Below are 104,373 nucleotides of genomic sequence, written 5' to 3' on the forward strand. Positions count from 1 at the left end.
ATGTTTTTCAAGATGGCAGCCATCTTGGATTTCGGACCAACCCGAAAAATAACCATACTTCGGTCAGGGCCATCTCAGGATCATTCCAGGCAAGTTTAAGCTAAATCCCACCTGTGAAACTTGAGAAGAAGTTTAAAATGTGAAAAGTTTACACACGGCGGATGGCGTACTACGACAGACAAAGCACAATGACGACAGGTCAGATTACCTAAAAATGCCTGTGCTGGGCCACAAAGTTTCATGCTTGTTCTCAAGTGCAATGGACAATTCCGCTACCCTGAGGTAATGAGGGTAAGGTGACATTATACTCTCCACTTTTACAATTTGATCCGACATGTAAGAGCTAGACCAGAGGCGCCTGCATTTAGTTAAATATTTAGCAAAATATTCCACTCTAGTATAAGAGTTGTTGGAAGGCTATGAGGGTTCTAAATACAGAATTGGTGTTTTAAATATAGGTGAAATTTCACGTTTTTTTATCATGAAGAATTATAAACAATGTAAAGACAGACAACTGGTGTAAATCCCAACAATATGTTTCAAACCTTTTTGATGCAATGCTTACCACAAAGATATATTTACTTTTTACATACACAATGATTCAAATGCATGTAGCATCATGCCAAACATTTGAAGTATGCAATGTAGATCAGATCACAACCTTAACCTCGTACCATGGATGACTTGACATTATATCAGTGCTATTCCAGACTTATCTGTGTGGGAGGCATTTGTATTAAAATTTGATGAGTGGTCAGGGTAAAGCTCCATTTTTCTGGTATTCCTTATAGTAAAATTGTTGGGTAGTGAAGTCTCCGAAAAAATGCCTACCTTCTTAATTTCTGTTTGAGAGAAATGTTTGGCTAACAGCGAAGACGGTGCCCTGAATAATAATGCCATTATACCAAAATGTCACTTGAATGTGAAGTATAGAGCAATCAATCTTGGAGAAGGAAGTCGAAAATAAATGCATCAATGATTTAAGATTTGCTGAAGTCGAAGGAGGAAAGTTGATTGATTTTACCAAAAAAGCATATAAAGTGTCTGTCGTACCAAAAAATATAAAGAACGGGTCGATATGTACATTACAGTCTGTCACTCATCTAATTGCGATGCATGCTTCTTTGGCCGACAGCTTGTAGAGCTGTGGATTATCACGCCAGAGACTTTTGGTTTGATTCCTTTTGTGGCTCTTTCACTGTGCTTCCCTAATAGCACAAAATTGGGGAGGGGGCCAATTATTGAATGTAGGCCTGGTTTCAAAAGACTTGATAGAAAGGGGAGGGGGCTTATTGCCAAGCAGAGTCTTACTACCATTCAAGTACGGTGAGTTAAAGGATAAAATATTTCTCCTATACTTCACAGGGTTATCCAGCGGTCTCTTACACAGGATGGGTAAAGACAGTCGGCACATGCTATATGTCGCTGCTCACAATACGCAGTTTGAACCCTGTATTAAAATTACATTTTATCGCGTTATTGCCATATGCTTCTTGACTTTTTTCCCCGTAGTATTATGCAATCATGATTCATTGCATGATACCATCCTCATTTGACCTCATGATGTATGGATGTAAAGCTCCATCAACCAACCAGCAACAGAAAACATCCTTTCAATTACAGCACTGCAAGTGGGTGCAGACGACACATCCACTTCCATGGGATTCCAGTTTTAGCTCCAAGGAATTAAGCCTCTTATTCTCCTATAGCTCTCACTTGGATTGGTCAACAGCACATGCATATCTGAAATAGGAAGGAGTAATGAACAAGAGGCCCAAGGGCCTAACGGTCATCTGACTCTTAAGACCCTTGTACTATTGTAGTATACATGTACAAACTCAGTAGCAACTATGATGGCACTGTTGGCCATGGCGGCAATTGTGGATTTTGGTCTCTTACACAGGATGGGTAAAGACAGTCGGCACATGCTATATGTCGCTGCTCACAATAACGCAACGTCATCATTTTACGATGCGTAACCAGGTCGTAAATGATGTCATAAATTTTGACACACATTCCAAGAAGCATTGAAGATGGCGCGATGAAAAACTTTCTTAAAAACTTACGTTTAGTTGCGAGTATGTGAGAAAAACAATCAATCACGGGTCTGTTCCGTGAACAAGGGTATTTCAACCCTCGGCAAGCCTCGTGCTGACTGGCCAAACTCTTACACACGGGTTGAGATATCCCTGTCCACGGAACAGACACGTGATAGATTCTATTAATCTAATTCAGTGCAAAGTGGTATGATTTATTACATTTTTGGTGACTCAACTGAAAGGAACTGGGCTGATCACTGGCAGACCAGAAATTCACATTTTTTTTAACTTCCCTCCAAAAACTCAGCTCTCGGGCTTGAGCCCGAGCAGTCTGTCCACAGGTGCTAAGTATCCTGTTTATTAAATATTTGGAAAATGATCCACCCTTATAACAGATATAGCCTATTTCCTTTCCATAGTTGAGCACTTGGGTCCATTTATGTCGCATTACAAAAGAATAATGTATGTTTTTATAAGGAATTTAAACCAATGGAGGTGCATACTTCAGTGTATCGGTATTTGATCATTTTTGTTGGATTAAACTGAAATTCAAAGTGAATCTAAGCTTGTGCTTATGACTGTGTTGATTAAATTTAGTAATTTACCAGTATGCATTCCAACAGTCATCACCCATGATACTGTTAACTTGGTGATATCTAGGGTTAAGGAATTGCAGAACTCTTAAATTTTGTGAAAATTACAATTTCAGTTTGTTGGGCAGTATTCTATGATATATTTGTCAAATTCTAACTACAAAACAATACAATGGGCTTTACCACAATACAAAAGTTTATTTCACATAAAGATTCAATATTGGACAAATTTGAAGACAGGATAAAAATTAAACATGCAGATGTTGTTCCTCTACTCCATGATTGTACTGAGTTCCCTGCCCATTGCCTTTCCCAGCGATACACCCCACGTGTCCTAATTAAACTTATAAATATACAACAAAAATAACAACGAAGTTTCACCTGAACTACAAAACTGTCTCAAGCATAATGACAGGTGTAGCAGGTACCAATGGAAAGTTCTAGATCTGCAATAAAATACTATCAATGCAAACATTATCTATAACTACAATGCTCACATTTGTCAATTGTGTGATAATAAAATATTACATTTTCAGTAATCACACAAATTTTTCTTTACCACTAATCAGTTTAGATAATTGGAAAGTCTCATCTGTAACAGATGTGATGTTAGCATGTACATGTAGTTTAACTATAATCTACATATCTTTTTAATCATTTTAACACATCCAAAATAAAATCCAATCCTGTCTTCGAAGTGAGAATTTTATATGTTAACGTTGCCTTTGTGTGATCAGATCACGATTTCCTCAATCGTAGCCTGTATCAATGTTTGTAAAAAGGATAACATGTCATCATTCAGAGTATGTGTATGGATAGTTTGCAATATTCAATATATAGCAATGTTTCAATGAATCACTATTATAGTCTGTGATAATGATGCACACATCTAAACTACAAATACTCTAAAGGAACATCACATCCTATGTAGGATGTCACGCCTGAGTAACTCTTTTCGTAGGTGGCGTCCATTTCAGACAAGAAGAATCTACTGATCGTAGGTCATTCAGGTGTTTGGATTTCTTCTCTAAGAACTCTTCCATGAGGTCCTTCAAGAAAGAGAGACACAGATTTAACAATGATGAAACAGGGTATTACATACCTACGTATCACAAACAGGATATTACATACCTACATATATCACAAACGGGATATTACATACCTACATATCACAAATAAGAACAGAACATGTTTACTGCAAAGGTATTATTTTTCACACGATAGTTTTTTTTAGTTTTGCAAAAATTTTCAAAACAATATCAGGATAAATCAAAATATTCTGTCATACGAGTGAAATATATGTTATTTAACGGGAAACCATCCAATTTTCTTTTTATTGCATTTCATAAACTTTAAAACATCAAATAATTAGTAGTGTCAAAAAGTGCGGGAATCAGTAATGACGTCATCTCTTTGTGACGTAACTCCACGTCAACTTGACGGCGCCATTTTGAAAGGACTGATCAGCGCAATTTAAGAGTTTTCTGTTGTTATCGGAGAATCTGTGCATGAATAGCTAAGGTTAGCGAGTATTTTTTCAAAAACTACTAAGAATATTTCAGAAATACAGCAAAATAACCAATTTATCTATCTCTGCTTTGATTGGAAAAATCGGCAAGTTTCAATGCGGTAAATACAAAGGTTCGCTGCAGTGAAAATATAAGTTTTATTAGTTTGATAAATTTCTATATTTCACTGGCAAAAATGCAATAAATAATTATATTTTAAATGCACTACTGAGGAATTATTAATATACATCCCAGTACATGTTGTTTCTATTCCTTACCTGTCTTTTAAGGACCAAGTGTTTCCCTTTCCAATACTTCAGCATGCCCAGAGCTTGCAGTGTACTGACAATGTCGTTTGCATTGATTCCAGTTTCCTGACTAACATCTGCAGAAAGTAGAAAGTGATGCAAAATGAAGGACTATAGATATAGATGCATGGCCTGTGTGGCCTTGACCTTTAACCAGACCTGAAGAGTACAGTAATCCTAAGCAAGCAGTAGCCAAGCACTATTTAAGGGTTTTCATAAATAGCTAACACTAGAGACAACAGGATTGGTTTGATATTAATTAACATTTTCAGCAAATACTGTTTGCTTACCTTTGATGCAGATTTCTGCACCTTTGTATTTATGGAGATAATTTAATAAGGTGTCTTTCCAGTAGCTTCTGTAACTGATGAGTCCAAGGTCAGAAAGAGGTCGCTCAGGTGACCCAATCTTGTTTTCATTCCTACTCAACAAGTAACCTGACAAAATGTTAGAACACAAATTATGAGTCTTAAGATTAAAACCAAAAATTGAATCAAGGCAAATCAGGGTATATAACTTTTTTGATACATTGCAACAGCCCTTGTAAGAAAAGTCTTCCTTAATTTGAGGCAGTATTTGCACATTTCAAAAAATTCTAAAATAAAGTAATTTCTTTTAGTTTTGGGTCCAACAAATGAAGAATCTTCAGAGAAAACAGCAAAAATGACAACAATTAAAAGGAAAAGTCACAATCCCCCACTAAACTGATTTTTACTAGCATAACAATTGTATTTGCATTTTTGTGGGGAAAAAAAGGAAAAATGAGTATAACCAGTTACACCTTTTTAAAGCCTCCAGCTCTTGACCACATGTTTCAAAGGTAAAGCTATTTGTTTTAACTAAAATGCATATTTATCCAGCTGAATCAATATTTGAAGGGACATTCCAGTATTAAAATATACATCCAAAGGGAGGACTCCAGAAATAAAGAAGATCTATGCAATTTGGACAGCAGAAAATGTGTCTAATTAATATGGTAATGTCTTCATTAAATCAGTTGTGTTGGTGGTTCCTGATTTACAAACATAAAGTCCTCCTGTTGTGCAGATAATTTACTAAGAATGTCCTAGAATAACAGCAAGGCACTATATATAGAGCATCACAACCACTTACTGAAGTCTATCAGCATCTTCCCATAACCTTGTCGCATGTATTGTGGCAGAGTCAGGATACAGGAAACATTATAATTCAAGAAGGAATTCTTTTCCTGAAATGATACATAATAATATTTTTTAGAAAATATTATGACATCACAAATTCACATCAATATGTAAAATTTATCTTCTTCAGTCTAAATGCTTTGATTAAAATAATAAAAGTGCATTTTATGCACTGTTTCTTTTAAATAAAACTGGTTTTTTTTAAACAGCTGAGGTCATTTGAGACAGGGTCTGTCGCAGGTTATACAGAACAAAAAGGGTGAAGTGCCTTACCCAAGAACACAACCATGACAGCACAGACTAGCCAGTTTCTCAACTTCCCAAGAAAAACAGACATGGGTAATGAGCATCAAACCACCCACCTCAGATATTCACCCAAGATTACGTGGTCAGCGCTCAAACAGACTAAGCTATCATGCCCCATTACTTTTGATGCATGTTTTACTATCATCATGCATTGGAAAAGAATTAGGCTGTATTAAAATTGCAACTGAACTAAAAGAAAATTCATAACTTGACCGAAGACAACAATCATCTAATCTGAGAGAAGTTGAACTTGATGCTACCATACGGCAGTTTATAAAGATAAGAGCTATTGAGTAAAATATTTTAGAAGGAAATATGAGGTCTGTATAACAAGTAGCCCTTTTATTACAATCTAGTTTAGAATCAGACAACTTACAGGAAGTGTCAGGATTTGTCTGCGTTTATCATTGAATACTCATACTGAATGACCTATATTGATCCTATACTTACCTTAGAAAAGTATCCCACTATATGGCATCCATGAGTGTCATTCTCTGTCATCACATAGAAGAGGAAGGGTTCAACATCAAAGTACAGTGTTTTGTGATCCAGAAACAGCTTGGCCAGCAAACACAGGTTCTGGCAATACACCTGTAACAAAGTAAAAGGTACCAATGGGGAGATAGTGAGATAGTTACTACAGCAATGTTTCAAGGAATTATATATTATACAAAAATGACATTAACGGACAGAGTTTCAATTCATAAATATTTTATGGAATACACTAATTATATAGGATAACGACTCCTAAAATAGTAATTTCAAAGTACATTTATTTAGTAATATTTGCAACAATTCATAAATTCTCATTATTATCACTGGTCATCTGTTCATCAGAACAACCACAGACGAGACCTTTGATGGTGCTGGTACTATATATGACCTCTTAACATTCCTGTACCAACGTGAGTGCATTATGCCAGTCATATCAAGAAGTAAATTAATTACTTGTGTTTTCCATTTTTCTCTTTGTCTGGACAAAATACAGTGGTTCACTATGTTACTTCTTGGCTAGGAATTGGCATGTAAGGATATAAACAATACATGCTAACAACCATTAACATCCACCCATATAACAACAATTCAACTACAATAACTCCTCAGCTGCCATGCACTATATTATTTGGGTGCACAAACCTTATTGCGTTTTCCGTCTACCTCAAACACAGAGATACTGTTTTTCCTGTAAATCTCGTCTCCAGGTGGGTGACGCCACACACACTTGGCCTGAACAAACACATTTAACAGTCACAATTTTGGGTATTCAACATGAACTAAATTCTTAAACATGAACAGGGCTCAAAGTGACCCCTATTTTAGTGGCCATGGCGCCTTATAATCAACATTGGCGACCAGTTATTGACCTATAAGGCGCCAGCATGGCCACTAAAAAAATTGTGTAAATTTACGATTTGGTTAATCTTTCAAAGGTTGCAGTCAATGCTAAAATAATGTTCAATATCGAAAATTTAACAGAGATGTTATACTGATCTAATGAATTAAAAGAGGGTTTTTCTTCAAACTAAAAACAACTAGGCCAAGCGATTAACTTTTCCAATTGGCGCCTATATTTTATTACTTGGTAGCCAGATAGGCCACCTGGTAAAAATATCTACTTTGAGCCCTAATGAATTATTGAATTATGTTATTTAACATACAAAACCTAAATTTGATATTCACTATCTAATATTGCATACGCAGAATTTCAACATATAGATATTCTGCCAAGTATACCATATTTTACCAGGTATAAGCCCATGCTCGAGGATAAGCACACACCCTTATTTTTCACTTATTTTCTGCATAGGCTTATATTCGGGAATAAGCCCACGCCCAACTTTTAAATGTCTAATCCAAAATTGAAAAAAATAATGAAATAACGAAACATATGAAGTGAAAAGAGTTGATTAATCTTGATCTAGATTTTTTTTCGATGAAAACAGTCATTGATAATTTATTTATTTCTGGATAAATAACAAACATTTTAAAATTGAATTTATGTCTTCTTCATTTTTTGAACATTTATTTTTTGTTGCAAATTCCAATGGTCCGAATAAATATCAACAGAGTATATTTCAAAAAGAGGCGACGACGAGAAAAGTACACAACAGACAACGGATTGACACGTAAAATTCCTATTTGATTTCTTCAGTGTATTTCTCTTAATCCAGCTCGAATACGCAAACAAGTCAAATTGATTTATTCGAAGACTTCATGCAGAATTTTTTTTTTTTTGCAACAAGTCGATGTACACAATAACTGATACTTTCTCAAATTCGCTTTACAGAAACAAATCTGTTGTTCGTGCCACAGTATTTGTTGACAAGATCCGAATGGAATAAACAATGTATTGTATATTATTTCCAAAAAATATTTCAGTCATAGATCACTGATGTAGATTGAGCTGTCTTCTTTCGTATTATAATCCAATATGGCGGCAGATTTTTTCTCCTCTTGCACAGGGTTTTATCCAGGGATAAGCCCACACCTGACTTTTGCCCATTTTCAGTGCACTAGCCCCCTTGGCTTATACCCGGTAAAATATGGTAACACAATTATATCATCCTAAACATAAGGAAACAAAATTGATAACAGATCACACTTCTAAATGATATCAATTTTCTTTAAAGTGCATTTTCTTGGTTATAATATTTACCATGTGACGTCGAAGGATGGTAGCAGTTTTCATGTATTTGAGACAGAATTCACAAAGATAAATTTTTGGCAAGCGAGCATACTCTTCAGGATAGGGACTGGAGTACCATGTGGTCATCTCAAAGCGGCCGATCTCCAGTTTTTTAATTCGATATTCCTGCAAGTCACTCCGTGTGTAGTGTTGTGTTATCTCATGCTCCTGTTCCAAGTATAGTGAACGCTAATGTGTACAGTTTTGAGAATGTGATGCAAAATAAAACTTTTTGTATATTTTGCAAGTAAATGTGTTTAACCTACGGTATATCTTTTTTTTTTAATATTTGCCATTGTCAGTTAACTATAGATACCATGGACACACACCTTTCATTAGGACTCCTTTCCTTATGAATTACAACCCATAATTTATTCTGATGAGAACCTATGAAATATGTACAACAGAGCGTTAGTGTTTAGGTTGAGAGCTATAATATCACCATCTTGACATCCAATACTTATAAACTGATGATGTTATGACTGACTACAGCTTTCATTTAAGCGATTTCAGAAGTCATATTACAATTTCTCTGAGATCAGAAGAATAAAAATATCTGTCATACAGTCTATAATAGACATGTTTCTTCAAATCCAGGTTTCCAATCTCATTTTGGAGAGACAAAACATGCTGTCCAAGTGAGGTCTACTGGAAGCCCTATAATGCTTTGGACCAATAACAATCATGTCACTGATAGTTTATATTCTCCATTTTTTTTAGACACTTACCAAAACTTCACAAGCACGAGCTTGGGCTTCCCTAAACAGCTTCAGGTCATAGTTTGAGGCTAGGCCATTGAGGAGAGGTTCTCGTCCCTTCTCATATTTCTCCCTGTGATTCCGGTGCTTCTTCTTATCCTCCTCAGTTATCTCTGGCAAACTCTTTCTCAGCTTGCGAATATTCTCTGACTTTTCTTTCTGCTCATCTGTCTGAATCTAAGTAAATCACAAAACGGTACACGATTCATTCTGTAACATAATTAAGGACATAAATCCTACCAAATGACCAACCCTGCTTCATTTGAAACTTAAGTTGTCAAGTCAACTCAACTGTCTCCATGATGTAAATATATGTGAACACAAAATGAAGCATTTCCAATGACAACTGTCTAAAACAGTTTTTGAAAAATTCTGCTTAAATGTTTTACCTGTTTACGAAGGTCTCTTCTGTCCTGCAGCGTAGCAACAACTTTCTCCCTTTCTGTTTGTTCCTTGTGTCTATCTTCTAACCTTCTCTGTAAATAGGAGATATTACAAAATAAATTTCATTTCAGTTATTACTGTTTGACAAAATGTAATGAATATGTTTATGAAATTAGTATCTTTTCTTTGATTAACAATTTTTTGTAATCTTCACATCAATAACAATGGACAAAGAATAGGAAATGCCTATTTCTGTCTGATTTTCACATTCAACAAGAGATTCCCCAAAAGATCTTGGTGCTCACCATGGAATGATGTTTATCAGTTCTATACATATAAAATCTATGAAAGACACAAAGAATTTTCTGGAAAAAATGGCCGACTGTCTGTCAGCCATTTTTCCAATCGGTCTCAAAACTGGTCATGCTCAACTATGATATAGTGATCTATTAATGTCAAATACACAAGGGATGAAGGATGTTTTTGACAGCCTATAGCTAACATCTGATGATGGTGGGCTAAAATGGAGTTTATACTCACCTACAACTAATAGATGTTAAAAGATCTTTATAGGATCAACACATGTTAAGAATTCCTACCTTACAGTCCTCGGCTGATGTGTTGTGGTACAGGGGACAGGAGGCAAGTGTTCTGTGACGGTCATGTCTGCCTGTTAAATGGCCTGAAGTAAAAGCAATAAACCTAGACTGAAATCATTTCAAAAACATTTTGCAGGAAACTTGATCAGATTTGTTGAATACATGTTCCTTATTTCCCAGATTACTATATGATGTTATGAAAAGAAACATGTAAATGATTATGACACTTATGATATTTAATAATTCTGTAAAATTTGGTTTATTTTTAAGACAAAAAAAATCCCTGTATTTGACACATTACATTATAATTTGTTTTAACAATAATTATTCTGAGAAATTTGGCAAATAAATCCACTTGTTGATAAGTTCTAATCTGGAAGCCTAATGCATACAACAGAGTTTCCTATCAACACAATTCAATTGAAGGAAGTGTCTTACTCTTAGCTTCATTGTTTGTGAGTACTTTCACAGAACACAACCCAAAGATAATCATCTCATTCTCTATTAATGCCTACCTTTAGAATCACAGCCTGGTAGTGGACACTTTGCATTACTCTCATTGTAGTCCATGGAAGGAGTTGGTCGTTTTTCTGTCCAAATAGACATAAACCCATTTTCTGCTGTCGTTTCAACAGTTTTTCTTTTGGACACTGTCTTTTCATTCAGTTTTGCCTGACTGACATTTTTAGCTTTGGCAGACTGTTTGCCCTTTCCTTGCGATGACGGCGTTTTGTCTTTAGAACCAGACTTACTTGTTGGTTGTTTAATGTCTACACTTTTACGCGAGGATTTGTTTTGTATTATATTTGGTGTTTCTTTTTCACATTCTGAAGCAGATTCCGATGTCCTTGTTTCTATTTTTCTTCTTTTCCGAGCAGGTGAGGAAATACCAACAGATGAAACAAGGCCTGGAATGAAAAATGAAAATGAACATGATCAGTTATTAAACGATATCATGATTTTAATCTAATTTAACATTTGGATATTTTCTGCATTATCAAATCAGCATGTTCAGATTGGCTCTTTACTTAGAGTTGTAATACAAAGATATATAAATGGCGGATGATTAAATATCACATTTATGTAAATAGTCAAGGAAGTGCCCCTGTGTCTGAGTAAGTTAGTAAGTATATATATGATCACGACTGATGAACCTAGGCACTTTTTGGGTACATGTACATGAGGTTTTTTTTGTTTGTTTTTGTTTTAACTTTTACCACATTGCAATTTCACAATCACCATTTTTCCCATACTTGCAACAGTAAAAGTCCTGGATTCCTGATAAACAAGGTAAACTCTATTATTTGTTTGAGGTAACATCATTGATGCTCTATCAACTGAGCTATTGCTGCCCTTCATTTATAATTCTTCAATCACCACAATGTGATTGTAAAATACATGTATATATACAGAGATGAAAATGGTATTTTGTGAAAAAGACTGAGCCTGGAAGAAGTGCAGGGGCAACAATCCCCTGCTCAAATTCAGAAGCCCTGGTGGGGGGGGGGGGGGGGTATATATATGTTTATATAATTAAATTAACCAAACATACTTTGATTTGAGGTAAACTTAGAGCATGTAGTCTTCACTATTTTTTCTCAACCATGAGGTTAATGGCTTCTTGTCAGAGGCGCTTCAACAAATTGCTACAAATTCAAGCTTTTCCCAGGTGATCATATTATCTCCCTTTGTCTACTTTTGTTTTCTATATATATATATATATAGGGTCTAGTAAGTTATAATGACAGTATAATCCAATATAGGTACTGGATCCTAACAAACAAATGCTGGATGCGTATTACTAGAAATAGATAATTGTCAAGTAGTAATAACGATACATACGATCACATAACGATATTTATTGTTATTTATACCCACTATATTTGTGTAACTTTCCATGTTCTATTTGTGATCGCATGTAATTTACCTGTGTCTTGATAAAGGGTCAGACTGCCTCGAAAATTCGACAATTTACTTGTCTGTACTGTCGTTATTACTACTTGACAATTATAGAGAACAGACCAAAGATTTTCGTTGAATCAGATACAAACAATGAGATAGGTCTGGTTTAGAAAATGTCTTTAATAAATGTTATATTATTGAATAAAAGGCCCTCCATTTTCTCCAGTTCTGTATCGATCTCAAAAATGATAACAATTTGTGAAAATGGATGGAAATCTGCCGTTTGGTGGAATTTTTCATCACTGTATATAACTGTTTAGCTATCTATGTTATTCTTTCTACTTGATAGTACAGTAGCATCACTTCTCCCTTTCTAGTTTATGGCATATATATAAGCATTGGTTAAATCTACAATTTTCAATACAAATATTGAAAAAATGATTTTGAAATTTTATGTAGCGGTTATGACTATCACACGCAAGGCCATCTGAATATCACATTAAAATTACCTGCTGCGGAACGCCTAGTGATTCGAGGGGCTATGGTGTCAGAATGAGAGCTATCTCCATCACTTTCAGCTGATGTTTGATCATGCTCATGGTCACTTTCCTCAGAAGACGCTACTTCCCTAGGCCGCTGTAACAAGAGGCAAGAAAGGTATATTAAAATAGTGATGAGACTGTAAAATACAGTTTTTTCCTTGGTACTTCAGGAAAATCCAATTGTTCATTAGGAAAATTTTACATATTATGTTAAACATTCACATCCTCATAACTGTTTGATGAGTCACATGCTTATCAGTTTTATAATGCAGTGTCAATTCTAGCCTTACATGTTAACACACAACAACTTTGATCCTTGACTGTCTTATTTTTCCATCCATGTGTGTAATACTTATAACTTCCGTGTTTTTCAGATTTTCTGTATATTATGGACACAGCTAGGAATTTTTGTTGGGTTTTTTTGTGGGGTGGGGATGAAGTTAAAATGTGTTAGGAAGGGTGTCATTTCATGCAGTTATATAGGCAAGAAAACCACTGACATATCAACAAAATATCAGTTTTAATCAGTTGACCCTTGTTAACCCTTCATTATCTATTGGCTAATTGGGTGGGAGGTTGATGTCCCAAGGAAAACTCCTCTACCCAGTAAACCTGATAAGATTATATTATATTTGTAATTTTGCATGAAAACTATCAGTATGGCAAACCCAATTCAAGTTTACCCAAAAGGCTGTAAATTTCGGAGGTACAAACAAAAAAACACCAAAAGTAGGGATACATATCAAAATAATTAATAAATGTGCAAAATCATTGGGGATCATATAATCTATAGAACATGGCTAATTCTTAGTTAATCTTATGATCTTTGAAGGTCATGAAATTGAAATGGGTCGTTGATAAATTTTACTACCAAGATGGAGGTCAGTTATATGCGACCCCAATTGTTTCACCCTCATTTGTCATATGCTATGTTTGATATTATGTTGTAATCATCTTTTTAACGAACTGCATGTCTTCCAGTTGATCTCCAAGAATATGTTTCTGACTCTACAAAATTTAATTTGACTTGTGATTGAAGGGCCATTTATGATTATCTATTATGTTTTGACCCTTCAGATTTCCGAGGAAAAGTCATTTGACTTCTACCTAGTGTTGGGAATCGGTTGAATTTTTCTGATCGATCATCACTTGTGTGTAACCAATCGATGATCGATTAAAATCGATTAATTTTCAAATATATTTCTTGTATTCATGTCTCAATATTTTGTGAAATGCTTTCAACAACAATTTCAGTAACTAATAAACTGTTATACCTACATGTATACTATCTTTATACCTACATGTATACTATCTTCCTGTGTGTTTATTTGTTTACTACACAGATAAAAATGAGCCAAAATTGTTTTTTTTTTATAATTTTATTCAACACATAAAAAAACAACAAAAGGATTGTTTATTGGAGTATTTAGCTAATTAGAATTTTTTGCACGGGCTGTAAAATGCTTTAATCCATCCGTTATCGAAAGTCTAATATACTTTGAAAACGAAAGTAGAACTGTGACTTACCATTGAAGGAATATGACTTTCTGCACATTTTACAAATAGTTTTCGTCATGTTTAAAGTATCAGTACTTAACGGACCTTCTGCTTCTTGTTTTCATTAAAAACCAAAATGTTTCCATAAAACAGACCCTATGCGTTTACCGGGAAGAAAGGTCGTATACGTTAACATTGCTTCCATAGCTAGTCGCTTATGTTCTCACAAACGAAATCTTAGTCATCGGTACGTTTGCATTCCCCGTAGTATTACTACACTGTACCAGTTAATGTGACGCTTGATTTTGTATGATACAAGCATAGCCATTTCCCGCAAGCAACTGTGTTGTAGACATTGTCAAGCTGAATTTGCGTATGTTTATCTGAAATCCGGCTAATATGTTTTCATAAAACCCGATGTAGGGCACTTCCAACGAAACTCGATTACAGATTTCTTACTCGATTAATTGATCAAACGTCTCAAACAAGTGATACTCGACGAACTCGATTAATCGGAACACCACTACTTCTACCACAACTGAAAATACCAGAAAAAAAAGAAAACAAAATGCAACAACTAGTCCAGGACCCCCAAACTCCAGATGGGCACTCTTGAGTATGACTTGGCCACCAGCATTCAACCAAGTCGATTAATGCTGCAATGTTCTGGACAATATAAATTTAATCTATTTATCCTATGACATATAATATGCTTACAAAGTGATTATGAATCACATGTTATTCACTCATTTAGTGATTGACCAAATCGTCTATAGATTTGCACTTTTAGATGAAAAAAAACCACAGCTGTTTTAAACTTGGTACCATTTACTCTAAGCTATATTCTTATCATTTCTCCAAATAAGCTACCGAACTTGATACTTTAATGGGCCAACTATAAAATCCCTTCTCCTTTTTCCGTTTAGGGAATATTTAATAGAGTCTTAGAAAAGAGTGTGAAACATCCCTCACAATCTAGAATAATTAGCCAACTCGATCATCATATAACAGCTTCCAGGGATATTTCTGGCTGCTACAAAGCAGCCACTTCAACATGCATTTTAAATCCCTCTTTAAACTGTAGTCAGAGCATCCAGTGTGTCTTCATTAGAGTAGCAATATTTATGTACAGTTTGCCTTGGGCAGAGAACTGTACAAGGGGACAATAAACCAAGTTTCCATGGACCAGTTTGTTTTCATTTTAGATCGCCTCTATCAAATGTTAATGGGACTCATCCATGATTAATACAGCTGAGTCCCAATTATACCCAAGTAACACACGAATGATCGGACATTTACGAATAGGTAACCTTATGCAAAATCATAACATCATCAGAAGATTCAGCGTTTCTAAACTGGTAACAAAACAGAAGGAAATATTGAACAATTGTTAGCGGATTTGTTACGAACTTTTCGCCTAGGCATTCTGAGTGAAAGTTTTTCCTGTTATCGCAGAAGGTTGGTCAGGTATCAAGGATGCATATCTGCTTTCTTATCGTCAATAACTACGGTTGTTTTCTTCTTTTTTCATTCATTTTCGCCCAGATTCTTTTCGCGCCGATCTTGTTCCGGTAACACCGCCACCTGTTGGAAAAACATTTGCATCTATTTCCTATAAGGGACGCAACTCGATTTGATTGTTTTCTGTGGAAGCGCGATACTAAAATATGCATCATGTGATACTGATCTCATCGTAGCTAGCAGAGCGAAGAAAAGCATAATCAATTGCAGTTAACGCTGATGAAAAATAAATTGACAAATTCAAATAGCAGGTTCCAGAACGTCAAAAATACTAAATTTGTTTACAGACCTGGACAATTTGATTAAATGTTTTATATAGAGTCTAGTATGTTTAAACATTTATATAATAGTGATCTTAATTCGTATTCTAACTTCCATATCTACCCAAGTTTTATTAACAAAGAAAGATATATAGTAGATAGTATTTTATTAATTGATCAGCTTTATTTAATATTCTTTTATGATACTCGATGTTATCAAACAAATCCTAAGATGCCTTAAATTAAGTGACGCTAAAATAATCATAAGACGTAAATAAATAAATAAATAAATAAATAAATAAAAGAGCGATGAAATTGTAAACTGTACCGAAACCGGCTGATCACATCATGAATCCAAAATAACATTTATTGTTATATTAAGGAAAGAAAAAGGTATGCTGCATTTATCTATCTATTTATTTATTTATCCGTTTATTTGTTTGCGTGTACGACAATCTCAGGCTTTATTAAAATGTTTAATCCGTATTTTTTCCAAAGTATCATTTTTAACCAAAAGTACATAAATTCTCACTTATAATAATAAATCACAAAACAACCTTTTTTTTTTTATTGTTGCAGTGTTTGCGGCTTAGACCCCTAGCTAGATGACAGTTTCAACCGAGTTACAAACTTTTATGGTTATGGTATCTTTCGTGTAATCGTTTTTTATTGTCAAGGCTTTTTATTTTAAGGTATTTTCTATGAGTAAGACAAGCACCATGATTCGGTGGCACTCCCATAGAGGGGTGTGATAGTGGGACAACATTCATACCGAATGTGAGGGTGTGTGTATTAAATGACCAAAACTGATATTTGGATTACATGAAGTTAGCACTCCTGAACATACATCTATATGCCCCTGTCAAGCACTATTTAAATCTATGCTACTGTATTTAAACAGACCATAATTGTCCGATGGGAACAAAGTAGGTCACTCTCTTGGCAGATTTGTTTCTGTTTTCATACGAGGACGAATCCCAGGAAGAACTTATCAGAATGTGTGGGTAAAACAGACCTTACACAGTTTTATAATTTAGCTTTTATATATCTTTGATGTTTAAAAAAAAACCAAGCACTGTATAAAACATTGTTGATATACCATCAAGAAATTAAAATCAAGCAAACTACAACTCTTAATTCCACACCAGCCGCGCTCCTTGATCTACTGATTAGCCAACAAACTAAGGACAGCACGTTATGATTCGTATATGCCAACAATTTCTGAAAAGTAACATCCATACATACTTTCCCAATCTGTGGTATTTTTGTATTGACATGTCAGATTCATAATATCACGATTTTAGTGACTTCAGTCTGAAAATCGTTTTTTAATTATCATTGTGGGTGTGCTGTTTTACGATGACCACCGAACGGTAGACATTTTCTTGTCGTCATTCTGATCTCGTTAAGAATTTTTTTTTTTTTTTTTTAGATATGATGTTTGATGCTTTCAAAGCTGCATGTGATCTGTTTAGAGTGTACCAATACTGGTACCGGTAACGCCGATCGATCATAACCCACTAACCATTCGAGAAAGGCTTTTCTCCTGATCTACAAATATTTTTCATGATTTGCTCATATTTTATTACTATAAGCTGATATTTTCGTTAAGATTTTGACATTTTCTTTATTTTTCTTTGAACTCGATGCTATCGTATTAGTGATCCAATACAACATAAATATCAAATCGTTTCCTTTTAAAATTCGATAACAAGACAGGGTGGATATAAAACCTAATACACCCGTGATATATGAAAAACAACGTATAGTGGGCGGGATTTGGATTTTATTTATAAAATAAAGTTAAAACGCAACAAAATATATAATCGAATAACAATATGACTTCATTAATATAATAAAACTTAGAATCTCAAAAACGACATTATGAGTAACTGGGAGTACATATGTATCACAAATATATATAGATAATACGTATATTTATATCACAAATATCTACATTGTATAGGCATACATGTACTTATATAAAACAAATCTAGATACATTTTATCACAGACATACACGAGTACATTTATATTTTGCAAATCCTTTGGTTACATTTATATCACACATGTATCTAGACACAATGCTAGAAATACAGTGCTTTATTGACACACAGACAAATACAATATCTCTTATTTACACGTTGATGTGATGTAAAATCATACTTGATAAAAGTAATGTTTTAAATCTATATTCAGACGGCTATGAGATCAATTAAGGACCGCATGGCATTAAGGGAACAAATTTATCTCATTGATTTCCTATAATGTGTGGAAACTTGGATATTGGTTGTGGCCAAAGGCGTGATGTCATCAAATACGCCAATAGCAAACAAACAAGATAATTAATCTTAGGAAGCAAACAGAATTAAGTTACTAGACGTTGCATTGGACATAGGTGATATATTTTGACAACTTTCGCCATTCTGCTGGGATTTACAAATTATCAGCCTCTTAAGATCACCCACAAGTTAGTAGCAAGTCCACGTATATCTTATATCGACCAGCGGGTTCATGAGGTGTAAAAACCAATTATCACAAGTATTAATACTGTATGAGGGCTACCACATAGATCGGTAAACTGGTCATGCATGAACCACTAACCATCGCATACGAATAATCTATACACATGAATGACACTTTGGCGTTGGAATCCTTCCACAGACAGCCAACTAGCTGACATGACAAATTAGATGAAATAATGTTTAAAGAAATAACAAAATGAAAAACAACTTTATCATCGGATATAATATCTATGTGTTTTGTTCCTTTTCTATCCTTCCTATGTCACTCTTAGAGTCTAGAATTTGTTGATAGTAATATTGTGCAACCTCTAATGCATGGCATATGGATAAGAAACCTTTAAAAGTTCAGGAGTGACCCGATGAAGGAGTAAAGGAATGTTTTTTTTTTGTGGACAATGGATGAGTGACGTGTATTGGATGTGTAGCTAGGACGTGCCATACATTAGTTTTAATTAGTTCTTTTATTAAGTATATTTAAAGATATACATGTATATTGTGTACATCATTTATGAGCCTTGATTTGTGGTACACTTGAATATCCTTATGTATCAACATTCATCTTACTCTCAGATCTCTAGATCGGTCTTCCTTCGTTCCATTCTCCTTTGCTTTTCTGTTTTTATAGTCATCATTGGTACTAGTATGCTGTGCCGCTATCACAGTCCTCGTAATATATATTTGTGGAGAGGGCTTTTATGAGTTATTAAAACCCAATCCAATTGTGTTTAAACAATGAAATACGTTTAAATCAAACCAAACCATCTCCAGAATAATTGTATCAGTTCCCCAATTATCGATGGAATAACATAATTACAGTAGAAATGGGATTTAGGAGGAGTTTACCCACAGTTAATATAGTAAAGTGGAGATCGAAGTGATTCACCAGGAAAATTATACGAAAAGGCGAGCAATGTAGGTGAGAATCGACTCTCAAATCAAGTTACTGAAATAATTTCAAAAATGGACACAGCGTAGCTTTTGTTCTTTCCACCCATTTTGGGTTTGCTCAGTGGTATCCTAGATACCGACACTTTAGACCTTTATCATTACCGACGAGTCCAGGGACTAAACAGCTATACAGTATGGTGCAGCTTATAGTCATAGGATCCGCGATACTCTTTTTAGGGAACGACTCCCAAAGTTAACATGTGGATTAAAAATAAATACTTTCATTGTGTTATTTCCCTGCCATCATCGTAATTAAGGATAAATTAACGATTTGTTTCGCCTACTCATTATCATCTACAGATAATAATTACCTACCGATTATCAACATACTAACATCCTATTTCTCGAAAAAAATATTCCAGGTATAAGAAAGTTACGTGCCTCTTTTTCATTACAAATTATATAATTTTATTAGATACAGCTGTATGATCCGATTTTCCTCGATTCTCATTGGCTAAAACAATGGTCACATGGAAGTCAATAACACGAGAAACATTATATTAACTTGATGTTTCTATTGGTAGAAACACAGAGTTAATACTGCGTTTATGGCATATCACTGTGAATTTACAACGGGCAAGCGTTTTTCCACCATGTTGCAAACAAGCTTCATATCTAATATAAAAAAATCGAGGACATTCGATTTGGTTAATATGATGTTATACCAACCTGTAGTATCTAAAATATTGATCTCGGGCTACCAGGTTGGTGTGGCCCTATATTCACCCCACCGAAGTTCCATGTTTTAGTGAGGAAATCCTATGCCTGTAATTACCCCGCTATAGGGGAAGTTAGACATTTAAAGAGGCTTACCCGCAGACGGACCGGTAAACGGCACATCTCCGATCACTAAATAAACTTCAGTACACGTTTCTATGTGACAAAATTAGAGGCTTTCCGACTTTATTTCTTGAAAACAATTACAGAATATGTATTTAAAAGACGTTTTAAAACTCAACCTGAGAGGGAAATGTATGGAATATAACGGCAAATCTTCTTTGTAAATCGCCGCTGCCTTTGAAGTTATCACTGTGCGGCACTGTGCACGTGCTTGTTTCTTTGATGTGTCAATCAAATTAGACTCCACTTTATAGCGGGGACTTATTGCGGGTTGCGATTAAATAAATAATATTTAAAAAATGAGGTTTTAATATCACTTTTCAGCGTTTTATAAGGAAAATAAAATGAAAAACTCAACAATTCCAACAATCTGTCATGTGTAAAAAATCTTTTTCTATTAGCCAATTTTTCTGATCTCTCTGCGGGCAAGCCTCTTTAAATCCTGTATGTTTTATAAAAAAAAAAAATTCTCTTTTGCGGTTTTTTGCGTTGTTCACATGCTGTTTTATCATGTTTGTCGTTATGGTTCGTCGTAAAGAGCAGGAGGAGGAGGAGCATTTGCTTGAACTGAAGGTAGGGATTCATAATATATTGGAGGGGAATCACAAGAAAGCGGGACCGGTTGATGATGCTGGACATCGGGATGATAACCTGGTAGGATACTTTGCTGTCCGTGAGGCATCCACTGTGTGTGTCCTGTATCTGACGACTGTTGGATAATCCCACGTGACTGGCGAAGTGGCGGCAGGTGATGCGGAGGGGCATGTGGATAATGACCTAAATGACAGATGAAGTAAAGAATAAACACTGTCTATGTACCATTGGACCCTGTTACGTCGATGAACAAATAACATAGGTCAGTATGTTATTATAGAATAAAAAAAAACATAAACTATTTTTTAATACTTCACAATAGTATATAACAATAGCGAAATTTATACAATTCTTAATCAATCTTTGTCAATTAATTGGATTTTATGAGACATTATAATTACATGTACATGTACTTGAATACACAATACTTCCTAAAATAAGTATGCGTTAAATTAATTTAGCGTTATGATATAAGACAGTGCTATATAACATTTATATTTGTGTTTCACACAATTCGAGTAGTAAAACAACTTATCACTGAATACTTACTTATACTGGTTAACATAGAAGTTCTTTTGTAGCCATAGTTTCACTTCACATCACACACACAAAAAAACGAATGAAATGTTCAGTAAGATAATTATTCTGACCTTGAAATGCTGGATATGTCGGTGTAGCATTTAAAATCTGACCAGGGTGGGTCTGGTTACTTGTCCTGTTTTTGTAATAGCAACATACGGCGACGATGATAGCTATGGCGACGAAGAGTGCAAAACCAAGTACACTGCCAACGACTATGGCCACACTGTAAAGCCAACATTTACATAGTTGACATGCCGTATCGGTATAATAATACAGTACATAGTAATATCATGTGGCATATAGATACATATATTTCCATTTGCTCTGCATTGTCACTCTACCAAGCAAAATGGAAAGTTATCAGATCATAACATTATTCTCATTGGTGTTGGTGTTGTCTGATGCCACTATATCAGGTGTATGTTTGACGTCAAGACAATTCATGCGACTGGACTTAAAAAAACCGTTGATCAACGCAGCTTGCAATGATTTATGTAGTTCTCTTGTATAAAAGATGAAAATCACCAAAGTGGAATATATTGATTAAATTGTTAATATATGTTATATAGGCATCTTATACCTCAAGGTCCTCAAAGGTCCTCAAGAAGGAAGAACTATCCATAGTTATGTGTATAATGGGACCTAGCTCAGTAGCTACTCATCAGTAGGCAGCTTACAAATCTTGATAATTGGATTTCAGTTCTAGACAATTTTACAAAGATATAGCACGGGAGTATGACAAATTAATACAAACAATAACCTTTATTACTGCAATATACACTACACTTACGCGGCATTGTCGTCTGATACTGGGACCTCTGTCGTTGTTGTGGATTCACAACACTCAGATGCACAACAACCCTGGTAACAGTAGCCTACATACGATGTCATAAAGTAATGGTAGTCATAGTGGTAGCATATAGTGCCTGTCATACCTGGAACATATTCAAATAGAAATAATCAGTATAAAACTGCATCTTTATACCAAACTACAATTGTATGACCGATATAATTCATCCTTTAGGTCTTCCTCTCCTCGGCTAGACAATGTCACCAAAGCAATTTCATTTATTAACGCTAAGATAAAGAGGATTTCTTCTTTTTGAATAAAACATTAAGATATTCTGACATAACGAAAAATATCTCAGGTACAGGGCATATGTCAGAGTAGGAATGAAATTTATTTTGGATTCGTATTTTTTTCTTTTCAAACAGACTGAAAGTAGTTTTGTAACCATGCATGAAAGAAATTATCACTAATGGCGAAAATATGTGTTTTAGAAAAAAGTGTTTATTTGTATAAACATGACACTGATCAAAGGATATAATAACATTGACCTAGCATTGAAATTTGTTGAATAATCGTTATTAACTGTTCTGTCGAGGTACTCTTAAAGTTAATTATATGTGAAACAATTGTATAAAAATGTCGTAATGTCCCAGTTGATGCGATATTTTGAAGGACGTATGCCCATTTTCACGATTTCCAGCGACAGATGTCGAGTGCTGATGGAAAAATTAACCACACAAGGCTATGAGAGAAGCAGGTTGAAGGTCATAGAAAAGTTTTATGGTCTGGTCGACGTCGTGATCACCTTTGGAAGTATTCTATTTCATTGTGCGATGTCAGACATGTTCGATGTTTGTTGATACATCAAGTGGTTCTGTTTTCACCACCGTACTTGTAACTTAACTTGTAACTTATCTAGATTTGTATGGCGGGTGTCGTCGATTTGTCACATATATATATATGGTGGGTGTCGTCGATTTTTCATAGGTTTGTATGGTGGGTGTCGTCGATTTGACATAGGTTTGTATGGTGGGTGTCGTCGATTTGTCATAGATATATATATGGTGGGTGTCGTCGATTTGACATACACACATATATATATATATGGTGAGTGTCGTCGATTTGACATAGATTTGTATGGTGGGTGTTGTCGATTTGACATAGGTTTGTATGGTGGGTGTTGTCGATTTGACATAGATTTGTATGGTGGGTGTCGTCGATTTGACATAGATTTGTATGGTTGATGGCGTCTATGAAGCAGAAGACGCTTAACCTTCCGGAACACCTGGTCTTATTCTCTTTGTACTTTAGCAATGGTTTTCATGCAAATCATTAGTTTGGTGAAGATTTTACCCCCCGTTTTATCGACTTTGAGTTAGAATTATGAAACAGCTGTGTGGTGTCCCTTACATCACTGACGTGTCCAATAATGGTGAAACAGCTGTGTGGTGTCCCTTACATCACTGACGAGTCCAATAATGGTGAAACAGCTGTGTTATGTCCCTTACATCACTGACGAGTCCTAGAAGGACAAACAGTTGTATGGTTTGGTTTATTTTGTTTAACGCCCTTTTCACAGCCAGGGTCATTTACATCTTCGCTAGCCAAGGCTTCTGATTACGTTACACTCCGCGAACCCTTGGCAGATATAGGCGTCAGTTCTGGCCCTCTAGCGGTGATTCGAAATTACCACCCTTCACGCATGAAATTTTCGACCAATCAAAACAAGCGTTACCGATTTACTTCATCGGTGATGTTTACAAACACACATCGAGGTTTGGTGTCATTTCGATGAGATATGTGATCAATGACTTATATGAATTGATCAAACACTGCGAATGTTCCCCCAAAGATTGTGATTTTTGTATTTAGGTAAAATGCCATGACATAGTCGGCAATGTAGCTATGTACTGGGTGCCGCATTTTTTGTTTACTGCGAAACCAAGCCAGAATGTAAAACGCGATTTGATTGGGTGCCCTGGGATTCCAGGGCGCGACGGTTTGAACACGACTATATCCGCCAAGGGTTCGTGGAGTGTAACGTAATCAGAAGCCTTGGCTAGCGAAGATGGGTCATTTAAGGACGTGCCTGGTTTTGGAGGTGGGGGGAAAGCAGGAATACCCGGAGAAAAACCACCGATCTATGGTCAGTACCAAGCAATTGCCCAACATGAGTTTCGAACTCGCAACCCAGAGATGGAGTGATGATAAAGTGGCGGGACACCTTAACCACTCGGCCTCCGCGGCCCAACTGTATGGCGTCCCTTACATCACTGACGAGCCCTAGAAGAGCGAAACGGATGTATCGTGTCCCTAACATCACCGACGAGTCCGAGAGGGCGAAACAGCTTTGTGGTGTAGCTCAATCATTTACTAAATTTATGTTCAAAGGTGATATTTACTTCAGAGCCGTTGTGAATCTTTTGAAGATGTACAGTTATCATGATATGAACTGAAAGCGAATTTCCTACACTGGCGTTTGCCCAGATTAAATACATTATAAGAAGAGGTCTGGGCAAACGTAATAGATTCATACACGTCTCAACACTATAGAGGCAGACTAAAATAAACCCGAGCCTTTTCCACTGAGTATCAAACACCATAGTCACAGAAGACTCGGACTGAAGGCGCAGATGAACATATGATACCGGACAACGACAGTTGCCATATTATTTTCGATAAGTATATTTCACAATTGTTTGCTCTTACCTGGGATCAACAACGTAAGTACCAAACCAATGGTATGACCGGGGGCCATCTTGTAACGTTATTTGTCACCGTTAGCTACTCTATTCAATATACAGCACACAAAAGAACTAGCACACCATCGCGCGCCTATTGTTTCACACACATTACCGATCTATATATAATATACAGGTATGATTTATACCCGTATACAAAGTATATACACTGTGTATTTAAAGTTTTATTCGGGAGAAGAATTGCTGTATTATTCCATCTAAAGCGTCGTCTACGAAAAAAAAAGAAAGTTATTGGACATTGGTTACAAATGGAATATGATTATTACGATAGGTTAAAAAGTATTCCATGTAAAATATGATAGAAATAATTCAATACTATCTGGCCGGCAAGAGGGCTGTGAATCACATCTGATAGCTGATGTCTTTTGCAGTGGTGGGTGATCTGTTTTGGCTTAAAGAATTGTTCACTACGCTTAGAATTTCTTATACATAAAAACACGCCGAAGATGAAAGTGTTATGGTCGAAATCATTGTCTCAGCTGAGTACATTGTATATTCTATTTCCTTATGCGATATCAAGTCAGACGTTTTTGAAGTTGAACAGAAGTCGCTCTCTATTTCGGAGTATCTGGTCTAATGAAGCAGAAGACGATTACTCTTCCGGAACCCCGGAATTAAAGTCTTGGTTTATGGGTTATATGTTCGTTTATTGTCAGTATTCTTTGTTTTTTAAACAAACGTGGACTTTTTATTGTTGTTTGGATGTTTGTGAAGGCAACCGCTATCTCATAGAATTGGATATCGGCGTTATCCTTTGGTCTGTAGCCTGTAATGTCGTATATACCCCACGTTAAATTTCCTGTGTAATGCAGTTGCATATTGATTACGAAATATAGTAATATAATATATACAGCATCTGTTAGTAACATATTTAAATGTGCTATTAATTTGTGTATCTGATGTAAATCGTTAGATACAGTCTTGTATATGTATCGTAGAGGACCAGACAATAATGATCCATGATGTATATTGATTTACAGACGACTGTAAACACTTGGTACCTGGTAATTTTAAAAGTCACACCAAAGCTCCAGTTATTACAAAGATCTGTGGATACTAACCGATTGAGATATATTCTCAATCATTCTTACAAACTTTCACGATCAGAATATTTCTTGAATTTCATATTTCCCTAATAAATCCAATTACGTTTTTTGCAAAATTTATGTTTTTGGTGAATTGTTAATCTGTAGACCAGTTTGGAGATAAATTCATGTAAGGTAAACTGATATACATGTAGTGGGAGATGAAGTCATTACATGTTAAAGCCAGTATAAGATAGCAGAGTCCGATAAAGTTTTATCAGGAAAAAATACACAACGCGGCGCGTCAGCACTTCTTGAATAGACACGGGATGTTTTACTGAGAAAAGCTGCGCACATCAGCAAAAACGAACGCATGGTGCATGGTTGAGCTATCAAATGACAGCCGATCATCTCCAATTTTAACCTGAACATTTTTCATTACCCATATTAGCAAGCCTCGTGAAATGGTCAATGCCACCACTAAAAAGTCTGTCCGAGTTTCTTCTGTCAACGTACAGATAGCTATATTTAATGTCCAGGTACTACTAGGAATTTCAGTTAAGTGCTTGATGACAAGGTACACATTATTTAACAATCTTACAGTTACATCCTGGGAAGGTCAAGGGCGCGTTAGCTATTATGGTAGGTTAAACCGACTAAAATCCGGTTCACTATTTATTCTATCTCGAAGAAAGTTATTTTCAACGAAAAGAATCGCCCGAACGACCAGTCATTTCCATTCTATCTTTGTCGGAAACATTGAATTCCTAAGATAAATGTTAAGATGGCCATAAGTCCATATTTGGTCAGAACAGAAACAATATCGGGAATAAATCCTTATAGTGTTTTCATTCTTGAACCAAGTGCCAGGAAATATTGATACCTGCGCGTGGTAAAAGTCGCTTTACATCGTATTTGTTAAGTTCCGTGAGATCAACCTTTTCATGTTATGCTATTGTATTTGTTTACAAGTGATATCTATGTATTGATTTCCTGGAATACCACTGACATAATACTGTGAGAGTACACTCAAATTTAGGCGCATAACTGAATTCAAACAAGATAAGATATAAGCTCAATGATGAATTGGCGCACTCGCAATACACTCGCAATACACTCACAATACACTCACAATACACCCATAATACACCCATAATACACCCACAATACACCCATAATACACTCACAATACACCCACAATACACTCACAATACACTCACAATACACTCACAATACACCCACAATACACCCACAATACACTCACAATACACCCACAATACACTCACAATACACTCACAATACACCCACAATACACTCACAATACACTCACAATACACCCACAATACACTCACAATACACCCACAATACACTCACAATACACCCACAATACACCCACAATACACCCACAATACACTCACAATACACTCACAATACACTCACAATACCCTCACAATACACTCACAATACACCCACAATACACCCACAATACACTCACAATACACTCACAATACACTCACAATACACCCACAATACACCCACAATACACCCACAATACACCCACAATACACCCACAATACACTCACAACACCCACAAACCCCACAAGACCGCACAAACACTCACAAACACCACAAGACACCACAAGACACCCACAAGACACCCACAAACAACCACAAGACACGCACAAGACACCACAAGACACGCACAAGACCCCACAACACCACAAGTACACACCCACAAGACACCACAAACACGCACAAGACACTACAAGACACCACAAACACGCACAAGACACCCACAAGACACGCACAAGACACGCACAAGACACCACAAGACACCCACAAGACACCACCACAAGACACGCACAAGACACGCACAAGACACCCACAAGACACCACAATACACCCACAAGACACGCACAAGACACGCACAAACACCCACAATACACCCACAATACACCACAATACACCACAAACACCACAATACCCACAAATACCCACAATACACCACCACAAACCCACAATACACGCACAATACACCCACATCCACAGTACACTCACAAACACTCCACAGACACCCACAAGACACCCACCTCACAAGACACCCCACAACCACTCACAATACCCACAAGACACCACAATACACCCACAATACACCCACAATACACTCACAATACACTCACAATACACCCACAATACACCCCAAACCCCACAATACACGCACAAACACTCACAACACCACAACCCAATACAATACACTCACAAACCCACAACACCACAAACACCCCAATCCCACAGATACATCAATACACGCCACATACACAACCACATACAACACTCACAATACACCACAATCAATCCTCACAATACACCCACATACACCCACAATACACCCACATACACGCACAATACAACCCACAAACACCCACAATACACACACAATACACCCAACATACACCACAGACAATACACTCACAATACCAACACCACAATACACCACAACAAATACACTCACTCACCCAATACACCCAAAGACAGCACAACGACAACAGCAAGACACCCCACGCACAAGACACCCACAAGACACCCACAAGACACGCACAAGACACCCACACAAGACACGCACAAGACACGCACAAGACACGCACAAGACACCCACACCAATACACCACAATACACCACAATACACTACACTCACAATACACTCACAATACACCCACAATACACCCACAATACACCCATAATACACCCACAATACACCCACAATACACTCACAATACACTCACAATACACTCACAATACACTCACAATACACTCACAATACACCCACAATACACTCACAATACACCCACAATACACTCACAATACACTCCAATACACCCACAATACACTCACAATACACTCACAATACACGTTTCATCGTCCTAACCATAAACACATAAACACAGATAACCCAACCTACCATTTTTATATACACCTCATCTCTTTGATAATATAATATGTCCTATGTAATTAACACTATTGGATGACAATGTGTCCCAAATGGATATAAAATACAGCGGTGTACTTTTACAGTGCAATTAAACTGAAATACGTTGATGAAAGCTATAGTATGACAGAACATCAGAATGAATAATTAAATATTGATTTTTCTAAATATAGTTCCAATACTGATAAGTAAACAACATCAACTATAAATAAAATCAATTATGAAAGCAATTGATTGGAACCTATTCCATTTGTGTATTCAGTGGCAGCTAAATGAAACTCTGGTTGTTGACAAAACAAAATGTGTCTATAAATAACGCATTATACACATATTTACATATTTACAGAGACTGGCTTATGTGTGCTGTGGGAACCCGTTTGTTTACAGGTTGTGTTGAGATTACATTGGTGTACACCCAAGGATGACATTTTTATAGGAAACGACAGCTCACGAGACCAGGTAACTAGACGCAGGAGAATTAAGCAGGTAAGTCGGGTACACAGTGTTTACAACCAAGTGATTGGTATGCATTTTAAATCGCGTATTTTGCTCGAGTGTGTGAACAATATTTTAAATGAGATGGAAATTCTCCTGTACTGCCCATCCAGAGAACTCTAGAGAACTACCACAAGGACCCAGAAAGTGATGAAATGGTAGGGAAGTCGCCTAGGAATTCCTTCAATCGCAAGGAAAACCGCAACATATTTTGATGTGATGGTAGGATTGTCGCTAGGGTATAGTGTGAGTGGTAAGGGTATTCCTCGTCTATATAATTGTTGTTAGCAGATCAGCAATGTTAGCGGACATCTATAATTCATAAGTCGTCTGCCATTTACTCTTAGTTTGCTCAAAACCTTCATATTGACTATAACATTAAAACGGATCAATCACTGAAAGGCATAGTATAACATAAAACCTTTCCCCTGTCCATCTGGTAGACAGTAGAATTGTTATACTCTCTCAGGAAGACAATAATACAAGGTGATTTACACAGTCATTCAAGTCACTCAACAATAACATTCGTCCGTCATTTCAATTGTACCCGACTACCAGGCTTAAACGATGTGTAATATATATTAAATATTTTATGGTATACATACAAATAATGTAGCAAAAACAAATCGGTAAACCTGGCTCCACACTAGATTCTAGGTATTGGCAATTCTAAAATTAAGTCAGCAGAATTTGGTGTTGTGTTGTGTAACTGTATCACAATTCTGGTGGGTCGAGCAAACAATACATACTGACGTTGTTAACATATATGGCACCTATACAAAAATGAGTTCGATACAACACCTCATACAGATGTTTTGTCCTTCTAAGACTCGTCAGTGATGTTAGGGACATAATAAAGCTGTTTCGTCCTTCTAGGACTCAACAATGACGTTAGTGACATCATACAGCTGTTTTGTCCTTCTGTGATGTTAGGGACATCATAAAGCTGTTTCGTCCTTCTAGGACTCATCAGTGATGTTAGGGACATCATACAGCTGTTTCGTCCTTCTAGGACTCATCAGTGATGTTAGGGACATCATACAGCTGTTTCGTCCTTCTAGGACTCATCAGTGATGTTAGGGACATCATACAGCTGTTTCGTCCTTCTAGGACTCATCAGTGATGTTAGGGATACCATAAAGCTGTTGTCCTTCTAGGACTCGTCAGTGATGTTAGGGACATCATAAAGCTGTTTCGTCCTTCTAGGACTCAACAATGACGTTAGTGACACAATACAGCTGTTGTCCTTCTAAGACTCATCAGTGATGTTAGGGACATCATACAGCTGTTTTGTCCTTGTAGGACTCGTCAGTGACGCTAATGGTTTAAAGTGATATGGGTATGTTGTTTTAAATTATTGAGATATTAAGTTAACCAGGCGTTGGTGTTCGACTACGTCATGTTGTTTTGTAATGCCTAATTAAGCCCTACTGCACAAAGCAACGGCGAAGAAAGAATGTCCCCTGTTATTGGAATTATGTGGCAGAATAGCGGGAAACATCAACAGAAGAACGCTAATCTGGAAAAAAACTACAAATGAAAAAAAACGTGAAATTATGCTTTCTAAAATATATAATGTTCTCTTAACGAGAGAAGGAACATGTTTGTTTTGTGTTGTCATCTTAAATGATATCGTTTTGTAAGGGAACGTCGCGTGTCGGTTATTGGCCCCAAAACAGGTCTTTGTTTGTTAACATCACATTCGCCACGTGGCGTTTTCCCTTTTAAATATACAGTACATAAATTAAGATAGACATCGTTACTTTATCTCCCCTAACTGTAAATATTTACCGATCGGTTATCAAGAACTTACCAGAATGTGTTGAACTTCTGCGGTGACAATATGGACTCCACATGCTATATAGTAATAAAACAATTTTCTAGTGATGATCAATTATTAGATTTAAACAAATGATAGCTGAAATAGTGTAATTTGTCTCGCGTTTTTGGCAGCACACATTTCATATTAAATTGTGCTGTGTGTAGCAGGATTAATGGGATGTACAATTGTACGACAAAAATATACGCCAATAGTAGTCAACATCTCTGGCGAAGTTAAAACCCATTAACAGTTTTCTTTATAGTTTCACCTGGTGTTTCCCTTTATTTATTGGATTGTGTTTCTAATAGATTTGTATATACTGTATTACTGGAATAGAATTATCTGTAGAAGGTACATTGACAACAGATCTAGCCTACAGTTATAAGGTGTCATTGTCTGACCCGAATTTCGTCAATAGGAAAGCATTACCGAATTTAAGCGAGATGTTGTTGTGAAGTCCGATAATGCTTCCCGATGGAACATTACCAGTTATGTCCTAAGGTTAAGAAATATTGATGAGACGGGGTTCCAAATCAAGGGCAATAATTGCATAATACATGAAAAATATTGATTTGCATGACAAAATGTCTATATTGCCACGCATGATATACTGTCATATTGATATGCATGATATACTGTCATATTGCCACGCATGATATACTGTCATATTGATATGCATGATATACTGTTATATTGATGCGCATGACAAACTGCTGTATTCAATTTGTTTATTTTAGCTTTGGGCTTTACAGCTGATCAGTACATATAACAATTAACATTTTACAATTGTCAGGCATGACATACTTTTTTTAGTACAACGTACTGTTATATCGCCAAGCATGACATGACACTATTGCATTGTCACACACGAGAAACTGTTATATCGTCACGCATGGCATGTATACTATTATATCGACACGCATGACATGTATACTATTATATTGTCACGCATGACATGTATACTATTATATTGTCACGCATGACATGTATACTATTATATTGTCACGCATGACATGTATACTATTATATTGTCACGCATGACATGTATACTATTATATTGTCACGCATGACATGTATACTATTATATTGTCACGCATGACATGTATACTATTATATTGTCACGCATGGCAAACATTTATATTGCATTATTTATTAATTATATATGCATGACATGCAACGCACTGTTATATCGTCACAAATAGCATATATATTGTTACGTATGACAAACTTTTATACCGTCACGCATGAAAAACTTATATTTTTACTCAATAAACAATTCGCTAACGGCTCTTTATATGAATTGGAGGCTAAAATGTTCCATGGACAGAGAGTGAGATGCGAGATTCCAATCTCCCTATTTGGAGGTTGTCCAATATAAATATACATTGGTGTGTCTACAGGCTAAAGTAATGTCCATCATACCAAACTATTTTATTGTACAAACAGTAGTTGTATGTGTTTGTAATTATGAAACATGTACGTTCGCCCCGGATGTGTAATGGACGTGTAGCCGACAATTACACTCTAGACTTCACTACACAAACACTTCGTGTTTCCGGTATGTTTATCGTAGCTACACCATTGTTTTCATTATTTTCAGGATGTCTTTTACTATTGTGATTCGATCTGTTGGCTGGAACTTCTGTATGGCAAACTTTAGCATCTTTATGTCGATGTTGTATTACTGTTATATGTAGTAAAAATAAACATGTAAATTACAAGCCACAACACGAAAACAGCTAGGGGCCTTTTGTGTATGCTTTAATCAGGCTTTATCTAGTTATCCGAGGTCCGACTTCCTGCACGTAAGTACGCCCGTCAGTACTGATTTGGCCGAGTTTAAAACCCCGCAGTGACGATATTGTATGATATGTATATTCCTGTATAAAAATATATTATTTTTTACAGTTCTGATAATGAGATTATTCATAATTATTTTAATCATTTATTCTTTTCTGCAATTATTTTTATCATTTAAGGTAATTATAATAAAATTTGTGCAATATAATAAATAAAAAAAACAATATTTGAGCATAGTTTCAAAAACAGATTTGATCCTGCGGGCCGGGGAATAGAAAAGGATAAACAAGAACATACTTTTGCACACAGCATGTACGCCAGAGGCGACTAATGTGGTGATCCCGTGAGAATTGGTAATTTGCTTTAGTGTCCTATCCTCGGTCTGTTTGAGATAAAGACAATATAGACCTGCTAGCTGTACCACTGTAACAGTTGTGATCTGCGTCTTCTGTCTACTTTCTAATGTACAATGTTCGGTTTTTTTTTGTTCCATTGGAGTAAATATCGCTTTTGCCTTATTGTGACCGCGCAAGCGAGAAGATTTATCGGTTCTGTTCTTTGATCAAGACAAACCAAATTATATGTACTTTTACGAATATGTGGAATTGGTACATGTATACAATTTCCAGCAGTTGGTGAGTTGCGTTCTTTTATGGTATCTGTCAGAGACCAACCGAAGATGTAGCCTTTGGATCATACCTGTTGTTTTCTGCTTGATGTTCAGTGTAAAGTTTTCATAATAATGTGACTGGTTTGGGTGTTACGTTACCGTCTCAGGTAGGTGTGACATTTCAGTGTTATAACACTATAATGTAGACCTGGGGTAACGTCATGCTACCGTCTCCATGTGTGACACTATAATGTAGACCTGGGGTGACGTCATGCTACCGTCTCCATGTGTGACATTTCAGTGTGATAACACTATAATGTAAACCTGGGGTGACGTCATGTTACCGTGTCCCGGTGTGACATTTCAGTGCGCTAACACTATAAACGTGTCCATCAGCAGCTCCTCGTCATCCATGGACACAGTCTTCGCATAACCTTAGTTGTTGAGAGGATACAGAACCATAAATTGTCAAACAATAAACGATATGTTCCCGATATTTAACGGTAAGTAAGCCCTCTTCGTATTTATTGGATTAGGACATCAGTATCAATATTTATGTTTAAACGTCCGTTAACAAGGTCATATAACAAACCAAATAATTTGCCTCAAACGTATTACTTTCCTCTATCTCAGTGGTTGAGGAGCGCGCGTAATATCTTCTTGATTCAGCTGGTGGCTTTGAGCTCCGCCCTCTGACGTCATACCGAAATGGTCATCTGATGATTAACGAGGTCTACGGTAAGTTCAATTAGACACGGTAGACTTGTCAAGGAAATTATATCTAGTATATACAACAAACATATCGAACCTTTATTATAATGCTGTCAGAATCTACAGAAACTTGCAGTGCATATGTATATACATACCATTTTGCCATAAGATAAAGGTATACAGGTAGAGATAGACCACACAGGTACGGCCAGGTCACTGACGGACATTACACTCTAGAGATATAAAGCGGTCATTAGTATGTAATAATGAACAGTAATGAGTGTAGACGTTTTGATCAACGGGAAGTTCCTGTTCGTATTCCATCTTCCTCGTACACTGACATCGGGTATGCAATATAATATCAGAGGCCACATAAACATATTTACCTCTGTGCATCTGTGTTAATTCTTGTCATAAGACACAATGGCCAACAATACCACATGACTGATTACTACATGGCTTTGGAAGGCTGACGACCTTGCCATTCACTTAAGATGGTTTATCAGCAAAACTATTTATGTTCTATTTTCCACCGTTGGCTCACACGTTTGACAGTTTGTCACCAAGCGATCGGTTTCCTTCCTGGGAATTAACACAAATTAGTACCCAGTATCAGGTATATGCTGCAAATAATTACATCTCAGGTGAGTTTATTAGTTGTTACCATCCGTTTTGTGTACTAGTGTCAGCGATAAAATGTATTTAGTATACATTATAACAATATGTTGCCTGTTTGATGTCAATTATCATTTCTTCCAAATATGAAAACTTACAGAAGGGTGAATACGTGTGCCTCCATTTATATGTAACCACAAATGTACCTGGTATAACACCAGCGGTCGTGTCATGTATGTGACAACATGTGTACTATAGGACTCGTGTGATGTATATCCACGTGTACTGAAGTATCTTGTGTATGGTCACACGTGTATATCAAATAAAACAAGCGGTGTGTGATGTATGTGGCCACACGCGTATCTCCATGCAATAACACACGCGGTCGTGTGATGTATGCATATAGCCAAGTGTACCTCTATATTATACTAGAAGTGTGATATATGTGGCCACACGTGTACCTCCACTAACACCATCAGTCATGTGATGTACGTGTACCTCCACTAACACCATCAGTCATGTGATGTACGTGTACATGTACTAACACCATCAGTCATGTGATGTACGTGTACATCTACTAACACCATCAGTCATGTGATGTACGTGTACCTCTACTTACACCATTAGTCATGTGATGTACGTACATCTACTGACACCATCGGTCATGTGATGTACGTGTACCTCTACTAACACCATTAGTCATGTGATGTACGTGTACCTCTACTAACACCATCAGTCATGTAATGTACGTGTACATCTACTAACACCATTAGTCATGTGACGTGTACCTCTACTAACACCATCGGTCATGTGATGTACGTGTACCTCTACTAACACCATTAGTCATGTGACGTGTACCTCTACTAACACCATCGGTCATGTGATGTACGTGTACCTCTACTAACACCATTAGTCATGTGATGTACGTGTACATCTACTAACACCATTAGTCATGTGATGTACGTGTACCTCTACTAACACCATTAGTCATGTGATGTACGTGTACCTCCACTAACACCATCAGTCATGTGATGTACGTGTACATCTACTAACACCATCAGTCATGTAATGTACGTGTACCTCCACTAACACCATCAGTCATGTGACGTGTACCTCTACTAACACCATTAGTCATGTGATGTACGTGTACCTCCACTAACACCATTAGTCATGTGATGTACGTGTACCTCCACTAACACCATCAGTCATGTGATGTACGTGTACCTCTACTGACATCATCGGTCATGTGATGTACGTGTACCTCTAGGCTAATAACACTATCAATGTGTCAGGTATGTGGCCACACGTGTGACATACCTCCATATTGTACTAGAGGTATGATATATGTTAACAAGCGTGTTTCTCCATGCAAGTGACATCAGCAGTCATGTACGACTGTACACACGTGCATATCTAGAATTAGTCAAATGTGTATATGTTGACCAGGTGTACATCCATTAACACCAGCGCGTTTGATCGTGTGATGTACACACGTGTACCCCCAATAACACATGCAGTGTGTGACATTTATGTGGTGGCCTCGCGTGTAATTCGAATCAGTCATGTGATGTGTGTTGCCTACGTTACAATAATACCTGCAGTGTGTGGTGTATGTGTACACCGTGTACTTCCTTCAGCAAGCGTACCGTGTCATATGTACATTTATGTGGCCACGCGTGCATCTCGAATCAGTCATGTGATCACATGTGTGGCCCACGTGTACATCCAATAACACTAGCAATGCAGTGTGTGTGTATAAAGATAGGGCTAGAGACTTTACTAAGACGTATATGAGCCGCCGGCTGGCATTTAGGTCCTTAAGTTCTATCCAATGAAAACGGAGAAAAAAGGGAATTCCGTCAGAGTTATTATTTCCATTCTATTTCCGTTTCGCGCGAAAACGGGAATCCCACTTGCGTTGCAAAAACACAAAATGCAGCTGATATACTTTGTTATAGATGAACTTTAAATACCTGTCCTTAAACTTTAGATATGTCGGTTAATTTTCCATTCAATAACATTAACGGTAAATGTAAATAAAAGTGTTTATTCAACAAAAATATCGACACGAAAGGGGTTTCCCCGTTTTCTGCCGAACACACTTCCGGTATTTACGTAGTTGTTTACATTCGCTACGAAGATGGCAGATGGGAGTGTTTAGGTCTAACGCATCAAGAAATCGTATATGATGTCTCTTCCGCCAAATTTTAACGTAGTCGGATGTGATAGCGATTTAGCAAGTGAGATAGACGATGATTTTAGCCATTTCTTTCCGTGTACAAGTCGGGTAAACAGTGGTACAGCTGAAGAGGTGAGTTCTGTCTCCGGTAATCAGGATGAAGATGTTGATTTTGACTATGACATCGAGAGTGATAATGATGATGATGATGTGAGTAACGGCATTAGCGTTATTAATTCGCCGATTCTGCATACTCGGATGAGAGTTTTTATCAGAAATGACGTTGAAAGGGACACAGAAAATGATTCTGATCAAGACACACTACGCAGTGATGACAACGAGGTTGATGATGATGATGATGATGACGACGAAAATAACTCGGACGAACGTGACGCACAGCGTAAATGTAAGAAGGGGTGTCTGTCCAAATTTCCCAATATGGATATCAAAGATAACAGATTGAATGTGCAGGGAATGGAGAGAGATGGCAGGGACATGTTAATTATTGGACAGCTCCAGGCATGTGGCATGACAAGGGGAATACATGGTCAAACTAACGTCAAACGGCATCGCTTTGACTACCAATTCCAGAACACAAGTGTTTGCAAGGCTTGTTTCCTTTATGTTAATAACATAAATGCACATTACTTGAAAAACATCAGGGCCCATTTCGTCAAGAATGGTGCTGTTCCACGGATACATGGAAATACAGGGAAAAAACCCAAAAATGCAGTGACCTATGATAATGTTCAACAAGTTGTCCAGTTTATTTCAAGGTAAGTGCTGTGCCGTATGTGTACTTATACACAGGTATTTAACATTAAAAAAAAAAATAAAAATGAAACCCATAGTTCTGTATGTAGAATATTCATACTTGTCGTGCATGTCATGATTAACATCAAACTATCTGTGCAGTCTGTATTTTGTTCTCTTTTGCTGGGGAAAAATAAATAAATAATACAACTGTTAGTAATTTAACTTAACATGTGCAAAACTTAATTTTAAAAAATCATCTCAAGTCACCTTGATTAAATATAAACATACCGGGTACATGTATTTTGAAATATAATAGCTATATTATTTATTTACATACATTCAATTGTAATAGGTCACAGTTTGATACAGACCTTGTCTGTTTCGAAATTTCCATTATACATATTTTACTATCAGCACAATGAGATATTTGGAAATGAATTTTGATGTTAATTATTTTTTAATGCAGTTACATTTATCTGTTAGGTATGCAGATGAGATGGGATTGCCCCAACCTGCTGCACCACGTGGACGGGACAGCTTTCCACCAATATATTTACCTGGAAGTGAAACCTATCTATCTGTCCATAAGAAATACAGCCAAGTATGTATGTAAGTATTATCCTCATAATGAAAAAAGTACTTGGTAATCAATTCATACAGCAATCCATGATAAACCAGTGTCAATTTTCACTGTTATGAATTAAATATTGTCTACAGATACATTTAATTTATAATCATAAAACATTTGAAATAATGCCTTTATAAATTGGTTTAGCTATAAGAATATTTTTTTTAACTATGTATGCTTTAATTATAAACACAAACAAGCTGCTAATAAATTATCTTCCATCACTAGATATCTTAGAATTTGTCCAAATTATTTGTTAAAATGAAAATAATATATTTCAAACTTTGGAAATGACATTGAATTATTTGGTTTTAGTATTGTTTATAATCGTCACCCTCCAATTTTATGATCTAGTGACATATCTATTTTCAACAGTGAAAGAGAAAACCGATGCCTATCTGAGACCACTTTCAGAAGAATATGGCACCAGTGTCTCCCACACATCCAGTTCATGTCCTGCAAGACAGATGTATGTCACAAATGTGAATCCTTTAGGAATCGGATACAGAAGGTAAGAACCTAATCAAAACAAGTCTAATTTAATATCCATGGACATTAAAACCAAAATATCTTAATATATTTGAGTTCTAATTTTAGATAAACAGATAGTGATATTGTAATAATTCTACGTTCATATTCATTCATAACAATAATGGTATGAATTTATTAGTAAAATTACAAAGAAAACTTTTATTGCTTTAAACATCTTGTTATACATTTTTATAGGTTCATTATATACATTTTGTATGTACAATGTATATAGAACATTTTGATGACATGTTAAGATAAGATTTTTGTACATATATTGTATCTAGGCCATCACTGAGGCAGATAAAATGGAGGCTAGCACAGACTTTGCAGAACACATTTAATCAGCCCAAAAGGAGAGAGACCATTATCGACAAAAATGTCATGCTGCTATTGCAGGTCGTCATGGTCATCCGAAGTCTACTGTTCCTGTTCCTCCAACATCCATGGACCTAAAAGATGTCCACTACACATTTGATTATGCTCAAAGTGTACTTCTGCCCAGTCATTGCAGACAGGAAGGAGCTTTGTACTTCAGGTAAAAAACAATTTACTGTCTGTTAAAAGGGAGAAGCAGTTGTTAAAACAGGTTACATTTAAAACCATTAAATCTCTGTAGTATTGGATCATATTTCATAAAATGTAATTCATGTATTAAAGATGTAAAGTTTCAATCTTGAATATCAGAATAAAAAAATATCGGATTGAAATTAAAAGAAATGATCTTGAACACTATGCTTCTCTGATATTGTACAGCTTTTTCTTTCAGGTCACCATATAAAGCTAATCTATTTGGTATTTGCAATGATGGTCGGTCCCTGCAAACAAATTATTTGTTTGGCGAGGATCAGTCCATTGGTCTGGATGGTGCCCAGAGCCACTCGGCCAATGCTGTTGTATCTATGTTGCACCACTTCTTCGAATACCATGGGGAAGGAGAAAAAACTGTGTACTTGAATGCAGACAATTGTGGTGGCCAAAATAAGAATCAGGTATGGAATATTTGTTGTTGAGTTAAGAAAACACCTTAAAGGAGTGTGGCACATCAGTTAAGATCATTTGCCAAGTTGAACTGAATTCATTCAAAAAAGTCAGCAGTGTAAGTTTCTGTTTATCACAAAACTGGTAGTTATGCAAATATAAGGAGCAGGCTGTATGTTTCTTTGTACTGAAACAATTATTCAGCATTACATAATCATTATGACATTATAAGTTACGTATTTTTGAAGCTGTTGAATGTTGATACCCACTCATCTCCGATTTCTCCAAAATTTTGTAATTGTGAAGTCACAATAGTGTTATTATACAGGTGTTTTATTTTTGACATGCTAGTAGAAAGCAGGCCAGTAATATAATAAACTTAATAATACAGGTTCTTACACTGCTTTATACAATGAACCTAATTTTATTTTTTTATGATTCAGGTTGTCACAAGCTATTTGGCTTGGAGAGTGGCAAAAGGATATCATGATGACATCCATCTACATTTCATGAAGCCATATCATGCCCGTTGTCTTGTGGATGGGATGTTTGGTATTGCCCGAAGGAAAATCAGACGCAATGATGTGGATAGTTTGTCTGACCTGAAGATGACAATTCATGCTTCATCCACACATAACCAGGCAGATTTATACAGCGAGATGTCACCAAATTCGTGGATCTGGAGAGACTGGAAACAATTCTTCAAGCCTGTATTTAGAGCGGTTCCTGGTATTGGGAAATACCATCACTTTCACTTTGCTTCCACCACTTCAGGTACATGTACTGCTATATTTACATATTTCAATCCATTTAATTTATATAATGTACTGCGCTTTCATTATCAATTACCTCCATGGGTAATTCCGCTAGATTTATGAGTCTGATTCTAATGATGTATTTGGTATGTGGGGCATGCAGAATTTTTATCCGATTTAAAAATAAAATGGTTTTGTACAGGTTTTTTTATTTTTATGTGTATCCCTTTCAAAACTAAGTTCAATTACAACATGCCATTCCTGTTTCTTTCTTTCAGGAATGGTTACTGTTAAAAAAGGTGTTGACGGGGAGACAACGCCAGTGAGGCTTGTGAAGAGGGGAAAGATTATTCCACAGGGTTTGCCAGTGAGACTGGAGGCAAAAGGTTTTTCCGCAGAACGTGCATGGTACCTGTACAAAAATATCAGGCCTTTTGTAAAGGATCCGTCTAAGGACCTTCTATGTCCCCTGCCCACTGTCCCACAGCCCACCTTTAGACCCACCCACACAGAAGAATGAACTGAAAGTTGAGATCAAAATTGTTATTGATGAAAACTTAAATACTGTACTCATGCTTTTATTTTATATTATGAAATGAGCATTGCTTGTTAGGATACAGTTAAATACAATTTCAAAATAAATGTTTTATCTTCTTACACTACATGTAATTAATTGTAACAATAAAATCCTGATGGAGTCCTGGAGTTCACTTTGCAATCTGTTTCTACCAAATAAAATATAAAATGATTGTTATTTGTATTAGGTAAGGGATGTGACTGATTGTTTTTGTATTAGGTAAGGGATGTGACTGATTGTTTTTGTATGTAAGGGATGTGACTGATTGTTTTGTATGTAAGGGATGTGACTGATTGTTTTTGTATGTAAGGGATGTGACTGATTGTTTTTGTGTGTAAGGGATGTGACTGATTGTTTTTGTGTGTAATCACAAGGGATGTTACCTGTTTATTGCAAGATACATGTTTGTGTTCAAGTTGATATGTGAATCACAAATTTTATCCTTGTAAATAAATGAATCATGACAACTGAAAAAGGACTTTTTTCTTTTTAAATGACTATAGATATAATAACAATTACAAAATAACAGTCTTCAATTCAAGACCTGTAACAGCAAAGCATTATGCAACTGTCTGTGATAAATGACGTTGCAAAAAATGACGTCAAAAATGGCACTGGTAAAATGACGTCGTTATTAACGCCAACGTCATCTAGCATACCAAATGCGACATATATTCAATGTAGCGTCAAATCGTCAGTTATTGACACACCAAAGCTATTTTTACACCAATTTAACCGCCATTATCTCTAGATTATGAAAATACCAAAAACTCAATTTTGATTTTTTATGCCTTAAGGACCTAAATGCCAGCCGGCGGCTCATATGTGCAGTTCACCGGCTACCCGGCTTTTTATTGAAGACATTTTATACCGATGTATTGTGGTTGAAAGTATGAAAGGATATTTAAATGAAATTCATGTCGATACTAGAAAAGGTATGACATTTAAAGCTGGCACACCGCGCATGATTGAATGCTGTATGAGGTAGCATGTTGATCGGTTACGGATGATAAACCCGGAGATGACTGCGGTATACCATATAAAGGCGTTATGCTACAGAAAGTTTATCAATAAGGAGAGCTGCCACACGGCGCGTACATATGAGCGGGCGTCAGGGGTAAGTACATGTAGTCACTAGGTTGTCAACAACATATTCTCGTATAGTGACACTAAGGCTTATCGGTGGCTGTTTGAATGTGAAGCTGTGCTGGGTATAGACATGTACTTTTATAGATATGGTAAAATAAGAACTCGTACATTAGGAACATAACGTAGATATAGTCCCAGCATAGCCCGAGTTTCCTGTGGCCCTGACACCAGACATGGTGTAAGGGCCAGAGGAAACTCGGGCTAGTCTCAGTAATGTTACATCAGCTACCATACCAATTATATGCCACGTCTGTAACCTCACGCGTAAACTTTCTCACTGTATGTGTGTCTCCATGACAAAAATATTTCAACATAAATACCTCAATTATTATGCGCACCACCAAATAAAACACTGTTAATCACTACTTACATGCTGGTAATTACATATAATCAGTCACATCTGCTCAACTAGTAAAACATCTATCAGGTATACACCAGTAATACTACTGTCTATCAGGTATACACACCAGTAATCCTACTGTCTATCAGGTATACACACCAGTAATCCTACTGTGTCCTCTATCAGGTATACTCACCAATAATCCTACTGTCTATCAGGTATACACACCAGTAATCCTACTGTCTATCAGGTATACACACCAGTAATCCTACTGTCTATACACACCAGTAATCCTACTGTCTATCGGGTATACACACCAGTTATCCTACTGTCTATACACACCAGTAATCCTACTGTCTATACACACCAGTAATCCTACTGTGTCCTCTATCAGGTATACACACCAGTAATCCTACTGTCTATCAGGTATACACACCAGCAATCCTACTGCCTATACACACCAGTAATCCTACTGTCTATACACACCAGTAATCCTACTGTCTATCGGGTATACACACCAGTAATCCTACTGTCTATCAGGTATACACACCAGTAATCCTACTGTCTATACACACCAGTAATATTACTGTCTATACACACCAGTAATCCTACTGTCTATCAGGTATACACACCAGTAATCCTACTGTCTATACACACCAATAATCCTACTGTCCATACACACCAGTAATCCTACTGTCTATACACACCAATAATCCTACTGTCCATACACACCAGTAATCCTACTGTCTATCAGGTATACACACCAGTAATCCTACTGTCTATCAGGTATACACACCAGTAATCTTACTGTCTATCAGGTATACACACCAGTAATCCTACTGTCTATACACACCAGTAATCCTACTGTCTATCAGGTATACACACCAGTAATCCTACTGTGTCCTCTATCAGGTATACACACCAGTAATCTTACTGTCTATCAGGTATACACACCAGTAATCCTACTGTCTATCAGGTATACACACCAGTAATCCTACTGTCTATACACACCAGTAATCCTACTTTCTATACACACCAGTAATCCTACTGTCTATACACACCAGTAATCCTACTGTCTATCAGGTATACACACCAGTTATCCTACTGTCTATACACACCAGTAATCCTACTGTCTATCAGGTATACACACCCGTAATCCTACTGTCTATCAGATATACACACCAGTAACCCTACTGTCTATCAGGTATACACACCAGTAATCCTACTGTTTATCGGGTATACACACCAGTAATCCTACTGTCTATCAGGTATACACACCAGTGATCCTACTGTCTATCAGGTATACACACCAGTAATCCTACTGTCTATCAGGTATACACACCAGTAATCCTACTGTTTATCGGGTATACACACCAGTTATCCTACTGTCTATACACACCAGTAATCCTACTGTGTATCATGTATACACACCAGTAATCCTACTGTCTATCAGGTATACACACCAGTAATCCTACTGTCTATACACACCAGTAATCCTACTGTCTATCAGGTATACACACCAGTAATCCTACTGTCTATCAGGTATAATCACCAGTAATCCTACTGTCTATACACACCAGTAATCCTACTGTCTATACACACCAGTAATCCTACTGTCTATCAGGTATACACACCAGTAATCCTACTGTCTATCAGGTATAATCACCAGTAATCCTACTGTCTATTAGGTATACACACCAGTTATCCTACTGTCTATCAGGTAAACACACCAGTAATCCTACTGTTTATACACACCAGTAATCCTACTGTCTATCAGGTATACACACCAGTAATCCTACTGTCTATACACACCAGTAATCCTACTGTCTATTAGGTATACACACCAGTTATCCTACTGTCTATCAGGTATACACACCAGTAATCCTACTGTCTATACACACCAGTAATCCTACTGTCTATCAGGTATACACACCAGTAATCCTACTGTCTATCAGGTATACACACCAGTAATCCTACTGTCTATCAGGTATACACACCAGTAATCCTACTGTCTATCAGGTATACACACCAGTAATCCTACTGTCTATCAGATATACACACCAGTAATCCTACTGTCTATCAGGTATACACACCAGTAATCCTACTGTCTATCAGGTATACACACCAGTAATCCTACTGTCTATCAGATATACACACAAGTAATCCTACTGTGTCCTCTATCAGGTATACACACCAGTAATCCTACTGTCTATCAGGTATGCACACCAGTAATCCTACTGTCTATACACACCAGTGATCCTACTGTCTATACACACCAGTAATCTTACTGTCTATCAGGTATACACACCAGTTATCCTACTGTCTATGCACACCAGTAATCCTACTGTCTATCAGGTATACACACCAGTAATCCTACTGTCTATCAGGTATACACACCAGTAATCCTACTGTCTATCAGGTATACTCACCAGTAATCCTACTGTCTATACACACCAGTTATCCTACTATCTCGCCTATCACATCCGTCTCCTTGTCTCGCTGATCCTATGATGTAATGAAGGTATGATAATTTTCTGGTGTTGAAATATTCTTAGTTTGTTTGCCATAACGTACTTTGTCTGTGCTTAATATGATTTTGTTTTGTAATGAACAGAAAGCGTGTAACCTCTAATATATCTTCTTTTTGATCGATCCATTGCTATAAGATTATAATTGGTTTAGGGCACTACACGTTTTGATAAATGTCCCAAGATTCTGATGAGGAGGTAGAGTTCTTTTTTAAGATGCCACAGACTACCACTCCTCAACGAGCTGTTTATCATATTGCTGTGCAAATGCTATTCTATCGACTATCTATTGTATGATGGTTCTGTCCAACAAATGATTCATTATGGTCAACATCTGATGTGCAGCTTTCGAGCCAAGGGATATTGACGTTATGCTTTGAGATTTAATTACAGGGCCGTTAGGCTACTAAGACAACCGAGAATAATGACATAATAACTAAACCGTGATTCTGACCCGAAATCGACAAAATGAGGGCAAAATATGAACAAACAATAGCGATGTTCACGGAGACCCTTAAAGCACCAGGAGAATAGGACCAGGTGTTCCGAAGGGTAAGCGTCTTCTAGGTAACGACGACACCCGCCATACATATCTAGGTCATGACGACACCCATCATACATATCTAGGTCACAACGACACCCGCCGTACTAACAGTTCATTCCTCTAGTTCTTTACCGGAGAAGTTCCAATATACGTATAATAACTGGTTTACTAGCTTTACGTTTTCAGTTTAACACTTAGCTAAGATTGTTTTAGCGTGTCCTGTTTCGGTGTGGTGTGTCCTTTGTGGACGTGGTGTGTCCTGTGTCAGTTTAGTGTGTACTGTGTCGGTTTGGTGTGTCCTTTGTGGGTTTGATGAGTCCTTTGTGGGTTTGGTGTGTCCATTGTGGGTTTGGTGTGTCCATTGTGGGTTTGGTGTGTCCTTTGTAGGTATGGTGTGTCCTTTGTGGGTTTGGTGTGTCCTTTGTGGATTTGGTGTGTCCTTTGTGGGTTTGGTGTGTCCTGTGTCGGTGGGATGTGTCCATTGTGGGTTTGGTGTGTCCATTCGTGGGTTTGGTGTGTCCTTTGTAGGTATTGTGTGTCCTTTGTGGGTTTGGTGTGTCCTGTGTCGGTGGGATGTGTCCTTTGTGGGTTTGATGTGTCCTTTGTAGGTTTGGTGTGTCCTTTGTGGGTTTTTTGTGTGTCCATTGTGGGTTTGTTGTGTCCTTTGTGGGTTTTTTGTGTGTCCATTGTGTCCTTTGTGGGTTTGGTGTGTCCTGTGTCGGTTTGGTGTGCCCTTTGTGGGTTTGGTGTGTCCTTTGTGGGTTTGGTGTGTCCATTGTGGGTTTGGTGTGTCCTGTGTCGGTTTGGTGTGCCCTTTGTGGGTTTGGTGTGTCCTGTGTCGGTTTGGTGTGCCCTTTGTGGGTTTGGTGTGTCCTGTGTCGGTTTGGTGTGCCCTTGGTGGGTTTGGTGTGCCCTTTGTGGGTTTGATGTGTCCTTTGTGGGTTTGCTGTGTCCATTGTGGGTTTGTTGTGTCCTTTGTGGGGTTTTTGTGTGTCCATTGTGGGTTTGGTGTGTCCATTGTGGGTTTGGTGTATCCTTTGTGGGTTTGGTGTGCCCTTTGTGGGTTTGGTGTGCCCTTTGTGGGTTTGGTGTGTCCTTTGTGGGTTTGGTGTGTCCTGTGTCGTTGGGATGTGTCCTTTGTGGGTTTGATGTGTTCTTTGTGGGTTTGGTGTGTCCTGTGTGGGTTTGGTGTGTCCTTTGTTGGTTTGGTGTGTCCTGTGTCGGTGGGATGTGTCCATTGTGGGTTTGGTGTGTCCTTTGTGGGTTTGGTGTGTCCTTTGTGGGTTTGGTGTGTCCTTTGTTGGTTTGGTGTGTCCTGTGTCGGTGTGGTGTGTCCTTTGTGGGTATGATGTGTCCTTTGTGAGTTTGGTGTGTCCTTTGTGGGTTTGGTGTGCCCTTTGTGGGTTTGGTGTGTCCATTGTGGGTTTGGTGTGTCCTTTGTAGGTATGGTGTGTCCTTTGTGGGTTTGGTGTGTCCTGTGTCGGTGGGATGTGTCCTTTGTGGGTTTGATGTGTCCTTTGTAGGTTTGGTGTGTCCTTTGTGGGTTTTTTGTGTGTCCATTGTGGGTTTGTTGTGTCCTTTGTGGGTTTTTTGTGTGTCCATTGTGTCCTTTGTGGGTTTGGTGTGTCCTGTGTCGGTTTGGTGTGCCCTTTGTGGGTTTGGTGTGTCCTTTGTGGGTTTGGTATGTCCATTGTGGGTTTGGTGTGTCCTGTGTCGGTTTGGTGTGCCCTTTGTGGGTTTGGTGTGTCCTGTGTCGGTTTGGTGTGCCCTTTGTGGGTTTGGTGTATCCTGTGTCGGTTTGGTGTGCCCTTGGTGGGTTTGGTGTGCCCTTTGTGGGTTTGATGTGTCCTTTGTGGGTTTGGTGTGTCCATTGTGGGTTTGGTGTGTCCTTTGTGGGTTTGGTGTGTCCTTTGTGGGTTTGTTGTGTCCTTTGTGGGTTTTTTGTGTGTCCATTGTGGGTTTGGTGTGTCCATTGTGGGGTTGTTGTATCCTTTGTGGGTTTGGTGTGCCCTTTGTGGGTTTGGTTTGCCCTTTGTGGGTTTGGTGTGTCCTTTGTGGGTTTGGTGTGTCCTGTGTCGGTGGGATGTGTCCTTTGTGGGTTTGATGTGTCCTTTGTGGGTTGGGTGTGTCCTGTGTGGGTTTGGTGTGTCCTTTGTTGGTTTGGTGTGTCCTGTGTCGGTGGGATGTGTCCATTGTGGGTTTGGTGTGTCCTTTGTTGGTTTGGTGTGTCCTGTGTCGGTGGGATGTGTCCATTGTGGGTTTGGTGTGTCCTTTGTGAGTTTGGTGTGTCCTTTGTTGGTTTGGTGTGTCCTGTGTCGGTGTGGTGTGTCCTTTGTGGGTATGGTGTGTCCTTTGTGAGTTTGGTGTGCCTTTTGTGGGTTTGGTGTGCCCTTTGTGGGTTTGGTGTGACCATTGTGGGTTTGGTGTGTCCTGTGTCGGTGGGATGTGTCCTTTGTGGGTTTGGTGTGTCCTGTGTCGGTGGGATGTGTCCTTTGTGGGGTTGGTGTGTCCTTTGTGGGTTTGGTGTGTCCTTTGTGGGTTTGGTGTGTCCTGTGTCGGTGGGATGTGTCTTTTGTGGGTTTGGTGTGTCTAGTGTCGGTGGGATGTGTCCATTGTGGGTTTGGTGTGTCCTGTGTCGGTGGGATGTGTCCTTTGTGGGTTTGATGTGTCCTTTGTGGGTTTGGTGTGTCCTGTGTGGGTTTGGTGTGTCCTTTGTGGGTTTGGTGTGTCCTGTGTCGGTGGGATGTGTCCTTTGTGGGTTTGGTGTGTCCTTTGTGGGGTTTGGTGTGTCCCATTGTGGGTTTGGTGTGCCCTTTGTGGTTTGGTGTGTCCTGTGTCGGTGGGATGTGTCCTTTGTGGGTTTGGTGTACCCTTTGTGGGTTTGGTGTGTCCTTTGTGGGTTTGGTGTGTCCTGTGTCGGTGGGATGTGTCCTTTGTGGGTTTAGTGTGTCCATTGTGGGTTTGGTGTGTCCTTTGTGAGTATGGTGTACCCTTTGTGGGTTTGGTGTGTCCTGTGTCGGTGGGATGTGTCCTTTGTGGGTTTGGTGTGTCCTGTGTCGGTGGGATGTGTCCTTTGTGGGTTTAGTGTGTCCATTGTGGGTTTGGTATGTCCTTTGTGGGTTTGGTGTGTCCTTTGTGGGTGTGGTGTGTCCTTTGTGGGTATAGTGTACCCTTTGTGGGTTTGGTGTGTCCATTGTGGGTTTGGTGTGTCCTTTGTAGGTTTGGTGTGTCTTTTGTGGGTTTGGTGTGTCCTGTGTCGGTTTGGTGTGCCCTTTGTGGGTTTGGTGTACCCTTTGTGGGTTTGGTGTGTCCTTTGTGGGTTTGGTGTGTCCTTTGTGGGTTTGGTGTGTCCTGTGTCGGTTTGGTGTGCCCTTTGTGGGTTTGGTGTACCCTGTACTAACAGTTCATTCCTCTATAGTTCTTTACCGGAGAAGTTCCAATATACGTATAATAACTGGTTTACTAGCTTTACGTTTTCAGTTTAACACTTAGCTAAGATTGTTGGGTTTGGTGTGCCCTTTGTGGGTTTCCTTTGTGGGTTTGGTGTGTCCTGGGTCGGTGGGATGTGCCCTTTGTGGGTTTGGCGTGTCTCTGTTGGTCCTGCCTGTTCTGTTGGAAGTTTCATTTTTAGTTGACCTTGACTGTCTTTCACTTTTCGTCGTCCTTACCATATCAGTTGACAGGACGTTTCACATCACTTGGATATTATTCTATCACCTCCATTCTATTTTTGAAATGACCAAAAACAAAATCTTTACCATTATGACAACGTTACCTGGTTCTTACACTGGATGTGTATAGATAATACATATAATTGTGATATATTGATATCGGTCGAAACATGCTGTTATTGCACCAACCAATAACGACCGCGGACGTACATTATAGGTAAATGGTTATTTATCTTGGTTGACCAGCGCGAGGTAATCTTTTATCGACGGAAATCGATATTTTGCGAATAATTAATTATTTTTTTCAACAAAATAATTAACATCAAGTGTATTTTCAAATATCATCTTAACAGAAGAACAAAAATAGAAAACCATTAATTTGAATATGCATGTATAGATATAGATGTACAGCACCGTTGTGATGTCAGGTCGATAACCAACCAATATATTTACCTGTTTCATTCTCAGTATAATAGAAGTAGTGAATACATATTGCCATGACAATAGGTTTCTATAATTAGTACACGGCTATGAACTTTTGAATGACAGCCGTTGGTAGTGGAAACACTTGCATATTAATGACTCTCTGGTGGTATTGACATGTACAGTACCATAACACGCCATCAAACGGGTGGTCTGACACTGACTGGTGGTATTGACATGTACAGTACCATAAACGCCATCAAACGGGTGGTCTGACACTGACTGGTGGTATTGACATGTACAGTACCATAAAACGCCATCAAACGGGTGGTCTGACACTGACTGGTGGTATTGACATGTACAGTACCATAAACGCCATCAAACGGGTGGTCTGACACTGACTGGTGGTATTGACATGTACAGTACCATAAACGCCATCAAACGGGTGGTCTGACACTGACTGGTGGTATTGACATGTACAGTACCATAAAACGCCATCAAACGGGTGGTCTGACACTGACTGGTGGTATTGACATGTACAGTACCATAAACGCCATCAAACGGGTGGCCTGACACTGACTGGTGGTATTGACATGTACAGTACCATAAACGCCATCAAACGGGTGGTCTGACACGGACTTAATGGATTCAACAGCTACAACAGTGTCCTTACATCTGTACCCAAACGTTGTAATTTGATTATAAGGCATCCTCGAATCACATAAACTTCACATTGAATATATTTTCCGTGTTGGTGAGAGGGTATCCTCACAATTATATTGCGAAATAATTTGCTTTTAAATAACAATTGATCTACATTCTGTAGTAAATACATGTACATTTGTATACATTTTCTTTAAATTTTCCAAATAGAAACTTGATTATAATCCAGTTCGAGTAATCAAAACAGCTTTGTGTGTTTGTTTTTTTTCTCTCATCTACACAATTATTCGAACCTATTTCAGTAAAGTTACGTTTGAGATCTAACTAGAAATATTTGAAATAAAAATCTAAATACAGTGTAAAAGATTGTCTTCGGTCACGTTTATAAGTTGTACAACGTGATGAACGGGTTTAAGTGCTAGTACTCAATACAAAAATGTCCTGAAATTTATCGATATTGTCAACCTTAAACGCGATAGGACTGTCCATTAAGTGTCATCAGGTGAATGAACCAGCCACCCGGGGAATGAACTCGACACTGTGACAGACAATGAGGTCTATAGTACATGTACATTATGCATTACTGTGACTTATGTACATGTGGCGGTGTGGTGTCCGTATTAACCACTCGGCTTTTTCACTTGTAGTTGACGTCCTGGAGAAAGTGGTAACGATAAGAACGAGCTATATGTGAGTGAGAAATCAGATTCATATATCTGACACCGATTCCAACATGGCTGCAGCTAACAGTGACCAAGAGATCGACGAGCTAAAAATCCACACCGCCACTGCCTTCGATTGGGAGGCAGAGAAGAGGAGGAATACTAACGTATCTGACGATGGTACAAACACATTTTTCTGGTGAGTGTATAGACTTATATGATGACAGATCCAAAAATGTAGACAAGTCTCAGGTACCTTTCCATCATCTGTTTTATATTGATATACTATAGATACGTATAAACATATTGACTCTTTATTAATTTGATAATTCTTGCCAGTGTTCTCTTTATTTTCTCACATATTTGACATCTTTTATCCGGACCTCTGATCCATCACATATAGGTATTCCTTAATCCAAAGTTAGTCGTGGTTGGACATTTATGACTAAACTAACAATGCTACAGAACATAGGTGGTCAGTGGCCATGGTTTATATAGCCACAGGTCGAGTTAAATAGACTATCCAGGGGAATTATTCATTGATTTTGTTGGACAATGCCCTTTATTGTCTACATAAACAACTATATGAGTATACGTCTATATAGATATGTCGATTTCTCAAATAACATGCTCGAAAGGTCTTGCAACACACGACTAGTTACGTACTTTTAATATTTATTTACATGTGTAAGCTTTCGATTGAAAACTATCGATGCCTATCTGATGTCTGACAACTGGGTGTTAACACTCAGCTCAGGGCTACGGCGCGGAACGTGACGAATTACGTCAGACTTTCAATCCATTATGGACTGTGATTGCCAAACTTCATTACAACACAAGTCAATCTTAATTGAGATGAGCGTGTTTCAGGACATACATAATGAAAAGTATGCGTGTACTTTAAAACAATGAAGCGGATTTTAACTTTAGACTAAACAAACCCACTGATTCACAAATAAAAATAAAAGATGAAATTCACAAGGATGAATAATTATAGTGTAACGACAGACCGTGTACACACTAAATACATTGTATTGACAATGTACAAAACCATCTACAAACATATACGGTACACCGGCAATATACAGACTAATAGTATACGTACAATATATACATACTGAGACTGTAAATACAGACGGTATACAGACAATATACAGACTGATACTATACATACTGACGGTATACAGACAGACAATATACTGACTGATACTATACATACTGACGGTATACAGACAATATACAGACTGATACTATACATACTGACGGTATACAGACAATATACAGACTGATACTATACATACTGACGGTATACAGACAATATACATACTGATACTATACATACTGACGGTATACAGACAATATACAGACTGATACTATACATACTGACGGTATACAGACAATATACAGACTCATACTATACATACTGACGGTATACAGACAATATACAGACTGATACTATACATACTGACGGTATACAGACAGACAATATACTGACTGATACTATACATACTGACGGTATACAGACAATATACAGACTGATACTATACATACTGACGGTATACAGACAATATACAGACTCATACTATACATACTGACGGTATACAGACAATATACAGACTCATACTATACATACTGACGGTATACAGACAATATACAGACTGATACTATACATACTGACGGTATACAGACAGACAATATACTGACTGATACTATACATACTGATGGTATACAGACAATATACAGACCGATACTATACATACTGACGGTATACAGACAATATACAGACTGATACTATACATACTGACGGTATACAGACAGACAATATACTGACTGATACTATACATACTGACGATATACAGACAGACAATATACTGACTGATACTATACATACTGATGGTATACAGACAATATACAGACTGATACTATACATACTGACGGTATACATACAATATATATATACTGAGACTGTAAATACAGACGGTATACAGACAATATACAGACTGATACTATACATACTGACGGTATACAGACAGACAATATACAGACTAATAGTATACATACAATATATACATACTGAGACTGTAAATACAGACGGTATACAGACAATATACAGACTGATACTATACATACTGACGGTATACAGACAGACAATATACAGACTGATACTATACATACTGACGGTATACAGACAATATACAGACTGATACTATACATACTGACGGTATACAGACAATATACAGACTGATACTATACATACTGACGGTATACAGACAATATACAGACTGATACTATACATACTGACGGTATACAGACAGACAATATACAGACTGATACTATACATACTGACGGTATACAGACAATATACAGACTGATACTATACATACTGACGGAATACAGACAGACATATACAGACTGATACTATACATACTGACGGTATACAGACAGACAATATACAGACTGATACTATACATACTGACGGTATACAGACAATATACAGACTGATACTATACATACTGACGGTATACAGACAATATACAGACTGATACTATATATACTGACGGTATACAGACAATATACAGACTGATACTATACATACTGACGGTATACAGACAGACAATATACAGACTGATACTATACATACTGACGGTATACAGACAATATACAGACTGATACTATACATACTGACGGTATACAGACAGACAATATACAGACTGATACTATACATACTGACGGTATACAGACAGACAATATACAGACTGATACTATACATACTGACGGTATACAGACAATATACAGACTGATACTATACATACTGACGGTATACAGACAGACAATATACAGACTGATACTATACATACTGACGGTATACAGACAATATACAGACTGATACTATACATACTGACGGTATACAGACAATATACAGACTGATACTATACATACTGACGGTATACAGACAATATACAGACTGATACTATACATACTGACGGTATACAGACAATATACAGACTGATACTATACATACTGACGGTATACAGACAATATACAGACTGATACTATACATACTGACGGTATACAGACAATATACAGACTGATACTATACATACTGACGGTATACAGACAATATACAGACTGATACTATACATACTGACGGTATACAGACAATATACAGACTGATACTATACATACTGACGGTATACAGACAATATACAGACTGATACTATACATACTGACGGTATACAGACAATATACAGACTGATACTATACATACTGACGGTATACAGACAATATACAGACTGATACTATACATACTGACGGTATACAGACAATATACAGACTGATACTATACATACTGACGGTATACAGACAATATACAGACTGATACTATACATACTGACGGTATACAGACAATATACAGACTGATACTATACATACTGACGGTATACAGACAATATACAGACTGATACTATACATACTGACGGTATACAGACAATATACAGACTGATACTATACATACTGACGGTATACAGACAATATACAGACTGATACTATACATACTGACGGTATACAGACAATATACAGACTCATACTATACATACTGACGGTATACAGACAATATACAGACTCATACTATACATACTGACGGTATACAGACAATATACAGACTGATACTATACATACTGACGGTATACAGACAATATACAGACTGATACTATACATACCGACGGTATACAGACAGACAATATACAGACTGATACTATATATACTGACGGTATACAGACAATATACAGACTGATACTATACATACTGACAGTATACAGACAATATACAGACTGATACTATACATACTGACGATATACAGACAATATACAGACTCATACTATATATACTGACGGTATACACAGACAATATACAGACTGATACTATACATGCTGACGGTATACAGACAATATACAGACTCATACTATACATACTGACGGTAGACAGACAATATACAGACTCATACTATACATACTGACGGTATACAGACAATATACAGACTGATACTATACATACTGACGGTATACAGACAATATACAGACTGAAACTATACATACTGACGGTATACAGACAATATACAGACTGATACTATACATACTGACGGTATACAGACAGACAATATACAGACTGATACTATATATACTGACGGTATACAGACAATATACAGACTGATACTATACATACTGACAGTATACATACAATATACAGACTGATACTATACATACTGACGGTATACAGACACAATATATACTGACGGTATACAGACAATATACAGACTGATACTATATATACTGACGGTATATACAGACAATATACAGACTGATACTATACATACTGACGGTATACAGACAATATACAGACTGATACTATACATACTGACGGTATACAGACAGACAATATACAGACTGATACTATACATACTGACGGTATACAGACAGACAATATACATACTGATACTATACATACTGACAGTATACTTACAATATACAGACTGATACTATACATACTGACGGTATTCATACAATATACAGACTGATACTATGCATACTGACGGTATACAGACAATATACAGACTGATACTATACATACTGACGGAATACAGACAATATAGAGATTGATACTATATATACAGACAATATACAGACTGATACTATACATACTGACGGTATACAGACAATATACAGACTGATACTATACATACTGACGGTATACAGACAAGATACAGACTGATACTATACATACTGACGATATACAGACAAACAATATACAAACTGATTTATTAAGTACGAGTACCGCGCGGATATGCTATACCCGCGAAGTAAGAACGAGTACCGCGCGGATATGCTCTACCAGCTGAGTAATAACGAACACCGCGTGGATATGCTGTACCCGCGGAGTGAGAACGAACACCGCGCAGATATGCTGTACCCGCGGAGTGAGAACGAACACCGCGCGGATATGCTGTACCCGCGGAGTAAGAACGAACACCGCGCGGATATGCTGTACCTGCGGAGTAAGAACGAACACCGCGCGGATATGCTCTACCCACGGAGTAAGAATGAGTACCGCGCGGATATGCTCTACCTGCGGAGTAAGAACGAGCACCGCGCGGATATGCTGTTCCCGCGAAGTAAGAACGAGTACCGCGCGGATATGCTCTACCTGCGGAGTAAGAACGAACACCGCGCGGATATGCTGTACCCGCGGAGTGAGAACGAACACCGCGCGGATATGCTGTACCTGCGGAGTAAGAACGAACACCGCGCAGATATGCTGTACCCGCGGAGTGAGAACGAACACCGCGCGGATATGCTGTACCCGCGGAGTAAGAACGAACACCGCGCGGATATGCTGTACCTGCGGAGTAATAACGAACACCGCGCGGATATGCTCTACCCGCGGAGTAAGAACGAGTACAGCGCGGATATGCTCTACGAGCTGAGTAATAACGAGTGCCGCACGGATATGCTGTTCCCGCGGAGTAAGAACGAACACCGCGCGGATATGCTCTACCCACGGAGTAAGAATGAGTACCGCGCGGATATGCTCTACCTGCGGAGTAAGAACGAGCACCGCGCGGATATGCTGTTCCCGCGGAGTAAGAACGAGTACCGAGCGGATATGCTATACCAGCGGAGTAAGAACGAGCACCGCGCGGATATGCTCTTCCCGCGGAGTAAGAACGAGCACCGCTCGGATATGCTGTTCCCGCGGAGTAAGAACGAGCACCGCGCGGATATGCTGTTCCCACGGAGTAAGAACGAGCACCGCGCGGATATGCTGTTCCCGCGGAGTAAGAACGAGCACCGCGCGGATATGCTGTTCCCGCGGAGTAAGAACGAGCACCGCGCGGATATGCTGTTCCCGCGGAGTAAGAACGAGCACCGCACGGATATGCTCTTCCCGCGGAGTAAGAACGAGCACCGCGCGGATATGCTGTTCCTACGGAGTAAGAACGAGTACCGCGCGGATATGCTGTTCCCGCGGAGTAAGAACGAGCACCGCGCGGATATGCTCTTCCCGCGGAGTAAGAACGAGTATTGCGCGGATATGCTCTTCCCGCGGAGTAAGAACGAGCACCGCGCGGATATGCTCTACCTGCGGAGTAAGAACAAACACTGCCTCGATATGTGTACTAATAAACAACAAACACGCGTTAAAAAGATCAGTCTATAACACGTCTGGCATCACGGCTCCTATCTTTATATTGATTATAAGACACATACTATGTACAACGAAGGCCATGTTGATATCACAGCTCGTATGAGATCCGGTACACATGGTCGTCCCACGATACGTACAATGGAATCAACCGGAGTCACACTTCCGTCTTAGATAAGTTCTAATGTATATATAACAGAAAAAAAAATCCTGTAAATCTAACACGCAAACGGAGAGGTCGTCCAACTTACGTTAGCATTCGGGAAATATGTGTCTTGGTCCCTTGTTTAATTAAATAAAGCATACAATATCCTCACATAATTCATATATATTTATACATGAATTCCGTGGACATTGTATATTTGATGGTAAATGACCGTCGATATCAGGATGATAGAACATTTTCGATGTCTGTGTGTTTACAGGAGAGCTCATACCATCACGGTCCTCGTCGTTTTCATCGGCATTCTCGTCTACATCGCCTTGTTCGAGGACCCTGTACTCAACCCAGACTACAACAGCAGAAGGTATGACACTGATCACAGGGACACGACAAGCTGTTGCAGGTTCATTGGAACCTACTGGGTGTGTTATAAAGTTCTAAAAGCATGACAAGCAGACGAGGATTATCAGGTCCCTGTGCCATTGATCACAGAGACATGAGACGTTGTTATCAGGTCCATGTGCCATTAATCACAGAGACATGTGACGTTATCAGGTCCCTGTGCCATTAATCACAGAGACATGTGACGTTGTTATCAGGTCCCTGTGCCATTGATCACGGAGACATGAGACGTTGTTATCAGGTCCCTGTGCCATTAATCACAGAGACATGGGACATTTGGTGCATTTGGTAATATCTTGATGTGTTTAAATGTTTTTATTTTGTAATGTAACAAATTAACAGGAACATGTAACACTGGTCATGATATTTGACTTGGCCATAAATTAAGTCTGTAAGCCAATGTTTAATATTAAACTTATCAATATACAGAGCAGGTTGAAAAATACAAACCATGAAACAGATATATTTGCGAAAGTATATTTCGTTTTTAAAAGTCTTTGTTGAAGTATTGGAGATTATAAAACAGCTACAAAAATAGCACACGTATCATACGATATATGGTGTGTGTATTAGATCTGTCCATTATATATCATATATCAGCCAGCGTTATGATTCATTTCAATTAATATATGTCGTTCACTTTTATATCGCCTTTATGAATCACCATATTTGCTGAACAGATATATGTATATATATATGTGTGTGTACAAACGAGAGAGGAGGACAATTTTAACTCGTAGTTTGTCCGGACCCGGTCGGCTAACTGACAGATGTAGATAGCTGCTACCGATTACGCAATCACGCCGTCTCAGAAAGAGGCGTTGGTATCGAAAAGGTGAACAGTTCAAGGTCAACACCATCATGGTGACAAATCGTCCATTTGCTTACATGAAAGCCCAGATCGAAATGCGAGAGCTCTGTCGTAGCCCCCATTAAGGAGGGTGATACAAAATATTAAACATTGATACTCCCGTCCCACTGTCGTAGCAGCCCCCATTCGGTAGGGAGCATACCAAAAAAAAACTCACATGTTGTTAATTTACGGGGTGGCCAACATTAATTTTTTTCATTTTGGTTTGTACTATTGCCAGATACATGCTATTGTCCTTCGGTGATTGCTCTGTTGGACAATGCGCACTCTGTGTAAGTTATGAAGAGGCCGGGAAGTTGCTATGCTATTGCAAGGCGAAGGCAAGCACAGGTTGGTAGACATCATGGGCTACACTTTTAGACCATTGAACGTATTGGGTACATTAGAACCGTTACGCGGTCATAACCATTTCGCCATTCCCCTCCCGCGGCCCCGTCGCGTCCGTCGGATGATTTTGTTGGCGATACTTGCTCCCAAATGATTCCAAATGAGGTGTGAGAGACATATACGATGTCCAACGTCGTATTTACCACTGTTGATTGGAAGGCTACACCGACGCGTGTGTTCTGAGATATGTTAGCAGTTGGCCGTTAATGACCTCGTTAGGAATTTCACGTCGCCTATGAAACCCCTATCTTCATGATAGTAGTGTTTGCTGAAAGTTATTGGTCAACCATACTCTGGTAACTAGGCAGAATTTAGCATTTGTTGTATGACTTGATCAGCAGGATGAGACGGCGCCAGAATCTCCCCAACCGTTTCCTGCATACCTCACTTGTGCCTTTGAAGGAGTGAGATACATCTTACCAATTAGTTGATCTTTTGCTTTGGATGCATAGTATTATTATTAAATCCAAACACAAAGCAACATTATATTACCTGGAATAGTCGATCTTCTCTCACGATGGTCTTCGTCAGCTACTTGGTTGGCGGTATTCATGGACTCGATTTTGAAAGAATAAGTTTTGTGATAGTAGATATACCAGGTACTGATAATGTATGGCACTGTACACGTAATTGGGAGCTCCTCTTTTCTATTACTCAACTACAACAAAATGAATGATAGAACGTAAACTAATTGTTTACTATTTATAATGATAGATTTCAATACCCCGATGAAATAATTTCAAGTTCTCACAGTTTCTGTAACATTACTAATCTAATTAAAATCGGGTGAACATTTTCACTACGCTACTCTCCGTATGAGAGTAGCATAGTGCAAATGTACATATGATGTTAATTAGATTATGATGTTAATTAGATTGTAACATTACATACAGCAACATTTTAGCATGCGTTTCTTTTTCATTCCAGTATACTAGGTACAGTACAATTAGTGAAGTTACTTGTGTACGGTACACTGTGTTGATTGACTAAGTAAATTGTTGTCATAAATGACGAAGGAAGAAAATGGTAAATGTTTTTGTCTTATTGCGTAAGGTAACACAGTTCTTTACCGGTCCCTACAATATGAGTCGTATATTTTCTGTACTCATTGTTATCAGGGGTGTGGCTGCTGTCGTGTTGGCCTTCCTGCTGTTTGGGGTAACTATGACACCCGACGGACCCTTCAAACGCCCTCATCCAGGTAGGTTTAGTTAACAGTGATAGACACACTCTAATTACTATGATATCTACTCCGCATCAGACTGACACTTGTACTATTTACATGTAGTATCCCTTTACTGATCTCCAAAAATGATTTATGTTATAAAATATTCTTACTTATCCTTAAGTAATAGGCCGTGTTTGCCAAAATCTTATCAAATCATCAAATTACTGCTATTTCTCCACCGGTATGCTTTGTTTAACAAAAAGCTGTAATGAATTTGAAGATTTATCTTTTTTATTGCAGCAATGTGGCGTTTGGTTCTGTGTGTGAGCATTGTGTACGAGTTGACGTTGGTGTACCTGTTATTTCAGGTCAGTCAATATAGACATTCTAACAAGATTACTCGTGTGTAACCCACATAACACAATATCATTTTAGGACGAATCATAACATGCCCGGGCACCTGTTTAATAAAGTATGCCTTTTGCACTATAATTGACATGAGCTTTCATTGATAAAGATTTTATGACACATTTTATTTTGAAACCAAAATATCGGAATATTTAAGAATACATTTTGTAATTCGTTTTCGAAAAAAAATCCACCAGTTTAAATATCAAAGAGGATAACCTTTAAATTTGGAGTCTAACTGAATATGAACAAAGCAGTGTATATTACAAAAATGTATACGACCATTTGAATCAGGATAACCGTAATATATTACATGTTTGTGATTTAAATTAAAATTTATGTTTAAGTACGGACAATATATCTTTTGTACTCGAACATTGCTTTTTAAATAAGATTTTGTTATTAAAGTACACCTGATTGGTGCTCTTTGGAAAAACACACGTTTTAATATATATGTTAATACCTTTTATAAATATAAGTAATAAAGATATCGTTTCAGGCTATGGAAAAGTTTGTATTTTATATCATTATATGGAAAATGTATATTTTATATCATTATGATTATGATATATTGACCATTTGTGTTATAAAGAGGATATTCGCACGAGTGAAAAATATCGAAATATTCTGTCATACCCTTGAAATACATGTTATATTAAACGGACAACCAATCAATATCCTCTATATATATAATGTTCCTAATATTTGATTTAATAAAATTTAGTGTTCCATATTTGCATATTCTTGCTCTTGATTAATGCTTAGATAACGTGTCATGTATCTAATTATGAACTCTGCAATGTATATTCATAAATAATTGATATTATTCAGACCCCTAATGACGCCAGAAAACTATTACGCCATATAGACCCCAATCTGGGTAAGCCCCTACCAGAGAAAAATTACGGAGGGAACTGCTATATATATGACTCCGATCATCCTGACCCCTTCCACAATCTGAAGGTAAGATCGCTACACTTTATCGTGGTAACACATTCAAGGTAATACGATAGCAAAATAATTGAATACCTAAGATAAACTACAATTATTCTCACCTTTTAATATAACCTGGTAAGTGACATCTCACTGTTACTTTAAGCTGATAACTGGTATCTCGCTGGAGCTGGTTATTATAACTTGGTTACCTTAGTGGCTTCTCGCTCATTGCTATAACGTGATATTTTTTCTCTGGATAAGTCAATTACTTTGACGTGAGATCTTTCCTGTCGTCTTTGACATAAAATTTTAGTTTGAGGTTAACCCTTTGCTTCCGAATTCTTTCATATATCAATATAATAAGATAAATCAATCTCCTCTTCATTGTCAGGACAAAGCTGACCTGTTTGTGATATCCCACTTTCTTGGCTGGTGGGCAAAGGTGAGTCGTTGTAAGTCAAATAGTTCAAATCGCGACGATATTAAATAATAAGTTGTTCTCATTTTAAGTGAGAAGACATGTGGTTCGTGAATAATAGACATAAAGTATAAACTGTTGATCAGTACGTTATTTGTAAAGGTAGACAACTCTATTTTAGTCGCTGTTTCTGCGAGACTGGTGGATCTGTTGGGTGTTGAGCATTATGTTTGAAGTCCTGGAATACACATTTGCACACCAGCTTCCTAACTTCTGCGAATGTTGGTGGGACCACGTATGTATAAACTAATACAGTTCACTTTACTGTCATAAACATGAATTAATAAATGGAGAAATGAATGTTTTAATGCTAGTTCGACCATGATCTGTAGGTCTCCTTGAAAGCACCCACGGTAACGAATTTTTACAGTGATCAATAAGGTACAATATAAAGAGATTATATTTGTTCGAGATGACTTCATTTAGAGCTGTATTTCATACTTATTTGTACGTGTACACAACAAAAATGTAATTCGTCAAACATGTCTTTCAACGAAAATCATCCTGGATACTCGAGGGGTTATATTCACGTTCGCTCTCTACACCACTGGAATATGTCCTGACCAATCACTAAGCTAATAACTTTTTTTGAATATCAGGGAGTTTCAACATTAGTCAATTTCACGGTATGACGACCTTCAGATTCGTTTGAGGTACCACAAATAGAGCTGTGTATCGCAAGGTGTGTAGCGATACGATTCGATTTGAAATAACTCCAACAGGCAGATTTATAAGCCGCTGGAAAGGCCTTGTCAGTCATATTGTTTACAACAAAACGTAAGCTAACGTTAGTCAAGTGAGATAACTGCAAATTTTCAAGTATCGCGAAAGAAGTCAAGGATAAACGATGCATCGATGAATAGTTACACCACCAGCAACAAATGATCAATCTGTTATTCAAAACTTATCCACAAGTTAGCGGAGCCATTCATTTAGCCATGACATATTCCAGTAGCATGGACACATTGTTTTCTATTAACTATCCTTAACAGAAAGTTGATTCCTTATAATAGTGAAATGGAAATGTTTTATGTTAAATCATCAAATGATAATAAACATATCCAAACATTTCTGTGTATGTATGACATTGTAACCATAGTTACCACCAAATGTGTAATTCAATGTGTCCTTTCGACAGTGGATCATGGATGTGTTGCTGAGCAATGGCATTGGGATCTATGTAGGGATGAAGACCGTTAAGTACTTGAACATGAAACCTTATCACTGGCGAGGAATGTGGAACATCCCCACTTACCGGTAAAAAAAACTAGGTCACGGCAACGTGATAACAACTTATATAGGAAATTAACGATACAAAACTAGGTCACGGCAACGTAATAACAACATATTTAGGAAAAAGAATACAGCCATGGTTGTATGTTAAACAGTTTATTCACAGAAAAGGTCATATTCGATTCCCCCTCCTTTATGTGGTTTGTTTTCCTCCCTCAAAGTCTCCTAGACATCCATCCTCTTTTGACCCTGGCTTTTGGTGTCTCCTTGGCAACCGTCCTTATATGGCCCCCTCCCCCTTCCCCTCGCAAAAACAAGCAAAGCTATAATAGATACTAATCGCTTGTGTAAGATATGTGGTAGAAGTTTAAAGCCTTGTAAAATATCTATCTGCAGAAATCACAGATCTCCAAAAACATAGAATAAACATACAATTCATTTATAGATAAAAATATTGTCCGATATTAGTACATTTGCATAGTAAAGAATTGTTTTCGGACATAAGCTTTTTAAACATTTGATAACATGGTTTATTGTTCAGTGTGGGAGTCTGAGGTAATTGTCTTTAATTCTAAATGTAATTGTATCACCATGGGCTATTATACATTATATTTCCTTCTGTATAATCCAGGGGGAAGATTAAACGGTTTGCCATGCAATTCACCCCCTACAGCTGGACTGAATTCGACTGGAAACCTTTGTCCAGTCTTCGTCGGTGGCTAGCAGTCATAGGCCTCATCGGATTGGTTAGTACAGTCTGTATGTTGTTTGTAAATGGTAAACTAGTTCGTGTACGTACCTTACACTTCCCTATGTCATAAAACGTGCACAACAAATACATCAGGTGATGTTACTTTCGCTATGACCACAGTTTATGTACATATAGATACATGTCCTTTTATCACCATCATATATATGCTATAACATATTTAATTTTGATAAGTTTTTCATAAACAACACTTGGCCATTGCTAATAAATGTAATAAACTGTTCCTGCTGGTGGAAATGAAGGTTTTATTGGTAAATCGTATACGTTATAAATTGCACTCAGTTTCTGCTTTTGGAAATCAACGATTATTGTTGTAAACACTTTAAAAATTGTACACACAGTTCCTGCTGGTGGAAATCAACGACTTTTACATCAAGTTTGTTCTTTGGATTCCGCCTGAACACTACCTCAATGTGAGTAGGATCGTGTTGGTGCTCTTTATGGCAGCTCCGTCCGCCAGAGAAGCTTTCCAGTACTTAGACGACCCGTAAGTACAACGCTGGAGAGATCTAAACATCCGATACATCATTGATAATTAAAAACTGTGTATGGCTTTAGGTACAAAATGTATAGAAATAAAGATATATATCCAACGTACGTAATGTACTGGAACCTAAAACGACGAAATACATAAAACGTATTTGTACAATTGCCATATTTATGACTGTTTTTCCAAGCTACTATGTATAAATAGAAACTCAATCATTGAAATAAACAATCGAATACCCGTAAATAAACTTGCCGATAAGTCTTCTAGGAAATAATAAACAGCATGCCACCATTAATTCCAGGACCTGTAAGAAGATGGGGAGACAATTTTGGCTGATCACCGTTATAACCATTACCGAAGTCCTTCTCGCCTTGAAATTTGAATGGGAAACTGTTACCAAGCCAATCCCACGCCACGTCACGTATATGTGGCTTCTTGGACTGGTGGGCTTGATTCTACTGACAATCTGGAAGTTTTACATTTACCGTGACGTCAAAAACGACGTTCCTTACTCCCATACTGAGTACAGACGAAGACGGGCGTTAAATGAACGAAAATCTACCACAAGTGCCACCGATGACTCGAAATCATTCCAGTTTGAAGCAAGACGACGGCGCCTTCTAGAAAGGCCGACAAATGGTAAAATGGCGGATGAATGATAACAACCGCCTGCTCGTGAGGGTTGATGATTAGAAGGACAACAACTAATGATGATATATCAATGTTAAGTTAGCCCGCTACAGAACGGCCAGCCCATGATGGAACGGCCGGCTATTAATAGAGTCAGTGTCGCCAACTCTTGCTTTGTCCGGTCATCCTGATGTTATCCATGTAAACTGCTCAGTTTTGTTTGTTTTTTTATCTAATGCTGAAATTATCTGATATTTCACTCCTCTTATACAGAATGAAATAGTTCAAAAACCTTATTGTTGTTAAAATAACTAACATAATGTCTCAACTACATAATGTAGCTTGGAATATCAACTGAATGGGTACAAATTTGACAAATGTCCTTTAATACGCTAGTTCACCCCACATTTCGACGACAAGGACCAGATATTTGACTACATGTTGGCGACACTGTATAGGACTGTCAATACAATGGTAGGAAGTCTTGCCAATTATTATGATAGGCCGATGGACCAATGGTTTTAGAACGGGTTAAATAGGATAGAACTGCCACCAATGACAATGACAATTGTCACCAGTGATATTTTGGCTGGTCAGTTGCAAATACATGTGCAGCTAATTATTTAATTCGTCACGTGGTGTCTTATTAGTGTCACAGGATACAGATAGTTTATATGCAAAGTTATCTACTTGATTTTTTAAAACAATGTTTGGATTAGGTTCCATTATATAATATGCCGACTTTATTTTATGGATTAATAGTTTGTTTTATAAAGATATTGACGCGAGATTTCTCCATCATAACCATTATGATGAAATCATATATTGTTATGTATTTTATACTTTAAGATGATTTTACGAATATTATTGATATACAGTTTTACTGACATTCTTGCTGTTTTTGTTATACTACAATCAGTAGGATCTTACGGACAAGTTACCGAAGCTTACAGGATTGTACAGGATACGCACACGATATAAGAAGACAACCAGGGGCCATGTCTTACCGACTTCATTGTATTCGTTAAGATAGTGTTATTGTAATAATTGGCCAGCAAGCACGGCAGATATAGGTTACAATATATACTTATACAGGTCACAAACCAGTAGTTGTTGTATATTGGTTTTGATTTAGTTATTCTTCCAACGTTATCGTTAGCGAGTGCTTTTTGTAACTTTAGAAAAATAACTAACGGGGGAGAAAGAAATACCATTTGCAACAAATACGAGATTTTATCACAATAGAGAAGCTATTCTGATGATAAATTGACATGTTTTGTGTCAACGTGTGTTCTTTTCACCATATCAGGTGGGGTTGTAAGGATATGACCTAAAGTGAATTGCCGCTAAGTGATATGCAAAACTGACTATTTCGGAAATATGTGCATATATTACAATTTATTGTTAATAATAACAAATAATTGCAGTTTTGTATTTGTAAAAGCAATGATTTGAAAGAAATCTATATAAAAGATGAATTTTCACAAAAATAATTGCTAACTACTTTTTGTGGGTCATTATTTCTGCCACCCGTAAAGTGGCCTTTAAGTATTAGCCAATCCAAACCCATTTAACCACGTGATTAAAAAATGGTCCCGGTCAAAGGTCACCGTGTCAACCAATCAAAACGCTTCTATAGTTTATTTCGTGTGTGTTATGAACTGTTTGTTATTCAACAGTTGTAACGATTAATTCATGCCTTGGGAGTTGAATAGCACCCGTTTACTGTGGTAGAAAACAATAATTGAATATAGACACTGACAAACAAAACATATACATGAATATCAAACTTAGATTTAATATATGAGTCCATATATACGTATTGCGAATGCAGAGAGATACCCAATGTTATAGACTGGCCACCAGCCCCTTAGTTATTTTTGTGATTTCCGTTTTTTTTTTTTTTACTTTCTCTTTTTGTTTTTTGTTTGTTTTTGCTCAGCTAATTTCGCAGATACTCAATTTTATAGACTGGCCACTAGCCCCAAAGATATTTTTTATTTTTATTCTTTTGTAAAGAATTGCTCAGCTGAATTCGAATACTAGACCGGCATCTGTCCTGGTTTAAACCTATGAATCAGAAATATCCTACACACCAAAAATATAGAACTCAATTTTATTCATAATTTTAATATGCTAAAGTTAGGGTCCAGTTTTAATACACCAATAGTTGTGGATCTGTTCTGTCATCCAGAATTACGTACATCCAGAATAAAACAGCAATGAGCGAAATTTTAATAGTGGTTCTGTATGTTATAGAGAATCGAGGGGAACAGATTTCTGTATGGTATTTGATCAAATTGAAAAAAACAAATATCAACATTGCAATATATTCAAGTGTTCAACCGCCATTAAAGTGTATATGAGGTATTCCTGCCTGTCCCTTCTGTAATCAACACCCTTTCCTCCTTGTTGCACTAACAGTCGGTTTACGTGTGTTATTTTTGTTACTGTAATTTAGATGTGATAGATTGCACCACATCTTATTGTTCATGACAAATATATGCCTTGTACTATTTTGCCTCCAACAGCACGTATTGCGTTTTATGAATATGTATGGCTGTATGTTATTCATTCCAGATATTGAGTATGTTAGATAACATGTTATAATAAACCGATTTACGTTTGTGTTGTTAGTAAGAAAACGATACCAAATAAATGTCGTTGTATATCGTTGTAGAAATCTTAGACAAGTTATCTTATGAAATACTATGTTACCATGTTCTATCAACAACCAACGTGTGAGCAATCATTCTAAACAACATAGTAAACAATTTATAACTTAGTATATAGACTAATATATAAACCAAGTTACATAGATCTTAATTCCTGGAAAAGTCGTCATTGGAATTCGATCTGTCAAGTCAGTATAATCCATGTAGTATGTGGGGAAATATAATGACTTGATAAAACGTTGACAGAATCGTTCAATTCATGGTCAGATGTAAAATTGCGTAATTTACATGTTCCAGTGAAAAATTGCGTACTCGACTTGTCTTAACAAAGATGTCATTGACCAGAAATGTAAGCATCTGATATAGTAGCAGGTGTCCGTATTGAGCGTGACATCTGGTAAACTATCACTGTGTGTTTGTATGTTTGTGTACCTTACTATATCACTGTGTGTTTGTATGTTTGTGTACCTTTAAAATGATATACAAAGTGTTCATTTGTGGAAATTTAAATTATATACTGTTGCAATAATTAGATAATATACCTCATTTATATGTACAGTGCAATTATATTTCATCCGCCTTTAACCTGTACAAGTGTATAATGCTTAGTACGTACATGAGATGACGAGTTTAAGCGGTATTACTAAATATCGAAACATTATTTACTACTGCAGTCACATCACAGCCGAGTCATATTCTCGACTGCATTAACCTTTTTACTGACTTAATTCGTGTTATTATGAGTCGGATCTTAGATAAATATAATCATACCATTGCCTACTAGTCACCTTATAGCTTACTAACATCATGTTATTGTCGATTATATTTGCCTTATAACTGAGTAAAACCATGTTATAATCGACTATAGCCATCGTATTACTGCATAGATTATTGTTATCATGGACTTCATAAATGTAGTCACATCATTAGCATCTTTTAACTGACTAAAGTCATGTCATTATCGGCTTTATTTACCTTATAACTGACTAAAGTCATGTCATTATCGGCTATATTTACCTTATAACTGACAAAAGTCATGTCATTATCGGCTATATTTACCTTATAACTGACTAAAGTCATGTCATAATCGGCTATATTTACCTTATACATGTATTAAAGTCATTTCATTATCGGCTATATTACCTTATGACTGACTAAAGTCATGTCATTATCGGCTATGTTTACCTTATTACTGACTTTAGTCATGTCATTATATGGCTATGTTTACCTAATATTAAAGTCATTTCATTATCGGCTATGATTACCTCATTACTGACTATAGTCATATAATTATCGGTTATAAACAAGAAAACTATCGCCCCCTTTTAACTTGACTACAGTCTTGTTATTATCGCCTACAGTCACATATACATGTAGCTAAATATGGTAATATAATTATCGACCAAAGTCACCTCTATTCATTTGATATTAGTATTGGATATCGTCACGGTATAGCTGATTATTATCATTATTATCGACTACAGTTACACTCTGTAAAGATTGTTTTTGAGTCACACATGCGGTTTTCAGTGAAAGGATGGAATTTTCTTTGAACCTATCAAACGAATGATAATTTTTCCCGATCAGATTTATTATCAGGTGTAGTTATAAATATTTGTGGGTTCATTCTATCCCGGAAATAAGCCAAACCCAGAACCCCTTGAAAACAACCATTATAGCACTTGACTGTAGACACTGTGTACATGAATACATGTAGTAATGGTAAATTATGTCATACACAATGCAGTATATAAGCTGTCCATTCCATTACCCAGATGTTATATAAAATGTGATCACTCATACATATGCTGTTCGTGAAGAAATGTGATAAATTCCTTACTACAACCAGCCATGATGCCTTTGGATCTGTTACGTTATGATGTAACAATAAAATAATATTTGTATTATCTCTTGTTGTTTTCTTATTATCAATATACACAGCACTACTGTAATTGAAGACTATCACGGGACGAAGAATGGGCGGTGTCCTCCATTTATGTTATATATAACATTTATGTTATATATATCATTTTATCTTGATATTAAGAATTTCTCCGTCCATATAACCGCGTCCAATCAGACTGTTATATATACGAGGAATGATTTGTATGTGTGAGCCTCGTATTGAAGGAGGTACTCAAGGTTGTTCTTTTTTAGTCATACTATTCTCTTTGAACATATAGGGTCATGTACCTAAGGACTGGTCTCATTTGGTTAGTTTATATCGACGAGGTAGCACTCTAAAGTAAACAAGACAAGCGGCTTTTGCAAAAATGAACAAAATCGGTGAAAGAGCAGTGATCTAATATTTACATAAAAAAAGGTTTAACACCTAAGGATATCCATAATGATATGGTAGCAACACCAGGGAAAGATGCCCCTTCATATGCTACAGTGAAAAGGTGGGTGGCAGAATTTAAGCGCGGCCGAAACAGTCCTTGATGATGACCCACGTCCTGGAAGGCCTGTCAATGTTGCAGCCCCAGAAATGGTCAATAAAGTTCAGTTCATGATATTGTTATAACTGACAGACACGTCACAGAAAGATATATAGCCAGTGGAGTTGGCATTTCACAGGAAAGAGTACATTCTATTCTGACCGAGGATCTAGCAATGAAAAAGCTTTCGGCCCAATGGGTACCAAGACTTCTGACAGTTGATCAGAAGCACACCAGGCGCACATTATCGCATGCTAACCTTAACCTTTTTGAGGAAGATCCTGCCAACTCTCTTCAGAAATGTATCACTATGGATGGAACATGGGTCCTTCATTTTACCCAAGATGTCAAACAACAATCGAAACAATGGAATCACTCTGGCTCTCCCCCGCCAAAGAAGGCATAGACTGTTCCATCAGGTGGGAAGGTGATAGTACTCTGCTGATAGATTGTCTGAAAAAGGGACACAATTAATGGCACATACTATGCTTCACTTCTGAGGCAGTTACGGGAAAATATTAAACCTAAGCGCCGCCGAAAGCTCACTAAAGGCGTGGTATTTTATCAGGACAATGCTCCTATTCACAAGTCTGCCATTGCCATGGCTGTCATTCACGATTGTGGCTTTAAATTGATGGAGCATCCGCCTTATTCAACTGTTCTCGCTCCATCAGACTTTCATCTACATGTATTTCCAAACCTGAAAACAGCTATTTCCACGTTCAGTCCGATGATGACGTCAAACATGCAATGGACGACTTTCGAAATAGCCAAGACAAGGATTTCTATAAAAGTGGCATTGAGGCCCTTAAACACCGCTGGCAAATTTAAAAGTGTATAGATACTGAAGGGGATTATGTTGAAAAATAAAAAAATATGTCCGGCAAAATTCAAATCCTTCAATATGAGGTACACAACATATCAGTCAGCCCTCGTATGTCGTTCAAGATTATGATATTGGTGTGAAAGCATCGTCGATAGTAACGGGACTTAGTTATAACTAATAATGTAGTATTACATGTTAAATACAAGTACAGTAAAGACCACAATCGATACTTCAGGTGTCAAGTTCACATTCGCTCTCTGCTTCCCTTAATGCGCATTGTCACTTGTGGATAAAACATAAAGACTAGTCTGATCAATTAATGTACCTCAAAACAATCTCTAAGTTGCCATGCCGTTAATTAGATTTGATTTTAATTCGATTGTTGCTCCTCTGTGATATACAAAAGTAATGTACTGCTTCATGACTGGTCAGTTTCCCCCAAACACCAATGTATCGTAGGGGAACAGAGATCGAAATTCTGAGTTACCCGTGAGGTATCTTTGATGAGTAAGGGTATAATCACCGGCACTAAGGCATGTGAAATCGAGTCACTGTTGCTGAATAGCTAGAACTTACCTATTTGTCTTCTAATTAACGTTATTAGAAGATTGATGGGTCGAGTTTTTCTTAGCAGGGCAATGACAACGGAACCACTATGGGCATCGAATACGTCGGCCTATATCCCACACAAGGAAATGAAATATTTCCATCAACCTGCATCTCTCGAAACCTTGCGTTATATTCCCCGTCAGTAGTCAACAACAGTCACGGAAATCGTGATAAAGGGAACAAGTCCTTGAATATCGAATCAACTGGGACTCTAAACACCATAGGTAGGAGGAGCAGGGATGTTACTATTAGGAAATGAAAAGAGAGAGAGAGAGAGAGAGAGAGAGAGAGAGAGAGAGAGAGAGAGAGGAGGGGGGGGGGGGGGAAGAAAAAGAAAACAATTGGAATATTGAAATCGTCACGCTTATCAAATCACTTAATTGTAAGTTGTCTCTGCTGGTTACGTTTTTACGAAAGATAAGCGGCTGATGTTGAGGAGTCTCGAGGATGATAGTGTCCTTGATATCACGTTATACAGGGTATCTCCGATCGACATGGTCAATACAATTTTTTTTATCTAAAAAGACACATCGTCAATATACTTATAAGCGAAATTGAAGGACATTCCAAGGCATCTGTTACCTATTCTGATGAACTCTTAAAATATTCAGCCTCGTTTATAAACACAAACAAGTCGGCTAACCACATGCGTCTGCTTCAAGTTAGTATTAATAGAAAAATAGTATCCCCTACTCCTATTGAATAGTAGGAGTAGGGGCTAATATTGTTATGCCAATTCGCTCTTTTTTACGGTGACATTTTCGGTGTATGTTTAACGAAATACGCTCCCGTGTAATAAGTTCAAGGTGTCTTACAAGAGGACAAATTTTCAAGGCGTTACTTAAATTTTGAATGGGAAATAATAGCGCAGAGTTGCCAAATCAAACGCTTTGATAGAAGAAAAAAATTTATATGAGCAAATATGTTCAAGATAAATAAATAAAATCTTCTTTTTTTTAAATCCACATTCTACATCTGGATAAAACAACATCGCAATAGGACTACAACACTGACTTCATTGTACTAAGAATAGTTGTAAGAACGTTGGATAAAAGCTGAACTATTCGAGCCAGCAATAAAACATGGTTGATAAGGATTCTTAGGAAGATCTGGAATCCCTTATAAACGAGATATATCTGATTCTTCTCACTATTCTGTTTTTAAAAGATTCCTGAAGAATGATTGGTTAGTATTTGGTCCAATGGACATGCATCGCTCACCTGTAATTCACTACTTTCATGATTAAAGGCATTTTAGCTGACTCCTGCAACATTGAGTATGGTTTAAAATACTTTCTTTTCACAATCTATGCTGGACTTCACATTAGGTAGCAGTTGGTTAAACAACCAGAAGAATCAAAATTTGGCTTTATACAAGGAGCATGTATACCTTTAAAATTCGTGCGAGTGTTTCCATATTTAATCATTGTAACATTAAATACTGGTGAAGCTGTACCTTCCAGCAGAATATCTTACTTCAAGAACGCTTGGTTATTTAAGAAATAATTAACGATGATTCGTGTATTGTTGCAGGATATACAACTCGGACTCGGATATTTTGCAATTAATTTAATAACGAAGGCCGCAGGCCTGAGTTATTAATTAAAATTGCAAAATATCCGAGTCCGAGTTGTATATCCTGCAACAATACACGAGTCAAAGTTGATTATTTCTATTCTACCATGTACTGTTTAGTTCTGAGATCGACCTCTTTCTAATAGAAAAACAGCAAAGAAATCCCGGGGAAACCTTGTCATCTATTTCTTGAGTATTGCATTATTTGTTTATGAAATATACATTTTTTTTCAGGCAATACAGTATTACGATCAAGAACATATGGCATTGATTTCGAAAATTAAAAAAACTAGAACTGTCGCCAGGATGGCTGACTAATACCCCCGCAATCTGCATGAGTCCATGGTGAATTGGAACTCTTAATTAGAGGCTAACTAAGATCACACAGAGAAAAAGAAAGTGGCATGCACATCTTCACATGGTCCTCTATATTTGTGTGAAGTTTCATTGAAATCGGCCCATCGGTTTCGGAGGAGTTGTCCGGACAAACTTAAAGTTATGGTTCTTATCGGAAAACCTGTTTATATTGACCAGTTGCCATAGCAACCATAATTTTGAGAAAAAGAAAGTGACATGCACATCTTCACATGGTCCTCTATATTTCTGTGAAGTTTCATTGAAATTGGCCCTTCGGTTTAGGAGGAGTTGTCCGGACAAGCTTAAAAGTTATGGTTCTTATCGGAAAACCTGTTTATAGTGACCAGTTGCCATAGCAACCATAACTTTGAGAAAAAGAAAGTGGCATGCACATCTACACATGGTCCTCTATATTTGTGTGAAGTTTCATTGAAATCGGCCCCTCGGTTTAGGAGGAGTTGTCCGGACAAACTTAAAGTTATGGTTCTTATCGGAAAACCTGTTTATAGTGACCAGTTGCCATAGCAACCATAATTTTAAGAAGCATGCACATCTACACATGGCCCTCTATATTTGTGTGAAGTTTCATTGGAATCGGCCCATCGGTTTAGGAGGAGTTGTCCGGACAAACTTAAAGTTATGGTTCTTATCGGAAAACCTGTTTATATTGACCAGTTGCCATAGCAACCATAATTTTGAGAAAAAGAAAGTGTCATGCACATCTTCACATGGTCCTCTATATTTGTGTGAAGTTTCATTGAAATTGGCCCTTCGGTTTAGGAGGAGTTGTCCGGACAAACTTAAAGCTATGGTTCTTATCGGAAAACCTGTTCATAGTGACCAGTTGCCATAGCAACCATAATTTTGAGAAAAAGAAAGTGGCGTGCACATCTACACACGGTCCTCTATATTTGTGTGAAGTTTCATTGGAATCGGTCCATCGGTTTAGGAGGAGTTGTCCGGACAAACTTAAAGCTATGGTTCTTATCGGAAAACCTGTTTATAGTGACCAGTTGCCATAGCAACCATAATTTTGAGAAAAAGAAAGTGGCATGCACATCTACACACGGTCCTCTATATTTGTGTGAAGTTTCATTGAAATCGGCCCTTCGGTTTAGGAGGAGTTGTCCGGACAAACTTAAAGTTATGGTTCTTATCGGAAAACCTGTTTATATAAACCAGTTGCCATAGCAACCATAATTGTGAGAAAAAGAAAGTGGCATGCACATCTACACATGGTCCTCTATATTTGTGTGAAGTTTCATTGGAATCGGCCCATCGGTTTAGGAGGAGTTGTCCGAACAAACTTAAAGTTATGGTTCTGATCGGAAAACCTGTTTATAGTGACCAGTTGCCATAGCAACCATAACTTTGAGAAAAAGAAAGTGGCATGCACATCTACACATGGTCCTCTATATTTGTGTGAAGTTTCATTGAAATCGGCCCCTCGGTTTAGGAGGAGTTGTCCGGACAAACTTAAAGTTATGGTTCTTATCGGAAAACCTGTTTATAGTGACCAGTTGCCATAGCAACCATAATTTTAAGAAGCATGCACATCTACACATGGCCCTCTATATTTGTGTGAAGTTTCATTGGAATCGGCCCATCGGTTTAGGAGGAGTTGTCCGGACAAACTTAAAGTTATGGTTCTTATCGGAAAACCTGTTTATATTGACCAGTTGCCATAGCAACCATAATTTTGAGAAAAAGAAAGTGTCATGCACATCTTCACATGGTCCTCTATATTTGTGTGAAGTTTCATTGAAATTGGCCCTTCGGTTTAGGAGGAGTTGTCCGGACAAACTTAAAGTTATGGTTCTGATCGGAAAACCTGTTTATAGTGACCAGTTGCCATAGCAACCATAATTTTAAGAAGCATGCACATCTACACATGGCCCTCTATATTTGTGTGAAGTTTCATTGGAATCGGCCCATCGGTTTAGGAGGAGTTGTCCGGACAAACTTAAAGTTATGGTTCTTATCGGAAAACCTGTTTATATTGACCAGTTGCCATAGCAACCATAATTTTGAGAAAAAGAAAGTGTCATGCACATCTACACATGGTCCTCTATATTTGTGTGAAGTTTCATTGAAATCGGCCCATCCGTTTAGGAGGAGTTGTCCGGACAAACTTAAAGCTATGGTTCTTATCGGAAAACCTATTCATAGTGACCAGTTGCCATAGCAACCATAATTTTAAGAAGCATGCACATCTACACATGGCCCTCTATATTTGTGTGAAGTTTCATTGGAATCGGCCCATCGGTTTAGGAGGAGTTGTCCGGACAAACTTAAAGTTATGGTTCTTATCGGAAAACCTGTTTATATTGACCAGTTGCCATAGCAACCATAATTTTGAGAAAAAGAAAGTGTCATGCACATCTTCACATGGTCCTCTATATTTGTGTGAAGTTTCATTGAAATTGGCCCTTCGGTTTAGGAGGAGTTGTCCGGACAAACTTAAAGTTATGGTTCTGATCGGAAAACCTGTTTATAGTGACCAGTTGCCATAGCAACCATAATTTTAAGAAGCATGCACATCTACACATGGCCCTCTATATTTGTGTGAAGTTTCATTGGAATCGGCCCATCGGTTTAGGAGGAGTTGTCCGGACAAACTTAAAGTTATGGTTCTTATCGGAAAACCTGTTTATATTGACCAGTTGCCATAGCAACCATAATTTTGAGAAAAAGAAAGTGTCATGCACATCTACACATGGTCCTCTATATTTGTGTGAAGTTTCATTGAAATCGGCCCATCGGTTTAGGAGGAGTTGTCCGGACAAACTTAAAGCTATGGTTCTTATCGGAAAACCTATTCATAGTGACCACTTGCCATAGCAACCATAATTTTGAGAAAAAGAAAGTGGCATGCACATCTACACACGGTCCTCTATATTTGTGTGAAGTTTCATTGAAATTGGCCCTTCGGTTTAGGAGGAGTTGTCCGGACAAACTTAAAGCTATGGTTCTTATCGGAAAACCTGTTTATAGTGACCAGTTGCCATAGCAACCATAATTTTGAGAAAAAGAAAGTGGCATGCACATCTACACATGGTCCTCTATATTTGTGTGAAGTTTCATTGGAATCGGCCCATCGGTTTAGGAGGAGTTGTCCGGACAAACTTAAAGTTATGGTTCTTATCGGAAAACCTGTTTATATTGACCAGTTGCCATAGCAACCATAATTTTGAGAAAAAGAAAGTGTCATGCACATCTACACATGGTCCTCTATATTTGTGTGAAGTTTCATTGAAATTCGGCCCTTCGGTTTAGGAGGAGTTGTCCGGACAAACTTAAAGTTATGGTTCTGATCGGAAAACCTGTTTATAGTGACCAGTTGCCATAGCAACCATAATTTTAAGAAGCATGCACATCTACACATGGCCCTCTATATTTGTGTGAAGTTTCATTGAAATCGGCCCATCCGTTTAGGAGGAGTTGTCCGGACAAACTTAAAGCTATGGTTCTTATCGGAAAACCTATTCATAGTGACCACTTGCCATAGCAACCATAATTTTGAGAAAAAGAAAGTGGCATGCACATCTACACATGGTCCTCTATATTTGTGTGAAGTTTCATTGAAATCGGCCCTTCGGTTTAGGAGGAGTTGTCCGGACAAACTTAAAGTTATGGTTCTTATCGGAAAACCTGTTTATAGTGACCAGTTACCATAGCAACCATAATTTTGAGAAAAGAAAGTGGCATGCACATCTACACATGGTCCTCTATATTTGTGTGAAGTTTCATTGAAATCGGCCCTTCGGTTTAGGAGGAGTTGTCCGGACAAACTTAAAGTTATGGTTCTTATCGGAAAACCTGTTTATAGTGACCAGTTGCCATAGCAATCATAATTTTAAGAAAAAGAAAGTGGCATGCACATCTACACATGGTCCTCTATATTTGTGTGAAGTGTCATTGAAATCGGCCCTTCGGTTTAGGAGGAGTTGTCCCGACAAACTTAAAGTTATGGTTCTTATCGGAAAACCTGTTTATAGTGACCAGTTGCCATAGCAACCATAATTTTAAGAAGCATGCACATCTACACATGGCCCTCTATATTTGTGTGAAGTTTCATTGGAATCGGCCCATCGGTTTAGGAGGAGTTGTCCGGACAAACTTAAAGTTATGGTTCTTATCGGAAAACCTGTTTATATTGACCAGTTGCCATAGCAACCATAATTTTGAGAAAAAGAAAGTGTCATGCACATCTACACACGGTCCTCTATATTTGTGTGAAGTTTCATTGGAATCGGCCCATCGGTTTAGGAGGAGTTGTCCGGACAAACTTAAAGTTATGGTTCTTATCGGAAAACCTGTTTATATTGACCAGTTGCCATAGCAACCATAATTTTGAGAAAAAGAAAGTGTCATGCACATCTACACACGGTCCTCTATATTTGTGTGAAGTTTCATTGAAATTGGCCCTTCGGTTTAGGAGGAGTTGTCCGGACAAACTTAAAGCTATGGTTCTTATCGGAAAACCTGTTTATAGTGACCAGTTGCCAAAGCAACCATAATTTTGAGAAAAAGAAAGTGGCATGCACATCTACACATGGTCCTCTATATTTGTGTGAAGTTTCATTGAAATCGGCCCTTCGGTTTAGGAGGAGTTGTCCCGACAAACTTAAAGTTATGGTTCTTATCGGAAAACCTGTTTATATAAACCTGTTGCCATAGCAACCATAATTTTGAGAAAAAGAAAGTGGCATGCACATCTACACATGGTCCTCTATATTTGTGTGAAGTTTCATTGGAATCGGCCCATCGGTTTAGGAGGAGTTGTCCGGACAAACTTAAAGTTATGGTTCTGATCGGAAAACCTGTTTATAGTGACCAGTTGCCATAGCAATCATAATTTTGAGAAAAAAAAAGTGGCATGCACATCTACACATGGTCCTCTATATTTGTGTGAAGTTTCATTGGAATCGGCCCATCGGTTTAGGAGGAGTTGTCCCGACAAACTTAAAGTTATGGTTCTTATCGGAAAACCTGTTTATAGTGACCAGTTGCCATAGCAACCATAATTTTGAGAAAAAGAAAGTGGCATGCACATCTACACATGATCATTAATATGTGTGTGAAGTTTCATTGGAATCGGCCCATCGGTTTAGGAGGACAAAACGTGTCTACAGACTGACGGACGGACGGACAGACAACCTTATTCCAGTATACCCCCGTAACTTCGTTGCGGGGGTATAAAAATTGATGGAAAAAGAAAAAGGGCTTTCGTAGGATTCGAACTCGCGTCGAGATAAAAAGTTTGTGAAAGACTAACCCATTAGCCCACTCGGCTAAAGTAACAGTATTAATAATGTGCTGAATATTAGATACTTAAAACTGTAACAGTCGTGACTCACAAGCGTGTATTATTGGCACGAGCGTGTATTATTGGAAAATAATACATGGTTTTAAACCAATCAAAACTGGCGTTGCATAGCAAACATGGTAGAATGAGAAGTTGTTAAAGAGTTTAAACAAAATTGACCTCTGACCTTGAATATAGGTCAGTGTCATTTCTTTTGAAAAAATGTGTTGGACTGTATCCAATTAAGGTACATTGTATAAAAATCTTGATTCTGGTACTTTTGGTTATTCAAAAAAAGTCGTTTAAATTAAATATTTCAACAAATTTGACCTTGAATACTTGTTACTGTCATTTCTTTTTGTAACAACCTTTGAACATATGGAGAAAAAAAACGCCTTGGTTCTAGGACTTTTGGTTATTTAGAAAAAGTCATTCCAATCGACTAATGAAACATCAGCGGCATACAGAGAAGCGTGTTTTATTTGAATGTTAAATCTAAAGCTGCTTATATTCATATGTATGTCATTCTTTACATGATAAAGTTAATGATTTTAATCTACTCTGACCATGAATCCAATACGGCGTGTTCCTTTTTTGCCCATCATCTGTTATATTCTTCCACGGAATCCATAAGTAGTTCCGGAAGGAGTCTCTCAAAAGCATCATGATTCAATAAAGGCGCTCGTAACTTATCCTTTTTCAATGAGGCGAAGATCGCTAGTTCCATGTCCAACAGGACCGCAGATGTATTGCGTAGAACAGGAGAGGTTGTTTGAAGCTCATCATACATTTGATACGACAGAGGTACTTGCGTGCCGTTAGTACGGGGGTATGTTACGGCTGGACTGACATTCAGCTTAAACAAGAGTACCACAGAGAGGAAATTATACGCCCGTCGAATGACATAGTTTTATCGTCGAATGACACATTATATTATATATACGATCTTGCATTAAAATAAAATTTGAATCGCCAATAGCCATATCGTGCTTCGTCCGCAAGACTTTTTATTTCAAAACCCTACTCCTCCATAACCTTTGAATGGATTACAGCCAAATTTTGTGTGAAAAATTACTGGGGGAGAGCAATCACATGTTATATAAATGAGACTGGCCCGACCCCTGGGGACAGAGGGGCGGGGCCCAAAAACGGTACTTTGCTTTAAAACTCTACTCCTTAACTCTTGGTTGGATTTCATCCAAATTGGTGTGAAACATCATTGGGGGAGGACGATCATATTTTATATAAATGAGGCGGGTCTACCCCTGGGGCCCAAATGGCGGGGCTTCAAAAGGGGAACTTGGTGATTGTTTTGCTTTAAAACCCTACTCCTTCGTAACTATTGGGTGAAATTAGTGAGAAACATCATTGGGGAGATGTATAATATTTTTATATATAAATGAGGCTGGTCTGGCTCCATGGGCCCGAGTGGCGAGGCCCAAAAAGGGAAACTTTGGTGAATTTTTGCTTTAAAATTTTACTGTTCCTGAACCATTGGGTGGATTACATCCAAATTTGGTGTGAAACGTCATTGAGGACGGCGATAATATTTCATATAAATGAGGCTGGCTAGAATGACCTCTGGGGTCCGAGTAGCGGGTTCCAAAAAGGGAAACTTTGGTGAACTTTGCTTGAAAACCCTACTCTTTCTTAACCCTTTCGTGGATTACATCCAAATTTGTTTGGAAACATCATAGGGGAAGGCAATCATTTTTTCATATAAATGAGTCTTGTGTGATCCCAGGGGCCAGTGGGGGTAGGACACAAGAGGGTGAACTTTGAGTGGATTACAACAAAGTTGTTGTGAAACATCGTGTGGGTGAGGTGAGACCAGTCATATTTTATATAAATGAGGCTGGGGTGATCCCTGGGGTCCCAGCTTAGTATCATATTTTTGAAGCCTACAAAGTTTCAAAGAACTTGGTCGAAAAATGTAGATCTCCAGACATAAAAAAATTATAAAGAAGGAATCAATATTCTTTTGGGGAAAACACTTCATATGATCATAATATATACCAAGTTTCAAAGAATTCGGTTGAAAATGATGGGAGGTGATCTCCGGACAAACGGACAAAAGTTAAAGTCGGGCAGACAGACAAAGCCAGACTATAATACTCCCGTCAAATTTGTGTCAAGTTGCTGGATTAATGTGGCCATCTTACCGAAGGACTTGAAAAGTTAAATTCGGACAATGTCAGCAATAATTTTGCAATCTCCGTGCTAAATCCAAAGGTCATCAGTAACATAGAGTAACACTGACAATGGAAAGCTAATACAAAACAATTCCAACACAGTGGACACCTACATTGTATTGGATTCTGTTGAGTCATTCAAAAAGAGTAACTGTCTGATGACAACAAATGGTATTAGCAATAGCTCAAGACAGACAAGAGATCCCAGAGGGATCTTGGTGCCCACCATTGAATGATCTTTTCTCTATTTTCCCTTTCTCTTACTAATCTGTGTAAGTTGAGAATATCCCGCCTGTACTTTTCAAACAAGGGGAACTTATATATGAAATTTGGGATTTAGCGATAATGGCTGTCTGTCGACAATGTTTTCAGATTGGTCCAAAAATGCAATACGACGGACCAAGGGGAACCTACACATGAAATTTGGGAAAGATCCCTTCAGTACCTTCTGTAAAATAACGATAACAAATTTCAGTTGTCAAAATCCAAGATGGCCGTCTGTTGGCCCTGTTGTTATCCGACTGGTCCCAAAATGCAATATGCATAACTAGGGACCAAGGGCAACCTATATATCAAATTTGAGAAAGATCCCTTCAGTTCTTTCTGAGAAATAGCGAAAACAAACTTCAATTGTCAAAATCTAAGATGGCTGTCTGTCGGCCATGTTGTTATCCAGCTGGTCCCAAAATGAAATATGCACAACTAGAGACCAAGGGCAACCTATATATCCAATTTGAGAAAGATCCGTTCAGTTCTTTCTGAGAAATAGCGAAAACAAACTTCCGTTGTCAAAATCCAAGATGGCTGCCTGTCGGCCATGTTGTTTTCTGATCGGTCTCAAAATGCAATATGCATAACTACGCACCAAGGGTAGCCTACATATGAAATTTGAGAAAGATCCCTTCCGTACTTTCTCAGAAATAGCGATAACAAACTTCAATTGTCAAAATCCAAGATGGCTGCCTATCGGCCATGTTGTTTTCCGATCGATCCCGAAATGCAATATGCATAACTACATACCAAGGGTAACCTACATATGAAATTTGAGAAAGATCCCTTCAGTACTTTCGGAGAAATAGCGATAACACGGAATTGTTTACAGACGGACGGAGGGACGGACCACGGACGCAAGGCGATTTGAATAGCCCACCATCTGATGATGGTGGGCTAATGAAATTTCATATCAAAATAGAGTAATAAACAAAGAAGAGAAGGCAGAATAAATTACATAATAAAAACAAAGTATTTATTAATTAAGATCTATATAAGGCCTTTGTAAGGCAATGTTTGCACCAACATTGAAAAAATCAAATAGAACTGTAATGCTTTTACAATGAAACATAGAACACATTTTCTCTTTATATCATCAACATGGGATATTTATGCTTGCCGATAACATGTATGATGACCCGTAATATATAATGTTATGAATCAACTTGTATTACAAGGCATTTAAATATCATGATATGCATACATATGTGGGATTATCACAATTTTGGGGTATTGCAATTTGCTAGAGTGTGGTACAAATGGTATTGAAATCTCTCTTGATATTCCCACAAGCTAATACTCTACTACAAGTACATGTTTCCTACCGACCCCCACTAAAAATAGTAAGCGACCTCAACCTTGACCCAAAAACCCTGAAACTCAATCTTATCCGAGAAAGCATGGTCATTTATCATTGTGTCAAGATTGATTAAATCCCTCAAGGAATGAAACCGCTTGAGCTCTGACAAACTGTAGGGTTATGTACAAACCTGTATTTCCCCTGGTGTCACTGGTAGGGGACTGATAATCACCACCAGTGAACAACACTGTTGGGATTCTGTTCTGTGGTGATCTTTCATTAATTCATGCTACACACATGGAGCAAGAAGCACATGGGCCTTTGCGGTCACAAAAGTTCTGATGTGTATACCAATTGCTATTCAACCAACATTTAACACATCTCACACATATGACTTGAAGGCAAATAAAGGTTTACTATTTACTTGAAACAGGACACAATACAGTCCTATCGTGTTGCTAGGTATTATCCCCAATAACCATCAAGAAGCCATCTGCCCATTATCATATCACATATACCTAATTATGCTGGGCTAACAGAAGTGTAAAATACAGTACAATTGTTAGCTTGATTTTCATCTGAACCCTAAGAACCTTACACCTATAACAGCAAGATTTATTGTCAACTTGTTAAGAGGTCCAAAATGACCTTGACCTTCGACTCAGTGACCTTGCATTGGGTCAGTTGACTTTTTGTTTAATTCTGACCAACTTTGTTTCATGAAGTCAGAACAAAAATGTTCAGCAGTGAAAAGATAGAAAATTAGACCTTAACTTTTGACAGTGTCCTTGACCTTATGCCAGTTTGCTCCTTGTTTATCTCTGTCACAACAAATTGTTTATCAGTTAAAAAGAAACAATTTAAAAAATTTGACATTGACGTTTGGGCCAAATGACCTCTTCTTTTTAGTGAGCTGAAAATTATAATGACCCAGGGCCTCTTTATTAATGAAAAAGAAGTTGATAAACAGTTTCAACACATTCACCCCTGTGACTTTGAAAGTATGTCAAGTTCATTCATTTGAACAAACTTCAGCTTACTTTCCAACTGTTCAAATACTCTATTCTGTATGAATGGTGAATTTTAATGAGATTGTAGAATTTGATTTTTGTTTAAATTCAAAGGAAGCAATAGTTTGAATATTTTTATGAACACTGAATTATGATAAGATTGTAGGATTTGAAGAATTCTTTCAAAGCAATTTGATAGGATTTCAGTGCTTGTAGGAACTTCGTCAACATATATATCCCATACAGCTAACATAATCTTGGAAAACATAAAAACAATTATTCACATACACAATCAAATTCTAAACACAAGTTCTAGTTCATACCTATGAAATAAGCAGTACATGCAAGTATCCACACAGTTTTCTCAATGATCAGGAATGTCCCAGACTGGGGCAAAGACACCTGTCTTGGTTTCGTGAAAGTATGAAATCATAATACATGTATTTCCTGTCAATTGAAGATTTTCTTAAAAATCATTTTCAACTTTTTCAATTGCTAATATGTTAGTTATAAATCATGAACAAAGTCTATTGATTTCACAAATCCTGAAATATTCATTTAACTGATTTAATTTTTATACATGTATTACTTCATACCATCATCTTCAGCACAAAAATTCAATTTACAAACTTAATCATATACCCTAAGTATAGCAGCACTATTAACAGTAGGACAAAAAGGTCCAAAAGCACTCATATTGCATACATCTTCAGACAGAGTTCCAGACATATCAAGCATCACATTCATGCAGACTGGATTTTCATGAATTTCCTTTAAAACTACATTTATATAGTTCAATAGTATTGGGATTCCTGTTGATAGATATACTTTAATGTTTGCAATTTCCAAATAATATATCTGAAATACAGTTGCATTAAACTCCACACAAATTTCAGCGAAGAATTATAACCTCACAGATGTGAGCTCAAGAATCTTTGCAAGACAATTACTGAATCAAAACATTGTTTTCAAATACTTCAATAAGAGATTCTTTACATCTCTACTAAATACAGGAATCATTTTTTTTGGTGAAATTTGTAGATTATTCTAATATTTCAAATATTCAATTATCCAAAAACCCTAGAGATTAGACAACAGTTTCTCAGTCATTCCTTCTGATACATAATTTTATACAACATTTACCTGGAAGTCTGGAGATCTACCTGATTACATCAGAAGATGTATGGATGAATATAAAATGTCAACATAACAAAATGGATGAATAGTGGACCTGGGAATGGAAGGAGTATATTCTTCTTGTGCATTTTTTTGAAAGACATTGAGCATTAACTCATTCCTTATTGTTCCTTTGGCCACATGCATAATGCAGAAAATATTCCTCAAGAATGTGCTACGTGTGCTTGAAGGTCGAATTTGGAGAGCGTGGAATAAACTCTGGGGCATCAGGATTCAGCTTACTACAAGATGAAGGAGTCTGAAAAATTCAAGTAAAAAAAACATTCTTTAACATCATGATCAACTTCTGTCTGAATAGAATACAATGTTCAACTTACGAAACCTTTACAGATATAATAAGATCATTAAACAGTATAATGTTACTTTTGGAATTTCATAATAAAGTTTCATCATTTTAATAGTCAGAGTTTTTCTACCATGTAATTATATAATTTTGTCATCAATATCATATACAATTGATGACATTACAATTAATATATGACAATGCACAATATTGTCTCTGTAGAGAAACAGATAAATGTCCAATACATTGGTTAAACCATCCTGATTTCTGAAATGGCTGTTGTCAAAATTTAATTTATATCAGTGCAAATGTTTTGCAAAATACTGATCATGAATTCAGTATTAATAATGAAAATGCCAATTTGAAATTAACTGATCTTATATAGGAATGAATAATTTAAAATTTTTCACTTTATGAGTTATATGATCAACAGAATCTTACACTCATGACTATGTGATAATCTTATATAGAATGTATTTTTGAACACATTCAATTATTTTATAAATCATTTTCCTGACATCTCGTGGCACATCATATTGAACTTGTTTAAAGAACTCCATTTACATTTATTACAAATTAATCGGTGTCTGTTAGATTCTCTTTATCTTTGCTTCTTATAAATACAGTCTGCACGACAAAGTTTTACTGCTATAGGCCCTTCGGGCCTATGAACTCCAGAATTAGCAGGCCCGATCAAAATTGTATAGGTCTGAAAATTGAAGATATAATCCATAAAATAAAAATGCTTGCTTTCTATTATAAGTTTTTTTCCGGGCTTTGCCCCATCAACATACCGGAGAAAGCCAGCCATTTTCGAACCGGAAATGTATTTCTAGGTAAATTAGAGTTACTTCCCTTAGACCGGAAGATCAACTGTAAGCCTCTACCGTGTTTCGACGGTTGTGTGACGACATGCAATGACTTCGTATTTTAGTTTTACCATTTTACCGCAATGAAAAAGTATGACTTCGTGTTTAAGATAGATGAATTATTACCTTATATATAAAATTTTCTTTTTTGAAATTTCATAGGTCCGTCGGGCCTGTGGGTTTGGGGAAACTATAGGCCCGACCATATTTTTAAAGGCCCCGGGTCTCGGGCCTGCGGTTAACGTCGCAGACTGTAAATAATGGATTAACAAAGTTAAAACTAGGAACTTTGTAAAGATATTTACCTTCTGATTATGGAGACTGTTCGTGTAGTTATACAAAGCTGTCATAGCTTCCTCTACGGAGTTAAAATATATCCATTCCGCTTCTTCCTCCGCTAACATCTCCTCAAAACATGCATCCATAAATGCTTCCTCCCAAAACTCCTCTTCTACCTGTAAACAAGTTTTCTACATTAACTACAAGGAGGAATTGCTGATGTGACAATACTTAAATTACAGCAATCTGGACCAGGAAAGTATTTAGTGATTTCCTTTGGAACTAAAACTTTGAAAGACATGAATGTCCCTGCTCCTATGCAACCATGTGTCTGGTACAAAAGGTTTCAAAGTGGACAACTTAACCTTGATCAATGACAAAGAAACTTCAATCCAGTGTAGAACTTGATGTTCCGATACCAAAACATAAAATGAATTAAATCACAGATTAAAATGAGACAGGACGTGACAAGACAGATATGGACAGCAGGACAGGGTAACAATATATAGAGGATATTGAATGGTTTCCCGTTTAATATAACATATATTTCACTAGTATGACTGAATATCGATATTTCCACAAGTGCGAATTTGAAGCACGAGTGAAAAATATCGAAATATTCTGTCATACAAGTGAAATATATGTTACATTAAACGGGAAACCATTCAATTTTCTTTTTATTGCATTTCATATACTTAATCAAAGTACTGAAAGTACTGTAGGAGGCGTTAGTCAGATGTAAAAGGAGATATTTGAAATAAAGCAAGAATACAAATTAAACTGATATCAATATGACTAAACATTTCCACTTAAGTGTGTCAAACCAACCGGACATAATGGTTTTCACAGTCCTGATGAATGTAATGGTTTAGACTGTTCCGATATACATAATGGTTTTAACCATCTTAAAGTTTCAAACCTACTTCTAAAAGTAGTTAAACATTTCTTATTTCAATCAAACCTTTACTTAAGAAGTCAAACATTTTAAATTGTTTTCAAATCGACTTCTACTTAGGTACATGTCATTAACATTCATACTTTAAACCATCTTTTATATTTAAGTAGTTCAAAATTTGCATTTATGTGTTTAAAACAAACTTATATTTTATAGGCCTGGGTATTAGAAATGTCGAAACAATATGATATGCATTTCGATATGTTATAACAATACACGATATGTATTGAAAATACAGGGAGTGTCTGCTACTTTTTTTGTTGAAAGTGTGCAATGTCTTTCAATATCTTGTAAACAAAATTGTTTATTCCTTTCTATTTTGATCTTAGAATAATATCAAAATTAGATTGACGGCTTTTAAAAGTTATTACACTTTTTTTTCAACAAAGACCTCATTTGTTAAGGACAATTATTTTAAAATTAGATATCAATTACATCTATTTTAATAGATCCAATGTCAATATTAACAATAAACTGTGATTTGTGATTTGTTGCTTTTTAATTTACCACCAAGATGTAGATAATAGCCTAGTAGCTATAGGTACTGTATATAAATATACAGCGTTTTACATGCAAAATATTGAAGAAAACTTTCATATTTGATATCAATTCAATATGATTGTATAAGTCCCTTGGGGTGGGGAAAGAACCCTGGGCCTATTTTTACATCAGGATTGTGTTCATCTCTTGGTCAATTTGGCTTAATTGACATAAATAACTTCTTCTCTGAAACTAAGCAATCGATATAGCTCATACTTGACTGGTAGCATCATTTTGGGTAGGGATTCAAAATTGTAAAAATGGTGGGGTTGACCCCTGGGGGGCAGGGTCAAAAGGGGTCAATTGGTTTCTCTGAAACTAAGTTATGGATATAACTCACATTGGTGTGGTAGCAATCCCTATGGGGTTGTACCCAAAGTCAATTTCATTTCATGGATTAATTGCACAATTTGGTATAAAACCTACATTTGTATGGTAGCATGGTTATGGGGTGGGTATTCAAAATTGTACGAATGTTGGGGTTAACCTCCCGGGGGCTGAAGGATGGGACCAAAATAGGTCAATTTCGCTAAATTGACATTTTTAGAATAACAATAAACCAATGTACATGTACCCATATAAAATGCTTATGATATATTGACATAGAAATACCAGCGACAAATTAACTTAAGCATCATTCTTGTTTCATATCTCATAAAACCAGGTGAGCGATACAGGCCCTCTGGGCCTCTTGTTTTATCTGTGAAACCATTCAGATCCCAACTCCATAATCTTGCTGGACACCCCTTTTGAGCCAACAATTGAATTGCAATTGATGGATAATTTTTAATTTTGGCAAGAAAACATTCTTTAAAGGGCATGTCTGCATCATTTTTAATAATTTGCCCTTGAAACTTCGCACACACCTTCATAAGAGCCGGTTCTTTAAAATGTGAATGAAGGTCATGGTCAGAGAGATAAACTCAATATTTGTAGCCAGTCACACATGTTACATGTATCTGTTTGCCAAATATCCAGCCTTTATGTGTATGTGCAGTTTTGGGTCATTTTTTCATTTTGGTAGGAATTTCTTTTTAAAAGTGCCATATCTGCGTCATTTTGATTATTTGACCTTGATACATTGCACACACCTTTAAAAGGGCCGATTCTTTAAAATGTGACCCAAATTAATAATTTTGAAAGAACTTTGAATTTTTTTCATCATTTGACCCCCGTGACCTTGAATGAAGGTCAAGTTCAAATATAAGTATAACATTTGTAGCCAGCCATACGTTATCGATGCGCCAAACATCAAGCCTTCATGTGTATATAGATAAAAGAGCAGAAACCTTTATTCTGCAATTTTGGATTATTATTTAATTTTGGCTGGAGAAAATAGCTTTATGATTCTTTTCCAAGTGCCCTATCTTTCTGCCTTATTTTTATCTGATGACAATAAAATATGCACATTCTGTTTCAGTGGACTATGTTCTTTCATATGAAATGAAAAAAATAATCAATTTGAGATTTTTATTTTTGACATTCGAACCCATAACAAGTCGTTGGCCTTGACATTCTCTGACAATATGTCATTGAGAAAAGTTTGCCCTAACCACGTGCTAACCAATTTCCAAAGAAAATGAAACAAATTATGCTAAAATATGTGTGATGAGTTTCCTATATAAACTATAGTAAAATGTATCCTCTCCCCAGGGAGAATGCGACACATAGCTATAGGGGGCCATGAAATTAACAATTTTGATAAAACAGCTTAAGAACCTTTTGTACACCATTCTGCGATATCTTGGTCTTAAGAAGAAGACCGACGCATGACGACAGATCAAATTATAATGGTGTATATTATGAGCTGAATGTCAAAGGATTGTAAACTCTGTACAAATTGTATTATATTATCAGGCAGTCAGCCTAAATGTATGTTTCATATCTACCATATTAGAAGTTTGAGGTTTTGTACGATATATATATATACTTAATTTGTACACATACATTAAATGAGTTAGCTGCTTTCATAAATTAAGATGTTTTTTCTAGAGTTTACTAGGCCGGATGAAATATGATCATGAGCAATCAGTATGGTCAATATGTGATTTGATAAAATGCCTCTCGTAGGTCAACCACTCATGATCACTCAACTTCTTTTTGTAGGAGTCAATATTATATGTACGAGAATTAAACTCTCGCGATGTCTGTTGCACATAAGTACAAAGAAATACATTATCACTTAAGCCGAAAAAAATCACACTTAAGTAGCAATAACACATAATAGTCGAAAACCCAATACAGTGGAACTTCGTTAACTCGAACTCGGATAACTCGAATACCCCGCTTAACTCGAAGTACCTCGCCGGTCCCGGCCGAATTCTCTCTTTATCTTAGTAAAAAAAACTCGGATAATTCGAATTCGGATAACTCGAAAAACTCGGATAATACGAAGTAAAAATTTGGTCCCAACAATAAAAATCCTACTTGAAATGTTCGAATAACTCGAAGTATAAGTTTCGTCGATCGGTGGCAAACGCCGACATTTTTTAAGAGCTAAATTCCGTTTGTAATACTGAACATATCGGCACTACTAACCTACATGCTATTATAAGTGTTTCATAAATTCATAAAAGAAATCGTCGGTTGAATCTTATAACAAGTCTTGGTGATAAAAAGTACTGCTTTACTTACATCAGGTAATTTCCCAAGACGGTCGCCGATATCAGTACACACGATAGTCAACAACTCATCTGCCCGTTCGCTCAAGCGGAACTAATCTCTGACACACCGGTAGATCTACCCGGCTGATGTTTTTACAGGTGTAGAAATGACACAGTCACCGGCGCCTATTAAATCTTTAAACTGCTGAAACAATAGCGTAATTACTGCCGAGGTGTTCAGAGTACAACTGTAACGGTCAGTGCTGTCTATTAAATCGGATAAAACGCCAACTCAGTTACAGTAACATTTTATACGCACATGCGCAGCCCAACTTCCGGTGCTAATACACATGGAAATGGCGTGGTTATCAATAAAAAGTAAGTAGGCCGATCAAACAGTATTTTATATATGTCCAATAAAAGGTAATGGTTCCGTTACGTTTTGTATGCAATCTGTGTTAAACTTAAACGGTTATTTGTTTTGACATTAATAACTTGTTATTTTGTCGAATTCCGTTTTATCGTTTACCTTTTGCAAACATGACTTGCACATCAGATCATCATTGAAGTGACTAAGTGAAAGAAACTTTATCGTGACTGTATATCGGCAAAACTACACCAAATTACAAGTGACATAACGAAACATTACATATATATTTACATGTATTGACCAGTCTTTACACTGATCTGGTGAGCGACGGAGCGAAGTTATTATGATTATATAATGTTGACAAATATTGACCAAACTTTTCACCAAAAACGATAACTCGCTTAATTCGAACACTCGGATAACTCGAAGTTTTTTCGTGGTCCCGTCGACTTCGAGTTAACGAAGTTCCACTGTATATGTTATCAGTGATAAGAAACAGTACTTATAAGCATTTTTGGCAATTTATCCTGAAACAGCTATAGCCTTCCATATTTGACATCCCACAGATTGTTGCTTGTATATATATATAGTTTTAAAGGTCAACATTGGAAAAAACCTAAATGGTTATACATGAATTCATAATAAATAGAATTATTGACAAACAAGTTTCATTTATTTTCACACTTTCTGGAGACCAATAAGGAGATTGATGATTATTTTAAGGGATATGTTCGCGACATGAAAATCAAACATTTTTAATTAAATTTCAAAAGCAAATATAGATTTATTTTGAAAGTTATGAGGAATATTGATATTTGAGAAAGTCTTATATTATATGGATTTGATATCGATTGCCAATAGATATACATGTATTTATCATTTTACATGAAAACAACAAAAAGTTATATTACATGAAAACAACAAAAAGTTGTACTAATAGGTTAAAATGCAATTGGTATACATTTTGTTAATCTACAATTACTTTGTATTGTTTAAATATTCTATGTAATACAAACATTTCACAGCTTGGTGCATACAAATGTATATATATATTACATGAAAACATTTGAAAAGGTTGAATCGTGAGCTGAATAATATATAAATAAGACAAGCTGGTTCAATAATAATTTAGCATTTTCATATATATTACGAGCGCGAGTAGCTACTGCAGTAAACCTTATCACAGAAATCCAGATTCTGTATATTGTCTCTGTCGGGGAAGTTACAGCACAAATGACCACCACGACAGATATGTGCCAGTTTTCTTAGTTTTAAAAAATAAACGATCGAATTCCATCACGCCATCACGTAGGTCTACCGAATCATGGATTTGAAACACAGGGACTTCGATCAGTTATCGCAGTAATCCGAAGGGTTCTGGGGTTGATATCGCCTTAAAGCTGATTAAAGTCTGCATATAGTATATAGCAAGATCGTCAGAAAATTCGGACTATAATCGCAGTAGATATTGTGATTTTGTGGTCTGGCCAGGCTTGAACAACTTATCGTAAACAGTTTCGTCCTAAATAAACAAACACTTATTTCAGTGAGTCAACAAACAGATTTAAACTTTGTAAGCAACTTGCCTTTAATTCATGTTGATAGATATTAATTTCTAGCGACAAACATCATTTTGATGCTTCGTGTGAAGCCCGTGTCCACGTGCTTCCATTTTGACAGAGTGCTCGCTCACGTAAACAGACGGAACACGTGATCGCTAAATATCGGACTAAATCTCATAAAATCTCGTGAACAAACTACCAAGTTCACTGTTGTAAACAAAAGAAATGTTGTTAGCCAAAACCTGGAGGGTATTATGAAAATCAGAAATTTTTGTTTGTGCTTGGTTGTTATGCCATCCTTATTTCTAGTAGTTAAACAAGTGTCCTCTGTAAGGTAACGTCAGAATCTCGCAGTTATCTCCCTTCAAACAGTATTTTCAATATAGATTTGCAAAAATCGATGCAGGTGTAGATATTAACAAGACATTATTCTTATTGCTTATTCAAAATAATTCCTGGAATGTTCAAAACATTATCAGCATAGTTAATACATTTCTGTGCACATCTACTTTGAATGACGGACTACAATGACGTGCCTCATACTTGGAACTAATTATAAGCGAATCATTACCCCTAGTTACAGAAATTACCACCAGAGGTCTCAAATTCCGGGCTTCCGCCGAAGAGAAATTTATACTGAATATACATTTTTTCATGTAAAAGCACTTTATTTGTAGTCTTGATAGTTTTCATAAATGTATATATAGTTCAACTACATCATATATGTACCGAAAGAAACTACAAAATGAACTGTGAAAGGAAATATAACGAAAATGAAAGTGAGAGATTGTGACGTCACAACTCGTAGGTGATTGTAATATGGCAGGCGTAAACGCCTCCATAAAAACAAAATTAAAAACATCGAAAAATTAATAGTGTCAAAAAGAGCAGGAATATTCATGATGTCATCTCTTTTGTGACGTTACTTCACGTCAACTTGACTGCGCCATTTTGAAAGGACTGATCAACGCAATTTAAGCACTTCCTGCTGTTATCGGATAATCTATGCATGAATAGCTAACGTCAAGCGAGTATTTTGTCAAAAACTAGTCTGAAAATTTCAGAAATACAGCAAAATAACCAATTTATCTATCTCTGCTTCAAATGGAAAAATTGGCAAGTTTCAACGAGGTGAATACAAAGGTCTGCTTTGAGTTTGATTAGTCAAAAACGGAAAACTTATATTTTCACTGCAAAACTTATATTTTCACTGCAAAATCTTGTATTTTCACTGCAAAATCTTATATTTTCACTGCTCATCGCTGCAGTGAAAATATACGTTTTATTAGTTTGATAAATTTCTATATTTCACTGGCAAAATGCAATAAATCCCTTTTCATTACAGTATGTATGACACATGTATATACTGACCTGTTTATCAAACTCATCTAGCTCCTCTCCCATCCACACATACTCGGAGAAGTCTACATCTTGTCCCATTCCAGGAGCCTCTTCATGGATCTGATCCATGTTATGCTGCAAGTAGGGTGGAAGTTTCATATTCATGATTCTCGAGTTCTGCAAAAGAAATAAAATACTGTTTACAAATAAGTAAGTGATGTTGTTCATATAAACTTTCAATATAGCTAGCTAGGCTATAAGAGGTTTAAAGTGGAGATTATAGGGTCACCTTACTAGCTCAGACTAGGGAGAATTTCCTTTTAACCTATAGCTAGTGGTATGTTTACCTTGAGAGCTAAAGGTTGCTTTAGAAGGCATCATCATTTTTTTCTTCAAATAAAAGCGATATTATAATATGTAATAACATCCCTTCTGCTGTAAAACACTGAGAAATAACACATTTAGCAGCGATAAACACCTTTAAAACTCATCCAGGTCCTTTCAGGTCTTACTTCTAGTTTGAGCCCTAGTTATTTATGGTCACTGACTAAATATATTCATACCTCGTCAATTATCTGGCTTATCATATCTTAACATCATTCGTGTAATCTTATTATCATGCTGGTGCCACTATTCAGGGTGATTTCATCAGAGACATGTAATGATTATATTATTAGGCCTACATGTCACTGATTTCAAGGAGCAATTTATAGCCTGCTGATGTCAGAACTATGTATCCTACTGGGAATCTGAGGACATACAGTCTAGAGAACCCCCAATCTACTTGTCACAATGTCCTGTGAAAATCGTGAATATTAAATAACACATTATTAGAACACAGTGATTTCCTCAAGTCGACTTTCTTTCAAGATTGTCCGACATTTCCCAATAAATCTAAATTTAGATTGACGACGTCTTAAGCTTCTCCACCACTGTTATTATGATCGTATTACGGATACTTTTGGTCGGTTCTTGTCAGTATCCGGACACATATGAGGATTTAATTACGGATTGAATTACAGATCACAAGGCGATTATCTCAAAATTCTCCGATCATGTCGTTATATTACAATCATTGGTTAAAGTTTGAAACTGAATGACCTAATTCCAGCAAACGCACACGTAAACAAACTGCGGTTTCAATCGATAATTTCGAAATCTCGTTCATTTTTGTGGATGACAGGGATTTCAACAGTGAATACATAAAGTGATGTTGGGCGCACGTGCATTAGAAACATGGAATATGCTCACCAGATGTGCTTGCTCTCCCCTTTCTAACTGTGTCACCGTCTTCTCCTTTGTTTTGGTGTTCAACTTGGCAGGTACTTGTTTGTAAATAAACAATTTACTCTTCGATCTACATCCGTTTTAAAATATAGTTCTAAATGATAGTAACTAGTTTTCACACATTCGATTGATGATGTAAATAATAATGTGATAGTTGAATTTATCGATAAACAATATATATGCTATGATATAATTATATTGAATTAAATCGAAAACGACTCATCCTGTAAAATCCTTGACATTGGCGTAGTGATATCACTCAGGCTAAACAGTGCTCGCACATCGGGTGATTCCGGCCAATGAGTTGATCTATATATTCATACTTACTCACGGAATTCGCCGAACATTTAGACGATGTCAGATAAGATAAAAATGTCATCCCTATGAATATTGATGCGCACAATATGTGTCACAACACAACATGATATGTACCCACGACGGATTTTTTTGGTCGAATTCTTAAAAGAATAATAATTATTATAAAATAATGTCTGATTTCGTGCTGAAATTCCATCAATAATTTTAAGAAATGATAACAACATTAAGCTATCGATAAGGGAAAAAGATGTAGATCTATTGCTCTCACATTTGCAGATGACACAACAGTTATTTTAGATGACACTTAAGAAATCTCTAGATGAAACTCTTAACAACCTTACATATTTTGCTAGTATCTCGGGACTTAAAATAAAATGAATTTCTCCAAGACCCAGGTTATTTGGATTGGCAGTGAAAAATACAATGAATTAAAGATGCTTACTCTACTGACTTACCGATAGGATTAATTTGTTAATATATATATATGTATATAAATATATTTGCACATGTATTAACCGAAATAATTGTATTACAACCTTACAACCTTATATCGGTAACCAGGTCTGCGGTATGGAATCGTATGGTGTTTTCGGTACGTATAGATATTGCGCATATAAAAAGCACACATTATAAGAATGTGATGTTAGACGTGTACCACTGACTCTAGAATCTTTTAGAATGCATAATAAATGTTTGAACAATATCAAAAATATTTTCGTTATACTGGTCTGGCATATCAGGGTTACCATATAATAAAATGTTAACATTGTAGTCGGGAGGTAAGTTTCTAAAACATTGAATTCTGATGTGCTGGTAGTTTGGACAGTGAAGAAGGAAGTGCTCTGTAGTTTCGTCAGATAAGTTGCATGAACACAGGGGACTGTTAACTAGATTGCGTATATATAAATGACTGTTCAGAGAACTACAATGCATCCTGAGTCGTGCGTGGTGAATCTGACTGTGTCTAGTTTTACAACGATAGTAATATAGGGGTACGGTTTCAGTGCCAGCATTGAGGAATTTTTTAAGATTAATAATAGCTAGAGGGGTTAGTTTTTATGACCTCGGGGAGTGCGTTCCACAGAACAACAGAAGAGGGAAGGAAAGAGTCTTTGAAGAGATTAGTTCGGCAGGGAATTAATTTGAAGGAGTCGGCTCTTCTTGTGTTGTAGGAGTGGATATTGGAGTGGCGAGCTGGAAGCAAGTTTGTAATGTAGGTAGGACATTGGCCATGAACCATCTGATGAAATTTAATAATTTTATGTTTTCTTCTTCTGTTAACAAGAGTATCTAAACCAGACTCTAAATATAGGCGGTCGTGACTTGTAAGTTTTGTAGCTGCTAGCAGCTTCAAGCTCTCACAATTTGCAGATGACACACCAGTTATTTTAGATGACACAACGAAATCTCTAGATGAAACTCTTAACAACCTTACATATTTTGCTAGTATCTCGGGACTTAAAATAAAACGAATTTCTCCAAGACCCAGGTTATTTGGATTGGCAGTGAAAAATACAATGAATTAAAGATGCTTACTCTACTGACTTCAATCTAAATTGGGCTTGCACTAGGTTTACTTTATTAGGCATTGAATATGACGTTGACCTTCATAGAATTACTAAATTAAACTTTGACAAGAAACTAGCTAAGCTAAATTCTCTAATATCTGCATGGAAAAGAAGAATAACAGTAATCAAAACTTTAATAATATCTCAGTTCAATCACTTGTTTCTTGCTCTTCCTAATCCTGACGATTTATATGTTAAACAAATAAATAATATACTTTTTAACTATTTATGGAACGACAAACCTGATCAAATAAAAAGAGACATAATTATTAAGAAGTAGAGGATTTAAAATATTGCCTAGGCAAAATTATTTCTGCCTAGGCAAAAATCGAATATTGCTTAGGCAAAAATATTTCTGCCTTGGCAATATTTGATTTTTGCCTAGGCAAAATTATTTCTGCCTAGGCAAAAATATTTAATTATGACATCCTTCCCGCGCCATAGTATAAAATCATTAATGCAAGCAACACATATAAAACTAATATTTCGGAAAATTCTTTGTGGTGCAATAATGAAATAAAGATTAATTAAAAAGTTATATCTTACAAAACTTGGTGTGATAAAGGTGTTCAATGTCATATAGTATTATTAAAAATGATAAATCTTTTTACAGTTTTGATGAAGTTAATGATAAGTATAATATCCAAACCAACTTTTTAAACTACCAAGGCTTAACAAATTCTGTTCAGGAATTTATTAGAAAAAATCAATACACATTTAATCATGAACAAATTATTCTTTTACCAACTATACACCTAAATCTTAAACATATTTTAATAAACAAAAAAGATGCACAAAATGTTTACAAAACCCTTTGCAAAAACAATTCAAAACCCACAACTCACGAAAATGGAACCAGATTTTTAATTTTAATGAAGAAACATGGAAAGAAATATACATCCCCCCTTTCAAAACAACCACTAATTCGAAACTTCATTGGCTTCAGTATGGAATAAATCACAGAACACTCACTACAAAGTCTTTTCTTTCTAAAATTGGTAAGTCGAATAACAATTTATGTTCCTTCTGTAAAACTCATCCTGAAACAGTAACACACATTATGGGAATGTGACCATGTATCCAAACTTATTGAAATACTTAGAATAAACATTATCAATAAAAATCCTGGTTAAAGATTTGATAAACAAGAATTCATTTTTGGCAAATTTATCAATAAACAACAAAAGTTTGATTTAGACAACCTTATCATTTTAATTATAAAACAATACATATACAAAAGGAAATGCTTGGAAATAGATCTTAATCTTGACAATCTAAAAATCATAATAAATTTGAGTTAAGAGCACATAAAATTCTCATTTCAACTATGGAATATAAAAATAAAAGAACATCATATTGCTCAAATAAACGATTGGTTACAAATTTAAGCTTTGTTCTAACACATCAATATTTCTAAATCTTTCAGTTGAGCAAAGTGCAACAAACCATTTAAGAAGTCAGTAGAGTGAGCAACTTGTAAACAAATAACTTTAACCGAATTACTAAATCACTGATATTTGTTAGACCAGTCTACAATGTCCTTGTCCATATGTCCATGTCTTTCAGTGTATGTAGAAATCTATTTTATTTTTTGTTGTTTGCTCGTTTTGTCTTTGTTGTTGTTGATTGTATTGGAGTCATATTAATTAAGATGTATACACCGAAATCCATGATTTAAAAATAACAAAAAAAAAAAAACCACACTAAAATACCCGGGTCAACAAAAAATACATGTACCCCATGTGTCTGATAATTAATATCACGTTAAAAATTTTTGGTATTGTCCGCCACATGTTCTTTCTTAAAATGTAATTTAAATTAGACGTGGAAAAATAGCTTCAAACGAGATTAATATTCTTCCATTAATTAAAAAATCTGAAAGCGAGACTTTTCGAGGTGCAGTTAGGGACATTCCTTCGCTTAGGGACATTCCTTCACTTAGGGACATTCCTTCGCCTAGGGACATTCCTTCGCCTAGGGACATTCCTTCGCTTAGGGACATTCCTTCGCTTAGGGACATCCCTTCACTTAGGGACATCCCTTCACTTAGGGACTTCCCTTCACTTAGGGACATCCCTTCACTTAGGGACATTCCTTCACTTAGAGACATACCTTCGCTTAGGTACATCCCTTCACTTAGGGACATCCCTTCACTTAGGGACATCCCTTCACTTAGGGACATTCCTTCACTTAGGGACATCCCTTCACTTAGAGACATACCTTCGCTTAGGTACATCCCTTCACTTAGGGACATACCTTCACTTAGGGACATCCCTTCACTTAGGGACATTCCTTCACTTAGGGACATACCTTCGCTTAGGGACATCCCTTCACTTAGGGACATTCCTTCACTTAGGGGCATTCCTTCACTTAGGGACATACCTTCGCTTAGGGACATACCTTCGCTTAGGGACATTCCTTCACTTAGGGACATTCCTTCACTTAGGGACCTCCCTTCACTTAGGGACATACCTTCACTTAGGGACATACCTTCGCTTAGGGACCTCCCTTCACTTAGGGACATACCTTCGCTTAGGGACATACCTTCGCTTAGGGACCTCCCTTCACTTAGGGACATACCTTCGCTTAGGGACATACCTTCGCTTAGTAGGAATATTCCTTCACTTAGGGACATACCTTCACTTAGTAACATTCCTGGCACTTTAGGGGCCGCGGTGGCCGAATGGTTAAGGTGTACCGACACTTTATCACTAGCCCTCCACCGCTGGGTTGCGAGTTCGAAACCTACCTGGGGCAGTTGCCAGGTACTGACCGTTTACTGACCGTAGGCCGGTGGTTTTTCTCCGGGTACTCCGTCTTTCCTCCACCTCCAAAACCTGGCACGTCCTTAAATGACCTTGGCTGTTAATAGGACGTTAAACAAAAACAAACCAAACCAAACCTTCACTTAGGGACATTCCTTCACCCAGGAACATCCATTCACTTAGTGACATCCATCCCGTCTCTTAGAGACATTCCTTCACCTAGGGACATTCATTCACGTAGGGACATTCTTTCACCCAGGGACATCCCTTCACCTCCCTTCACTTAGGGACATTCATTCACGTATGGACATTCCTTCTCCCAGGGGCATTCTTTCTCCCAGGGACATTCCTTCATCCAGGGACATCCCTTCATTTAGGGACATTTCTTCACTTAGAGACATCCCTTCACCTTGAGGCATTCATTCACCTTGGGGCATTCATTCACATTGGGACATTCTTTCACTTGAAATTTTCAAAAGGAAAACAACATAGAAACAAAAGATGCTACAATAGAGACAAAGATCAATTAAGATATATATATTGAAGAATATATATATTTAAGAATATGCTATTGTTTATTTCATGAAATAATAAGTTATATATTTTTATATCATTACCGCTCTCCAAACGATTGAGGTTGTAATTCTATCTTTTGAATTTAAAGTGAATACATCTTTCCTCCCAAACAAGTTCTTTTCATATCCAGCCTCTATATATTAAATGCAACTTCCGGTTTTATATTATAATTACGCCTCTGTTATTATCGTATTCATTTGTTGGCGTTAATTAGGTTATTCTATTTCCTTACGGGCCGACGTCAGTACTCATTCGTGACTAGTATTTTAGGAACCAGCCTGTTAGGGTTAATCCTAACCCTATGACACGCACAGGTGGACTCAAGATGTACAAAGGCTAGAAAAGAGTATGCTGAACAATCTTATAACTCCTCGATAATAATTATCTATGGTTTTCAATATACAAAAATCGCATTTAATTTCCCGCGTAATATCCAAGATCAAAGAAATTTTCAAACGTTTTCCATTCTACATTAGACAAACGATCGATATTATCTGAGGAAATATTAGTAGTTTTGTCAGTATACCATGGTAATTCAGTACATCGTTTTGTTTACATCCACCCGAAACATTAGAATAGAGTAGATATGTGGTTCATTGTAGTTAGACGTCCTTGTAAGCTGTCTAGCTTCTTCTGATGTATTTCCTCTTATTCATACTGTGACTGCAGGTTACACAGATGTTGATATCACATATGTTTACGTCGATGACATATTGGTAAACACTTGTTGGGATGATTTAATTAGCCCAATATCTGTTCAGACAAGACTTAAACAGTGCTGGTGACTCCTCCACGTCTGTAGGAAGAGAGTTCGAACAGTTCACATAATTCTAACTCTATTTTTAGTACATGATTTATGGTCCCTGTTGTATCATTATTTAACTGTATATTCTGTACTAATTGACGGATACGAACAAAACATGAATGATGGTCCCTTGTTTGACATTTTCTATGGGAACTTTTTGGAGCTGTGACCATGTAGTGACATTTGTTTTAAGAACTGTAGGACACCATTTTTGGTCTGTTATTTTAGAATAAAATCGAGGTGGACATGCACACATGCTACATAGCCTCGTCACTTGTCATCAACCCCTATAATATAACCATTTCTCCTCTTGACACTCGATACACAAATCAATTCATTTTAATTGGATACAAATACTTTATTTCACAAGTCAATTTAATTGCGACATGCTTCAACAAGGAAGATGAGAAGACAAAAATATTTACTAGTGTATTTTTCTTAAAACACACACGATATTTGCGTCTTTCAATCTTCAGATTACATTAGGACTCGTCGTGTAATGATGTTAGGCCAGTCAGTGGTGATACTGGTGCGAAGAGGCGACGGAGGAAACTCAAAATATAGAAATGTCAAAATATGTATGGAGAAGTGTATTAGCCAGATAATTCTATAAATTACATAATATTCAATATTAGAATTCAAGCACGTTTATTTTCTGAACTGTGTCGCTATTTAAACTAAAGTGTTGCATGAAGGTTAAGACAGTCCTCCAACAGTATCTACTTCCTACAAATCTAAAAGAAATAACAGCAACACATAGCATTTACTGTAATAATGATTACGTTTCTGGTATAGTATATTTAACGAGGTTCTGATTATGGTATTAGGTTTGGAACACATAATAAGTTTTTTCTCTACAACATACGATCTCAGAGAGATCTTGACGCCCACCATCGAATGACTTTTATTGGCTCTCTGTAAGACTGATCTATTAACTACTTTTCTCTTATTCCTCCTAATCATTTGAAAACAAGAGAAACATATATATTAAATCTGAGAAAGATCCATCGAGAACTCTCTGAGATCAAAAAGTTAATCTAATCCAATAGTAATCTAGATATATCGATGAAGAACTTTCGGAGAAATAGCGATAACATACCTTACTGAACAAATTCAAACTGGCCGCCTTTTGGCCTTCTTATATACAGAATCAAAATGGAACACACACATATATATAAGTGGGAACAGAGGAGAAATTGAGAACTATCCATACAGAACACTATGAGAAATAGAGATAACAAACGTCAACATTGATAGTGATGTTAACAATTATCTGTACCAATTTCAAGAGTATTGAATATGTTCACATGTACAACAAACGAACAGTTATTAATACAATAATAAAAAAAATCATCCTTAAAATAAGTTTTACACACGTCTCACAATTGCTCGTGAAATAAATGTAGGTCTATGTAATATCAGGATGTGGGGATTCCTAAATTCTACATAATCTAAAAGGTTTATATTGAGGCCAGAATAAATGTTTACATTGAATTGATCTATGTAAGATACCTTTACGATGTTTTAGGATTAAATTCTAATGAGAACGATACAAAAAGTAAGAGCTTAAGTTTTCAAATGCCAAAAACAGTCAGGGTCATATGATGACGGGTTTCAAGGAGACATCAACATCCATGATCATTTGAGGACGGGTGTCAAGGACAAACAACCAGTCAGGGTCATATGGAGACGGATGTCAAAGAGACACAACAAGTCAAGGTCATATGGGGACTGGTGTCAAGGAGACACAAACAGTCAAGGTCATATAGGGATGGGTGTTAAGGAGACACAAACAGTCAAATTCATATAAGGACGGGTGTCAAGGAGACACAAACAGCCAGGGTCATATGGGGATGGGTGTCAAGGAGACACAAACAGTCAGGTCATATGAAGACGGATGTCAAGGAGACACAAACAGCCAGGGTCATATGGGGACGGATGTCAGGGAGAGAATAACAGCCAAGGTCATATACGGACGAATATCAAGGAGACGCCAACAGCCAGGGTCATATGAGGACGGGTGTCAAGGAGACAAAAACCGACAGGGTTATATGGGGAAGGGTGTCATGGACACACGGATAGCCAAGGTCATATGGGGACGGGTGTCAGGGAGACGAAAACTGGCAGGATTATATGGGGACGGGTGTCATGGACACACATAACCAAGGTCATATTAGGACGGGTGTTAATGAGACACAAACAGCCAGGGTCTTATTAGGACGGGTGACAAGGAGACACAATCAGAACAAAACAACATATAGAAAGGAAGCATAGAGGAAAGAAAAGGAAAAAAACGGGAAAGTAAGGAATCGAAAAATACTCTAAATGCTGCGAAGAGGACAGCGGATCTAGTTTGGTCTTTTGAATAGAAGACAAAGAAGGAAATCCCTGACATTGCAAGAGGTAGGGACATTTTTAATCGCCTCCAACGATCATTAGGCAGTCGGCATCAGTAATGATTGGATGGAATATGATAAAGAAAGGAAGGTTTTATACAAAATCAATGAAATCATGACCTGTTTGAAATAGCCACCTACAATTACGATATTCTAACGTGAAATGATATATGATTGTGTTCCTTGGCATGATAGTTTACCGATATTGTTTAGTAGGACATGCCATGGACAGTTGTATCAAATACTACAGGTAACACCCCGACACAAACATATCAAGGGGCGATAACTCAACAAACTAACAGATAAAACACTATATCATATTTACATTTGTTCAAGTACATATATTACATTGTCGTAACGTTTTCTCTGGTGTCCATAGAAATGTTCTCACAAATCACGCAGTTCTGACTTTTCTC

At 37.0% G+C, this 104,373-nt stretch overlaps 6 protein-coding genes across 9 annotated transcripts; 3 read left to right on the forward strand and 3 right to left on the reverse strand.

Moving 5' to 3' along the window:
- Positions 1-2,807: 2,807 nt before the first annotated feature.
- LOC117339199 (histone acetyltransferase KAT7-like) lies at positions 2,808-15,863 on the reverse strand. The gene is made up of 13 exons (XM_033900662.1): positions 15,693-15,863; positions 12,753-12,879; positions 10,857-11,249; positions 10,342-10,424; positions 9,748-9,834; positions 9,329-9,535; positions 8,571-8,768; positions 7,052-7,141; positions 6,365-6,505; positions 5,562-5,655; positions 4,739-4,885; positions 4,419-4,525; positions 2,808-3,681 (listed from the first exon to the last, which is right to left on the reverse strand). Exons 1-13 carry the CDS (start codon positions 15,705-15,707, stop codon positions 3,568-3,570), a joined length of 1,803 nt encoding a protein of 600 aa, XP_033756553.1. The 5' UTR covers positions 15,708-15,863; the 3' UTR covers positions 2,808-3,567.
- Positions 15,864-29,316: 13,453 nt separating this feature from the next.
- Positions 29,317-70,266, forward strand: LOC117339202 (phosphatidylserine synthase 2-like). Of its 4 annotated transcripts, none has more exons than XM_033900669.1 (12): positions 29,317-29,573; positions 51,537-51,750; positions 58,175-58,276; positions 60,691-60,773; positions 61,041-61,108; positions 61,980-62,111; positions 62,476-62,526; positions 62,684-62,797; positions 63,701-63,819; positions 64,427-64,541; positions 64,906-65,051; positions 65,356-70,266. In XM_033900669.1, the coding sequence occupies exons 2-12, from the start codon at positions 51,623-51,625 to the stop codon at positions 65,711-65,713; spliced, it is 1,416 nt and encodes a 471-aa protein (XP_033756560.1). In that variant the 5' UTR covers positions 29,317-29,573; positions 51,537-51,622; the 3' UTR covers positions 65,714-70,266. The 4 variants fall into 4 exon arrangements, with proteins under 4 accessions (XP_033756560.1, XP_033756558.1, XP_033756561.1 ...); XM_033900667.1 differs by having other exon boundaries at positions 29,318-29,600; XM_033900670.1 differs by lacking the exon at positions 29,317-29,573 and adding an exon at positions 34,585-35,196.
- LOC117339203 lies at positions 36,958-39,657 on the forward strand. The gene is made up of 4 exons (XM_033900671.1): positions 36,958-38,122; positions 38,586-38,711; positions 39,106-39,241; positions 39,546-39,657. The coding sequence occupies exons 1-4, from the start codon at positions 37,353-37,355 to the stop codon at positions 39,600-39,602; spliced, it is 1,089 nt and encodes a 362-aa protein (XP_033756562.1). The 5' UTR covers positions 36,958-37,352; the 3' UTR covers positions 39,603-39,657.
- On the forward strand, positions 39,603-42,046 carry LOC117339204. Its single transcript, XM_033900672.1, has 4 exons — positions 39,603-39,796; positions 40,028-40,250; positions 40,683-41,013; positions 41,273-42,046. Exons 1-4 carry the CDS (start codon positions 39,705-39,707, stop codon positions 41,512-41,514), a joined length of 888 nt encoding a protein of 295 aa, XP_033756563.1. The 5' UTR covers positions 39,603-39,704; the 3' UTR covers positions 41,515-42,046.
- LOC117338984 (mucin-6-like) lies at positions 46,402-49,326 on the reverse strand. Its single transcript, XM_033900349.1, has one exon. It carries the CDS (start codon positions 49,324-49,326, stop codon positions 46,402-46,404), a length of 2,925 nt encoding a protein of 974 aa, XP_033756240.1.
- A 12,617-nt stretch (positions 70,267-82,883) lies between the features above and the next one.
- Positions 82,884-95,587, reverse strand: LOC117339205 (polyadenylate-binding protein-interacting protein 2B-like). The gene is made up of 4 exons (XM_033900673.1): positions 95,494-95,587; positions 94,273-94,419; positions 86,898-87,047; positions 82,884-85,678 (listed from the first exon to the last, which is right to left on the reverse strand). Exons 2-4 carry the CDS (start codon positions 94,405-94,407, stop codon positions 85,595-85,597), a joined length of 369 nt encoding a protein of 122 aa, XP_033756564.1. The 5' UTR covers positions 94,408-94,419; positions 95,494-95,587; the 3' UTR covers positions 82,884-85,594.
- Between the last annotated feature and the right edge of the window lie 8,786 nt (positions 95,588-104,373).

Source organism: Pecten maximus, chromosome 12, assembly GCF_902652985.1.
Source record: "Pecten maximus chromosome 12, xPecMax1.1, whole genome shotgun sequence".
NCBI lineage: Eukaryota > Metazoa > Mollusca > Bivalvia > Pectinida > Pectinidae > Pecten > Pecten maximus.

Bases quoted from the DNA above. Each gene is read 5' to 3' on its own strand.
- LOC117339205 (XM_033900673.1), bottom strand. From the start codon at position 94,407: ATGAATATGAAACTTCCACCCTACTTGCAGCATAACATGGATCAGATC. The intron at 87,048-94,272 runs GTCAGTATATAC...ACTTGTTTACAG, and splicing joins TAGATGAGTTTGATAAACAG to GTAGAAGAGGAGTTTTGGGA. The intron at 85,679-86,897 runs GTAAATATCTTT...TGAATTTTTCAG, and splicing joins ACAGTCTCCATAATCAGAAG to ACTCCTTCATCTTGTAGTAA.
- LOC117338984 (XM_033900349.1), bottom strand. From the start codon at position 49,326: ATGGACACACCAAACCCACAAAGGGTACACTATACCCACAAAGGACAC.
- LOC117339203 (XM_033900671.1), top strand. From the start codon at position 37,353: ATGATGTCTCTTCCGCCAAATTTTAACGTAGTCGGATGTGATAGCGAT. The intron at 38,123-38,585 runs GTAAGTGCTGTG...TTTATCTGTTAG, and splicing joins GTTGTCCAGTTTATTTCAAG to GTATGCAGATGAGATGGGAT. The intron at 39,242-39,545 runs GTAAGAACCTAA...TATTGTATCTAG, and splicing joins TTAGGAATCGGATACAGAAG to GCCATCACTGAGGCAGATAA.
- LOC117339199 (XM_033900662.1), bottom strand. The intron at 8,769-9,328 runs GTAAGTGTCTAA...TACTTGGAACAG, and splicing joins CTCGTGCTTGTGAAGTTTTG to GAGCATGAGATAACACAACA. The intron at 4,526-4,738 runs GTAAGCAAACAG...TACTTTCTGCAG, and splicing joins TGCAGAAATCTGCATCAAAG to ATGTTAGTCAGGAAACTGGA.
- LOC117339202 (XM_033900669.1), top strand. From the start codon at position 51,623: ATGGCTGCAGCTAACAGTGACCAAGAGATCGACGAGCTAAAAATCCAC. The intron at 62,527-62,683 runs GTGAGTCGTTGT...ACTCTATTTTAG, and splicing joins TTCTTGGCTGGTGGGCAAAG to TCGCTGTTTCTGCGAGACTG. The intron at 65,052-65,355 runs GTAAGTACAACG...CATTAATTCCAG, and splicing joins TTCCAGTACTTAGACGACCC to GACCTGTAAGAAGATGGGGA.
- LOC117339204 (XM_033900672.1), top strand. From the start codon at position 39,705: ATGGACCTAAAAGATGTCCACTACACATTTGATTATGCTCAAAGTGTA. The intron at 39,797-40,027 runs GTAAAAAACAAT...TTTTTCTTTCAG, and splicing joins GAAGGAGCTTTGTACTTCAG to GTCACCATATAAAGCTAATC. The intron at 41,014-41,272 runs GTACATGTACTG...TCTTTCTTTCAG, and splicing joins CTTTGCTTCCACCACTTCAG to GAATGGTTACTGTTAAAAAA.